The sequence below is a fragment of the Callithrix jacchus genome, chromosome 19 (genome assembly GCF_049354715.1).
Source record: "Callithrix jacchus isolate 240 chromosome 19, calJac240_pri, whole genome shotgun sequence".
NCBI lineage: Eukaryota > Metazoa > Chordata > Mammalia > Primates > Cebidae > Callithrix > Callithrix jacchus.
The window spans coordinates 50,493,925-50,613,017 of NC_133520.1; the positions used below are offsets into that span (position 1 = coordinate 50,493,925).

Below are 119,093 nucleotides of genomic sequence, written 5' to 3' on the forward strand. Positions count from 1 at the left end.
ATATATCCAGAGGTTGCACCCTCTCACCTAGGGCTGGAAGGAGAAGGGCCTCAGAGAAGCCCCAGAGCTGGGAATATGTGGAGGGAACCCCTCCACGGAAGATGGAAACCTGCCACGCATATGATCTGTGCTTCCGAAGAGGTTCCTCTTAAAAGGCTGAAGAATTAGTCCTCAGGCTTTTACAAGCTACCCGACTTCTGACGGAGTCAGGCAGGTGGGATGGGGGACAGGCGAGGTTAGATTTAGCGCTTCCAGCGCCCCCTGCACTGAATGCCCACCTTTCCTGCAGACCTTTGCTTTCCTTCTCTTGCCTTTTACCCAGTTCTCCTTTTCTCTTATTTTTATTTATTCATTTGTTTTCTGAATAGCCCAGATCTTCTTTCTGTTTTATTTTGTATTAGTTGGATGTTCATAGAGACAGGGTCCCAGCGCACTCCCGTTACGCAGGTACATTGCGCAGTGGTAAAGTCTGGGCTTTTCATGTTCCCGTAACCTGAGTAATGTACTCTGTGCCCAACAGGGAATTTCTCATTTCTCACCCCCACCCCCCACCTTACAGAGTCTCCCGTGTCTATTTTTCCACCCTCTACATCCACGTGTGCACATTGCTTAGCTCCCATTTGTAAGTGAGAACATGAGGTAGTTTTCTGCTTCTGAGTTATTTCACGGAAGATAAAGGCCTCCCGTTTTGTCCATGTTGCTGCAATCTTTTACCGTTTTTAAATTCCCTTCTGCCTTCCATACCAAGGCCCAAAGCAATGGATGTCTTTCCAGGTAAGCTCAAGGACAGGGCCTGTTCTGTGTGACTTTATGAGAGGTGGGTTGGAGGAGGGGTTGTTCTGCCCCTTTGTTCCCACGCCTCTCTGCTGTCACTGAATTCTGTGGTCTTGAGACCAACAGGTCCAGGTCACCCCACTCACCTCTTTTTCTCCACTCTTCCTTCCTTTAAGTTGAACTATCCTTACATTCAAGACTGTGCCAAAAGAAGCACAATAAAGGCATCCAGCCTCTCTTAAAGAGTTGACCTTGGCCGGGCATGATGACTCACACCTGTAATCCCTTTGGGAGGCTGAGGCAGGCGGATCACCTGAGGTCAGGAGTTCGAGACCAGCCTGGCCAACATGGTGAAACCCCCATCTCTATTACAAATACAAAAATCAGTCGGGCATGGTGGTGCATGCCTATAATCCCAGCTACTTGGGAGGCTGAGGCAGGAGGCTGCAGTGAGTCAAGATCATGCCACTATACTCCAGCCTGGGCAGCAAAGTGAGACTCTGTCTCAAAAAAAAAAAAAACAAAATAAAACGAGTTGACCCTGTGGAAAAAGTTATTTGTAAATGCCATTAACCTATGCCTAGGAGGGGGTTATCATGGCAAATGCATGTTTTCCTTTCAGGAGAATAATTTCTTGGTCTGTTCTAGAGCTTGGATTATTTCATGTCTCTATATCTTTGCTTTCCTCTCCTTGCTTTAAAAAAATGTATATCTTTCTTTTTTTAAGTAAGCAGTCTATTCATAGCATCAAAATTTAGAATATCCAAGAAATGTATTCTGAAAAGTCTGTCTCCAATTCTCACCCCCTTCCAAGAGCCAACTGATATTATTGATTTATACCAGAGACGCTTGATATATTTACAAGCAGATTTGTGTATGTGCGTTTCATTTTCTTTTTCCTTTGAAATATAGTTTCTTAAAAAGTAAGATTTCTGAATTTGAAAGAACCAACTAGCGAACGTGCCCTAACCTATTTTGTGTCCAAATAATTTTACTAATAAAGTCTATACTTTGTTCAGTATATAGTCTAAGTAAGTAATTTCTGACAAACCACAGACTCCCTTTTTGTTTGTTTGTTTGTTTTAAAGTTCAAGAATTGGCCAGGCGCGGTGGCTCACGCCTGTAATCCCAGCACTTTGGGAGGCCGAGGTGGATGGATCACGAGGTCAAGAGATCGAGACCATCCTGGTCAACATGGTGAAACCCCGTCTCTACTAAAAATACAAAAATTAGCTGGGCATGGTGGCGTGTGCCTGTAGTCTCAGCTCCTTGGGAGGCTGATGCAGGAGAATTGCTTGAACCTGGGAAGCAGACATTGCAGTGAGCTGAGATCGTGCCACTGCACTCCAGTCTGGCGACAGAGTGAGACTCTGTCTCAAAAACATAAACATAAACATAAATAAATAAATTTCAAGAATCACCTTTCTCTCTTATTGTTTCTCAGGATGACAGACACACAGAAAGCCAGGTTGTCTTTATACTTTCCTCTCGGCACAGAGCAGGTGTTCAGTACTACCTGTCCGGTGAAGATGGCGGGGATGAGAGAATGACAGCCCCAAGTCTGAGACTGTCTTGGGAGAATCAGGATCCCTCTAACAAGTTCACGGTGCAGCGTTGCTCTGAGGATGCAGATGGGCGCTTTGCAGCCTCTGGACCCCTGGTGAAGAAGAGAACCGTGGGCGAAGAGGACCAGCAGTTTTCAGGAGGCATTCAGAATAGGGTGGGAGGGAAGAGAATCGACCAGACTGCGTATCTGGCTCTCACTGATTCTGTCCGCATTTTAGTCAAAGCTGCTCAAAATGGCTCATGTGGGCAGACAGGGCCTGAGTCAGCCAGTCAATACCATCCATCGAGCGCTCCCTGGGTACAGAGCTCAGAGCTCGGAGCTGTGGAGCCAGAAATAATACACGTACGGTTCAGTTCTTCCCCTGAGGAGCTGAGAATCTGAGGGAAACAGACAAGACAATTTTGCTGGAAAAAGACTTGAAGCCCATTAACACACAAACACGGGCACAAGGAGCTTGCTGGTCAGTCATCCATTGCTTTGTGCCTTGGGATGGGAGGCAGAAGGGAACTGAAAAACAAGAAAAGATTGCAGCAACATGGATGAATACACAGGCCAGGCTGGCAACAAGCTTCCTTTTCTTGCTTCGCTTTTGGAAAAGGGAGCAAAACGCCTTCGATGTATTCCCACATGCCCAAGCTGCACAGGCTACCGGGATGGAGCTGCTTGAAGGGGGAGGATTGAGGCTTTGCCGGGAGGGAATCTCTCTGAGTGCTGCTGCCTGTGTGATCGTAACGTATTTCTAGAGCTGTCTGAGCTCGCTGTCCTCATTCGTAATATGGGGACAATTCCCACGTCTTACAATAGTGAGATTAGGGGATGCAAAGTGCCTGACCAGTGCGCACCTGGCATAGCTACAGCGGTTGCTCAGTGAGTGACAGTATTTCTTGTTATTTTTATTGTAACAGTCATTCTAGACTGTCACCCCCAGAAATCCATGCAGAAAGAGCCTGGCTTCTCTATGGCCTCCCGTTCTTCCGGGTCTCCTCTGGACCCAGCCTGCTGTCTTTGGTCAGCTGCGCTGCCCACGAGTGAGGAGGCTTGGGCATATTATATCGTGCCTCTCAACTCCCCGTACCAGCATCAGGGACACTGGGCCAGGCCATGCGGGAGAGTCCTTGCTCCACATTCTGTCCCTGGAGCCTCTGTGCTGAGGGAGATGAATGGAGGAGCCAGGAGATGGAGCCAAAGGTCACAAGCCAGGAAGCAGTCAAGTGGTCTGTGAGGAGAGATGGGTGGGTGGTCGGTCAATCATCATTGCTTTGGGCCTTGGTATGGAAGGTGAGACTGGGAGTAGGAGGGACTGAGAGTCACCATGTGGCCCAGTCTGGAGCGAGGCCAGGGAAGCTTCTGGTAAGATGTTTCTTTTCTGGGAGGTCCGGCAGGCCAGCAGGTGGCCATTTAAAGACAGAGATGTAACTGAGGGGTGTGCCAAGACTGATGGGGCCCATCCTTGAAGATAATGTGGGGTAAGCAGAATGAAGCTGTTTTGATGATTTTGTGACTACCTCCCACGACTGGCCCCCTGCCCGGAGCTGCCCTCACCCCTCCTGTCGGCATCTGACAGCCTTGTCTCAATCCAGCAGCTGGAATGATCTCTCTGAAACCTGAGATGGATGTTGTACTGGTTCACAGCCTCCCAGGGGTTCCCATTGCTCAGTGTGAAAGCCGCAGTCCTCCCCATGGCCCATGAGTCTTCCCCTGGGCAACTTGGACCCGGTCATCAGAGCTGGAAGATGCTTGTGCCTGCGATTCTTGTCCCTGGAGATCCATGTGGCTCACTCCCTCGCCTCCCAGAAGCCTCCACTTAGCCGTCACCTTTACCAAGAAGCCCATCTGCCACATGGCTTAGAGCTGTGCCCTTTCCCACCCACCTCTCTCCATCTCCTCTACTCCAGTTCATTTAAAAAGCAGTTGTCACCTTCTAACAAACTCATTTAATTTTTTTAATGCTAATAAACTTTCGGCTGGGCATGATGGGTGACATTGGTAATCCTAACACTTTTCGAGGCCAAGGCAGGTGGATTGCCTGAGGTCAGGAGTTCGAGACCAGCCTGGCCAACATGGTGAAACCCCATCTCTACTAAAAATACAAAAAAAATTAGCTAGGGATGGTGGCATGTGCTTGTAAACCCAGCTAATCAGGAGGCGGAGGCAGGAGAATCGCTTAAACCTGGGAGGCGGAGGTTGCAGTGAGCTGAGATCACACCACTGCACTCTAGCCTGAATGACAGAGCAAGACTCCATTTCAAAAACAAACAAACACCTTTGTGTGTCTTCCTTCCTAGAATACAAGTTCCATAGGGCAATGACTTTGTTTTATTCACTGGTGTATCCCGAGTGCCTCAAACAGTACTTGGCACATAAGAGGTACTCGATAAACCTGTGATGAATGAGTGGGTATTATATTAGTACAACTATACCACTACGGCCCCTGCCGCCACTGCTGACGTGCTTGGTCACCCGGACTGGAGTGTTGTGCTGTGATCATAGCTCACCATAACCTCAGACTCCTGGCCTCAAGCGAGCCTCCCGTCTTAGCCTCCCAGAGTGCTGGGATTACAGGCATGTGCCATTGCACCAAGCTCCTGAAGAACATTTTGATGACCTGCTATGTACCAGGTTCTGTGGTGGGTGATTTAACATGAGTTTCATGCACAACTCTGTGAGGCAATTCTTGCCACATTTTACGAGGAAACTAAGGCTCAGGGACGTTCAGCCACTTACCCAGGATGTCCAAGTTAGAAAGTGGCTAAGACAGGACTTGGACCCAGGTCTGTCCAATTTCAGGGCCTGAGGTCTTTCCAGTCCAGCATCTCTGCCTCCAGTTGGATATGGTCAGGCTCTGTCGTAGAAGTGTTCTTCAGGGATGGCAGGTGGGAAGGCACTGCCTGGGTCCATGGATGAAGCTCCCTGGTGAACTGCATGCCAGGGGCATTGCTGAGGCAGGTGACCAGCATCCCTTGCAGTGATGGTCTCCAGAGCCCGCTGTTGGAGCCCTCGCTCTCCCTGAAACCAAGAATGTGGGTCCTCACCATCTCCCTGCCTGCCCTGGACTCCCCTGGGAATACCTCCTCTCCATGGCAATCAAAGGATACCTAAACATTGGTAACCAAACCTATCACGGCTCTTCTTAAAGCCCTGTAGCTGTCACCCATCCTGCTCTGAACAGCCACTGAAAGTCCTTCTCGCACGGTGGAGTCCTCCAGGCTCTGGCCCTGCCTTCTCCCTTCTTTGTCTACTTCGCTCCCGGCTCACCGGACTCCCCCGCCCTCCTGGCTCCTTCTCACACACGCCAGACTCATTCCTGCCCTGCGGCCTTGGACCAGCTGCTCCCTCCTCCTGGAATGCCACTCCTCAGGTCTCACAGAGCTGGCTCCTCTTAAGCTTGAAGGTCACCCCTGCAGAGAGGCCTCGGCTGACTGCCCAGGTGCCCTCTCCTGTCCTGCCTTTTTTGTTAGAGACAGGGTGTCATTCTGACATTCAGGTTGGAGTGCAGTGGTGTGATCATAGCTCACTACAGCCTCTAACTTCTGGGTTCAAGTCATCTTCCCGTCTCAGCCTCCTGAGTAGCTAGGACTACAAGCACATGCTACCATGCTTGGCTGATTTTGAAAACTTTTTTGTAGATATGGGGTCTCACTACATTTCCCAGGCTGGTCTTGAATTCCTGGCCTCAAGTGATCCTCCCTCCTCAGCCTCCCAAAGCCCTTGCATTACAGGTATGAGCCACCATGCCTAGCCTCTCCTGTTCTTTTCTGATTCTCTGCAGAACAGTAACCAGCATGCAGTATTTCCTAGTTGACTTAGGTGGTTATTCATTTGGTTCTTGGATTCTGCCCACTAGACAGTGAGCTCCCTGGGAGCAGGCACTTTGTCCGCGTTCATGGTTATCTCCATGCCTGGGGGAGGGCCGGGTAGAGGGTGGGTGCTGATTAAGACCTCTTTAGAGAGCCAGTGACTCCGGGCTTGAGGCAGAGACAGACCATGTGGGCACAAGGGAGGGTGAGATTCTGCAGGGAGGTTATCCTTGGTGGCCTGGAGCAGAAAGAGCACCACGATGGCCAGATCCTGGGAAGGATCTGAGTGCACAGCCAAAGACTTTTCTACAAGGAGACCGGAGATGCCAGAGAGACCCCGAGGGGGCCAGAACCAGAAAGATTTGGGAGCATGGCAGGTAGGGACTGCCAGGGTGGGAAGGCTGGCATGTGAGAGACCGGGCCGCAGCCACCAGCCTCCGGTGCACGGCTGTGTGTGTGCTGGCGGCTCAAGTCCACATGCCAGCAACTTCCTGTCCCAACGCACTAACACATGTACACCCTCCGCCGCCCCGGGAAGCACCACAGAATGCCTCTCCGTTTAAAATTCAAACTTACTGTCTACGTCGCTGTTTTTTCTAACTTTGTGAGTGTTTTTCCTAATTACCAGTTGGGTTTTAATGAATCTAATGAATCATGTAGCTATAAACACAGCATATACCAATAGACCAGTTCTTGCATTTATTCACAAGTGAGTATTCGAGAAAGAACGGCTGTTGGATTCTCATTATTTGTCATCAGTCGAGGCCGCAGGCCTGGGTCACTGTAAAAGCATGACTCAGCATCAGGGAGACACTGTGCTAGCTTTTAGTAGTCACTCTTGTTCTTTTTAGTTTAGTTTTTCTTTTTTTTCTGCTCCTGCTGGTATTACTGCATTCCCCTTTGATGGTGGAAGAATGAGCTCAATGAAAGTACCAGAGAATTTATCTGGCAGGATCTTCTCTTCGTCTTTACCCGTTGTCAGAACTTGGTCTGATCTGCGAACCTGGAGGGTGGACCGGAGGCTGTTTCTGGTGCTCCTTTTGTTTTATCTTACGTTTCCGGTGGTTGGGTTTTGAGCGTAGCATGTTGAGAGAATGCGCCCTTCCTTGATTGAGATAATAGAGACAAGAGCTCTTTGGAAACTGTAAAGCATGTGCATCGTCAGTTTTGCTGTTGTTATTGGTTCCTTCCTCCAAACAGGGGCCTGCCCTGTTCTGGTTCCTGCCCTATTCCATCTTCTTTGAATTATAAGATCCTGGGCTTTAGACCGTCCACCCCAGGGTCTGTGCGTCTGCAGGAGAAGCAAATCTGCAGCTTCCCCTGCCAGCGCTGGGAAGCCCCTGAGCTCCCTGAGGTTGCAGGTGCTCTGGGGGCCTGCAATTTGGTGAGCCTGTGCCACAAGCCGCCCCTGGAGGGAGCAGAGGCAGAAACACTTCAGTTTACCTTCAGGGGACAAAGTCCTTATCTCAGAAGCCACAACTCCCTGGCCGGGATGTGATCCAGGTTCCTGGACCTTACTTAGCGAATCCACAGTTGTCCACAAGTGGCCTCCAAGAAGGCCTGAAATGCAGCTTGGGCTTGCGCTCTAGGAGCTGGTGCACCATGGAGAGCTCCCCTCTTCCCAACCCCATTGCTGCCTCGGAGAGGCGGAGTCTGAGGTGGAGCCGGTCCGTCCTGGGCCAGGCAGAACACGCTTGCGGCAAGTTGATGCGCAGGTGTTGGCATAAATGTCTCTGAGGTTACTGCAGACAAAGACCACAGCTCTGCCCGTCTGTATACCTGGTGGGTCTGAGCAGGAACCTTCCCCTGGAGACTAGGCACTCTTCCCCTTAATCCAGCATCATATTTACAAATAGAATGATCCCAGAGCGTCAGGCCTACTGGCTCCATCTCTTATCTTGACCCCACTAGATTGTGACCTCTCTAGCATCACTTTCCCTTTGCCGTGGCTTCACAGAGTTAACAGACAAAAAACATGCGTGAATTGGACACAAATCTCTGCAGCAGAAGCCAGCCTGTGACTTTCTCAGGAGCCATGTCACTTGCCTAACCTAAACTCCAGCCGACACCACGTAGACACTCAGGTGATCTGTGGGTTAAGGAACAGGAGCTGGGGCCCAGCCTTGGCCAGATGCAGCTGCAGGGTGTGTCTGCCAGTGTGCTCATCCTCATCCACTGAAGGGTGTCCCCCCCGGCAGGCAGGGGACGCCATGCGGGCTTGAATAGACTGTGTTTATTCTTATGCTTGATACTCCCTGCAGTTTTATGTTATCTCATGCAGTTATGAGATACAGAAAATATGCACGTTTGCCTTCTTCTGATTATGTACGGTATCATTTCTCCAAAAATCTAAACCAGCCACAAGGATACAATTTGGCTGAATATTAGAGACTTTTCTCATTATCTTAAAAAAACAAAAAACAGAAAAACCCAACTAACCTCTCTACTGTTATTGGACATAAAGTGATGTAAATGTGTGTGCCATAAAAATGTGTGTGCCACTGCAATAAAAGTCACAGTGAGCAGAATTAAACGCTCCGGATGGGCCTTGACTAAGCAGCATGGCTGAATGGGGCATTTTCTGGTCTGCTTGTGGGCCCGTTCCTCAGTGAGCCATCAGGGAGCAGCTGCTCAGGTGGTCTTGTGTGGCCCTGAGACTGCCCGCACGTTCAGCCGTCTGTAAGGCTCAGCTTGCTTCTTGAGAAGCAGGAGTCTGGAGCCCACTGCCAGGACTTCCCTGAGTTCAGACTGCATAGCTTGACCACATGCCTTTCAGGGCTCATCCATTCTGCTGATGAAGAATAGATGTGGCTGGGCACAGTGGCTCATGCCTGTAATCCCAGCACTTTGGGAGGCCAAGGCCAGCAGATCATGAGGTCAGGAGTTTGAGACCAGTCAGGCCAACATGGTGAAACCCCGTTTCAACTAAAAATTAGCCAGATGTGGTGGTGTGCACCTGTAATCCCAGCTACTCGGGGGGCCGAGGCAGGAGAATCGCGTGAACCCTGGAGGCGGAGGTTGCAGTGAGCCGAGATCATGACATTGTACTTCAGCCCAAGTGACAGGGCGAGACTCTGTCTCAAAAAAAAAAAAAAAAAAAGAATTCTAGATGTTTGGCACTTCCAACAAGTCCTGTGTCTTGCCAGGTTCTATGAAGACACTGGGGAAATGTCCTAAAATGCAGCCCCTGTCCTCAGAGAGCTCACTGGGTGCAAAGCATGACACACAGAGGCAACACATGAGCAGTAAGTCACTGCAGTCATGCTTGAGCATACCTCTGCAAATGTGTGGAACAGATGGGTAAACCAAGTCCTCAGTCCAGCAGTGCAGATGTGGAGAGGGCAGCCATGCTCCAGTGGAGTTCCTGAGTGCTTCCCATTTTGGAATGCCAGCGGCACCTGCCCTCTTCACTGTCCGTTCAGCATGCATTACCGTGGGTGATTAGCAACTTTCAAATTTTACCTCCTGTAGCTCTCACACTTGATGGTGGAATCATCAAATGCTTTAGATGCCATCTGCGAAAATGGGGAAATCGAGGCAATCAAAGACGAAACTGACTTGTCCAATGTCTTCGAGTTCTCCATTCATCCAGTGGCTTGAGAAGCCAGCTTTTGGCTAGCAGGAAGAATGGACAGGCCCTGGCACCGAGCCAGTGGACCTGGCACCTCAGGGAGGCTCACTTAGTGAGGCCGTCATTTGGGTCTCTAGACCTCATGGCCCCCTTGTGGGGGCAGGTGAGGGTCTTGTTTCAGGATGATCATGAACAGGCAGGTGATGGCACCGGGTGACATCAGCACAGATTTATGCACCAGGACTCACTCTGTGGCAAGAAAGAACACTGCTTCTCTTAGTGAAACATACAGAAGGACCAGCAACCAACCTAAAAATCAGTGCCTGGCTTGCGGTGACATGAGATATTTCTACTGGGATTCTGGGCTGGGATTCTTTGGGGAAGAAGCCAGGGTCTGGAAGGAGCAGGGACTGAAGGGTTTTGAGTGGCCCCTGCAGGTTCACTCTGACCCACCTCAGAGACGCCCTGGTAACACCCAGGGCCCTGCAGCTGGACTCTAGAGACTCAGGGTCTAGGCTCAACATCGCCACTCATTAGCTCTGTGGTCTTGGCCATGTCAACTTAAGGTGAATGGCGACTGCAGCCCTGTGGCCTTCCGGGATGTCATGAGGTATCCGCATGGCCTAACACACAAGGGTGGCAGAGCCCTTCCTCTCTGTCTTGCAGTGGGAGGCTTTGTTGCAATGGTAAACAATGAAAGCAGTGAACCTGTTGACTAATCCTAGAGGCGTCCAGGCGGAATACATTTGACTAGGACTACCCAAACACGCACTGATGGTGCACCCGCTGATCTACCCTGTACCAGGAAGACGCAAGATACAGCTTGTCACATCACAAACATTCAAACACGAGCCAGACTCCCAAGCCTCTTAAAAATCCTCACAGCCAGTTTCCTCAGTGACAGTTTTTCAAATCACTTCTCTTAGAAACAGCTGGAGAGTAGATTAGGGCCCAGCTGATTTTGTAGGCTCCTAAATACTTATTTGGATCATAATATGGCAAGAGCTTCCCATCTCCTGGAGCAACCGTCACACTCTCCAAACCCCTTTGGGTGGAGCTGTAAAGACCCTCTTCATGCAAACAGCCTGTCCTGAGCCCCAGCAGCCCTGGGAGTCCAAGGACAGCTGTCTGCAGGAGACTTCGGTCAGATGTCTGTTCCGATGAGAGGGCGGGGGCCTGGGGCCAGCCATGCCTTCCAGCGTTCTCATACCCTCTGTGAGTTCAGGCTTGAGCTCCAGGAAATAAAAAGAATGCTTGTGTCCGCTAAGGCAGCAGCAGTGGCTTGGAGGCTCTGCATCTGAGGTTAGTTCTATTATGGTGATCAGCCCTTGCATATTTCACCAATAAGGAAACAGGGCCCTGGACGCCATGAAATCCCTTAGAGCTGCATCTTCCTTTCTGACCCTTGACTTTCACTAACATACACAGGCTGCTCTCCAGTGACAAGGCTAGTGACTAGTTTCACTCATCTGTCTACAAAGAGAAGTCTTTTAAATGCTTTCTATTTGTGGCCAACAGCCCCTGCGATGACTAACAGCAAGGGCGGGATCTCTCTGTACATTGATTTTTAGTGCAGGCTTAATGTCTGTCTGTAATTATTTTTACCATGCAGGTGAAGCAAGAAATTAAATTGGGCTTTTTAATGAAGGGGAAAAAACAGCACTAGAAATGAAAGATCACAGGAGAACTTCAGCAGGTCACCTGTTTGCAAATAGTTTCTGCTTTAGGTCTCTGTTACTGAAAATACATTTCCCCTGCCGCCTTCCCCCACACCCTACAGATCTGCTGTTGCTTTCTTTGGGTTTCTCAGGAAAGAAAAGTCCCTTAGGATCCGCCTCTTCAGTCTGCCTGACAAGCCTAAAAGGAGAGCAGCATTCATGTGTGAGGGAGGGTAATGGGTTTTCCACAGTCTTGTAAGTATTCCATCGAATTCAGGGAGCTTTTGGGGGAACCAAATTCATGTCCTCAGGGCTAGATGAACCCACCACTCAGCAAAGCTGGGAGCAGTAAACGAGCTGCCCGACTTCCCCCGGAGAAAACAGCCTGTTCCTTCTTCAGCTTGCCCTTCTCCACTTACAGACTATGAGAGAGAACACTGGAACTCTGAAAACAAGGCCCAGAGAGTCAGATTTCCACCCTTGTCGAGGTGGGAAGGGCAGGCCCAGACATCTCCGCCAGAGGCTGGTTTTCCAGGCAGTACCTGGGAAAGACAAGCTGAGCAAAGGGGAACTGGGGGTTAGGCTCAGACACGCTGTGTCACAGAGGCACCAAGCGCCGAACTCAGTATTGTTTCTAGAAAGTCACCAGGAGCTGGGAATGAAGGACAAGGCTGTGGCTTCATCAGGCCCTGACCCGGGCATCAGCTCTCTCACTCTGGGTAGCTGCTTTAGCACACTCTAAGAGGCTGCTCCTGTGTCTGAGGTGAGGGATCCCCTTGCCCTTCGTTTTGAGTCGCAGGTTAAGGAAAGGAGACAATAGCCACGTCAGGTTCTGCTTCCAAACAGGAGCCTCTTCTTAAGAAACTGAAGTTCGTCTTTAGATCAGTTCTGCCAAGCCACAAGTTTCTATCTGCACTGTCTCCCCAACCTGAGGCAAAAGTGTGCCCCTGTCTGGCCCCCAGCTTCCAGTCTCCCCTGGCTCTGCCATCCTCTGGGGACCCTAAGCCTGTGGGTCCTATTTGCATGGGAACTGGTGCACGATTCTCCCCTCCTCTCCTTCTTCCAGTTCTCCTCGGCCATGTCCTCAGCACAGATGTCAGCCAGGGTGTGTGGGGCCCGGGGAAGTCCTGGACATTCATTCCAGTCAGGGAGGGCGGGAACGGGTCTGCTTTGCAACCTCCCCAGAGGAGGTCAATCAAGTCCGCTCGCCCCCACCCCAATAGGGTCCTGTTTGGTTTAACTTAGTGCAGACCCAACTCTGAGCTGGGAATGCCCGAGCAAGGCAGCCAAGGCCTATAATCAAAGTAGGGAGGAAGAGGAGGGACTTCTGGGTTCATCTCCCATTTGCCAGTGTTTTCCTCCACGACCTTGACCCTCCTGGTGGCTCTGTCCCCTCCCTGGACACGGGACACAACTGTGCACACTCTGGAAAGGCAAAGGAGGGCTCTTCAGAGGGCCAGCTGTGGTCCATCTGAAGGTGACAGTGTGCCAAGTTGTTTTACAGGGAGGCTGCCATGGGCCTCACGATAGCAGTCCCTGCTTCCGCCTTTCTGTTGTCTTCCAACTAAAGAGGCCAGGAAATGGCGGAGTCAGCTCCTGCTGTAGCACCTTCTAGAATCAGAAGAGACCTTTCCGAGAATTTGGCTGAACCCTGAGGGTGAGGAGTGTCAGATTTTGCAGCGGGGCGCAGCTGGCAGTGCAGGCTCCACTTCTAAGTAACCTTTGCTTCGGAAACCTGCAACTCTGCCCGGAGCCTTGCCTTTGATCACGATTTGTCACCTCCCAGGAGATGTTCCACTTTCTAAGCAGGTGGAAAACGAACCCGATTAAAAATAGGGAACTGGACTCTTCACAGAGTCCCCCTGTAAAGCCAGACCACTGGCTGTACCTCGGAGGGGAAAAGGGAACATCCCTGTCCCTCGGGTCCCAGGGCTCTGTGGGACCCGGGACCCCTGCACAGCCTGCAACCCGAGGGCGACGGCCTGGCCGGGCTCCAGCAGCAGGCAGAGGCTTTGGCCATGGCCACGGGCTGGCTCCTGCTCACTGGGTTCACCTTGGTGACCAGAGGTCACTGTAACCGCCCTTTCCCTGCCCTCCCTTCCTCCTCCCCTCAATGCTTTATGGACCTGAGTTTCTGGAGCTTTCTCAAAACCGTGGACACATTCCCAGTGGAAATCATGACATTTTCCGTTTCACATTACGCACTCCACAATGCCTCAGGAAGGGAGAGAGGGAGAAGGAAAACAAGGCCTGGGAGCCAGCCCCTCTCTGTCTGCAGCCAGGGCTGCTCACTGCTCTGTTTATCCTGGAGTCACCTCCCTCCCGAACTTGACAGCCAGTGCCCCAGTGTTTTCTTCTGCAGTCAAAGGCCCCGATGAATAGGTGAACTGCCTTTTCTATCTGCTCATGTGGCACATCTGGATAAAGGCGTGCCTCTCTACTTTGTTGTGTTTTTTTTAAACTTTACTTTCCACTGCCATGGTAACTGCTGCATGTTTGGCAGAGGGAAAGAGGAAAAAAAAAAAGCTCGGAGAGAAGAAAAGGAGCTCTCAGCGCGGGGCTGGCGGCTGTCCAGGGTAATCATGCCGCAGAGCTGAAATGAGGCCTCTGGCGGGCAGCCAAGTTACAAAGAACAAAGCTGTCAGTTCCTAATGTTGGCGGCAATGCTTGTTTGGCATCCTTATATGGTTTCCCAGAACTCCCTGCCTTGGCCGCCTTCCATTCCCTTCAGGGCAGCAAACAGGATTAGCACAGCTCCGAGTTGTTTTTCTCCTCTCTCCTCCAACTGTTCCAATGACATCATCCCTGCTGCATTCATTTGCCAGCAGGGTGGTTTTTCTCTCTCTCCACCTCCCTCTTCCCTTCCTCCCTCCCTTCCTCCCTCTCCTCGGTTTCTCTCTCTCTCTCTCTCTCTCTCTCTCTCTCTCTCACACACACAGACACACACACAGACACACACACACACACACACACACACACACACACCTCTACTCCCACTCACTTCCTGTGGCCTCCCCCTTGCCTCTGACTTTCTTTAAATGCAATGTTTTAGGTCATTCTTCTTGTCCAGCTTCTCTGTTAAATTAAAAACACCCCAGTGCTTGTACATTTAGCTGAATCAAGCCAGACGCTGTATTTTATTTTTATAACTGAATTCCTGTGAGATAAAAATCTCATTTTCCTTAGTAGACTGTAATCAGCACTCACAGGGATGTGGTTTCCAACTGCCCCAGCTCATGCTTCCTTATGAAACTCCGCTGAGAAATGAACTTGGCTCCCGTTCAGGTTTAAAGGGCCCGAGGCCGGTCACACGTTACTTGCTCATGCACACACACACACACACACACACACAGGATGTGCACATAAAGAACATTACACATGCATGCACACACACACACACACAGGATGTGCACATAAAGAACATTACACATGCATGCACACACACACACACACACACAGGATGTGCACATAAAGAACATTACACATGCATGCACACAGACATGGACACATGTCCTTGTCCAGGAAGCACCTACAGCTTCACACACAAAGAGCAAAAAAAAATCCCCTGAGACACACACAATCAGTACCCAGTGTCATTCTTTCCCTTTCCAGAAGGAAAATAGGTGAATAAGTCAAGCTGAAAGCTGCTTCCGAAAAGACTGGTTTAAACTAGCAGGCAGGCCGGCGTTATGCAACTCTCGGCTGGGTTCATGAAAGGAATCGAGGTTTGCCGACTGCACAAATGTTCCCTTGCCTCCGCCCAGCCCCCCTCCCCACCCTGCTCTGATTCATGAACTCGTTTTCAGATTCATGAATCATTCGGGAGCCAGCAAGAGAAAAATGAGTAGTATTGATCTCATTTCAATTGAAATGGGCTCATTACGGCCATGCTGGCTGTGGATGGCTTTGCACGACAAGACCCTGGCTGGCGTCTGAGGTCTGCAGGCGGGCGCCTGAGCCTGCGGGTGGGGCAGGACACCTTGGGTGAATCCTCCGCAGAGGGTCCCCTTCTTCTTATTATTAAATGGACACAATGTGATCTACTGGTACAAGGACTCTGGCTGGACTAGCAGTTCTCATTGGGCAGGCTGATCACCGTCGTTTTGTGTTGCCCATTTAATTTTATTTTTTTCACCATTAATGGATTCTCAGTGCAATTTCTCTCCTGGATTTCTGGTGACTCTCAAGGACTACCAGAAGTAGGAATTCACCTACTGAACCAACTGGCATGTCTTAGGGTTTGTTTGTTTGAAGTCCAAGAACCTTTTATCTTCTCCCTCCACCCTCTGCCTTGCCACCCACCTTGAACCTCTTCAGTGAGAAGGACTGGGGTTAGGAGACATCGAGACTGGCTGTAATCTGATTTATGTGGGGAAAGGTTCTCCACCAACTGCATAACTGCCTTCACATGGACACCTGTTTTATAAAACTATTTTTTCCTTCCAAAATGAGATAATGGTTGAGGAAGCAGCAGCAGAGCCTGGGTGCAGAGACGTGGCAGAGGGAGGCATTAGGTCCCCGGGGCTCATGTCGCAGGGGCTGCCCTCGAAGGAGCTATCTTCTCTCCCGCTGCCTTTCCTCCCTCTCCCAGTTTGAGTTCCAGCTCCCGCCCCATTCCAGCCCTTCGCCTTCCACTTGTCCTCATGACTGGGGAATCTTTTCCTCTTCCTCTCTGCAACACTGGTTGGGCACCGTGTGTGAGCAGATCAGGAGAGGCTATTAGGCTTGATTTGCAGCTTCCAAATGGATGTTTGCATGGTTTCCTCTTCTAGCTCCTTCCACCCCCGCTCCCAGCCCTGGGAGATTGAAAACAATGGACTGGACACGTGCTTTTTAGAAACCCCAAAAAGCTGTCAACCAGGGCCACAGAAGGATTCCATCCTAAGAGGCATACTTTTGAATCCAAGAGTTTAGAAATGAGATTCTTATCCATTGACTTCAGACACACCAGCGTGCCGTTAGATGCATTTCCCTTGGCAGGGATTAGACGATGTGACCTTACTCCCCTTTGTTCCTACAGTGCCTGAAGAAACTGGGAGCGACCCAAAGAAGGAGAAGGAAGATTTGTTTGTGTGAATTTCAATGAGCAATTGGTTCAGAGTCAAGAAAAGCTGTTTTGCCTTCCGCGAGGTCTGTTTGAAGGTGCCTTTCAGCTCTGAGCTGCCCGAGCATTCTTGAGCTGAATCTGCAGTCAACCAGAGCCCTGGGCCTGCCGCTCCTCCATGGGTTAAAATCACTCCCACAGATTTGCTGTCTGGCCTTAGAGCAAATGGGGATAGTGAGTTGGCTCAGGTTTTGCATTAACTCGTCTGATTTTTTCCACTGCAGCCTCCCATTCTGTGATAAAGCTAAGTTGCTAGGAGAGCTTTATGTAACACTCACCAGCATCAGCTTCTCAGAGCAGCAAGTGTTGCTTCCAGAGTTCCCCATAAACCTGGCAGCACATCAAAACCTCTGTTTCATAACAGACTAGAAATAGGATTTTCTAATAACATTCCGAGGACTGGACTATCGCTCAGGGATCTGCACTTTTATGAATTGTTAATGGTCAACTAAACAAAGACCCCCAGGACGCCCAAGCTGCTATCTCAGGTCAGGATGGGAAGGGAAGCTGGAAGAATGCGGTTTCTACATCTACGATCTTTTGGTCAGTGACCCAGGGACCTTTTCAAAGAATTTGTTCAATAATCTCAAACGTATTGGAGGATCTTATTCACGTTTTTAAAAAAGAAAAAGCTGCCTTCTTCCTGCTCTTCCTTCATTCATGGAGAATGTGGTTTCCTTTTCTTTTGCTGCCAGACGCACTGACAGTTATGGATTTAACCCCCAGCTTTCCTTTGGGAGAGGGCAGCTTTCTTCCAGACACACCTAGATTTCGGGGATCCAAATATCTTCATGCAATAGACAAACCACACATTTGAAACTCCCCTCCCGGAGTTGTGGGTTGACAGCGTGATTACAGAGAGAAGGGAGCATGAGGTCGATCCGTCCCTCTTCCCTCACACCCACATGCTCCTCCCCAGCTGCGGTCCACCCCATCTCGTCCGGCTCTGGTTTAGATTATCACAGGGATGGGAGTTCCCTCCAAAAGGCCATTTGCAGCCTATTTAGATGTCACTTAAACTTCTTCCGGGGATTCCAATTGCATGTTCCTTTGTTCCATGTCGTCACATTGTCCCTGCTGGCGTGGCGGTGCCTCCCTTCCTGGCTTTTTCCTGTCCTCCTTGTGCAGTAAGTAGGTGGGCATCACTTCAAAGCAAAAGGAGCCATTGTCCGTCCCTGTTGAGGTGAGGAGGACCATCACCAGAGCCCCAGAAAAGCGTAACTGTGGAAGGCAGGGGCTTGGCATTAGCAAGGCTGACCTTAGGGAGAGCCTGACGCCAGGTAGCTGCCTCTGGGCGAGCATGAGCTACTTGAAGAGGATGCTTTGTATGGGCTGTCCCTCACTCCGTCCTGTGGCTCTCCATGCCCTCAATATTCTCCCGAGTGCACTCTCTGGTCTCACCTGGCTGATCCACGGGAGCACCTCATTTCCCTGACCAGGACCTAAGCTTTAGCCCAGCTAGAGCTACGCTGCCCCTTCCCCGCACAGCCCTCAGCTCTGTGCACTCGGTAATGTCCCTTTTTTCCAGCTTAATCATCATCTCCCTCTCCCCAATCTCCTCAAATAATTCTGCTTGGTAAATCTCTTCTAACTTCCTGCTTTGGAATACTGGCCCCCAGAGGTTCCAGTTCTGGGCTTTCCACGGCGAGTCTCATGTGGTCATTTCTTCCGTGGCTGTCCACATTGTTTCTTCCATCCCACTGGTGTGGGATGGGACACTCCATCTTCCCATTTAGTTTCATTCAAATTTAATTTACCTGCTTCCTACCCTTTCTTCTGGATTATTAGTAAAAATGAGAGAGAAAAGGCTCCTCTCTCACCAGGGCAGTCCCTCATGTCTAAGTGGGCCCTCAGGAAGAGGCCCCAGGCCACCTGACCTGCACACCAGCCCTCAACGTGAAACGACTCCAAGGAAACCACGGTCAGAGTGGGCTTCCCTCACCAGGCTGAGATTTCATATCCTTAAGATCTATTTAGTGCCTGGACACCTGGTTGCTATGGGAATGGTTGTCATAAAAAAAAACACGCCAATCTGTAGAGAGATATAAAATGGATGTCGGTGGTACACACTCGGGCACATTAGCTCTGAGAAATGGCTCGCTGCTTATCACTTTATTTTGTGGACACAGTGCCTCCACTTTTCACATCCAACCTGAGTGACCTTCTTAGTACCAGGGCAACACAAATCCATTTTCAGTTATTTCATAAGGGACAATCAAGGGCTTCCCCAAATGCCAGATGCCCCCCGTCTTCCTGTCTCAAGCTGAGTCAGCAGAGAAGACGAGGACATTCTTCTCTGGTACAGTTTGTTCTTCACTGACTGCCATTGATCCATTAGCAAAACAGAGCAGGCAGGACAGAAATACTGACCCTGACAACGCTTCAGATCAGGTGGCTCAGATGAGTGACAGATGTTAGCAGGAGACCTTGGATGCACTGCCTTTGCAGGGGCAGAAGCTGAAAGGACACCAGAGACCAATCCAGGACACAGCATAAGGCTGCATCAGGACTGGGTGATTCAGCGAGGTGTTAGCTCAGGACTGGGTAATTCAGCAAGAGACAGTTAAACAGGGGGCTGGGCGCAGTGGCTCACACCTATAATCCCAGCGCTTTGGGAATGAGAGACAGATGGATCAAGAGGTCAGGAGTTCGAGACCAGACTGACCAACATGGTGAAACCCTGTCTCTACTAAAACTACAAAAATTAACAGGCAGGGTGGCCCGCACCTGTAATTCCAGCTACTCAGGAGGCTGAGGCAGGAGAACCGCTTGAACCCAGAAGGCAAAGGTTGCAGTGAGCCAAGATCATGCCACTGTACTCCAGCCTGGGCTACAGAGTGAGACTCTGTCTCAAAAAAAAAAAAAAAAAAAAATGTATAGGGGTGTTCATTAACCTCTTCCACCAAATTCTCAAAACTTGCATTTGGTTATCACTTGCTGAAGGTCTGTTTCTCCCTTAATATGGCTTCTTTTCGGAAACCAGTAAAACATTTCGTGCATCTCCTGGACATAGACGGAGACTCCACAGCTCTGGAAAGGTAAAGGGGCAGACACTGGTTCATTCTGCAATTCACAAAGGCTAGCTGGAGGCCTTCTGATATTTGCTTGGGGTAAGGTAGAAAGAATAGTTTGGTGTTTAGATTTTAAGCTGTGCTGTTGGCTGAGTGTAACTTGGAGTAGGCAAATGGGGAAAATTAACCACAGTGGCAGTCACATTATGAATGCAGGCGGGGTCTACTTCTGAAACAGTTCCTAGCGTTAGTGGGACTCCCTATCTGGAAGCCTGCATTAAGTACAGTCTTTCTTTTTGGGGGAATATGTCTGAATTCTTAAAAATGGGTCAGAACTTAGCCACTGACTTGGTGTTTCATCTTCAGCAATTCCTTTGATTACTCAATGCTTCAAATTCCTTCTTTTTTATTGGGAGAAGTGAATGTGTTTCTGTTTCATCCTAAAAAGAGTTTTGAACGTCTCTTGTTTTGGTCAGTCCTGTCACATTCCTACTGATAGTGGCGGTCAAGACCAGACTCACACAGATGTATGAATGTGAGAACAGAGAATGCATTTCTCGTGCACAATATTAGTATAAGGTGCAATACAATGTGGGGACGTGTGTCCTCCGTACTCCCTGTAGACTGGGTGCTTACTGAGAAAGAATCCCGCTGTGGCCTTCCATCCCTCAGCTAGTTCCGCTCACTCCACTGAGCAACTCACTTGCGTATCTTCAGTTTCTCGAAATACTCAACCCTGCCTCATCAATAGTTTATCGACTACATCCTCGCAATTATTCTTACCTCTTATCTTTATTTTTCTCATTTAAGCTAATTTTTTAAAAAGCAGTTTAAAAGCTCAGCTAATTTAGTCATTTCCCTTGCAACACCCTTCTCCTTCATTAATGGACCTAGTTTCTCTTTTTCCACACTCTTCTCCCGGCGCGCGCGCACACACACACACACGAGCAAACATGTTTATAAAAACACCTTCTTCCCCTTAGTTCCTTTGCCTGGCATTAAATCATTCCACCTTTTTTTTTTTCTCTCTCTCGCCCCCATATTTTTCCTGAAAACGTTAACTTGGTCTTGGTATTCTTTCTCATTTTCCCCCCACCCCCGGCCGGGTGTTTCCATTTCTTGAACTAGTTCAGGAGAGAGTTGCTCTTTTGATTTTTTTCCCCAGCCTGGCCCAGCTGAAAGCACAGGGAACACTTCTTGCTACTTTTTATCCTGTTTTCAGGGACTTGTAGTGTCAGCCCTGCAATTATGGCCTCTTTCATGTTATCTTTCTCCCAAGGCAGCAGCTCACATCCTGGCAAGCGACACAATGGCAGCGGGTCCTGACTTAGCTTTCATAGCTTTTGTTTCAGCATGCAGGATTTCCTTATGGTCTGTTTGGGCTTTAAAAAAAGCTTATTTACGGATCCTGAGAGGTGCCAGATTTACAACCCTGAAGAATAAAGGCCAAGTTTCTGTGTGCCTGAAAATATTCCATCATGTCCAGGCCAGTGTGATGTTTGGGGCCAACCTAGAGCCTGGCTTGATGGCCGCGTGTGCTACCCCGGCTGTTGCCAAACAAGGGGCTGTGAAACAGACACACGACCACAGCTTACCGCGCCTGCCTGCCTCGTTGCATAGAGAGGACATGGCGAGAAATTCAGACCAGGATCATGTCTGAAAACGGGGAGCATGTTGATTGCATTTTAAAACAACAGCCTTGTTTAGACTCTGGTAGTCAACACTCATCATTTATTTGTTTAAATTAAGCTCCCTCACCTTAATTAAAAGTTGCAATGTGATTTTAAAAATGTATCCAACTGTGTTTAAACCTCACATTCCTAGATTTTGTCCCAAGGCCCTATCTTTATACAGTAATTTCAATACAGTGCTGCATTTTCACAAACAAATACTTATATGGAGACGTGAGGTGTTTTTAGGAGAGAGAATATGTGGCCTTCCTGGTGGAACCACAGATGGGCACTTAAGCATGAGCACATTGTAGGTTGGGTTGACTCAGTAATCTCCAAACAACGAGGTCTGGTGTTTTCTTTTCTTTCTTTTTTTTTTTTTTTCCCCCTTGAGGCCAGGGTAATGTCGTTGCCTGAGAAGCACTGGAGGAGAGGCAGAAATACAGACAGACTTGTGGAGAGCACTGACATGTGTACACACATAGTAACAAAGGGTGGGCTTGCTGTATGGCTCTATCACGGAGCTGGGGGACGTGCCTCGGGAAGATGAAAGGTTGGTACTGTCTCCATAGCATGGAGCCCCGCTCTAGACCAGAGCACTTAGGGAACTGGGGTCTGGGTGATTTCAGAGGCCCTGACCCAAGTAACTCTCCTAAGAAGTCTGACGATGTGTTCCAGATTTGCACTTTAAGTTTACCCCTTGCATCAAGACAGCGTCTCCAGAAGTTTCTTTTTAAAACTTTTTCTTGGCTGGGCGCGGTGGCTCATGCCTGTAATCCCAGCACTTTGGGAGGCCGAGGAGGGCAGATCACGAGGTCAAGAGATTGAGACCAGTCTGGCCAGCACGGTGAAACCCCATCTCTACTAAAAATACAAAAATTAGCTGGGCGTGGTGGCAAACACCTGTAATCCCAGTTACTTGGGAGGCTGAGGCAGGTGAATCGCTTGAACCTGGGAGGCAGAGGTTGCAGTGAGCCAAGATTGCACCATTGCACTCTAGCCTGGCGACAGAGTGAGTGAGACTCTGTTTCAAAAAAAAACCAAAAACAAAAACAAAGACTTTTGTTTCCCTTAAACTCTTAAAACACTATATCCTTTGCGTGAAGTGAGTCTCTGCCAACCCATGCACCTTGATAGCACATTGTTCAAGTTTTGAATCAAACGTCACCTTTTCATGGAGAACTTCCTGACTCTGCAGTTAGAATTTATTTCATTTTTTTCTGGGTGTCCCCAGTAAAACACCCTCTGTTAAAGATTTATCCCTTTTGCTCTATTACAGCTGTCTGTGGGCATCCCTCGATGGTGAGCTCCGAGCTCCGTGAGAGCAAGGACTGTCTTTGTCCTCCAGATCACGACTTGTACTAAATACTGCCCTGTCCAGAATTTATTGTTCTGTATTTTGACGTCTCTGCCCAGATGTCTCTCTGGGATCACAGACGGAAAGCTCTTTGAGTACATGGACTTTGTCTTGTTTATCGTTACAGCCCAGTGCTGAACAGACTGTCACACTGAAGTGCTCACATGCCTGTCGGATGACTGAAGGTGTACAATCTGTACACAGAAGAGCTAGGTGTCCACACCGCCTTCCCGACTCTCTGTTCCATGTACCCATCTTGCTGTCACCACTTACTCCTTTTCAGTCCAGTGAAATCTAGCTAGCTTCTCCCTTACCTGTAACTGTTTCATTGTAACTTACTATCGCGCAGATTTAGACCTCCTATATAGTACCATCCACTGCCTACAGTCCAAAGGATTTTGGGACTTCCTGTATTCAGTTCGCATGACCCCTCCTCCCCGTGGAAACTCTCTTGCCTTAATTTCCATGGCACGACAGCCTTCTACTTGCCTTCCTTTCACAGAGCTCGTGTATTCAGCAATGATTGGTGCTCCCAAGGCTCCTTGTTCTTCCTCCTTCAGAGGTGTGTGCTCCTCAATAACTCTGACTCAGCCGTGATTCCAACGGCTGTGCCAATGTGAAGGACCCTAGAGTTCCATCTCCAGTAAGGACCTCTTTCCAGAGCATTGGGTGCATATTCCCATTAACCTACCGGACATCTGCACATGGGTATCCCAGGGCCCCTTTAAACCCAGATCATCATCTTCCCACCAAAATCTGTCCTACCCTCAACTCAGGTCAAAGACCTCACCATAGAAGAACAAAGGAAGTGGAAAACGAACAGGTGGCAGGTCACCCACAAAACCTTAGTGTCATACAAGAGGGCTGTTCTATGCGGTCATGCACGGTATTGAGCAGCATAATGAAGATGCGCATAGTGTGTGCCGGGCAATTTCCGTTATGTTTCGGTGGCCCCACCTGGCTGGATCTCCCAGGAGGGCTGCTCCTGCTTTGGTTAATGATGAGCATTTAGGCCAGACGCCCTTGCAGATACATTTCCTACATGGCACACAGCGTTGCAGCCTTGCTCTAAGGCATAGCCTGCCTTTTTCTTTTTTCAGTATGATAAAAGAAATGCAGAATATTAATATATTCTCCCTGGTTTTCAAAGATTCCCAGTGCATTTTTCTAATACAGCAGCTATTTCCATTATATTTTCTTCTTGATTCATCATTTTTGAACGAGGCCTTGTGGGTTTGAGGGCCGATAAGAAAGAAATAGGGCTGGGGAGAGGGTGAGGAAGATTGCCTTAGATGAGACACACAGCTGTAAATCTTGAAGTCAAATTATCTTTGTGAACTAAATGGTACCTGAATTTTATTCAAGTGGAAAGCTGGGCAATTGAGTGTGATTTAAAATGATCACTGTTCTATACTTCAAATGCACTGAAACAGGTTTCTTTTGCAATAACCTGGAGAACATATGCAAATTGAAGTTATATTGTTTAGTCTGAAGAAGTGAAGGCTGACCGCATAACTGGACGTCAAGGAGATAAAGTATTATGTTGAGGGTATATACCACGATTTACCGTTAAATAGTACACAAAATTAAAACGGACTGAAAGTGCTCAGAAATATGTAGGTTAGATAACAGAGAAGTTAAAATTTCTAAAAATAGCAAATACTTCATGGATTTTCAATTTCTTTCTTTTTTTGAGGTAGGAAGAACATACTAGGGGGAAAAACGGAAAACTTACTTGTGGTTTTTCTTTAGTAGTTTGGAGTCTATGCTAAAGAGTGGAGATTTCAGAGCATGGTCTCGGAAACCTTTTTGCTCTGTTTCTTTTAAGATACCACATGACTCTGTCCCCTGGCCACAGAGGCTGATTTTGCTGCATCTGACTTGGGTTTCTTGATCTGCTGGGAAGGCCCAGTATCTAATTTCCTCGTCTGCACCCTGCAGAAACCAGTGGAAATTAAGCAGTGATTGATTATCCTACCCCATCACACCTTTCCTAGATCAGATGATGCCGGCTGAGACTTTCAAGTATTGACAATACACTCTTTCTTCTTTTTACACCTTTCTTCAGAGGACCTGACTCATTCCCCATAAAGGGATGAATCACAGCAGAGACACCCCCTGTAGCCACACTGTACCCTTGCGGGGGCTGGGGGATAAAAAGCAGAATGGTGGTAGTGGCGGTGTTGCCCCTCATGACACGAATCAGGCCCTTCCTCCACACGTTTCACTGAGGGAATTCTGAAACGGGGTTCTAGGTTGCTCTTCTCTGAGCGGAGCATCTTGCACCGCCTTGAAGCATGGCTTTGGGGCCTGTCTTTTGCCCAAGTCTAGCTGAGAGAGGGCAATGGCAAGAAGAGCGTTGGGAGTCAGGAGACTGTTAATTCCAAGGATCAAGGGTTGGCACATCTTGGAAGATTCTAGACGTGTTCATTCAGATGGCAAACATGAGGATAACTTTACTGGCCCTCCTTCCAGCAAGAAGGCTAACATGGACTCACTCACTGCTGTCAGCCACCAACCCTTGACCCTTGGAATGAACCAGTCTGTTAACCCCCAAGTCCTTTTTGCCAGTGCCCTTGCTAAGCTAGACCCAGGCAAAAGGCAGGCCCCAGAGTGACGCTGTGAGGCAGCGCTTCACACCGCTTCCAGCAGGGAGATGCCTGTGAGAGACTGCCTTGTCCCCATGACCTAGTTCATGCCCTCAATAGGCCGGTGCGATGTGCAGGAGCTTCCTGAAGGACTGCATCAGCTGGCCTTTATTTTTGTACCTCTGTGTGAGTTTTTCTCAACTCTTGCTGTCCAGTAGAAGCACTTAGGGAACCTGTAAATAATACCTATGCTCAGGCCCCACCCGAGACCCATTAAACTGGATTCTCTGGGGAGGAAACCTGGCAGTGGTGCTGTTTAAAAAGCTCCCCAGATGATTTTAGTGTGCAGCCTGGATTGAGAATTGCTGGATCAATTGCTGGGGGAAGAGAGTTCTGTGCCAAGATATGAGCCGGTTTCCATAACACTAATGAGCCTTACTCTGTGTAGGTGATACCTACACTTTAACCAGGTGTGTCGACAGATCAAGGACCATTGCCCGTCGGCTGGGGAGTAACATGAGAGAGGCACCTGCAAGGAACCAGTACAGGGAGCCCACTTATCCAGGAGAGCTGCAAAGTTCACTGCAGAGGGTGAAACCTGAATTGTCTGCATTACGCGTGGGTCTTTGGCAGACAGATGAGGAGGCTGGACATTTCCGCAGAAAGGACGATGTGCAGGTGTGATGCAGCATGATTTGTCAGGGGACTAGAAGGTAAGCGCCAAAAAAGCAGGGCCTGGGGCTTCCTTGTCCCTTTCCAGGAGCTGAGACCTGAGCTGGACACCATCAGATACACAACAAATATGAGTGGAAGGAAGGAATTGTTGGACATGTAAGCATTGCCTTCTCAAGGAAGCAGGGGGTGCTTGGAGATGAGGCTGGAGACAGCAGGAGCCCTGCCATGGAGGGAATTCTGCACCATGTTAATTACTTTACCCAGGAAGTTCTCACCTGGTTCAAGGATGCGCATCTATATTTAATAAGAAACACAAACTTCTTTCAGACCATCCTATAGTAGTAGTAGTCATACTTTAAGAAGAATTGAAGCATAAAAGCATGTAGACTAACAAATGACTCAATATTTAATGAGTTTTCAGTGGATTATAATTTTGATCACAAACATCAAGGTTCAGGTACTGTCTGTTTACAACATCAGAGGTTAAGAAATGTTTAGCTTTTCTTGCCTTTTTTTTTTTTTTTTGAGACAGAGTCACGCTCTGTCGCCAGGCACCAGGCTGGAGTGCAGTGGCACCATCACAACTCACTGCAACCTCAGTCTCCTGGGTTCAAGCAATTCTCCTGTCTCAGCCTCCCGAGTAGCTGGGACTACAGGTGCGTGCCACCATACCCAGCTAATTTTTGTATTTTTAGTAGAGACTCGGTATTACTATGTTGGCCAGGTTGGTGTCGATCTCTTGACTTTGTGATCTGCCTGCCTTGGCCTCCCAAAGTGCTGGGATTACAGGCGTGCACCACCATGCCCGGCCCAGCTTTTCTTATCTTTCTAACATAAATCATGACTGTTTTGAGCTCCTAATAGATTAGAGTCTCTCTCAGGCCATGTGTGGTGGCTCACACCTGTCATCCCAGAGCTTTAAGGTTAGGCCAGGGCGGGAGGGCCACTTAAGGCCAAGAGTTCATGACCAGCCTGGGCAACATAGCAAGACATCGCTTCTAAAAAATTAAAAATAAAAACTATCCAGGCGTGGTGGTTCATGTCCATAGTCTTGACTACTTGGGAGCTGAGGTGAGAGCATCCCTGTAGCTCAGGAGTTTGCAGCTGCTGTGGGCTGTGACTGCACCACTGGACTCCAGCCTGGGTGACAGAGCAAGACCCTGTCTTTAAAAAAACATGTCTTTCTCAGTTCATTGTCTAGCTTGGAACTTAAGAAAAACTGCAAGGACAGTGTAGACTGGCTGTCTCCTGGCTGGGGAAGGAAGTCTAAGAAATGTCTTCATGGCCGTCTTTCCTCCTTCTGAAAACCTTCCTGTAGAACCCCAGGACCAAGGGGTTTTGAGGACTCAGACTCCCTTGGAATCCAGTCATTGCCGCTCTGGAGTCCTGAGAGCGCTAAGACACAGGCCTTTGTTCCTTTTGGAGTTTGCAAATCCCTGGTCCTCTGGAACAAATCCGTCCGTATTCCCACCCAGATCAAACAAACAAACAAGCAACAGCAAACAGACAAGTTTCTCTAGATTTTTCTTTCTCATTGGAACCTGGCGGCTCATTTGAAAGCCTGGGTTATTCAGAGCTGAGACGTTTATTTATTTTTTCTGGAGTTAGAAGAGTTCAGAAGTGGCCATAGGCCTTTCCTAATAATATTCACTGACACCTGGGTGTGGTGGCTCACACTTATAATCCCAGCACTTTGAGAGGCTGAGGCGGGCAGATCACCTGAGGTCAGGAGTTTCAGACCAGCCTGGCCAACATGGTGAAACCTTGTCTCTAGTAAAAATATAAAAATTAGGCAGGCATGATGGTGCACGCCTGTAGTCCCAGCTACTCCGGAGGCTGAGGCACAAGAATTCCTTGTACCCAGGAGGTGGAGGTTGCAGTGAGCCGAGATCATACCACTGCACTCCAGTCTAGGAGACAGAGCGAGACTCCGTCTCAAAAAAAAGAAAAAGAATATTTGCTAACAATTATTGGACGGGCTGTTCATAGTACTTGACACTTTATTAAGGCATTTCACTCCTCACCCCTATGAAGCAGGTACCGCCATTCCTCAGTCTTACAGAGAGGAGGAGAGAGATTAGGTAAATATGTGTGAAAATCATAGAATTTGATGAACAACTAGATTGAGGGATGAAGGAGGAGGAGGATGGTCCAGGATGCCTCACAGATTCCAGTTCAGTAACTGAGTGGATGGAGATGCTATTAATTGGACTGGGATCTCAGGGAAGATTTTTAAGCCTTATCAGGAAGTTTATTGTTTTTAACCTTCCGTAGTCACTCTTTCAATCTCTATTTCTCTCATACATTTCTTACAGAAACATATAAATTATTCATTAGTAGTTAACCAAATTCTTAACTGTTGATTAAACCAGATCCAGCCAAAGGGCTAAAATGATGACATTGAGTGTAAAAATGGATTATCTCGACTTCATTCTTTCCTAGACTCTCACCGTGACCCTGATTCATTAAGAGTCAGTCTTCAGTCAGCCTTGGAAGCAGACGAAACTGGGCCTGTGCTTGGTGTGTGCTCAGTGTCTTGGATGTGCTATGGCTTGGCTTTGGGGGCCTACTCCAAAGACTGGCTCTGTGTGGACTGGATTTCGAGCTACGTGATGGCATCTCACCCTTGTCAAACACGGCTCTCTCACTCACTCCACAGCTGAGCTGAGGCTGCTAGGTGCAACCAAATGCAACGTGCCAGGTTGCTTTTAAAAAACAAGTCTTTTATGATTCATCTGAAAGGTATTTCTGTGATTTCATTAATCAATCACTTAGCAGGTATGTATTCAATGACTTTTCTGTGCAAGACACTGTGCTATAGAAGTTAGAAAAATTAATGAAACAGGAGGCATAGTAAACAATTTTTAATCAAATGAGTGAAAAATGATGTATAACAAATGAATGTACACATAGAAACACTCAGGCATATGATATTGGAATTGAAGTGATTCTGGGACATCTTGGAGGTGACATTGCCATAGGTGCAAGACAAGGGGTCCCTGAACTCCAGAAGGGTACATTTTATTTAGCCCCTCCAAGGTCTCACAGTTATGGTAATAGCTGCAGCACCCCTGCTCCCATTGACGGACTAGGACCTGTGGCATCCCGCAGAGTCCTCCCCTCCCCCACTGCCCCTCCCATATAATTCTGGGAGATTCCAGCAGGTGGTTCACACGTGTTCACACACCTGTCTCCTGCAGCCCCTTGTTGATGCTGCTTGTTCGTGAAACCTCCCCCACTGCTCTTGTATCCCAATGACTGCTATTGTATGTGAAGAGAGGGGACCCTCCCAGGGCTCCTCAAACCTGCCTCTCGGAGGGGCCCAATGGCCATCCTTCCTTGAGGCACTGGCCTGGAGCGGTGCTATGTCTGGCTTACACATGGGAGGCTGTTCCTCATCCCAGCTCCATGGGTCACACTGGGCTGTGCCGCTTATGCCTTCTAGAAAGCAGTTGCTTCCACCTCTCCCCGGACCCTCAGCACAGGCCTGTCCTGGAGTGGGACCTGTGGAGCCCTGCATTTCCCCTGGCCCTGGACAAGACTCCCTGGGGCTGACTGTCACCATCGCACAAATCATCCTAGGCCAGTAGGTGGCCAGGGTGGGTCTGGGCAGAGCAGACTCCGTGTCCCCGTGTAGGCCCAGCCTGATCTCAATACCTGAAGGTAGTGGTGACTAGCAGGATCTGTATGCAGGTGGCTGGTAATAAGAGCAGAACTGAGTCCTCCTGGACCCTTATGCAACAGTCGCTCAGAGGAGGCCCTGGATGCCTGAGGCTGGCAGAGAGGCTTTGCGGGGAAGGAAGCACTGGAGCCTGAGGGAGGCCTGCGGCTGGTGCCTCCTGCACCCCCTCCTGGGCCCCTGCTTGCGTGAGTGTCTCCTAGCAACCGTGCTGGCACTGGGACACTTCAGGGCTCACGTGGCGAAAGGCACTCACTTTAGCCCAGTCTGTTTTGCCTTTTGCCTGATGAGAACTTCACCCTAAAGTGCTTTTGCACCCTAACCAGCAGCCCTGGGCACAGTAGTCAGCCCGGTGGAGTCAGGGGCACCATGAGAGGCACTATCCAGGAACAGCTCTGTGTACCTCAATTGCCCACAGGGCAGTCCCCAGACCTGCTCCTGACACCAGCCGGCTTGCTTTTCCGCCTTATCTTTGACTGCTCTTCCTCTTAGTCACCACTCATCTTCCGTCTACTTCTCTGCAGGTCCAAGCGTCCTTACTGTGGCTTATTTTGTACTCTCTGCTTGAAAGAGGTCTCTTCACCCAGCAAACTCCCAGGCACCCTTCAGACTGAGATGAATGCCCCCTTGAATATGAACTTCCCTGAGGCAAAACCCACTGGTTCCGCTGCTACCTCTGTGTCCCTTCAGCCCATTCTCCACATGGGGCCAGGGCCATCATAGCTCCGGGCATGTCACCAGTTCACATCCCAAGGACTTTAGAATGAGTCCACATTCTTCAGTGGCCACACGCCTGCCCACCGGCCCATCTCTGACCTCACTCTCACCACCCGCCTCTTCCTTCTAGTGCCATCGGCCTCCTGGCACTTTCCGGAACTGCCTCAGTTCTTTCTTCTTGCCTCAGGTCCTTTGCACAAATGATTCCCTCCTCTCTTTCCCTGGAATTGTCACTGTGTATATTCCAGGTCTCTGCTTAAATGTCACCTCCTCAGACAGGCCTTCCACACTTTCCTCTCTAAAAGAGGTTCCCGGCCAGGCACGGCGGCTCACACCTGTAATCCCAGCACTTTGGGAGGCCAAGGCGGGTGGATCATGAGGTCAAGAGATCGAGACCATCCCAGTCAACATGGTGAAACCCCGTCTCTACTAAAAATACAAAAAAAAATTAGCTGGGCATGATGGCGTGTGCCTGTAATCCCAGCTACTCGGGAGGCTGAGGCAGGAGAATTGCCTGAACCCAGGAGGTGGAGGTTGTGGTGAGCCGAGATCGCGCCATTGCACTCCAGCCTGGGTAACAAGAGCGAAACTCCGTATCAAAATAAATAAATAAAGAAATAAATAAAAGAGGTTCCCACCATTGTCTCGTTATAACAAGGCTGGTCTTAGTCCGTCTAGGCTACTATAACAAAACACATAGAGGGGGCAGCTTATAAACCACAGTAATGTATTTCTCACTGTTCTGCAGGCTGGGAAGTCCAAGGTCAAGGCACTGGCTGATTCGACATCTGGTGAAAACCCACTGCCTGGTTCATAGATGGTGCCTTCTCACTTCATTGTCACATGATAGAAGTTCTCTGAGTCCCTTTTGTAAGGGCACTAATCCCATTCATAAAGCCTCCACCCTCATGACTTAATCACCTCTTAAAGCCCCACCTTCTAATACCATGACCATATGGGTTGGCTGTGTCCCCACCCAAATCTCATCTTGAATTATAGCTCCCACAATTCCCATGTGTCATGGGAGGAACCCGGTGGGAGGTAATTGAATCACGGGAGTGGGTCTTTCCAGTGCTGTTCTTATGATAGTGAGTAAGTCTGATGAGATCTGATGATTTTATAAAAGGAGAGTTTCCTTGCACAAGTTCTCTTCTCTTGTCTGCCGCCATGTGAGAAGTGCCTTTTACCTTCCACCATGATTATGAAGCCTCCAGCTATGTGGAACTGAGTTCATTAAACCTTTTTTTTTTTTTTTTTGTGAGTTACCCAGTCTCAAGTGTGTCTCTACCAGCAGCTTGAAAACAGATTAATGTACATCACTTTGGGGGTGAGGACTTCAACATATGAATGTTGGGAGGACACAGACATTCAGCCCATCGCATTTAGTCATTGTTCTCTGTCTTCCTTTGTTGACTTCAGTTATGACCACCTCCTAGCTAGAGCGTGAGCTTTGCGAGAACAGGGACCACCTGTGTAGCAGCAGAACAGTTGTTGAATAAATTAACGAAGTATTATCAGGTATTGTCATTTTAATGAGCATGTTTCCTTCATTGCATTGCAAGTCCATTGAAACCATTAGCCTTTGTGACTTCGATATATATATTTTGGCCTGGCCCCAAATCCAAATATTTGCAGAATTGAAGGGAACTTAAATCATGATTGGAATAAACTGCGAAGCTTTCAATACTCGAGCACTTCAAACCGAACCTCTGAAGTGGGACTGAACCCAAGGCAAGCCCTAGCCAGATTCAAGGACACTACCTTAATGTTGCAAGTGACTTAAGGCAATGATCACTGGCCATGGGCGGAGCAGGGGAGAGCAGACTGACCTGATGGGAAAGCTACTGGTTTACTTCTGGGAATTCCCTCTGTCTCTGAGTCTCTACCTTTTCAAGGTGAGGGTCACCCCACGGGGTTGGAACAGGGTTTCAAGCCTCCTGCAAACCTGCATCCCGGGTGCTGGTGAGGAGCTCGTGGCCTCCTGGTCTTTGCTTTTCCTTCCTATGCTGCTATTGGTGAGTTATTGCCAGCAAGGAGAGATTGCTAGGAATGAAAAGGGCACTGCAGATGGGCTATTAAAACTCTCTCTCTCTCTCTCACAGACACACACCCACACACACACACACACACACACGAAGAAATGCTCCTGAAAACCCAGATTGTAGACTGGGGGTCTGGGGTAGTGGGCTTAGCTCAGGGGCCTGAGGAAGTCTCATGATGCTGACAACTGAGTCCCCGGCCCCACTGTTCACATTACCAGTATTGACAAGTATTGAGGTTTGGGCTCGGCAAAACCTGGAAAGTGGCCTCATGCATTCCTATTTTAAATCTGCCAGGTTTGGGAAAAATGAAATTAGTGCTTCCTAATGATGAAGAAAAAAGCCCCCAAGAGAAGATCCTCCTGCTGATGGAGAAGTCTCTTGCCCTCTCGTAGGCCCCCTTGGGGCTTCCTCTTGGGTTACCCCAGCTGGATCTCCCTTTTAAGCCTCCAGAAGGGGTTTGGATGTGATTAAACTGGCATGGAAGTGAAGACTCACTCAGATTCCCAGGGTCGGGAAGCCGTGGGGACCATCATCACCTTACTCTGAAATGCTTTCCTTGGGGCTTACTCAAGTCCACTCTTGGGAAGTGTATGTAGAAAGGAGGGGATGGAAGCCTTTGATTCTGCTGGTGGAGGGAAATGGACTCCCCTACCCCTTCTATATCCCTCTGCTCATTTCATTGACCTGTGGCACAGAAAGTGCTTACATGTCTTATACGGACACGACTCCAGCCCACTTCATTGCTCCACGTTGCAAGTAAGTGCTTCTCATTCTCTTTCAGCCTTGTCCATGAGGTTTCTCCTTAGCAGAGCCAGGCGGAAGTCTGCCCTCAGTAGTACCCTCTCACTCTCCTTTCCCACCCATGCCTGGCTCTTTTTGTGCCCCCAAAATGGCCCGGTATTTTGCAATTCAGGCTCTTCACAACCTCCATGACACCTGACTGCCTTCCCAGACCCTCTCCAGGTCAACCCTTTTCCATTCCCCCAAAAACACAATGATCCTATTTCTACTCACTGTGGAGGAAGAAGTTAAATCACTGATTCCACCCTCCTCTTTTTCCTCAAAAGAAATTCGCTCAATTATATTAGATACAATTTAAAATGCTCTTCTTTCCAGTGTGTTGTGAGTGATAGCAGGGGCTTCCTGAAGGTTTACCACCCAAGCTTATCCACCTGGCATCAGCTTTCTGCTTGTGTTCTCATCTCAGGGTCTATCACACAATTCAGACTTCGGAATACATAACTTGGCATATTTGGGGCCATTTTCATGTGGGCTATTCATTTCTCCCCATCTGGATTTTAATTTTTAAATGCATATATCCTAGCAGAGGGCTAAAGACATTGCTTCACACTTAGGAATGAGTCTCTGGTGTGTGTACGAAGTCAGTACAGGTAGGAGAATCATAAAATACTTGCAAGTTTTAGTGGGGAGGACCTTACAGAGTCTAGTTCAGCTTCCTTATCTGATAGACGAGAAAGCTGTGCTTCAGAGAAGTTTAATAACACATGAAACAGTGAAGCATTTATTCATTCAAGAAGAAATATTTATTCAGTGTCTGGTCTGTTGAGTATAATGGAAATATAAAGATGAATCAGTCATGGACCTGACTCTCCAGGAACTTAGGGTTTGATCTGAGAAGGAGATAAGGTATGTGTGAACATCAGTAACTATACTGTGTCACAGGGAGCGCCATGAAAGTGCTAAGTGAACTATGATCAAGTGCTTCACATGAACAGGGTAAACTTGAAATGCTGTGCGTGTCCAGGAAGAGCAGAGCTGAGGATAGGGGGTGACACAGAGGAAATGTCCTAGTAGGTCCATGTCAGACATCTAACTGGGATTGTAGGCATAAGCCTACCGCACCTGGCAATGAAGCCTACTCCATGCCTGCCCTTTGCTGGGTTAGTGATGGCTCCCAAGCTTGCTTTATCCCACGTTTATGGGGAGTGTATTGTGTGCCCTGCTGTGTCTGATAAAGAGACCTAGAAGGAAGCTAAAATAGCAAATGTATCCAATTGGACCTTCCAAGCCTCAATCTGACTCTACAGATAGCAACTTAGAGGAAAGAAAACTTTGTTCCTTTTAAATATCCTCTCTTTCCACTAAGTGACTATTGTTAAGTTTCAACTCTGTGTGGGTTTTTCTCCCAACCTTCTTCCTATTAAATTAATGCTTGCAAGATGTGCTGGGATGGTACAAATAACCTTCAAAGGCACAGCCCAGCTCTCAAAAGATGAGGCTTCCTGGTACTCCATGCTTCTTAAAGGCTTGCCTAGGTCATCTGAGAGCCAGAAGGCGATCAATCACCATCAGGGTGCGGTGCATTCTTGCACTTTGTGCTATTGGGACGACGAAAGAAGCTGAAGCCACAGTTCTTGAGTTCAATGAGACTGCTGTCTAACAGAGAGAAACTGACCCCTAAGTGCAAGATAGCACGGTTTGAATTACATACACGCATATGTGGATGTGCGCACGTGCGCGAGCGCGCACACACACACACACACACACACACACGCCCAAGAGCAGGGTTGTGTTTTGTTGCCTGGCTGCTCCACCACTTTACCCAGCTTCTATCCATCCTTCACCTTAGAGAAAGAAGGGCAGAAGCTCTTTAGAGGCTACCTTGCCACCTGACCCCTCCCTGCCCCTCCGCTGAGTCCTCCAGCTCTACCTTCAGCCCTCAGTCCTGTCTGCTCATCTGGCCCCTTTTTTATGTCTTACAAACATGACAAGACTCTGACTCTCAAAACCCTGTCAGCAACTCTGCCTTCCTCTCAAACTCCTGCTCCACCTCACCCCTTCCCTTTGGCATCAGTCTTCATTTTACAAAAAGGCTGATTCACGGTCTCCACTTGCCCACCCACAGCATTGCTACGGTTCGGTGTTCCCCCATTGCTACGGCTCAGTGTCTGCCAGCACCATGCCACTGGGATGGCTCCTGTGCTCATGCCTGCTCTTGGGATGTGATGATCTCCAAGTTTCAGTCTTGGGACCAGCTCTTTCTCTGAAAAAATATCCTTTGCTCTTCCTGGCTGATGACTCGCGGAGGCAGGTCTCCAGTCTTGAATTAAACCTTAGGGGTGCAGAAAATGTATTTCCAACTACCTACCAAACAGTGAGTCTACCTGGCTGTCGCTTGAAAACCTTTAATGCAACATGACCCAAGTGAACTCATCCCCTTCCCCCTCAAGCTTGCTTCTGTAACAGTTTATGTGACCATCACGATCTCCCAGGCAGCCTCCCGGCTAGAACCTCAAGATGATCTCAGGTGCCTCCTCTTTCATGCTTGCTATCCAATTGCTTCGTAAGCATCCTGTAAATCTCTTTCCTCTTGTCACTCTATCCCTGATCCCTGAAGTCCAGCTGACCCACATACTTTGTCCTAAGGGCCCTCAAGAGCTGTGAACACCAGCTGTTTTAGGCAGGAGCTTCAGCCCCCCCGCACTGTTCTCAGCTCCCTGCTCCCTGGCTTCTATCATTTGTTCCCCATCCCTTTATTTCCCATTTCTGGCCACTTCAGCTTCGTCGGTTTTAGACTTCCGTATGATTTTGCATAATAATACCTCATCTGTCTTATACTTTGGGTATAAAATCACACCCATGGTCTCTTGTGACAAACATCCTAGTCCAGTTCCTACGCCTGTGAACTCCACTGGCCAGTCTAGCCCCCAAGGCTCCATCTTCTGTGCTTCCTTAGTGATGCTATTGTTTATGCACCCATGTCTTTCACTGGACAATACACTCCTTTATGACAAGAAGTGCCTATTTACTTCTCTTCTAATTCCATTACAGGCACATAGCAATAGGGTTAATAGGATTATTAAAACAAAAAGAGGCCAGGCATGGTGAGCTTATGCCTGCAATCCCAACTCTTTGGGAGGCTGAGGTAAATGAATTTCTAGAGGCCAAGAGTTCAAGACCAGCCTGGGCAACATAGGGAGACCCTACCTCTACTAAAAATCAGAAAAAAAATTAGCCAGGTGTAGTGATGTGCACCTGTAGTTCTAGATACTCAAGAGGCTGAGATGGGAGGATCATGTGAGTCCAGGAGTTTGAGGCCGCAGTGAGCTATGATCAGGCCACTGCACTCAAGCTTGGGTAGCAGAGCAATACCCTGTCTCAAATAAAATAAAATAAAATGGAAAGAGTGTGGTATGTAGAGGAAATATTCAGGAATGATTGAAGGCAGTGTACTATAGACACGCAGCCAGAGGGAAGGGCTATTGTGGACTGAGTCAGAACAGGAAGCTGGATCTTAAACTGAATACAGACATTGTAATTACATACCCTAAAAACAGGAAAGCGCTGGTGACTCCGATGAAGCCTAACTTTTAATTCCTCCTGGTGCCCTGAATTCTCCCCTGACTCTGTTATCCAGACAATCCTGAAAAGCTTGGTGCAGCCAACTTGAAGTCATGCGCTGACAACAACCTCCCTGCACGTGAGGGCCAGGAGGCTGGGAGGACCCCCGTTCTGCTTATTAGACCAAAGGGATCTTGGATCTCTGCTTGGCCCCAGAGTAGCTCCAGAATCAGAAATGTTCATCATTGCTATGAGCACATATCCAGGGAGTGTTTGATCGTAAGCTCTCCCCAGAGTCAAGTCTCCAGCCAAGTGCGAACGGCCCTCGTATAATCCTGGCTGAGGCTCAAGGGCCTTGTTAGGTTTTTCCAGAGAAGTATCCTAGGCTTCTCATTGGCTTCTCCACTTACTGTTTCCTGTAATGCTATCATGTGATTGGAATACTGCTGTCCTTAAGGCTGTGTCCCTTTGGTACGATGAGCTCAAGTTTTGTTCCCTCTTCTCCTGGCCTTGCCTCTCTCCAACCGCCTTGGCTGAGAAACCAGTGGACTGCATCAGCTCGGTTATGTTTTCTTCCGAGATCTTCCAGATCTAAGCCGTTTCTCACAGGCACAAGGAGTGTATACAGTTCATGCCCCAAATAGCTAGGTAGGTTCTGCAAAGGGTACGATTTGGGTTTGGCTCATAATGAAGGAAAACTCAGTTCATAAGAAGAAGCTGGGCCATGCTTACGATTGTCTCAGATCGGATTTGGCAGCCTGGGCTCTCTCTGGCCCCTTCTTCCTTTTAGCCACTCACCCTTACCTCATCACTTTCCCAGCTGCTATAGGCTGCAGATGTCGTAGAATAGCTGCTAGTAGTGACTATTTATCATGAGGCTATGCAGGCATAAAGAAACATGGCCGACTACACTGAGGTCTAACAACATGGTGCCCACGGGCAAGCGCAGCCTGAGCCCCACCCCTCTTCAGCATGGCTCTGTCCCTCTCAAGATGCTTAGGCCCATCTCAGGATATCATTGACTTCTGAAGATTTCTTTTTTTTTTTTTTTTTTTTGAGACGGAGTTTCGCTCTTGTTACCCAGGCTGGAGTGCAATGGCGTGATCTCGGCTCACCGCAACCTCCGCCTCCTGGGTTCAGGCAATTCTCCTGCCTCAGCCTCCCGAGTAGCTGGGATTACAGGCACGCGCCACCATGCCCAGCTAATTTTTTGTATCTTTAGTAGAGACAGGATTTCACTATGTTGACCAGGATGGTCTCGATCTCTTGACCTCGTGATCCATCTGCCTCGGCCTCCCAAAGTGCTGGGATTACAGGCTTGAGCCACCACGCCCGGCCGACTTCTGAAGATTTCTACAGAGATACCTACAGCTCAAGCGACTCCCCAGTGGTTCAGTGATCTTCTCCAGGGTCAGCTTATAAATGATCAGAAAAACCCATCTTCTGATTTCCTCCATCAAGGTTCCTGGAGAAGCTTGATGAGCTTTGCATAAAAATAATGTGGGCACATGATAGCATATTAGTAGGTAAGTTCAGACCTGGGGGACTAAAAGTCCAAGTCATAATGTGATCACTCACCTCTTTGGGTTTCTATATCCAAAAGACGGACCTGTGCCTCAAAAGTAAGCAGAAAGAGGGCAGACATGGTGGCTCAGGCCTGTAATCCCAGCACTTCAGGAGATCAAGGCAGGCGGATCACCTGAGGTCAGAAGTTTGAGACCAGCCTGGCCAACATGGCAAACCCCCGTCTCTACTAAAAAATACAAAAATTAGCCAGGCGTGGTGGTGGACACCTGTAATCTTAGCTACTCGGGAGGCTGAGGTAGGAGAATCGCTTGAACCTGGGAGACAGAGGTTGCAGTGAGCCCAGATTGCACCACTGTACTCTAGCCTGGGTGACAGAGGGAGATTCTGTCTCAAAAAAAAAAAAAAAAAAGGAAGAAACAGTAGAACATACAAATACATGAATAAAAGGAAAAATTCTGAGGTTCTAGAAAGCTTCTGTTATCATCTGTTGATGCACATCCGGGCAAAAGCCTTTTTTTCTTGCCCAATCCAACCCTGTCTCCAGCAGTAGATAGCAACAGATCGATGCTAGATAAATAGATAGGTGAATAGGTAGATCCAAAGAGAAAACGGCTGCAGCATCACTCTCCTTAGAGTAGCTCATTTTAGTAAGAGGAAGATCCTGGTTCTACCACACAGATTAAACTTTCTGTGCAATGGCCTGGAATTTCTACCATCTCTGTTGATATAACCCCCAATGATCACCCTACATAAATCATGGGATTGATCAGTCCTTTGGCAAATGTTTCCAAGTGTAATTTATATGCACTGCCATTAATAGGGCGCCTGACTTGCTGATATTTTTAAACCAATCCAGGTTTGGTCACCTTGAAGAATGCTTGCTCCTTTGTAGTTGATGGATACAGGGCCCATCCTGATCCCTCCTCTCCAGTCGCTTGGACTTTAGGCTGCCTGCTTGCTGTGGTGGGGGCTGGAGTACCATTTGCCATTTTGATTTGCTGTTGCTCAGTCAACACTTTCTGCTTCCCCGCTGCCTGCTAGCTCGCAGCCCTGAGTCAGAGAGGGGCTCCCCTGAGAATCTGCCTTATGTCATTTGTACATGGCTGAATCTGGAAATCTTGACAAAGCGCTTTCCATAAACCACTGTGAGGGAGGGCAAAAATAACAGCAATAAATAATGCCTCCGAGTCATCCATTAACCTCTGCTGATGCCACCTCCTCCGTGTCAGCTGTCACATGTCGATAGCGTCACCTAGAATCCCTGGCGGGGCCATGCAGCCTGTGCACGTCCCCTCCCCCACAGCAGTGTTGATGAACACCCTCCCATACAGCCCATCTGTTCTGGTTCCATGTGGCTGGGCCTGTTTCTCTCCGAACTGCTCTGAGCAGAGCAGATTTTATTTTCATTACTCTTGCCACAAAGGTCTCCAAATCCTAAGCCTCCCTTTGGTCTTTGCCGTAAACCACAACGTCTGCTGTTTGGCGATGCACCGCTTTGCCAGCTTGCCATCAGGTCAGGCCTCTGGATTTCCAAAGTCCCCAAGTCGAATTTGTCTTGGGAAACCTCCACCCACCAGGGCCACAGGGCTCAGCCCACCGGGGAGTGTCTGCAAAGCTGAATGGGCCATTTCTCCGTCCTGTGCCTCCCTCTTCCAACCTGCCCTAGTTCTTGCTTAGCTAGACTCTCAAGACTTATTTTGACATTCTTATCTCTGTATGGCCCTACCCTAAACAGACATGGCAATAAGTGCACCCTGGTGGCTCACCTGTACACAGGGCAAAGTCTTCCTCTCCATGAAGCCTGTCAATTCAGGGAGCTGAGAAGCACTAGCTGAACCAAACTTAGATCTTATTTGCAGCCTCTGATCAAAACCACCACTCCATTCCAGAGGACAGTTTCATTACTTAGCCTCTGGACTTCCTCTAGCCCTCATGTCTCTAATGAAGTATTAGTGAGGGGACAGGCATAGGGTCTCCTCTGGGTTCAGAGGTTCTCAAAACATTTCTTCCTCTATTTTTCTTCCCTCCCTCCCTCCCTCCCTCCCTCCCTCCCTCCCTCTCTTCCTCCCTCCCTCCCTCCCTCCCTCCCTCTCTTCCTCCCTCCCTCCCTTCCTTCCTTCCTTCCCTCCCTCCCTCTCTCTCTCTTTCTTTCTTTTCCTTTTCTGAGACAGACTGTTACTCACTGTCACCCAAGCTGTAGTGTAGTGGAGCGATTTCAGCTCCCTGCAACCTCTGCCTCCTGGGTTCAAGGGATTTTTCTGCCTTAGCCTCCTGAGTAGCTGTGATCACAGGCATGCATCACCATACCCAGATAATTTTTTTGTATTTTTAGTAAAGAGAGGGTTTCACCATTTTAGACAGGCTGGTCTTGAACTCCTAGCCTCAGGCGATTCACCCGCCTCAGCCTCTGAAAGTGCTGAGATTATAGGCCTGAGCCACTGCACCTGGCATCTTCCTTCTTTTATTAATTGCACAGCATGTGGCATTTGGTCACCTGGCATGAGCCTGGCTCCATGCCAAGTGCCGAGGCAGTCACTCTGGTTAAGATCCTCCCACCTGACGCCTACTACGGTGGGGGAGGCTACATTCCCGAAGGTACGTTGCAGAGTGTGAGCAAAGTGCTGCGGGCCCCTGAGCAGGAGGCTGGGAAAGCCTTTACCAAGGCACTGAGCATTGATGTGGGTCTTAACGGGAGGAGAGAGAGTTTAATCAAAAGTGAAAGGGCAAGGGCAGTCTAGCCAGAGGGAGGGTGGGAAGGGAGCAGGGACTGCTGTGGAAGTCTATGTGTGCATGGACCCCATCAGCAGCGGGGGAAGTGTGAGGCCACGGGCTGGGCCCCCTGTGCCATGCTCAGGGCTTCACCACTGTCCTGGAGGTGATGAAGAACCTCTGAGAGTTTTAAGCGGAGCTGGGTGTGAAGATGGATCTGATAGGCCAAGACTGGGCAGGGAGACAAGTCATGACGGTCCTGATCCGGGAAGGTGCGGGAGGAGGGACCTGGCTGTGAGACGGTGGAAATGCAAAGGCAGGTGGTGACGTTTCTGGGACAGGATTGAGCACATCTAGTGACCCACTAGGGAGAAAATAATGAAAGCATAGAGGATCACCCTGAGGGTTTGCATTAGAGAGAGTAGAGTCAGGAGGTAAGGCAGAAAGGGGCTGAAGTCAGACCACAGTGGCGGTGGGACTGTGGTCACTGAGGAAGAGGAGCCGGTGAGCACACGAGTCTTTCATGATGTCTGATGATGAAGAGAAGAGAAGGAGGGATGTTCCGTAGTTTTATAGGATTTTTCTAAAGTAAGGGAAAGAGCCTGTTTTTAAGTAGAGGGAAGATACGGCAGAGAGGGAGAGATTGTAGGCTGCAGAGAACTGCCATTCCTGACTGGGTGGCGCTGGTAGGCCCGGAGCCGCATGCACATCTCATCTTAGCGTCATGCCGACCCCATGGGGTAGCTCTGCTTATTCCCACTTTCTCAATGAAGAAACGGAGGCCGACTGATAGATTCACCCAGGGATGGGATTTGCTGAGCAGTGGTAGCCAAAGGATAGACTGATTGGGAAGGGAAGAAAACGAGGTCAAATAAAAGCTAATAGAGTGGGGCGGGGGAGTACGGGGCTTGACGGGCTGAGGGATGTCAGTATTCCAGATACAGGATTTGGAGCAGTTCTGGCTGATGTCAAAAACCACACACAAGGACGTGGACCTCAGTGGTTCATTCACATGAGCATGACTGCTACCCAGGATGAACCAACTACAAGAAGCCGTCTGTGGATGGTAAGTGCAGGTGAGCCGACTGCACATGCCTCCTCCTCCTTTCTCTGTTTTTGTCTTTTCCCGAAGCCTCTCTGAACAGTATCTGCAGAAGTGTCTGTTTCTCAGAGAGCATGGTGTGTCCAAGAAACACCCCACATTCTCATTGCCTTTGCTATTTAATGCTGTAGTTGGGAGAGGCAGTCTTGCTTTCTGCCTGCCTGTCTGTTTGGAGCACATATGAACTACAAATAGATACAGCCCACATTTTGCCTCAAAGATATATTCTTTGTTTTCTCCAAGTTGCCAAGTTGAACTCTAAGCTGATGTTTAATTTATCTGTGGTAATGAGGAACGGGGATAGCCTTGCATAATTGGAATCTGAAGATAAGCCAAAAGCTTCTTTTAGCCAAAATTCCTACATCCTTTCCCACCAACTCTTTATGCCTGTGTTGCTAACAAATGGCAAATGGACTAATCTGAGTCTCACTAGTTCTTTGTGTGGTATATCTGACCTTGCTCAGTGGGTTCACGCCAAGCCCACAGTCCTTCAAGATGTGCGTGTCTGGTTCTTAGGTAGCCATCTTCACAGATCACAGTAAACCGAAACCCTTGCACCCACCACTCATGTATATTTCTGCTGAAGTTAGAAAAGCACCCCCTCAGTCTGTAACTAACCTCTGGTGAAACTGAGAAACGAATGAACGAATGAATGAATGAATTGCTAAGCCATCTATAAATAGAATTCCTGAACAATTCATCTGATGTGAGAGATGACCCCTTGCTAGGTTTCTGAGAAGTTGTGTGAAGCCACTACTCTCAATTGTTCTTTCCTATACTCTTTGCTAATCAAAGCCCCAGACATATTCCAATATGTGAGATGTTTTGGAAGATTAACCGAAACACAAGATGAAATTTACCAGGGTGACATATAAAGTTATACCCTTAGGGTTTTATTCTTAAAGCCCTCCCAAGTATAGAAGTGTAGAATGGGCTGATGTGACATAGAATTGCAGAGGGGGAGGAGCCCACTGTACATCAATTTAATTTATCCAGAAGGAAAACTAAGCCCAACGAGGTTCAAAGACTTGCTTAGGGGCTTAAGCAAAGGACGATTTGCTCAGAGCCAACATCCATGCTAAGAGTCTTAAATTTAAAAGGGGATTTATTCCAGAGACACCTCATGGAAACCAGTTGAATGAGGTTTAGTGGGGACTTCTGGGAAGTGAAGAGTTGCTGGTTAAATTATCTGTTTCTATCTCTGTGGGGCCTTGTGGACTCTTCTCTTTGCTTCCGAGAGCCTTCTTCATATTTGTAGCAGATATGAGGTGATATGGTTTAGCCTTGTTTCCCCACCCAAATCTCATCTCAGACTGTAATCCCGCAGTCCCCACGTGTCAAGGGCAGGATCTAGTGGGAGGTGACTGGATCATGGGGGCATTTTTCCCCATGTTGTTCTTGTGATAGTGAGTGAGTTCTCACGAGATCTGATGGTTTTCTTCCCCTTTTGTGACTCACTCTGGCCTGCTGCCCCGTGAAGCAGGTGTCTGCCATGACTGTCAGCTTTCTGAGGCCTTCCCAGCCATGCTGAACTGTGAGTCTTTGCTTTATAAATGACCCAGTTTCGGGTATTTCTTCAGAGCAGTGTGAGAATGGACTAACACATGAGGCTTCGCTGCTGTCTCATGACCATCCCAAAAGACAAGGTCAGCTTCCATGTCTTGATAGCCTTCCAGTGAGGCCCCTCACAGCTAACGACCAGGGCAGGGGTCTCCTTGGTTCAGCTATCAGGGCCTCGCTCTGGCCCATGCCTGTGGTAAGAGTGGGACTGTCCTTTATGTAGCTGACAGGGGCTGACTCTCTCTAAGGGTGGGTAAGGCACCACTGGCCACTCTGGCGCCCCAGGATGACACAGGCAGGTCAGAACCTGGCTGTCACTCCAGGCCAGCCTTCTGCCACTGACTGGAAAGGTGGATTCAAATACAACTGACGTTAAAAGGGAGGAATTGCCCCAGAGGCCAATGCAGTCGTAGAGGAAAAGGAGGTAAGAGGCCTGCTCTACTCCCCCTGGCCAGATGCCATCCGAGGGCACATGGCTGACACATTTTAAGAAAAACCCAGAGTCAACTCAGAGCCCATCCAGATAAAAAGTGACTGTGATGATGAAGAGATTCAAAACTATGCTGCAGAAGAAATGACTGGAAGGTCTAGGCATATTTCATCTGGAAACAGGAAGCTTTCAAAGACACGTTGAGTCTTTTGTCCAAATGTGTAAAGACTGACGAAATTCTTTAAAGAGTTCTGTGTTTGTGTATATCTGAAGAGGTCTAGAACTAGCATCAAAGGGTATAATTTAAAGGGCGGAAGACTTTGGATCGAAATTAGCGCCACATTCTTTCCATGAGGGTATCTGGAGATTGGCTGCCTTGTCATGTTTAAGAAGGGGTGGGAGGACCATTTGTAAGAGAAGCTGTGAAATTGACCCATGAACTAAGGGAGTTCTGAAATCTATTCTAGTTTTGGAATTCGATGGCCCTACTGTGGGTGCATCTGGCTGGCTGGATTGATTGCCGTCATGGGGGCAGAGGCCACTGTGTGTGATCCCTTGGGTCAGTGGAGTCAGCAGAGGCCAAGCGGCTGCACCCCTGGAGGACAGCAGATTGCTCTGATCCTGAATCCCTTCAACGCTGGGCCTTCTCACATCTGTTTGAGACAAGCCACTTTCAGCTGAGATGCACTAGATCCTTCAAGCCTCTCTACCACCCACAGGGTCGCCATCTGCTGGAGTGGCCAGTGGGCCTGCTGGTTACCCATCAAAGCCCAAGCTATGGAACTGTCATTGAGAGGAGTGCTTAAGCCATAGAGCTCATTTGGTGGCAAAGATCGGAAGTCTGTTCAAAGTAGCTTGGGATTTTTAGAAGAATAAGGGAAATGTGTAAAGGTATACATTTTTAAGATACATAGTGGTTTTGCAGAAACTCAAGAAAAACTGACATTGGGAGTGAGGGGGGACAGAAGTTAAAGACAGGACTTCACCAGTCTTTCTACGAACGTCCTGCTATTTGTGTGGCTCAGCCCTTATCCTTAGGGCTGCTTACTCCCCCTCCCTGTGTGTCTTCACTCAAAACCCGTGAGAGGACTGTGACTGCTAGCTAGCTGACAAACTGGATGGTTGGATCCTTTTTTTGAGATGGAGTCTTGCTCTGTTGCCAAGTCGGAGTGCAGTGGTGTGATCTTGGCTCACGGCAACCTCGGCCTCCCAGATTCAAGCGACTCCCCTGCCTCAGCCTCCCGAGTAGCTGGGACTATAAGCACACTCCACCACGCCCAGCTGATTTTTGTATTTTTAGTAGAGATGGAGTTTTACCACGTTGGCCAGTATGGCCTCCAGCTCGTGACCTTGTGATCTGCCTGCCTCAGCCTCCCAAAATGCTGGGATGACAGGTGTGAGCCACCGTGCCCGGCTGGCTGGTTGGATCTCTTATTCATCCCCAGACAAATGAACTGTAGCCTTCAGGGCCTGATTATCCAGGGCTGTGCCTAGAGCAAGTTAAGCTAGAAAGAGAAATTGGGCCTGGCAGAAACGCTGACCAAATCGTTCGATACTGAGGACTACCAAGAGTCCTGAGAAACCCAGCAGGATGTACACCCAACCGTCATACTAATTTGGGGTCATTCAGACCTTGGCAGCTTTAACTCCTTTTCTCTTCCTCCACTTGCCTTTCTTGTTATAGCAACAAAATCTTATGGCTCCCTATTGGTTCAATGATCCAAGCCCCTGCATGTAATACCAGTGTTTAGGTATATATACATTATATATTCTATACATATATGCATATATACTAATGTGGTATATACACTGTGTATTATATAGATAATACCTAAACTCTGGTATTATACACAGGCACTTGGCCTAGCAGGCATACTCATGTATTTGGGGATCATCGAACATTAAGCTTTGATTACTCATTCTAATTAAATCACTCATTAGTAATTGTAACAAATAATTATTAAGTGCTAAATTATGAGCATAGCTCTCTTCTAGAAACAGAGAGGAATAATCTATGGTTTATGTCCTCAGGCAGCTTGCAGTCTCTCTGTGAAAACAAGACATACCCTCAAGCAGATAAATGCCATTCATGGTAATTCCTGTGATCTCAGAGCTATGTGGGTTTAATCAGCCTTCTGCTAAAAGGAACCAGGTCCAAGACATTCAGCCTGGCATGGTAGCTGAGCAAGATCCAGTATCTTCATTCAGCACTGACAGAGTCACTGTCTCTGAGCAGCATTTAGCTACAGAAACTTGAAGCCTTCTGCAGTTTATTATGCTGAGTGCGTCTAATCAACATGTAGAATAAAGACGGAGCTTCAGAAAAGTTAGCACGCAATCTGGGTGACAGGTGCTGAGCAAGGACAGCCTCTTCCCAATGCTCTCCATGCGGCCTGCTGTTTCCAGGGAATGATATTATCATCCTTGGCATCTAGAACAGGACTCGGTGTAAGATTGTCTAAGGCAGACTGGCTACATTTCATGGAAGCTTCAGGACTGCACTTGGCATGAGCTCTCAGAACTATGGAAAAAGAAGCTCTTAGGTGGAGTATTTATAGCTAAAATATGTATAGTTTTTTTTGTTGTTGTTTCTGTTCCTTCCTTCCTATTTTTAGAAATAGGATTTCAAAGAACACTTGTTCTGGTCCCTCAGGAAAGAATATTTTCTAAAGTGTTCCCATCAACAATGCCCCAGGTGTTATAAGTCCCTACTCTTGGCCATCCAGCTTTGCCACCATGCCTGGATTCTGCATTTTTCAAAGCCACTAGCTGACCGGCAGCATCCTCTTCCTGCTGGCCCTTGACTCACACAGATCCCATCAATAAGCATTCACTGAGGCCTGCTCTGAGTGGGGCTCTGGGGAGAGTGTTGTGGGGGCTTCAGGAGCAAGAGGGGCCCTGAGTTCCAGGAGCGGATTCCCCACTGAGGGGAAGAACTGTGATGCATGAAGCATCTGCAGCACACAAAGCAGACTCATGCTGAGCTTTGAACTGGAATTGCATTGATTGTATTAACTTGAGGGAGACCTGAAATCTTTAAAAGAAAAAAATACAGGTGATGGAACAGAAAAGTAGGCAGTGGCTATGAAGATGCAATCCAAACATAATCTAATATTCATCATAAAAGAAATAGCAATTAAGACAACCGTGAGACAGCATCTTGTGTCCGTCAGATTGGGGGGAAAATGCTAAATTGAATAATGTCAACTGTTGAGGACTGAAGAAACCTTAACTTCCATGAAAACTTCCTCGGAGTCTAAATGAGTGTAGAGATGCCAGAGAGCAATCTGGCAGTATTTAGTGAATCCCATACCTGGGCATATAACTTGGACAAACTCTGATTATAACAGACTAGGCTCAAGAACGTGTTTATTGCAGCATGATTGGTGGCAGCGATGAGTTGGAGGCAATGTAAGTTTCTACCACAGGGAGGATTGATATGAGCATTTGATGAATAGTATGCGGTAGTCAGAAGAATAAAACAGATGTACACTCAGCATGGAGAGATCTGAATACGATACTATTGGCTGATGACAGTAAGAAATGGATTGAGATATAGTAAAGTGTCATTTATATAAATTCCAAACATATGCACAAAATGACCGTGTCTCTAGCAGCTACAAAAGTGCTTGATACAGAGTAGGCCTTCGATAAATTGTTTTGGTTGTTGTCTATATATATATATATAGATATATCCTAAATAGATCTCTAACGTTTATGTAAATTAAGAATACGTCGACATACTTATATTTTAAGGGTATATATACAAATACAAACATAATTTAAGGGCGTGACTCTTCTGGATACAGTCACTCAACGTTGAAATGGAGTCCCCTGGAGTGAAGTAAAATTAATTCACAAACCTCTGGCTGCATCCAAGGTCACTCAAGGACACCCACTCTCTGCTCCCTGGTTTTACACTCATTGAGTAACTTTCTGAAGCCTGAGACTTTTATTCCCGGTTGCCAGAAAAGGCAGGAAGAGGTTTTCCTCAAAAGAAAATACACGCATATTTATTTAAAAACATTTGAGCAGGTCCAAGCAATATAAATTAATGTAAAAGCATCAGTGTCTTGTGAGTTATGAAGATGATGCCCTACGACTTAGTTGCTTAACTGATTCCTCCATGTCCCTAAATCAAAGGTTCAATTTAGATTTAGGTTCAATTTTTTTTTAAAGAAAACTTCACAGGTCATTCTGTGTATTTAGGAGAGAGGCACATTGTGTCCTGTTGTCTCACTTTCAGTAATTCTGAGATTGGTCAGGGGCTCCAGGTGGTGTCTGACCTTATTCCATCATTACAAAAGAAATCACCGTCTACTTTTCACCTAGTGGTTTCAGCATCTTTGGATAATCAGTGCCTGGATTTGTCAAGGTCTGCAAAATGATTTTCTAAATCTCTGGTCCCTCCTATATATACTAGCTGGAATTCTTTATCAAGAGGAATTTTCCCCTATAAACTATTTAAATACCCTAAAATGTAACTTGCAAAACAAACAAACAAAATCACTATAAAGACTTGACGTTTCTTCTTCCTTATCAATTTTCAGAATAGTGACGAAAGTGACCATTAATTATTTCTAGTGGAGACCAATATGTTTTTCTCATCATTATATACTCACACATTTTTATATATTTGATGAGGGTGAATTAATTGCCATTATTATTCTCCTCTCTCTTTCTTTAGGATCTTTTAAATAACTTATATTCAATAAACTGCATATGTTGAAATGGTCCACTTTGTAAAGTCTGGGTATACTATATAGTCACAAAAGCATAATCAAGGTAGTGAACATATATGTTGTAATCTAAAGTGTCCTTGTGCCCTCTGTAAGCTCCTGCTCCTCCTCCATACTATATCCCCGGGCAATCTCTGACTTACTTTATGTTGGGATTTTCTAGAACTTTATACAAGGGCATTATTTAGTATGTACTCTGCTGTATGAGTAAAAAGTCTGATTGTTTTACTCAGCATAATTATTTTCAGATTCAACATGCTGTTGTCTGTATCAGTACTTTCAAGTGTCAAGTGGTATGCTATTGTGTGAGTTTATCACAATTGTTCAGCCACTGATGGACATGTGGATCGTTTCTAGCTTCGGGTTACTACAAATAAAGCTAAGAACGTTTTTGTGGAAATCTTTGGGTAGACATAATTTTATTTCTATTGGATAAATACCTACTAGTGGAAAGGCTACATCAGACAATAGGCTATATACTTAACTTTTCAAAAAAACTGCCCATGTGTTTTCCATAGAAGTGCTATTGCACATCTCTGCCAGCTGAGTAAGCATGAGAGTTTCAATTCTTCCCCATTGTCTCCAATATTTCGTACAGTCAGACTTTATAATTTTATCCATTTTAATAGGTGTATATTATGGTTTGAACATGTCCCCTCCAAAATTCAAGTGTTGAAATTTAATGTCCAGTGTGAGAGTATTAAGAGACAGGACCTTTAAGAGGTGGTTGGTCCTGAGGGCTCCTCATCATAAATGGCATTAGATCTTTACAGACGAGATTTCGTGTAGCTTGTGGCTCACTTGCCCTTTCACCTTTCACGATGTGAGGACACGATGTCCCTCCCCTCTAGAGGATGCCACACCAAGGCACCATCTTGGAAGCAGAAGGCAGCCCTCAGTAGACAAAGGAACCTGCCAGCACCTTGATCTTGGACATTCCAGCCTCCAGAAACTATGAGAAATAAATTTCTGTTCTTTTATAAATTTCCCAGTCTCATGCGTTTTGTTTCACCAGCACAAAATGAACTATGGCACTGTGTACATGCGCGCCATCGTGGTTTTACAACAGTCTCCCTTCATCTGCTGTTTCACTTTCTGCAGTTTCAGTTACTCATGGTCAACCACGGGCCCCATCTCTACTAAAAATACAAAAGTTAGCTGGGTGTGGTGGCACATGCCTGTAATCCCAGCTACTGGGGAGGCTGAAGCAGGTTATTTGTTTAAACCTGGGAGGCAGAAGTTGCAGTGAGCCAAGATCATGCTACTGGACCCCAGCCTGGGTGATGGAATGACACTGTCTCAAAAAAACAAAAACAAAAACAAAAAGAAAAGAAAAACGAAATTGAAAAACATTTCTTCCTCTTCGATTTCCTGAAAGAGTTTTGTAAAACTGACATTTCTTTCTTAAATGTTTAATAGTGCATGTCTGCTGGTGATGAATTCTTTCAGCTTTTGTATGTTTGAAAGTAGTCTTTAATTTTATCTTATTTTTGAAAGATATTTTACTAGGTATAGAATACTAGGTTTATAGCGTTTTTCTTCCATTGAGTGCTGTAGTGCATTTTTTAAAAGATGTTGCACCATTGTCTTTTCACTTGAATTGTTTCCTGTGAGCAGTCTGCTATCATTCTTATATGTGCCCCTCTATAGACAAGTGTACTGCTTTGAAAATTTTCTCTTATCACTGATTTTGAGTATTTTTACTGTGATGTGTCTTGGTGTAGTTTCCTTCATGATTTCTGTGCTTGAGAGTCATTGAACTTTCTGGATTACAGTTTTACAGTTTTCATCAAATTGGGGTAAAATTTTGACCATTATTCATCAGGTATTTTTCTAGCCCCCCCCCGCTCCTTTGGGATCATCTATTATACCAAAAACTTGAAGTTGTACTACAGCTCACTGATGCTTTTTTCACGTTATAAAATTGTTTTTTTTCTATCTTTGTTATTTTGGATGGTTTTTATTGCTTATATTTTCAAGTTCATTAATCTTTTTTAAATGTCAGATCTACTGTTAATCCTCTCGTCCCATTCAATGTTTTTTTCACTTCACACATTGTAGTTTTCATCTCTAGAAGTCTAATTTTAGAAAACTATGTTCCATGTCTTTCTAAGCTTTTTGAACATATTGAATACAGTTATGACAACTGCTCCAAGGTCCTTGTTTGCTTATTCTAGCATTTGTGTCAGTCCTGAGTTGGTCATTAAGTGTCATTTCTCACTAAGAAGCACCAGGCTCCTTGAAAAAATGGATAATTACAGATTTGGGACAAGAAATATCCAAGAGGATCCTGGGGCATCTTCCAGTGTCAGACAAAAGGAAGTAATCAAAGACCTCTTGCTACTGAGTTTTCATTTTTGCCAGGCCTTTTAAGAGATAAAATTAAAGAGTTCATGCTAGTATTTCCAATTCAAATTTAAGATTATAAGGCTTCTGTTTAAATTCTTTGATTTTATGATGATACCTCTTTTCTTATGCTGTTCAAATAGATATAAAAATATGTGAAGTGAAATAGCATGATGTCTGGGATTCAATGCAAAAACTTCAGCAAAAATAAAAATACAAACGAAAATGATAAAATGTTGCAAAGTTTTGATAACGAATCTAGGTGCTAGTTTTTTGGGGCTGTTGTATAGTATTCTACGTAAGTGCTTGAATTTTTTTTTTTTTTTTTTTGAGACTGAGTCTCACTCTGTCACCCAGGTAGAGTGCAGTGGCATGATTTCTACTCACTGCAACCTCCACCTCCCGGGTTCATGCGATTCTCCTGTTTCAGCCTCCTGAGTATCGGGGACCACAGGCGTGTGCCACTACGCCTGGCTAATTTTTTCTATTTTTGGTAGAGGCAGGCTTTTCCCTGTGTTAGCCAGGATGGTCTTGATCTCCTGACCTCATGGACTGCTTGCTTCCCAAAGTGCTGGAATTACAGGCGTGAGCCACCGCACCTGGTTTTGAAGTTTTTTACTTTAAATTTTTTAGGAATGAGAGAGAGATGAAGCGAGGGAGACTGCCTTGCCTAATAAGATTGGCAACCTCCTACTTTCTCGCTCCACCCAGGCTGCTGCACTGGCTTGTGCTCACCGTTTTCGTATTCCTATCCATCTTCATTTTTTACCCTAGGGATATTTCTTACTTTCTTGAAATTGAAATAATGAATTTAAAAGAATATTACAGGTTTTCAACATTTCTAGATGTTTTGTAGTAGGAAAGATTTTAGGTAATCTAATCCACACTATTTTGGGAAATGGAGGTTTTTAGCTGTGCTTTTAAAATCGATTTAATTGTTTCTTAATATCCAGAAGGCACTCTATAAAGTAGCCGTCTCTTTATCAAATGTCATCTTACAAATGCAGATTATTCGTGTCCAAAAAGTATAAATGAATGAAAGCAACCGTTGTCCTCACTCTTAAAAGCAACATAATTCAAAGTGTATTTCCTACCTTCCATGTGTTGTTATAACCATTTGTATATACAGAGGCTAACATAGTCATGTTTCTGATGGGGGGAGCATTACAAAGCTTTTTGTTCTAATTTTGCCCCCAGAGCAGTGGGTGTGCAGCACTTAGCCAAGTAACGAATCATCTTAAACTGCACAGAGTCTAACGGGTTACAAAGCGTTATCTCACTTAATCTTCACGGTGGCCTTACAGCACAGCAGGTATTGTCATTCACAGATGGAGAGGCTGAAGCCCAGGAGGTGAAGCAATGCAGCATGACTCACACACTAAATGCCAGTGCCAGGACCTGAGCCTCAAGGTTATGCCACCCACAGCACCGTCCTCCAAAACGCCAGGCTGTCTTCTCACAATGGCTGTCAGTGTGTTCATTTTCAAAACCTAAACTAGCTAAGGCTGAAAAGATGAAAACAAACAAAATTAACTGAGTAGAAAGGCACCCATAACTTCAAAATCCGAAGAAGAAAGTAGACTCTTTTCGGTTCAAGGGAAACCGAAAACCAACAAACAAAAAACAAAAGTGGTGGGATGGAATAATCCCTGAAGGAGGCTGGGCGCAGTGGCTCATGCCTGTAATCCCAGCACTTTGGGAGGCCGAGGCAGGCGGATCACGAGGTCAGGAGTTCAAGACCATACTGGTAAACACGGTGAAACCCCGTCTCTACTAAAAAATACAAAAATCAGCTGGGCATGGTGGCTCATGCCTGTAATCCCAGCTATTTGGGAGGCTGAGTTAGGAGAATTGCTTGAACCAGAACCCAGGAGGTGGAGGTTGCAGTGAGCAGATTGAACCACTACACTCCAGCCTGGGCTACAGAGAGAGACTCCATCTCAAAATAATAATAATAATAATAATAATAATAATCCCGGAAGGAAAACAGTGACCTTCTTCAGGTTTAGGAAGATGGTCAAATATCCGCATGCCCCACCATGCTCCTAGGAAAACATATTGCACGTATATTCTTCAGACAGATTTGAACACTCCGAAGGGGCGCCCCTCTGTAGCTGGCTGACCAGCCTTATTCTGCTCTATCATTTTCATCCAGACATTTGGATCTGTGGCTGGGTAGATATTAGTGGCTGGGTCACAAAGACAGTTCTGGTACGAAATATTTATACTTAATTGGCTTCTGTGTCTGTCTGTGTAGTTCTGCCAAGCATTTTAATAGTTTTCCTTGAGTATTGAGTATTCTTTTTTGGAAAGAACACTATTGAGGGCAGGAATGGGGGGAGTAGGGGTACAGCACAAAAGGTTGTCTCCTCTGAAGGCTTTGGGCACTTCCCAAAACAGATGCAGAAGGGAACACTGGCCTCCTCCTTGCAAATAATGTGGGCTATTTATCTTCTAGTTCATCATTGTTATTCTTTGCTTCTTAGTCTTTCTGATTTAAATTCCAGTTTAGTCTTCATTTTGTAAAATAAAGTAATGAATTGGAGGAAAATTGTAATTCCCAGCACAGAATAGTGTGAGATAGAGATACAGTAACTTTTCATTTGCAATTTAATTTTTATTGTATTGTATGTATTTACTTATTTATTTGTAGAGACAGTCTTATTCTGTTGCCCAGGCTGGGGTGCAGTTGGCACAATCATAGCTCACTGCAGCCTTGACCTCCTGGGCTCAATCCAGAGAGCTCCTGCCTCAGCCTCCTGAGTAGCCTGGACTATAGGCTCCTATTACCAGGCCCAGCTAAGACAGGGTCTCGCTATGTTGCCTAAGCTGGTCTCAAACTCCTACCCTCAAACGATCCTCCTACCTTGGCCTCAGAATGCTGGGATTATAGGCGTGAGCCACTGCACCTGGGCTGCAATTTAACTTTAAGCCATTTATCTGAATAATTCTTATCTAATATTTAAAAAAATATTTTTATCATTAAATGGTTGTATATACACTAGTCATTAAAAAGTAAAAAGTATTTAAAAATATAAAGAAGGGAATAAAAATCACCCACTATTCTACCATGCTGAAAAAAAGATTTTATCCTTTTCCAATTTTTGCTATATATTTTAATTTCCCTTAAAATTTTGATTTTATTATGTATAGTATTTCTTTTTTTTTTTTTGAGGCGAAGTTTCGCTCTTGTTACCCAGGCTGGAGTGCAATGGTACGATCTCGGCTCACCGCAACCTCCGCCTCCTGGGTTCAGGCAATTCTCCTGCCTCAGTCTCCTGAGTAGCTGGGATTACAGGCACGCACCACCATGCCCAGCTAATTTTTTTTTGTATTTTTAGTAGAGATGGGGTTTTACCATGTTGACCAGGATGGTCTTGATCTCTTGACCTCGTGATCCACCCGCCTTGGCCTCCCAAAGTGTTGGGATTATAGGCGTGAGCCACTGCGACCGGCCTACATATAGTATTTCTATACCTTGTTTTTGTGAATATTATATAGCAAGTGTTTCTGATATTGCCATTCTTATGAACATAGTTTTAAACAATCTTCATGTTATTCCAAAGTATAGATGGTCACAATTTATTGGACGAGTTCATCATTCTTTCTTTTCATTTTGGTGTATTCACAAAATCACCATGTGCATTATATAGTTCTATCTTTGTCTCAGTCTCCTTTGATTATGTCTTTATACTTCCTTAGAAGAGAAATTACTGAAACAAAGGATCAGCACAATTTTAAGATTCTCATTAAGTCTTTTAATTTTTTTTTCCAAAAGCTAATTCCCAAGTTACCATCCCACAAGTTGTAGATGGGAGGGCTGGATTTCCTGAACCCTTCCCAGCTTGCTCAAGTTTCTTGGTTTAACCCTTGCCTCCTCTGCTGGAGAAGAGGAGCCCCAGAGCTCTGAAGGCTCCAGGTAAGGTCGCCCCTCCCTGGCATCCACCCATATCACAGCAGGGTTGATGCAAGGCAGTGCTCCACGTGTTTCTCCGTGCGCTTCTGCCACGTGTCCATCAGCAGGAGCAATGAGGAACAAGAGAGATCTGAGTGTTTCTGGAAAGACCCTCATAACTCCCCTTCTCAGCAACCCAAACCCCCAGCCAACAATCCATCATTGACCCAGAGAACCACTCCCATCTCAGCCTTCACCACAAACTCCCTGGTCATCTCACGTCACCCAGACGCATTCCCAGACAACTCACCACCTGGATGCATCCTCTACTCCTCCCCACATCTGAAGACTTCCAGTCAGTCATCAGCCAAATCCCTTACATTCTCAGCCTCCTACTTGGTCACTCCTGTCAACTTCTTGCTCTAATTAGAACCTGGCTCTCCCCTGATGACACCATGTTCCCTGCAGCGTGTTAACGTCATTGCTCATTTTTCTCCACATATCTTGAATGACTTGATCTGGAGTGCTGGATGTGCTTCCTTTTCCCCATCGATGCTTCCAGACCATTCTTTCTCTACCCTTTTGAAATGCCCCTAACTTTGAAACCCCGGTTTCAGAACATGGGCCACCCTCCTGGCTTCAATCATCTGCTTCCCCCTGTGACACCTCTCTTCATTTATTAAGGATTTCAGTGTACGGCTCATGTTCCCTGTCTCTAACACATCTCGTGTCATAATTCTTGGTGACATCAATACCCACATAGAGTCTTTGCTGGTTCCTCTATCTGGGCTCCCAGTTCCTTGCCCTCTTCTCCAATGTTGTTGCTCTCCCCACACTGAGTCCACCCCACACAGCTACCTACTCACAGTTCCATCCGTGTGTTATCATTCCCAGTAGCTGCATCTCCTCCATAACCTCAACGTCAAGACTCCCGTTCTCCAGCTACCACCTCTTCTCTGTTTAATTCACTCTCCAGTACTCCAACCATTCTTTGTCTCCAACAGGATGATCCCCAACAATCCATTGGTTCTACCCTATGCCCCTGCCCCAAACCTTGGAGTCACCTGTGATTCTTCCCCGCTATGCTCTATAAATCTATTTGGTTCTCTTTTGCATATATAGATGAACTGACCAGTTCTTAGCACCTCCACGATTGCCACTTCGTCCCTGTTGCCACCTCTCTGCCTGGGTGAATACAGTGGTGGCCCCTCCCTGCCCTCCAAGTGCCCACACTTGCCCCTACAGTCTGTTCCCAACACAGCAGCCAGAGAGACCAGCTTGCAATGTACATTAGGTTATGTCTCATCTCTGCTCAAAATCCTTAAGTGGATTCTCATTCAGAGTAAAAGCCAGAGTTGTTCTGTTCATTTGATTTTGTTTTTAATTAACAGACTTTATTTCTTAAAGCAGAAGATTAAAGTTTTTGCAATGGGTACAAGGCCCTGTGGGATTATTCTTCCCCGTCCCTCCACTCCTCCAACCTCACCTTCTACCTGTCTACACCTTGCTCACTCCCCTGCAGCCGCATCCCAACCTGGATATTCCTTGAAGACACCAAACCTGGTCCTGCTCAGGGTCTCTGCTTGTTCCTCTACCTGGAGTCCTCAGCCCTCAGCCGTAAATCTCCATCTTTCACTTCCTCAGGTCTCTGCTCAAACGCCATCTTAGGGAAGACGCCTCCAAAAATCCCTCCATAAAAAGTAGCAACCACTATCACCAGCCCTGCACCCGTATCTCCTAACCACCAGCCCTGCTTCCCTATGTCCCTTAGTCTGCTTGCCTGCTTCCTCTGTTTTTGTCTTTCCCTTCTTCCTTTCCTTTTTCCTTCCCTCCCTCCCTCCCTTTTTCTCTCTTTTGTCTTTTTTCTGTCATTCTTTCCTTTTTCTCCTTCCTTCCCTCCCTTCTTCCTTTCTTTATTCTTTCTTCTCTCCTTCCTCCCCTCCTTTTCTTTCTCTATCTCTTCCTTCCTTTCTCTCTCCCTTTCTTTCTTTCTCTTTCTTTCTTTCTTTCTTTCTTTCTCTCTCTCTCTCTCTTTCTAGACTATTTTTTTAAAATTTTTTATTGCATTTTAGGTTTTGGGGTACATGTGCAGAACATGCAAGACAGTTGCATAGGTACACACATGGCAGTGTGTTTTGCTTCCTTTCTCCCCTTCACCCACATTTGGCTTTTCTCCCCAGGCTATCCCTCCCCAGCTCCCCCCCCGCTGGCCCTCCCCTTTTCCCCCCAATAGACCCCAGTGTTTAGTACTCCCCTCCCTGGGTCCATGTGTTCTCGTTTTTCATCACCTGCCTATGAGTGAGAATATGCAGTATTTCATTTTCTGTTCTTGTGTCAGTTTGCTGAGAATGATGTTCTCCAGATTCATCCATGTCCCTACAAACGACGCAAACTCATCATTTCTGATTGCTGCATAATATTCCATGGTGTATATGTGCCACATTTTCCCAGTCCAGTCTATCATCAATGGGCATTTGGGTTGGTTCCAGGTCTTTGCTATTGTAAACAGTGCTGCAATGAACATTCGTGTGCATGTGTCCTTATAGTAGAACGATTTACAGTCTTTTGGATATATACCCAGTAATGGGATTGCTGGGTCAAATGGAATTTCTATTTCTAAGGCCTTGAGGAATTGCCACACTGTCTTCCACAATGGTTGAACTAATTTACACTCCCACCAAAAGTGTAAAAGTGTTCCTTTTTCTCCACATCCTCTCCAGCATCTGTTGTCTCCAGATTTTTTAATGATCGCCATTCTAATTGGCGTGAGATGGTATCTCAATGTGGTTTTGATTTGCATCTCTCTGATGACCAGTGATGATGAGCATTTTTTCATATGATTGTTGGCCTCATATATGTCTTCTTTTGTAAAGTGTCTGTGCATATCCTTTGCCCATTTTTGAATGGGCTTGTTTGTTTTTTTCCTGTAAATCTGTTTGAGTTCTTTGTAAATTCTGGATATCAGAGCTGGTACCATTCCTTCTGAAACTATTCCAAATAATCCAAAAAGAGGGAATCCTTCCCAAATCATTTTATGAGACCAATATCATCCTCATACCAAAACCCGGCAGAGACCCAACAAGAAAAGAAAACTTCAGGCCAATATCCATGATGAACATAGATGCAAAAATCTTCAATAAAATATTGGCAAGCCGACTGCAACAGCAAATCAAAAAACTTATTCATCATGATCAAGTAGGATTCATCCCGGGGATGCAAGGCTGGTTCAACATATGCAAGTCTATAAACGTAATTCACCACATAAACAGAACCAAAAACAAAAACCACATGATGATCTCAATTGATGCAGAGAAGGCATTCGACAAAATTCAACAGCCTTTATGCTAAAAACCCTCAATAAACTCGGTATTGATGGAACGTATCTCAAAGTAATAAAAGCTATTTACGACAAACCAACAGCCAATATCATACTGAATGGGCAAAAACTGGAAGCATTCCGTTTGAAATCCGGCACTAGACAAGGATGCCCTCTTTCACCACTCCTATTCAATATAGTACTGGAAGTTCTAGCCAGAGCAATCAGGCAAGAAAAAGAAATAAAGGGTATTCAAATAGGAAAGGAGGAAGCCAAATTGTCTCTATTTGCAGACGACATGATAGTATACCTAGAAGACCCCATCGCCTCAGCCCAAAAACTCCTGAAACTGATAAGCAACTTCAGCAAAGTCTCAGGATGCTTTAGGTTTGTGGTAAAACTGAGGGGAAAGTATAGAATTTCCATATGCACCCCCCTCCCCACACACAGCCTCCCCCACTATCAACATCCCACACTCTAGAGTGGTACATTTGTTACAATCCATAAACTTACACCCCCCCAATCCCATAGTAATTATCACCACCTAGCACACTAAATACGTATCCGATAATTTGATTACTGTCTATTATGTTCCTCTCCAGAATGTAAGCCCCTTGAGGGGTAGGGGGACAGCTGATTTCTTTTTCTATGGAATCCCCAGGCATGCCTGATGTAATAGCCACTTAAAAATATGTTTGTTGAATAAGGAAAGGAAAAATGTGATAGGCAAACTAAAACCTTTGGCATTTTGCTGTTTTACTTCGCATTTCTTTGGTTATTGATCATCTCGAACATCTTTTCATGTATTTCTTGACCCTTTGTTTGTTTGTTTGCTTGCAAATTGTCCATTTGCTTTTACCTATTTTCCCCAGGAATGTTAGTGTTTTCCTTATTTACTGTTAAGTGCTTACCCTGTTAAAGATACAAATTTTCAGTGTCATATTTATTAAAAATATTTTGCCAGTTTGTTTTTGACTTTAATTTTGTTTATGCTCTTCATATATTTTACTTGAAGTTTTAAATGTTTGGTATGTCAGTGTTTTAAGGTATGCTTTATTTCCCATTATGTTTATATTTAGAATGTCCTTTTTCAACCCAATGCCAGTTAACTTTTCATTTGCATTTTCTTCTAATTCATCCACTCAATAAACGTTAAGCACCTTTGGAGCCAGGTTTTATACTACAGGCTGGGAAACGACAGTCAGCAAAACAGTTTTTAAAAAGAGCTTGTTCTCGAAGAGCACATACTCTCATATATTATTACTTAATGTTCATGTTTAACTATTACCTTCCACTAGAAGTTTTATAATTATAAAGTATGACATAAGAGCCTTTCTGCTTTTTCCTCTTTTTAAAGGAACCTTTTATCTAAATGTAACATTTATACAGAAAAGTGCCCAAATCATAAGCAGACATCTCATTGGATTTACTGAGTACACCCAGGTATCCACCACCCAAGGGAAGCAATGAAGGTGACCCCACCCAGCATCTACCCCATGTCCCTATCTTGATCATCGATTCTGCTCCAGAGGTCACAATCTCATGATGCCAATCACCATAGATTCGTTTTGCTTACTTTTAAACTTTATATAACTGGCAACTTGCAAAAAGTGGAAAATTTAGTTAACTGGCTTCTTTTGCTGGCCTTATGCTTGTAAGACGCATGCACAAAGTTAAGATACATTTCTTACAATAATTTGTAGAATTTACGTCTTTACAATGTTCAACATTCCCATTCAGAATCATGATATAGATCTTCATTTAATCAAATTTTGGCATGTGTTAGAAAATTTAAAAAATGTATTTTTAAAGAATTGCAACTTGGTAATGTATGGCTTTAGTTGCTATTGAGAATAAATTTTCCAGCATATTTTTAAACTGGTTCTTGCTGATAAAATACTCAGTGATTAAAATATATGTATATTTTAATATAAAATATTTTACATATAAAATATTTAAATCAACTTGTCTTTGATTACTGGTAAAGTGAGCACATTTCCATGTGTTTATTGGCCACATTAATTTTTACCTCTTTTTTTCTATACGGAGTCTCACTCTGTCGCCAGGCTGGAGTGCAATGTCGTGATCTCAGCTCACTGCAACCTCTGCCTCCTGGATTTAAGTGATTTTCCTGCCTCGGCCTCCCCAGTAGCTGGGATTACAGGTACGCACCACCATGCTCAGCTAATTTTTGTATTTTTAGTAGAAACAAGGTTTATACCACATTGACCAGGATGGTCTCAATCTCTTGACCTCATAATCCTCCCACCTTGGCCTCCCAAAGTGCTGGGATTACAGGTGTGAGCCACCGCACTGGGCCTAATTTGTACCTTTTAATTGCTCCTGCTGCTATTTCTGCTTCTTCTTGTTCTTCCTACTTTTTCTTGTTACTTTTAGCAATTCTTTATATTTTAAGGATATCTTTGGAATAAGTTATGCAAGTATTTTCCAAGTTTAGCTTTTTCTTAACTTGTTGATATTTTTGACATATATTTAAAATATGTACAGAGGCAAATCTATCATTTGTTTGTGATACCTTCTTTGCATTTATTTTTAGAACACTTTTAATCAAATGACTTATCTTCCTCTTCTGAAATAATGTCTCTATTATATACTATATATATTTGTATCTATTTCTGGACTTTCTATTTTATTTCATTGATATGGCTAGTTATAGAATTGTACAATTTAAATTATTATAGCTTTATTTTTATTTATTTATTTATTTTGAGACAGAGTTTCACTCTTGTTACCCAGGCTGGAGTGCAATGGCACGATCTCGGCTCACCGCAACCTCCGCCTCCTGGGTTCAGGCAATTCTCCTGCCTCAGCCTCCTGAGTAGCTGGGATTACAGGCACGTGCCACCACGCCCAGCTAATTTTTTTTTGTAATTTTAGTAGAGATGGGGTTTCACCATGTTGACCAGTATGGTCTTGATCTCTTGACCTTGTGATCCACCCACCTCGGCCTCCCAAAGTGCTGGGATTACAGGCGTGAGCCACCGCGCCCGGCCTATTATAGCTTTATAAAGCATTTTGATTTTTTTCAATGTGAGTCATTTTTCCTTATTCTGCTTTTCCAAACAATTTTGGTTGTTCTCATTTTTTCTTGCAAATAAAATATATGCATAATTTCACTGAATTCCAAAAAAATAAAATCTCTTCCAATTTTTGGGATTGTATTAAATGTGTAAATTATCTAAAAAAATTTACATATTCCTATTATTTGTCCTCCCATCCAGGAAATTATACATCTTTTTATTTGTTCAAATATTCTTTTATGCCTCTCATTAAATTTTTAACTTTTCTACAGGTATACTTTTCTTGTGAGGTTTATTTCTATGAATTTTATCTTGTTTTGCTATTTTGAATTTAATTATTCTCTTAAATATGTTGTTAGCTGGTTATTAGTGGTGTATAGGAAAAGTATTTTTTATATTGCTATAATAATGAGAGCTAAACTTTATAGAGTGAAACAAGGAAAGGCAGTGTAACACAGGTGCTTAGGAGAAAGGGTTTTGAAGTCAGATTTCCTGCATTCAAATATCAATTCTATTACTAGGTATATGATACCCCCATTTGTACAATGGGGATGATACAGTACTTGCTTCATAGGATGCATATAAAGTGATTAGGTTATACTGAAGTTTGCTTTTTTTTTTTTTTTTTTTTTAAAGAGACAGAGTCTTGCTCTGTTGCCCAGGCTGAAGTGCAGTGGTGCAATCCTGGCTCACTGCAATATCTGCCTCTCGGGTTATAGCAGTTCTCCCACCTCAGCTTCCTGAGTAGCTAGGACTACAGGCACATGCCACTATGCCTGTTTAATTTTTTGTATTTTAGTAGAGAAGGGGTTTCACCATGTGGCTGGCCCAGGCTGGTCTCGAACTCCTGAGCTCAGGCAATCCACCCACCTCTGTCTCCCAAAGTGCTAGGATTACAGGTGTGAGCCACCGTGCCCAGCATACTCAAGTTTCTCTAGACAGAGTAATCATGTAACTTACAAGTAATAATTATCATCCTTTTTGATATTTTTTACTTTTTTTCTGTATGTCTTTTAACAGAAATTTCTAGGAAAATGTTTACCAATACTTGTGGTAATTAACATCCTTAACTGCTTCCTGATTTTAATGAGAACATCTTTATTATTTTATTGTTAACTATGATGGTGGGTATTTGTTAATTAATAGGTCTTATTGGGAATGAATGTTGAATTTTACCAAAAGCTTTTTAGTATATGTTTTGATGATTTTTTTTCCCCTCAAACCTTTCTGTGTGATAAATTGTATTATAAGTTTTCTCACATTGATCCATCCTTGCATTTCAGGAATGAAATACTTGGTATGATATCTTCTTCTTCTAATACATTGCTGGATTTGATTTGCTAAAACATTCTAAAGCTTTTTCTCTATACTTGTAAGTTATGTCGGTGTCAGTTGCCTCCTTTGTCCTAGGTTCATCAGGCTTATTAACAAGATTGCACGTTTATAAGTTAATTTGGAATTTATAAGTTGATTTGGAAAGATTTATATACGTCACTGTATTCTACAATAATTTGTTTAGAATGGGAATTGGTTTTTTGTTGAAGGTTTGAAAAAACTCACCCATAAACAAACCACACACCCATCTGAGCCTCCTGACTTTCTTGAATGAGTCTTTGACAACTTATTTAATATCTTCTATACTTATTGATTTATTCGGGAATCTACTTATTGAGTTAATTTATGTTTTCCTAGAAAATTCAACTTTATGCTATATACAAGAAGCATACTAACTCATAAAAATTAAAAGACTGACCTAGCAAACTCTAAGCAAAAAGCAAACAATATCACAAAATGTCAGTCCAATTAAAATTCAAGACAGGAAGATTTCGTGGGTCAGAGAAGGTATACTTTGTTGACAAAGGATATGATCTTCCACCATACGTATTAAGCTCTGAGTAATGCAGCCAGGTCATATATAAAGGAAAACTTGTTCAAAGTGTAAGGGATTGCCAGGAAAAAAAAGGCGATGGGAAACTTTAAAACACTTAACTCATTTCTTAACAGATCAAGTGGTGAAACATAAACGTGGAGAAGGAGACTGAATACCTTTCTTGTGTCTTCAGCAGGCAGGCTCGGCTAGGCCACATTAGCCTAAATCCCGGTGTCCAGCAAGCATTCATCTCACATAACTCAGGTTTTACTGAGCTGGTTCCTCGGCCTGTTGAGCCGTGGAGTAGACGAGAACTACAACCCCCAGCATGCACTGCGGTCAGTGGCTTCCTCCAGGGCTTCCCATCCACCAGTCACCACTCTACCCCCTCCCCAAAGCAATTTCCAGCGATCTATCTGGGAACTGTAATCTTTCAACATCTAAGAGAAAGATGGTATAGAAGGTTGGATGGGTAGTACTCAGGCTCCCTCAAAAAACAGCACACTCATACAGAACCAGAGACCCCGTTTACTGACTGGCACCGCCTTTGGGTCTCTGAGCCATAGGGCCTAGAGTGAGTAGGCCAGTGTCTTCCTAGCTTTTCAGGTCACCTGGCTCAGTGAGTTTCAGCAGATGAGAGTATCCTCTTCTCTGTTTCTAAAAATCCAACTCCACCTCCTTTATTTTGAATGGAAATGCCTCCTGATTGTGCTGTGTGCCCCGAGGAAGACAGCGACTGAACCCTACAAGATAAGTTCTCCCTCTAGTGAAGCTAATGAGGGCTTGGAAAGAGCAGCTGAAAGACATGAAGGTTTTTAAATGCCTTCCCTCTCGGTTCCATCAAACAGGCTTATCCATGCCCTTCCAGAGCAATCAGCCACTGCTGCAGCTGCCACAGCTGCTGCTACTGGTCAGGTCTAGCAGCCTGCTAAAGCGGATTATGTTGAGAAACACACACGCACATGCACACATACACACATGTATGCATGCATGCAGGCGCAGACACACACACACACACACGCACACACACACACACACACACACGCACGCGCACGCGCTCTCTCTCTCTCTCCTTCCACTATGGGGAGGTGAAGGTTGAGTTAGAAGGGAAAGAACAAAAAGGGAGAGAACATGTAAGGACAAGAACACAAGTGGGGTAGTCTCATCTTTACAGCATTGGAGTTGTCCAAACTGCAGACAAAAGGGGGAACACTTTCAATCCAATTGGAAACCTTTCTCTGGTGCTCTTGTTTATAGCAAGTAGGTGTGTTATATAAGGGCTTGGCTCAACACCAGCCTCCTTTAGGAGTCGGCTTTCTGGGATCCTTTAATTAAAAGTACCAAGACACAATATGAAGATGAAAGACTCAGCAGATATGTGGACTGCACCCAGCACTGCTGGTGGTCTGCCCAAAACTAGTGAAGGCATGGGTTGGGGGGTGGGTGGGGTCCTGTCCCTGCTCGCATGGGAGTCTGGCTCAAACACCTGCTTGGGAACTGGGGGATAGTGTCAGGTAAGCTGGAAACCCTGGAGACTGAGCCCCACCTGCCCTTGAAATGTGTCTGTATGTGGTTGCCTGTGAACGTGCCTGGATGTCTAGGCACCCCCGACCTCCGGAAACTCCCTGGGCTCAGTCCTTGCTGTGCACCTGCCAAGGTGAACGTGCCCTTTGCTGTGCCCACTGTTGTCAGCCTCTGGACGAATGGGCTTGTTCAGGCTCCTCCACTGCTTCCAGGGCTTACCATTTATGGGTTTTTATTTCTGAGTCCAAGAGTCTCAGATTTCCATACTCAGAGCATCTGTGATCCTGAAACTTGAGGCCCTACCTGAGAGATCTTTTTAAGATAACTATTCACTTATCACATGCTTATACCCCAACCAGAAATACGACCCTACCTCCTTTTCACAGGCTGCCTGGTAGTAGAGAACCCGTGACACCTGTGTTCATGGACCACCCCACTTCTCACTCTTATGGGTGTTGCTCTTATAAACCAGATTTCCCCAGGGCTGGGAGTCTCTGGATACTGAGTCACACTAATAGCAACGATCCAGATTTCACAGGCTCTGATCCCTGCTGCACTCCCAGTATAGGAGGGCACCCCTTTCCAAGACTTTCTGTGGACCCTGAGGGGTATCTCACAGGTACTCACAAACAGCAGCTTGGTTTTGCTCAGCTGCTTGGTCCCTGCCCAGTTGATGGCTACACTTGGCCCCCATTCCTCAGTGGGAACATGTAGGCCCTCCCTGACTTGGGGCTGATAAACCTCTCCTCCACCCTGTGCGACTCTGTGATCCCTCCAAAGCAGAACCGCTCCTGGCTCTTTGTCCCAGAGTCCCACATAAATCAGCACCTACAGTCTTGTCTGCAGATCCTCTGGCCCAGGGACCATGCTGGGCTACAGACCAGTTTCTAGCAGCGTCACCCTCAGCTACCTGCATCTTCATCCACCTTCAGACAAAACCCCATGCAAAATGATGCTGCCCGAAGCCACGCATCAGTTTGCCTGTTAAATTTAGCTCCTCGCTCATGTCCAGATTAGGATGCAGGTGACATTCTTACCTTCTGGCTAGTTACAAAATTCTTTGAAAGGGAAAATGCAGAAACAATCAGATCCAAAGTTAAATTGTGGTGTAGAAAGGCTCGTGCAGCATCTCCTGGCCTTGCATTTTGGGGCAGCCCCTTCCTTAGAGCAAGCATTAGGGACTGTCACTGTGCTGTCTCTTTAGTTCTGCAGTATAGGCATGTCAGTGAGTCCACGATACTGCTTTGATGTTCCATATAACAACGATCAGCAAAGAGGAGTCCAGGGTGAGGTCAGAAATTTATCAGCCAGATGACACAGGATACAAGATTCTTCTGGATAATATGTGTAATGAAAATGCAAACAAATGTATGAAGGAGTTCTGTGAGCTGCTTCATAGTCTCACTGACTCATACACTTGACAAGGTGAGGGGGCCCTCTCCAGACAAAGTGGGCCGCAAAGAGCTTGGCCTCTGGCTCACGTCTCGGTCCCCCATTGACCTTACTATCTGGGTCATCTTGGGCAATTCACTTCACGCTCTCAATCTGTTTTCTCACCTCTAAACTGAAAAGTCTTGCTGAATTACCGTAAGAATTAGAGAGGATTTAATAGGTGCCCAGTAAATGTTAGCTCTTGGAGCCATTATTTAGTCTGGAAATACTCTTTGGAGCAGACTCATATGAACCATATGCTTGTTATCACCTCATGTCTGTCTTTGAAACATACCCCACTTTCTCTCTCGTTCTCTCACACATGTGCGCACACACACGGTTAAGGCTACGGGCCCAGACTGCCAGGGTTTGAGTCCTGGTCCCATATCTTTCTCCCTGTGTGACCTTGACTATCTTACTGAACGTGTGGGTGTCCTTTTCCCTCATCTGTTAAGTGGGGACTTTTATAAGTGGCATGAGGATAAAATAAGTGAATACATTTAAACCGCTAGAACAGTGCCTAGTACATAAAAGAGTGTACATGGGTCAACTATTATTATTATTATTCATTATTCTTCTGGGAATTAAAAACTAACAAACCTCTAACTACTGGTGAGAATCCTGAATTCTCATCTTCACCACTGACCTTCGTTCTGTAACCTTGAATGCACCTCTTCTTTCCATTCACACATCTGCTTTCTCTGCCAGAACAGCTGGTTCAAGTGGATCTGCTTGGCACCTATAACCTAATCACCTCTTGGGTTCATACAAGGCTCTAGCCCCTAAACAAACGATCTCACAAAGGGATTCTTCTCAAGCAGCACAGAAACAGTCCCTATGCCTCAGGTGGCCCCAGAACTCCTTCATACTAGAGACTTGTCTATTAATAAAGTTAACCAAGGAAGGTGGCCTTCCAAGGATGTTTGTTTGGGCCACTGCCTGGAAGAAAGAACACTTGACCCTGAGAGACTTGGCTGAGCAGTGCTGGGTCAGCTTGACCAAAGAAGACCAGCCATCACCCATGGCAAGGGCGGCTCTGACTTGGACCCACTGTTCCCCCAGCCTGTTAGCGGTCAGTGAACAATCTTGTAAGTGCCCTGGCCCTGTCACATCTCCACTCAACAGGGCTCTTGGGAGGATGCAAGGACCAAGAACAGTGTCCACCCACACCACCTGTAAGTGTGGCTGTGGCAGCCAGTCAGCATGGATGCTTAGTAACAAGTGGTATGTGGCACAGATGTGGCAGGAGCACTTTGGAGCAGAGAAAGAGTTGCTGTGAGTGAGGACAGAGAGGAAGGAAAAAAAAGACTCATGGGTGAGAACTCCTGCCACCTTCGGCTCTTCCTCAGAAGACTAAAAGAAAGCAGGAAGAGAAATTGGTTTCCCTGACTTTTCTAAAGCACGCATTCTTCAGAAAAGAGAATTGATCAGCCTGGTTAAAGTGGATAAACTATCTGATGTCCATCCAGAGAGGTGTCTATTAATGGCTGTAAAATGGAAAGATGAATCAATGGGACCGATTAATATTTATGAAGAGTTGAACTAGGCAGAGTGAAAAAGGCTTGTATATTGGATAAGAAAGGGAAAGCATTGCATACCATAGGATGCATTTGTTTGGCTAAGGTTTCTGTTTTGATCACTGGGTAATCGTATAGAGTAGGGGCGTATGGTAGAGAAATAAAATCTATGTCTAGAAGTTATTGACTTTATGTACAAAAGCTCTGATTGGTGCCTATTTTTGTGGACCACTCCATCTTAAAAATAACTTTGCTTTTGTACAGCCTAGTTGTGGTGGAAAAGGAGCTACAGAGAGTAAGCAAGTTTCCTACAAAAAGAATCCAAGCTGTTGAAACTACAATTAAGAAATGCAAAGAGTTACTAATTTTACTACTTAGAGGAAAGGAAATTTACAAGCAGGAAAGAAACTGTGGATCAGCCCAAGTTGTAACTCTAGAGGTTCAGAGATAGGAGCTCTAATTACACCAGGGCAAAAGAGGACTATTTGGGAAATTTCTGAACGATGAAACAGGAAAGCTGAGGGTCAAATGATACTGTGATGAGAATAAATAGAGAAGACAGGTTTGCACGGAGCTAAGCTGGGTAATCATGAAAAGAAGGAGGAGGAGAGGGAGGAAACTGAAAATCGAAATAAAGAACAGAAGCACAGACCATGAAAGATGCCAAATATAGTGTGCAAATACTCAGAAGGCATGGAAAGATAAGTTAGGAGCCAGCACTCAGTTATCATTTTTCAGAAGGAACAATAGAACTTGTAGCAAAAACAAATGATTTAGCATGAGACCAATAATGCTTTCCTTAGGTAGCTTCATCCAGAGGGAAAAGGCTGATACCACTCCCTATCAAGGGTTTTTAGACCTTTTAAGTGAGCTCTACAAGCGGGAGACACAGTGATGACTACTGACAGCTGTTATCTTTGAAGGCGAAGAAGCAAACTGACATTACACATTAGAATTTGTTAGCCCTACAAACACAGATTACAAAATACTGGGAGGAAATCTCTCTCCTGAGCACATGAAGCAATATTTGCAAATGTGTGCAGGTAAGTGTTGACTCTCTCATCATGCTGGACCGGGAAATGGTTCTCAGCAAATCATGGCATGATTTCTTTTTCAAAGTTGGGCACATGAATATTATCGAAACCAGCTAAGAACAAGGAGACGTGGCATAGAAGACTAACAGTGCCGCTTTTAAGAGAAGATGTAGAAATCAGTCTAGTAACAGATATTTATTCAGTATTGGAGTATGCTAGTCACCAAGAGAAAAGAAACCTCCGCAGCTGATAAAGCCTTTCAAAATAATGTCCTCAGTTAATTTGCACATTTACCTGAGGTAGGTGTTAGCTGTCTCCATTAATGAGAAAAAAAATGAGATTCAGAAAGGTTAATTAAATTGGAGATCTCCTGATTTTTAGTTTTTTATCCTTCGCATGTACTTTACAGGTTTATATTCTGGCCCTGTCCCTTCTCAACTGAGTTACTTCAACAAGTTATTTATGCACTGTGTTCTCAGCTGTCAAAATGAAAATGCCAATACCTGCCTGGTAAGGGTTAAGTGAGAGAACTTAACCTTATCACCTTATTTATAAAAATGCTTGGCTGGATACCAGACACATAGGAGGTCCTCAATAAATTTGGTTTCTCTCCCTTTATTACTGAAATACAGTGGCAGATGGATAAAGCCAGTCAGCCTGGGTAGCACAAGCCATGATGTGCTGCTGAATCCGTTTTCTAGGGTCGGATATGGGGAGTCCTTTTGCCTAGAGGGAGGGTGTACGAAGCCTAAGAGGACTTGAAGTAGGCGTGGAGTTTGCTGTGGTGGAGAGATGATCGGGGGTGAGCAGATAGAGAGAATCAAGGCAGGAAAAGAGAGAGGAGGGGATGCACGCGAAGGACCAGGAGCTGCTAACTAGTTTGCTAAGCAGCAGGCCAGGATTTAGAAGGAGCTGGAGAAGGGTGGAGGGAGCTGAGGCTCTTGGGAGGGGAACTTTTATGCTAAGGGTTCCAGCTTGGTCCTGTGAGTGAAGGCGAGCTAGTGAAGGTTTGTGAACTTGGAGTCTCACCTATTAAGATTAATCTGGTGCCAGTATATAGAATGGACCATCAAGGAAGAGGTGGAAAAACAAAGAATATTTATATTTTATAGACACACACACACACATAGACAGCACTTTTTATTACAAAGCATATATAATTGACAACCCCATTTTAAGTGCCTTGGACATTAATTTTACTCTTGTAATTGATTATAGAGGCTTAAAACTGTTGTGTTTTTGCCTTTGTGACATATTAGGGCCATATCTAAAATTCATTTGATGTTAAATCAAGAATAAAACTCTTCAATTATATTGTTGTTCCTAAGGTAAAACATAATCTACTTTAAGTCAATTCACTGTGTCATAAGCCTTCCAGGAATGGGAAACTTGATAAAAAGCAGAGACTCACTGCATATGACAATAATTAAATCTATATTCAACAAGTATAAAAGAATGGTTGTAGGGGTGAGCAATTTGGAAGAAAAAAAGCCACTTGACTTAAATAGGACAGAAAATGATAGAGAAGTCTGATATCCCATGATCTTTTTTGAGATATGAGGTTATGCCACGTATTTGAGAATAAACAAAATCCAGTTAAGTGCCCATATTATTAAATGAATTGTATTTTCAGAAAGCATTAGATAAAGTCTATGTTTTGGACCTTGGAATCCATTTTTCTCATGAACACAATATCATAAATAGATGGAGATTGAGTTTCCAGTCTATAAAACTCTTATTAAATCATCATGTAGCTGAAATATTCTATATTGGCAATCAATAGAGTTGATTAATCTTTTCATAGTCACAGTAATAAAAAACAAAATATATTGAAGAAGTAATTTTTCAAAAAATAGAGGTAAAGCAGGTTTAATTACGGATTAAGAGGTTGATAAATAATTTTGTGCTGATTCTGAGGAGACTGGGCACTTTCAAAAGCTTTAGAGTTCGTAAGCTGTTCTTATTATGTCTAATTTAATATTTAAAATTTATGACTCTTCATTCAATATTTAAGATTTATGACTCTTCATTCATTCATTCATTCATCAAACATAACTTAGGTATCCACAATGGGTATTGTGCTAGTGGCTGGATATTTCAATGTAATGAAACAGTTCCTAACTTAAAGCAGCACTTGAAATTTTACTAATGCATTCAGTAATTTATTTAACAGATACTGAATGTTTGCTACCGTGAGTCTATTATTGCTATGTGTATCAACTCCCATGAAGCATGTGTATCTTGCCAATGGAATACAGAGAAATATTCTTCAGACAATACCAAAAAAAGTCCATTTATGCTGCTAAAACAAAATAGCTGAGACTGAGTAGCTTATAAAGAACAGAAGTCTATTTTCTCACAGTTCTGGAGGCTGGGAAGTCCAAGATCAAAGCACCCCAACGGGTTTGGTTGTCTGGCAAAGGCTTTTCTCTGCTTCCAAGATGGCACCTTGTTGCTGTGCTCTCCAGAGGGAAGGAATGCTATGTCCTCACCTGGCAGAAAGCTGAAGAGCAAGTGAGCTGACACTGTGTGAAGCTTATTTTATAAGGGCTTTAATCCCATTCACGAGGGAGGAGCCTGCATGTCCAAATCACCTCTTAAAGCCCTCATCTCTTAATACTGTCACATTGGCAACACCTCAATTGGGGAGGGGATACATTTAAACCATAGGAATGCCTGTATATTATCCCAATATCAATATTTTTGTGACAAGTTTGCAGTCATTCACAGACATGAGCAGAGCAAAGTAAAAAATGTGAGTCACCCAACCTGCAGGTTGCTAGCTGAGGTCAAGGTGACACACTCTCTTCTGTTTTGGCTCTCATACTCTAAACAAGTGACCTTTTTGTGGTCTATGTAGTGCCATCTTATTTTATATATTCTTGACTCTTTTTTGGTGATTTTACTGCTTAAAATGTCTGCTTTTCCTGCCCCCATTGCAGACTAGTGCTGACATGCCATCTAGTGTTCCTAAGCACAGGAAGGCCAGAAAGTTCCGTATGTAGAAAATATGTGTGTTAGATAAGCTTTGTTCAGGCATAAGTTATTGTGATGTTGGCTGTGAAGTCAATGTTAATGAGTCAACAATACATATTAAATAAGGTGTCTTTACCCAGAAATACACATAAAACAAGGTTATGTATTGATGGGTGATCAGAGGCTCATAGGAACCTAACCCTGTATTTCCCCTAGGAGTAATGCTTCAGTATTCCTGAATTCAGAGTTTGAGGCAACTGCATAGAACACAGCTACTGTGAATAATGAGAACCAGCTGTGTTTTTTTACGTATTTCACTAGCTGCTGTGCAGGAAATGAACTGCAGTGGTACCAAGGAGGTGGCAGAAAGACCAATTAGAATGCTTCTGCAGGAGTCCAGCCCAGAAGCTTGAACTCAAGGGGTAGTAATGGTGACGGAAAGAGGAGTATAGGAAGTAGAAAGTTTTAGGCAGAGTTCTGTCTGCCTAACCAAAGTAGGCTCTCAGTCATTCTTGCATTGCTGTATTTAAAATTCCTGAATAGCTTTTCACTCTCTGATATAGTTCTTATTTATTTTTTTGTTTATTATTATTTCAGTTTTCCTCTGCTGGGATGGAAGCCATGTGAGAGCCCATTCCTTATCTGTTTTCTTCATTCTTGTACCTCCAGTGCCTAAAGCCTAGGCTGGCCTAGAGAAGCACTCAATAAACATCTACTAAAATGTGTGGGCTTCCCAAAGGGATGTGGCAGAGGTTGAGGAGGGAGAGTAATTAACAATACTAGGAATGTGAGGAATAGGAGATAGAAAGTAAATTAAGATGCTTTTGGTTAACTTCTGGAATATTCCAATCTCGCAGAGATTTTTCCTATAAGAAAGCACAGGCTAGAGGTGTTCATGTAAGAATTTAAATCTCCCCATGATAACTCAAGAATGCTTTCAAATTTCTGCATAGACATGGCCATTGGTTCATTCATGTCTCATGTTAAGACCTTGCCATCCAAGATATTACAAGTATGGTATCTTAGTTGGCTTGGGCTGCCATACCAAAGTGCCACAAATTGGGTGGAATAAACAGCAGAAATTAATTTTCTCACAGTTCTTGAGGTTGGAAGTCCAAGATCAAGGTGTTGGCAGGTTTGGTTTGTCCTGAGCCCTCTCTTCTTGGCTTGTGGATGGCATCTTCTCACTGAGTGCTCACATGGCCGTTGTGTGCATGGAAAGAGAGTAAGCTCTGGTGTCTCTTCCTCTTCTTAGAAGGATACCAGTCCTATTGAACTAGAGCCAATTCATACGACCTCATTTAGCATTGATGACTGCTTTACATGCCCTACTTCTATATACAGTCACATTCTGAGGTGTACTGGGGTTAGGGCTTTAACAAATAAATCTGAAGGGGACACAGTTCAGTCCATAACAGACAGCCTTAAGAAGAACCAGGGCTGTTGCAAGGTTGTTTACCCAGATGGAGACCTAACAGTGAAGCAAGAGCCATCTGCAAATGGTAGGCCATCCAACTGGCCTCGGCCAAGCCCAAGTGCAGGTTTGAGGACATCCAGGAGCCAGAGTCCCAACACCAGGCTCCTACAAAGTGTAAATAAGCATTCTCTGAATGCTGGTTGCTTACTTGGAGATATTTTTAAGTGTCCCCAGTCTTTGAAAAGGGAACTAAATGTTCCCCCTGCCTCAGCCCCTGCTGCCTAAGAAGCATGTGATGGAAAAACCAGGCTGGGGTAGGGACAGAGTGGGAGCGAGCGAGCTCTCAGGTCTTCACATTGATTTATGTTGTGGTTAGTGGTTGTAGTGATTGGGCTTCTCACTGGTGATTGGTATGATCTGGAGGTTGGCGTTGTTAAGGAGAGGTTTCGGTGATGAGTACAGAAAATAGAAAATTACTGTAAATAAGGTGGTAGTTAGCTGTTTTTAATTTTATACAGCTCATTATACCATGGTCAAATGAAAACCTTGACATTTGGGGCAGGAAGCATGTGGCTAGTGGGGGTGAGTAGACTCCAGTCCTGGCTGCTGCAGAGTGAAAGTCTGTCAAGAGCCTCACAGAAGCAAGCAGCACAAAAGGGAGCTTTAGAAATCAACACTGGGGTGATTTCTTCTTCCAGATAGAGTTCTGTACTCTACAGATTCCTTACTCTGCTAGTCAATACACAGACCAGGACAGGCACACTGGGGAATGAGGGTGTGGACTTCCCCAACACACTGGGCACAGGCAATGTTCTCATTAGATCAGGCCAATGAAAGACACTGTCTGCACTCTGAGGCCCTCGGTCACGGAGGTCAGGGGAACACAAAGCCTTGGCGTCACTGAGGCCAGGCTGCACTGTTACGGCAAAGGCCTAGCTTTTCTCCAGACATCTCAGGAAAAGGCAAAGCGTTTTCCTGGGTTACTCCTTGCATGGCTGGAAAAAACAGTCACCCAAAGACTGAACTGTGAGAAATTGTGAGTCTTTGATACATCATCTGCATTCAGGTCAAAAGAACTTTGAACATGTTTGTCTCTGTAATAAAATCCCACTGGGATTCTATCTTCTCTTTGAAAACTATGATGTTAGGGGAATATAACATAGCGATATAATATGGCACAGCGGTTAAAAGAATGGACTTTGGGGGCAGGTGACCTGAGTTCAAATCCAGTCTCTGACACTGACAGGTTGTCTGACTGTGGACAAGTGACGTATTCTTTCTGTGCATAATGGTACCTTCCTCCTGGAGGTATTATGAGAAATACACACACAAGGGCTGGGGACAGTGGCAGGCATATGGGACAAAGGAAACTTGTTATCATGAGTACTGAACAAAGGCTCCTTTGGAAATTTCACTGGGTTAAAGGAGAGAGACAGGGAGAGAGAGAAACAGAGAGAGAGAGAAAGACACAGATAAAGTATGAGTGTGAGAGACAGACAGAGAGACACAGAGTTGCAGGGGAGAGAGAGATAGGCTGTGTGTACCTACAGGCAGGAAGCAAAGGAAGAACAAACTGCTTCTTATGAAGCCTGGCTGGAAACACTCTATCACAGCAGTCCCCACCTTTTTGGCACCAGGGGCTGGTTTCATGGAAGACAATTTTTCCATGGATGGGGGTGGAATGGTTTCAGGATGATTCAAGCGCATTACATTATTGTGTACTTTATTTATTATTATTACGTTGTAATAAAGGAAATAATTATACAACTCACCATAGTATAGAACCAGTAGGATGCCTCACTGTTTTTCTCCAACTAGATGGTCCCATCTGGGGGTGATGGGAGACAGTGACAGATTGTCAGACATTAGATTCTCATAAGGAGCAACCTAGATCCCTTGCATGTGCAGTTCACAATAGGGTCCGAGCTCCTATGAGAATCTAATGCTGCGGCAGTTCTGATGGGAGGCAGAGCTCAGGCAGTAATGGGAGTGACGGGAGTGGCTGTAGATACAGATGAAGCTTCACTTGCTTGCCTGCTGCTCACCTCCCGCTGTGTGGCTTGGCTCCTAACAGGCCATGGACCGATGGGTGTTATAGATCAGGGTTGGGAACTCCTGCTCTTTAATATTAAAACTCCTCCCAATTGTGGGCCTGTGGCTTAGTTGATACACCATACGTTTTTCCCCCTCTCTAAATGGAATGTGGTATAGTCCCCTCTTTCTGAGCCTCTGTGGCCTTGTAAAATCAGGGAAACACCTTTTTCTGCCTGGGCCCAGTCTCACCTTCCTCTCCTCTTCATCTTGGCAAGTATCCCTGGCTTGGAATCATCAGCTGCTAGTTCCCGGCCCCTTGGAGTGAGGCTGCCATCACCAAAAATCCTTCCTTTGCCCAACGGGTACCTTGAAACCTCTGAGAGTTTAGGCCTTAGAAATATTCTCTGGTGTGTGTTACAAAGAAACTTGCTGACGTAAAAGAAAACGTCTATTCATGACTCTGGAAATGAAGGGAGGTAGTAAGGGAGAACTAGGAAGTATAAGAAGGAAGGAAAGAAAGAAGGTCGGGGCGAGAGAGTGAGGGAGGTGAGGATGAAAGGGAAGGGAGGGAGGGAAGCAACATTTTCAAAGTTTACTGTGAAGCAAGAAACAAAAAGTGGCAAAGTGAGCCTCTTCATGTAAATCACCACGAAAACATGAACATCTGTCCCAGCCAGGATAAATTTAACATGCAGAGAAATATACACACTAGAATGTTAAAGGCAGCAGGATACACAGTGTGATTAGAACATGCTAAAACCAAACACAAACAGGCGCAGGAGAAATGAGCTGAGCGAAATGTTTCCCAGTTGCTAGCAGCGGTGGTCTCTGGGAGCTTCTGAGGAATTTTCTTCTTTTGATGTCACAGAAAGAGCAGACTTACTTCAAAGAGAAATCTCACTGCACTAAGATCACCCCTTTCACAGCCTACTCTCAGCAAGGCAGCTGGACCATTTCAAGAGCCTATTTGTCTTGTTCCTTCTCCATTCCAGCTTTTCTCACCTTGCACCAGGTTCCTTCATTTCCTGATGGTGTCTTCGCCCTCTAGCACCTTCCTGCCCATCCATCCTGTCCATTCCTCAGAGGGCTGCTGGACTCATCTACCTCAATTAACGGCCACTTCTCACTCTCTCCCACCCCCGCCTGGGTCATCCACCTCCCAAATCACTCCTGCATCCTCCCTGCCACTCCCTAGGCTGGAGTCCAAGTCTGGTCCACATCTCTTTCCTGCTCTTGCCCAGGAGAAGGTACAAACCCTCCCATTGTATACACTGACGTCCACACTTGCCTCCTCTCCTTCCCTCCCTGTGCTCCACACAGCCAGCTGTCCTGGCCTTCTCCTAAGCTGCAACAACCACCTCTGTCTGAATGTTTTTACCACAGCCCTTACCACATTAAACCAAAAATAACTGTTTTGAATCACATCCCCCCAGTTAGAAACCCTCTAAAGGCAGAGACCGTGTCTTAACACGGTTGAATCCCCAGTCCCCAACGCAATACCGTGGCACAGTGAATTCTGTATCAACACCGTCTCACTGAATCTGGCCCTCTTCGTCAAAACCTTTCCATGGTTCTTCTCTGAAGACCATCCAAACCCTCAGCCTGACTTTCAGAAACATCGAAAGGCTGGTTTAAACATAGCTTTGCCACCTTAATGGCAAATGAACACCACCTCCCTCCAAAAATGGGGTCCGCCATGCGGAGTGCTCACTTCTCCGGAGCATACCTCACACGTTCTCCCACTCTTTTCTGCCCGTGCCCAAAACACCCTCTCATCTTTGGGTTTTCTAATTCACTCTAGTTCTCCCTCAACTCCCAGCTCCGGCACCACCTCCTCTCAAAGTCCTTCCTTCCACCCTACTCAGCTTCTGAGACCATCCGTGATCCTTTGCTGCTTCTGGAACTTCTCACGTGTGCGAATCTCACGTTGCTAATTCAATGTAGGTAAGCCCCTCTCCCCATCATGCTGCACATGCATTTGGACCTAGGAGCTCCTCAGCCAGCTGCTGACTGGCTGATGTAGGTCAGGTGCTGCCATGGAGGTGACTGTGCTGGGTGTGCCAGTTTTGGTTACCAGGCTATGGATCCATGTCTCACACAGGCCGCACCTTGAGGGAGGGCCCCTGAACCTAAGCAGGAGAGGTTCCGTCATCCTAGTTCTGCCCCAACTGTTCTGCCTCTGCTTCTGATCACCTATCACAGGCCACTGGGTGGGCTGCCAGAGAGGCCCTGCCACAGCTTGCCTAGGGACCAGGACAGGCCCCGGTGGACGCACCTTACAGCCAGCGTCCTGGTGCTCAGAACAATCCATGCATCTTATAGACACCATAGTTTGCTGAATCTCTAGGCAAACTGTTACGGTCCATGGGAAAGTATTAGGAACCAGAAAATCGTGTTTGTTTTCCTTCTCATTATAAACTTCCAATGGCTCCCCTCTGAATACTGACTAAGGCAGTAAGTAGCCTGGTATTTGAGACCTTACACATTTTTATTCAAATCTGTCTTTCATTAATCGGATACCGTCCAAGGCCACCCAGCCTGTACCTTGTACTCATTTATAAAGAAGTGGAAAATTCCTTACTGAACGAGTGAATGGATAAATGCATCCAATGGTGACTGTCTCACACTCGATGTAACAGGTTCTCTGGGTTTACTGATAAAACACGCCGTCGGCGTCTTCTGGCGGCTTTCCCTCAGCCTGGTTTGCATTGCCGGGGCCCTGGCTGTAGCCAGCGCTGAAGACTGCAGGGCACCTGACGAGACCTACATCTTGACTTCCAGAGACGAGGGTGATGTCATGAGTCACTGCTTGGTCTTTCCCCTCTCTCTGCGCATGCGGTGTCGGCCCAAGACAGGACTTGCTACATATGTCAGCAGTGGAAGAGACCCGAGTTGCCCCGAGTTCTCAGCGGAGAATCCCTGTGGGTCCGCAGCAACTTCAGTCCCTACCTCCTCAGAAGAAAGATTTCGACTGAGGGGCATGAGGCAGAAAAAGAGAGCGGGCAAGTTTCAGAGCAGGAGTGGAAGTTTAGTTAAAAGGCTTTAGAACAGGCAAGAAAGGAAAATTCGCTTGAAAGAGACCCAAGCAGGCGCCTGAAGGTCCAAGAGAGAAAAGAGAGCTAAAGAAGACAGTTAAAAAAAGAGGGTCTTTAACCTTGATCCTGGGACTTTATAGGCTCCTCTTTCCCAGGAGTCTTCCCGGACAGGGTGGGTTCCCCACATGGGCAGTGCCCGCCTTACCCTTTGGAATGGAGCAATGCGCAGTGCGTTTAGGGGCAGGTCCACGCAGGGCCCTCTGAGGCTTTCTTCCCTTTTCTGGTGGAGTGGTGACCATACCTCACTATTTTTGTCTCTTAACACGCATGCCCAGGAAGTTGCTTCTCCCTGGGGCCTGCATTCAATTAACATTTGGATGTTAACAGGTGCGGACCATCCGGAAATGGTCTCTTCCTGCCTCATGGAATTGTCATTTTTAGAGAAGGGATGCGATGAGGCCTAACCACCCAACATTTCTAGTGGGTGGTGGGGAGAACCCTCTCCTGCCCCTTTCATGCCTACCTACCTGTAACACACAGAGGAGGCTTGGCTGGGACTTCGGAGTGAAGGTACTGGAGTAATTCTGCTGTTAGTGACTGTAATGGTAAAGAATTGGCTGTGTTATTTTCCATTTATTTACTCCCATAGATTCTCCACTTCAATGCAGGGAGGTAAGATTAGGGAGTTGGCCCATGCACAGCTCAGTAGACCACTGGGGATGAGACTTGAGGGACTCTGGGCCTGCCATCAGCCCATTGTACCCAGATCAGTGCGAGGGATCCTCACACCCCAGCTGCTACAAAGCTGGGCCTTTACCTCTGCTTATCTAGAAAGAGGCCTGAGCTGGTGACTCATTCTCATACATCAGAGGAGCCGCAGTGCTCCAGCCCTGCCCCAACCTCCCTGTGTCTACTGGGACAGCCTCAAAGCCAAGGGAAAGAACAAAGAACTAAGGAAAAAACTCGAGTTTTAAAAACTGGGCAGAGTGAGGAGGAGCCTCCTTGGCACCGGTTCTTTCCTCCCTCTCTGGCCTCTCTTACCCACCACCATCAACTTTTACGCTCTTGTAACATTCACACTGTTTGTCATTCCCTGGGAGCAGCTTGTCCACCAAACTTCTGCCTTTGGGGCTGAATGACAAGAAATCAAAGGGACGAAATGGGCCAACTCCCTAATCTTATCTCCCTGAATTCACGTGGAGAATCTATGGGAGTAAATAAATGGAAAACATATAGTCAATTCTTTGCCATCACGGTTAATAATGGCAGAGTCTCCAGGAGGAAATGCACTCTGGAGGACTTCCTTCATCTGAGACATCTAACCTGGGGACAGCTTGGCTCTGTGTCCCACTCCACCACCACGGACTCTCTGCCCACTTCTCTGTATTCCCCAAGATCTGGGGTGTTCCATTTGGGTTCTTTGAGAAAGAAGAAATGTTTTCTACCTAGAGTGCATATACCTGATGTCCTTCCAAATAGCTGCAGCCTTTGCATTTTTAATAAAAAGGAAGCCCTGATGAATGTCACAAAGCCAATAAATGTGGCCACCACCATGGTGATGTGGCTATACATCTGTCAAGTGCCCGCAGTGTGCAGGGCAGAGCAGAGATTAGACATGTTGCCCACCCAATGGGCTGATGATCAAAGTGCCTGTGTGTTTCTGTAGGCATTTCCAGTTCAGTTTACATTTTAGAAGAAAATAAATACACTCGGACAACCAGCTCCTGTTCTTCTTTTCCCCGCCCTCCCCCTTTGATAATGGAACAAACCCTTTCCCCTTCCCCCTCCCTTTTATAATAAAACAAGTCCTTGCAAGTGTCAATGGGGCTGCTTAGGGGCAAAGCCTGCGGATCCCAACTCTGAACGTAGGAACTGCCTGATCCTTGTGACCCTGTCAACTGGGACCCACTTGTAGCCAAACCTCTCTACACTCCCAGCAAGACCAGCAATTGCTGTTTCATCCCAGATCCCAGTGGTTCTGCCTAGACCCAGGCCAAAGATTACTTGGGCCTTTTGATGAAAGGCCTTTTGGAAATTAGCACCTTTCCACCTGGATATTGGAGGTGCAGAAACTTGCCTACCTCTGCAATTCTGTTGAGCGCCTGACATCCTGAAGGTTTGCCTGGGATCCTCCCAGCCCTAGTCTAACCCTGAATGAGCTGGCACTGGCTGGCCAGCCTGGCCTCACCTGGGATCCCTGTTTGGCTTGGCCTTTGTCAAGGAGTCCAGGAGCCTGAGGAACTAGAGAATTAAGCAACACCTCACCAAGGGCGAATTCCTGCCTAGCACCTGGTATCTGGTTTCTGAGCCAAGCATGGGTGGTTCTGTTTCTGCTGATTCCTGATTGTGGTTGCATGCTGCTTCCTGGTTCTTTGTTTCTACCTGGATATTCCTCCCCAGAAGGAATTAAGTCCAGGGCTCTGAGAGCTGCAGGCCCAGATGTAGCTCTTATATGCAAACACTTCCACTTCTGAATTCTTAGAAGTTGCTAAGACCCCTTAGAGCCATGCTGGGGTCCTTTACCCCTTCCTCAGGGCTCAACTTAATTGACTTGGCCGGGTGTTATTTTAGACACCTGAAATAGGCAAGTGCTTAGTATCAGGGTGGTTTAAATTTCACAGGGGCATGGCATGGCATAATGTTTGAGGCCGGGATTTATAATGCACAGATAAGAGCCTTCTTTGTCACTCTAACAGTTCTGCTCATCTTTACCCACCATTTGTCAGATCACCCTTTGGGTGTTGGAGAGTTATGTCTTATTGTTTTTGCACATGGGTCAGAAATGTATGAAAGATAGTCCGAAATTCTTGCCTCCTTCTCTAGAGCAAACCCAATAGCTCAGACTGCAGCAAGTTGCTGATATTCCATCTCTGTGAACTGGCAGGTGATAAGCTGAGGAATGCCTGCTCCTATCCCCATTTTTACCTGAGATCCCAGAAACTGGCATGCACCACACAGCCTGGGTTTTCCAGGGACAAACTTGTTTAAGCTGTCCTGTTATAATCATGAAAACACCCCCTGTTTTTCTCAAAAGTGAGAGTTTGACAATAAATTACCGAGTTAGCCTATGTATAGAGGACAGCCCATTTGTTCTAGCTGTGTTCTTTCCAGACGTACAGAGAGCATATTACGGCTGGAGAAGTCAGGGCTGAGAAAGGGAAGTGACTTGTCCACACTCACATAGTGAGTCAGTAGCAGAACTGTTTAAGAGAATCCAGGAGCTTTGACTAATGTGCTACTCACTCCTGACACCACCCTGGTAAAGGGAGTAGAAAGGACGGGAATAGGCCAGTTGACAACACACGGTGGAGGAGAGAAGCCTGCATGCCTATGCATGTGAAATGACGATAGAAGGTGTCCAAAGGCAGGTGCAAAATAATATTGCACAGTGCAATTGGTCCTTAGTGGGAGCTCAGGGACTGGTAGTTGATGAGTGACTTGAGGAGCTACAAGTGCCCACAGGGAGAAGGGAAACATCAAGCAGGATGACTACAGGGTGCTGCAGAGATGACTCCCAGCGGCTGGCTCAGCCTGAGCCTGTGATGGCGCAGAGGTTGTCCTGGCACTGTATGGGCGGAAGGACCTGGGCTACCTCTAAGTCTACTGAGGCGTTATTTACCAAGGGGAGGATTGAGAAAATCTGCTAAGGAGAAAGAGATGAACCCAGCATGAAGGAAGGAGGTGTAAGGACAGGGGGCAGACAAGGCTGCCTGGAGCAGAGGGAGATGGAAGAAAAGACACAAAGAATGTCTGCCCAGCATCCTCATTTTTTTGGTTTTCTGGGAAAATGGTGCAACTCTTGCAAGCGGAGATTACAGAGGGTGGGAGTAGGAGAGAAACCACAGTGATTTTTCTTTCAGGACCAAAAAAATGTTTTCCCCAAACTAAACAAAGTCAGATTGAGAAATTCAACATAGTACCTTAGGGACCTGGTGGCTCATGGCTGTGTCTTGCCACAGGCGCGGGCCTCAGATGCTCATGCCGCCTGGGGAGGAGCACTTAAACTTTTAAGTGAAGAGGACACGTAAACCTTCCAATATCAAAACAGTCATGGCCTCTTTTTGCAAAATATTTTTTGTAGGGCTCTTACAGACAGTGGTGGTGGCACCTTTTGTGAACCACAGCAGGACATGTGCCTGGATGCCCCTTCCACACCTGTTACCTGCCCAGGGAGCCTCACCTGCCTCTTGTAGGACAGCTTTATACCCTGTGACTTCAATGTGGGCCTCTTACACTGAAAGCCCCCTGTGATGGCTGCTGTTGTTGCCTAAAAGGTCATTTCTGGCTGGGTGAGGTGGCTCACGCCTGTAGGCCAAGGCAGGCAGATCATGAAGTCGAGAGATCGAGACCATTCTGGCCAACATGGTGAAACCCGGTCTCTATTAAAAATAGAAAAATTAGCTGGGCATGGTGGGACACGCCTGTAGTTCCGGCTACTTGGGAGACTGAGGCAGGAGAATTGCTTGAACCCGGGAGGCCAAGGTTGCAGTGAGCCGAGATTGCGCCACTGCACTCCAGAGCTCTAGCCTGGCAACAGAGCGAGACTCCATCTCAAAAGAAAAAAAAAAGGTAATTTCCCTCAGATGACACCAGTGCTTTAGGATCGTTAAAGAAACAAAGGAATCTTCTAATTACAAGATGAGACTGCCTTCAAAAAGGGAGATGCGGCCAGATTCTTCAGGAAAACCTGGAGCTGGGGCCTGGGTGGTCTTGCTGGTATTCCTTCTTTTGTGATTTCATTAAATGAAGCCATTCATTTCAGAGCTGCCTTAAAAAAAATGTAGGAGTCATTCAACCTTCTTCAGCAAATTACAGTGATTTTAAATGAACAAAAAAGTCAGTGGCCCTATTCACACTCCCCACTCCTGCAGTCAGAAATAATGTATCTGATGATGGAAATTATCCACAGCCTGGAAAGAAAAAATCACGGCAGCTTCTCAGTTGCACATTGTACTTTCATATTTTTATTTATGTGAAATTCTCATTCTCAACTGTCTGATTTCTGTTAACCTTAAGGTTCTAGATCTAGTCAGGTCTTGAGCGTGCAGACCCCTTTAAATAGTGTGATAACCCAAATTGTTTTCAAATTGAGGTGGCTATGCTTCTGATTCTCATCTGTGGAACCAGGGGCTTTGGGGCCACCTGCACAGTCCCGCTGCTGAGATTCTATCTGCAAGCCCTGCCCGCTCTCCCAGGACTCTGCTGGCCAGGGGCTGAGCTCTGAAGCCTCTCCAACCTCAGGTGGAAATCTGGGTCCCGGCCCAACCTAGAGCACTGGAGGATCTCAGCAGCCCTCCTCGGTACACAGGAGGAGTGGGTGCTGAGCTGGCACAGCAACTCTATCCTCCTGTCCCCACCCTGGGATTTCTGAACCGCTGCAGGGTGTGGGAGAACCCAGCTCCCACCTCTGCTAACTGTGCATAATTCTGGAGTGGGGAGGGCGTCACTATCTCAGACAAGAATGAGGGGCTGGCCCACCATCTCTGCACCTCTCAAGTGATCTCCGGAGGCAACTGGCTACCATCCTGGGACCTCTGTAGTCACTGGGGCCGATGTCCATGCTAATGACTCTAGTGGCCACCTCTGTCCAAGCAGGGCTGAATCCTGGCACCAATGTAACTTTTTCCAAGCAGCCTAGATTAATTAGGCAAATGAAAATAAACAAACAAACAAACAAAAAACCCAAACAACTGTGAGGTAAAGAGACTTTCAGCATAATCCTAGTTTTATCACATAAATAGAGGGTGGGGGTACTCACCCCACCAAACCAAAGGACTCATACACAGTGCAAGGTGCCATGTGCCTTCACAAAGAGAAGGGTCATGTCAATATCAATCCTACAGCGATTCAACTCCACAAAGACAAATGGTGTTTTAAAAATTCCATTGTATTCATTGGTAGTTTTTCTCTTTTTAACACAATTGTCTATATTTAAGGCATACAACATGATGTTTTGACATACATATACAGAGTGAAATAATTACTAGTCAAGCAAATTAACATATTCATCATCTCGCAGTTATTTTTTGTGTGTGTTTGTGGTAAGAGCACCCAAAATCTACTGTCTTCACAAATTCCCAGTATACAGTATAATAGTATTAACTATGCTGTATACTATACCTTTAGATTTATGTATCCCACATTTGCACCCTTCGACCTCTCCCCATTTCTCCCTTTCCCATCCCCAGTAACAGCCATTTTACTGTCTCTTTTCTATGTATTTAACTTCTCTTTTAGATTTCACATGAGTCACAGTATTTTTCTTTCTGTGGCTGGCTTATTTCACTTAACATAATGTCCTCCAGTTTTATCCTTATTGTCAAAAATGGCAGTATCTCTTTTTTAAAGGCTGTATAATATTCCATTGTGTGTGTGTGTGTAAAAATATACTGATTAAGGAAAATGTTTAAGCTGTACTTGTCTGTGGTCTGAGTTAGACCTGTGATTGTATCCTTTCCTTTGACTGACATTTATAATCCCCAATCACTCAATACATTGTGCTAACACAGGGAAATTGCTTTTACCAAATCCCGTGAGATTATATATATAGTCCCACTTGTTTATTTTTGCTTTTGTTGCTGAGTTTTTGATGTAATATTCAAAAAAATCATTGCCAAGGCCAATGTCAAAGAGCTTTCCTCTCTTTTCTTCTATAAGTTTTACGTTTTCAGGTCTTAATTTAGATCTTTAATCTATTTTGAGTTGATTTGTGTGTGTGTTGTGAGACAGGGTCTAATTTTCATGTGGCTATCCTGCTTCCCCAACACAATTTACTGCAGAGACTGTGATTTCTCCATTGTGTCTTCTTGGTGCTGTTTTCAAAAGTTAGTTGATTGTATATGCTTGGGTTTATTTCTGGGCTGTCTATTCTGTTCCGTTGGTTTATGTGTCTGTTTTTATGCCAATAACATACGATTTCAAATACTATAGGTTTGTACTAAAATTTAAAAATCACCATGATGTCTTCAGCTTTGTTTTTCTTTCTTAATAAATTTGGCTATTGGGGTCTTCTGTGATTCCATCCAGATTTTAGAATTGATTTCTCTAGTTTTGTAAAAAATGCCATTGGAATACTGACAAGGATGGCTTTGAATCTTCATACTCCTTTGTGTAGTATGAACATTTTAACAATATTAATTATTTCAATCCATGAATATGGGATTTCTTTCCATTATTTGTGTCATCTTAAATTTCTTTCTTTTTTTTTTTTTTTTTTTTTGAGACGGAGTTTCGCTCTTGTTACCCAGGCTGGAGTGCAATGGCGCGATCTCGGCTCACCGCAACCTCCGCCTCCTGGGTTCAGGCAATTCTCCTGCCTCAGCCTCCCGAGTAGCTGGGATTACAGGCACGCGCCACCATACTCAGCTAATTTTTTTTGTATTTTTAGTAGAGACGGGGTTTCACCATGTTGAACAGGATGGTCTTGATCTCCTGACCTCGTGATCCACCCGCCTCGGCCTCCCAAAGTGCTGGGATTACAGGCTTGAGCCACCGCGCCCGGCCCTTAAATTTCTTTTATCAATGTTTGATAATTTTCAGTGTACAGATCTTTCAGCTATTTGGTTACATTTATTCCTAATTATTGTATTATTTTTAATGTTATCATTAGTGAAATTGTTTTCTTTATTTTTTATTTTTTGGATAAGTCATTATTGTTGTGAAGAAAGATACTGATTTTTGTATGCTGATTTTGTATCCTCCAACTTTACTGAATTTGTTTATTAGTTTAAACAGGTTTGTGTGTGTGTATGTGTGTGTGTGTGTGTGTGTATGTGTGTGCTTGCAATTGTTAGGGTTTTCTACATATAGGATCATCTCAGCAGTAAACAGGGAAAATTTTACTTCTTTTCTTATTTGGATACCTTTTATTTTTTTTTTTTCTTGTCTGACTGCTCTGGCTAGTACTTTCAATACTACGTTGAACAGAAGTGGCAAGAATGGGCATCCTTGCTTTGTACTGGATCTTAGAGGAAAAGCTTTCAATTTTTCCCACGGCTTATGATGCTATCTCTGGGATTTTCAGAAATAGCCTTTATTATGTTGAAGAAGTTTCCTTCTATAACTAAAGTGTTGAACTTGTTAATCAAGAAAGAATGCTGAACGTTGTCAAATGCTTTTTCTGCATCTATTGAGATGAACATGAATAATCTTGACGAGTACTTTGTAAAAGTGACTTACAGAGTGGATGCACCTAGAGCACTGACCCAAAAAATGATCACGTGGTGGCCAGGCACGGTGGCTCACGCCTGTAATCACAGCACTTTGGGAGGCCGACGTGGGCAGATCACCTAAGGTCAGGTGTTCGAGACAAGCCTGGCAAACATGACAAAATCCTGTCTCTACTAAAAATATAAAAAATTAGCCGGGCATGGTGGTGGGCACCTGTAATCCCAGCAACTTGGGAGGTTGAGGCAGGAGAATGCTTGAACTCGGGAGGCGGAGGTTGCAGTGAGCCCAAATTGTGCCACCGTACTCTCGCCTGGGCAACAGAGCAAGACTCTTTATAGCAACACTAGCTTCTGCCCTAATTCTAGGTAATTGTCAACATCTACCCAAAGTAGTAAGCATTAGATACTTGATGAGTGTGGATCAGGTGAAAGTAATAAGCGTTGGTTTTAAGAGGTGAAAAGAAGGGCTATTCAACAAATAGCGTTGGAACCAGCGGCTAGCCACTTAAAAAAATCAGTTAAGCTTGTTCTACCTTACTCTTACCACCAATAAATTCCATGTGGATAAAAAACTTAAAGATAAAATTTGAAACCATAAGATTTAAAAACTCATGGGTGTGTGGGCTGGGCGTACTGGCTCACACCTACAGTCACAGCACTTTGGGAGGCTGAGGCAGGCAAATCACAAGGTCAGAAGATCGAGACCATCCTGGCCAACATGGTGAAGCCCCGTCTCTACAAAAAATACAAAAATTAGCCGGGCATGATGGCATGTGCCTGTAGTCACAGCTACTCGGGAGATGGAGGCAGGAGAATTGCTTGAACCCTGGAGGTGGAGGCTGCAGTGAGCTGAGATCGCACCACTGCACTCCAGTCTGGTGACAGAGCAAGACTCTATCTCAAAAAAAAAAAAAAAAGGGGGGGGGACATGTTTATTGATAATCTCTGTATCTCTGTATAGAGAAGTCCTTTCTAGTATAGAAACCATAGGTTGAAAAAATTATAAATTTATACTGTAAAAGTATGCATACTTTTTGTATGACAAAAATTACTTTTAAAAATGTGAAAACCAGGCCAAATCCTTGCAACATATATGAGAAAAAGAGACTTAATTTTCTTAGATTATAAAAAGGTGGTACAAACCAATACAGAAAAGCTGGCATGAATCAATAAATTAAATATTGGGCAAAGAATATGAATAGACGGCTTATAAGAAAAATCACACAAATGTCTGATACACACATTCACTTGAAATTAATAATGCATATCCAAATCATAACAGGATATCATTGTTCACCTAATTGGCAAAGATTAGAAAGTTTTTAAAATAATTAGTGCCAGTGAAGATATGTGGAGAAAGGAACTCACAAATATCGTTATGGGGACTGTCGAGTGATGGTCATGTTGCCAATATTAATAGACTCATCTGGGAGCAATTTAAAAGTAACAATTATCGTTTTCAGTGTATGCTCCCTTTGATCCAGGAATTCCACTGCATGAATTTGGACTGCTACTACCTTGACTAAATTATGCCAAAACATACAGGACAAGGATGGACATTACAGCATTGCTTACAATAGAAGAAACAACTGGAATTTACCTAAAATGTCCATCAGCTGAGACTGGTTAGACAATAGAACTTTATGAAGTAGTTTTTAAAAAGGTGAAAAGTTGATTGGTAGAGTTGCATATAGAGGATCTTTAATTTGAATATGTAGAAAATAAGGAAACAAGGCTAAGGGCAACATATTCAGCAATATCTGACAAAGTTTTTAAATTGTACAAAAACACATTTGGGCACATCCCCCAATGTATTTATTTATTTATAGAATATATACAGGCATATCATCAGATACAAAAATAGAGCAAAAGGGGTGAATTAAAACAAAGGAATATAAGCTCTATTTTTTTTACACCCTTGAATTTTTTTGAGGCTGTCTTGGATGTATGCTCCACATGAGAGTGGTGTGAGTACAGCATCATGGAAATGTAAAACTCTGTCTGCAAATTCTTTGACATTTCTTCCATTGGAAGATGAAATCCCCTTCACACTGGACAAGCTTTTGTGGTTGTTTTGACCAACAGGGGAGGAGAGAAATGATAATATGTGATACTGAGTCTAGCCTGTAAAAAGCGATGCATCTTCTGCCTCGTTGCTAGGATACTTGTTCTGAAGCCTTTAGAGGCTAAGTGGGCCGCCTGAGATCACCATGCTGTGAGGAAGCCCAAACTAACACAAGTGGAAAGAAGATGGGGAGAGAGACCTGCTCAGGTGCTCCAAGCTTCAGCTCTGCCTGCCTCTGCACAAGCAATACCAGGCCAGCCTGCTGAGCTCTTTCCACATTCCTGACCCACGGAAACCAGAAGTGAGGACAAACACGTGCTGCTGTTTTAGACCACTATGTTTGGGGGTGATTTGTTATGGAGCAATAAATAATAGAAACAACCATGATCCCCAATTTTTGTGCACACGTGTGTGTACGTGTGTGTGTGTGTGGTGTTGTGTATACAATTGACTCTTGAACAACATGAGCTGGAACTGTGCAGGTCCACTAAACACAGATTCTCTTCTGCCTCTGCCACCGGTGAGACAGCAAGACCAGTCCCTCCTCTTCCTCCCCGCTCCTCAGCCTGCTCAACATGAAGACAATGAGGATGAGGACCTTTAGGATGATCCCCTTCCACGTGACACATAGTAAGTATTTCCTCTTCCTTATGATTTTCTTAATAACATTTTCTTTTCTCTAGCTTACATTTTTCTAAAAATATAGTATCTAATATGTATACATACAAAATAGGTGTTGCTTGACTGTGTTACTGGTGAGGCTTCTGATCAACAATACGCTTTTGGTAGTTTTGTTTTAGGGGAGTCAATAGTTACGTGCAGATTTTTCAACTGTGTTGGGGATTGGTGCACCTAACCCTCATGATGTTCTAGAGTCAACTGTATATGTATATGTGTACACACACACACACACACATTTTTATAGATGCAAATGTACATCCACATTTGCTGTGCTTCGCCTAATTTTGAGGGAATAGAGAACAGAAGGAAGTGCTGAGAGTAGTTATTTCTGATTGGTGGACTGGAAGGCAGGGAAGCTGTGAGAGTTAATTTTAGGTCTTAACTGGATTAAGGAATATCTAGAGAGCTGGTAAAGCCTCAAATCTGGGTGTGGCTGTGAGGGTGTTTCCAGAGGAGGCTGGCACGTGAGTCAGTGGACCGAGTGGGAAAGATCTACCCTCCATGTAGGCAGGCACCATCCAATCAGCTGGGGGCCCACACAGAACAACAAAGCAGAGGAAAGGAGAATTCTTTCTCTCTCCTGGACCTGGGACACCTGCTTCTGCTGCCCTTGGATGGCAGAACTTCAGGCTCTTCAGCCTTTAGACTCCAGGACACCCTTGGTTCTCATGCCTTTGGCCTCAGACTGAGACTTGCACCACTGGCTTCTTTGGTTCTGAGTCTTTTGGACTTTAACTGAGCCACACTATGGGCATGTAGTGTGCAGACGGCCTGTTGTGGGACTTCTCTGCCTCCTTAATCACACGAGCCAATTCCCCTGATAATTCTCCCTTGTCTATCTGTCTGCCTGCCTGCCGGTCTATTATCTATCTATCTATCTATCATCTATCTATCTATCTATCTATAATCTATTTATTATCTATCATCTATTATCTATCAATCTATATCTAGCTATCATCTATTTATCTATCATCTATCTATCTATCTATCTATCTATCTATCTATCTATCTATCTATCTATCTATCTATCTACCTACCTATCTATCTAATCTATCTATCTTTCCATCCATCTATCTCCTATTGGTTTTGTCTCTCTGGAGAACTCTGATACTAAGATCATCTTTGTTAGAAATGGAATGTTAATGCTCTATTGTTGCCTGCATGATCTATAATTTTTTTCTCGTGTTTCTTTTAAAATCTTGACCTGGCTTGGGAGGAAGTCATCCTTTTGTCTGCTCATACTAGCACTTCTAAAGTCTGGAAGCACAAAGTTTCTGCCCAGTACCAACCTGGACTGACAACTGTAATGTGCTTAACACTATCCAAAACTGATCTAGTTCTCAACTCTGCAGCCCCTGGAGTCATATTTGAAGGTCCACATCCTGGCTCCATCATTTCTTATCCTCTCGAAACCTCAGTTTCCTCTTCTGAAAAATGCAAATAATACCAGTACCTGCCTATGTTAGTTATCTATTGAAGTATGATAAATTACCCCAAAACTTAGCAGCTTAAACCAATAAACAGGTATTAGCTACAACTTCTGTGGGTTATGAAGCCAGGCACAACTCAGCCAGGAGCTTCTGGTTCAAAGTATCTCATGAGGTTGCCGTCCAACTACTGTCTGAGGCTGCAGTCCCATCTGAGCTGTACTAGGGCGGGATCCTCTTCCAAGTCCATGCACGTGGTTGTCAACAGGATTCCATCCCTTGCAGTCTGTTGGACTGAGAGTTTCACTTCCTCACTGCTGTTGGCTGTGGATCTCCCTCAGTGCTTTGTCACATAGACCTCTCTACAGGGCAGTTCACGGCATGGCAACTGGAGCACCAAAGACAGAAGCCACAGACTTTTTACATCCTGATCTTGAAGGGGGACATCCCGTTACTTTGACATACTCTACTCATTCAAGGGAAGTATATGAATCCAGTCCACACTTGAGGAGAAGGGATTATAAAAGGAAGTGAGTGCCGGGGTGGGGGGGAGGATCAACAGGGGCCATTGCATAGGCTGCCTACCATAGCACCTCATAGAGTGGTTGTCAGCGTTAAATGAATTAATGTCAGTGTTTAAAACATAGCATAATACAGTATTGCTAAACAAATGAAAGGTCTTATTAACATTATAAATATCTGTCCATGTTTAACATTGAATATCAAGTGGGTTTTTTTTTTTTTTTTTTTTTTGAGACAGTGTCTTGCTCTGTCACCCAGGCTGGAGTGAAGTGGTGTGGTCTCCACTCACCGCAACCTCCACTTCCTGAGCTCAAGCTATTCTTCTGTCTCAGCCTCCCAAGTAGCTGGAACTACAGGTGCACGCCAGACTAATTTTTGTATTTTTAGTAGAGACAGGGTTTTGCCATGTTGGCCAGGCTAGTCTTGAACTCCTGACCTCAAGTGATCTGCCTGCCTCGGCCTCTCAAAGTACCAAGATTACGAGCGTGAGTCACCTGAAGTACTCTTTTTCGGCAACTAATTTATAGTGATATCTCAGTGAGGTCCTTTGGCCAGAAATGCACTAATTTATCCGTGTAGGTGTTTTCTCAGACTCCCCAGGGCAACACTGACTTAGAAGTGGCTCCTGCCAAGCAGTGAGGGCTGGCCCTGTCGTGGCTTTCAGCTTTCTCAGTACAGCTCATTGAGCGGTCATCGAGTCTCTTTTAGTGCCTATAACAAGATGGGAACCCAGGTAGTAACTGAGGACCCAGCAGTGAACCAGGCATTTTTAGCTTCTGCCTTTCCAGAGCACACAAATTAGTGGAGGAGGTTCAGACAGAGAAAAGACAACTTCAGCCACTCCTGAGCGCTCTTAAATACTGACACCCAGAAAGGCATAAACCTAAATGATTACGCTTCTCTCACTACCTCAGTATTTGAAGGTAAATGAGGAGGTTTATTATTGTTAATTATTTAATTTCAGAAATACATAATGTATCTAATTAAAATCTATTTAAAACTTAAAATGTTATATTTATGAAATTTACTAACACTAGGTACACCTTCACTTAGGTGGGGCAGGAAACTAAACTTCTTGTCACCATCATGATTTTGGCACAGTGTGGTGATACTCTGGTTTCCTAGGAGACTTAACCCTGGCACAGGCACACAGCTAGGACACACACAAGTATTGCTATCCTTGCCAGGTGTTCAGCTGCTCTTCGTACAAGCATCTCTACTGTCTCAAAGAGTATATATTCGTGCATTCACCAACTATTTTATGAACAATAAGCAAATGCTACATTGGGGGTTCTCTTTGGATCCCACCTATTTCCAGATTTCCAAGACTGCATTCTCTCCATTCGCTGTCCTCCAACACAGCTCTCGAGACTCTGAATGGGGTCTTCCGCTCATAGCCATGGCCAGCACAGTGTAAGGTAGAGAGCAGAATGGGAGCCGCCGGAGTGGACTTGGCATCAATCACAGAAAAAACAGCAATAAGCCACAAATAGTCAACAAGCAGGGAAAAGGGGTAAGGGAACACCGTTACAAAATGCTAAAGTTCTCCAAACATTTTAAACCTTTTCTTCGCACTCTAAAGATTCCCACTTTCTGTGTAGAAAACCAAAGAAAAAGGAAATAAGTTGTATTAGGCACATCCGCCAGAGTGAGTTGACCCAGAGTCTTTATAGAATGAAAAGGGAAACAATTCATAATTAAATAAACAGCAAACAAACCTCAGGATAAAGGTTACCCCTTATCTTACCTAAACTCTACAGTACTATAATTTATTCAGTCGATGAATAAGTATTTGTTAGCATCTAATCTATACCAGCTACTATTCTAAGCCCAAGTTTTATCATGGTGCTCTAGTTTTCTCCTTGTAATATTTACCTAAATAAACACTTATCACGAAACCTACTGGCGTGCAGAGCTATAATCTGTAACCTATCATATACTTCGGAAAAATATTAACAGAACCTTAGTGGGCAAGATCAAGGACTCATTAAAAATGGGGTTTAGAGAACAAAAATTTAAAATGATAGCTATGTTTGAGCAATTACACACATACATATGTAAAAATGTCTACACAAACCAAATATTCAGGAAGATACCAATTCTGAAACAAGCTCTGTCTTTATTAAAGAACTCGTCTGCTGGAAATGTTTCTCCTTAATTGCCTTCAGATATTTAGTGTATATCTGTGATGTCACGATTTTCTAGGGCATATTCTCCAACAAACGTTATGTAAGCTACGTGTTCTTTCATGTTTATAAACTAGCCCTTCCCAGCTGGAACTATAACATCTTCTTGCACTCACATCCTACATTGTTTCATCTGTGCAAATCTCAGCAAAATCCGTGTAACTGTATTAGTCAGCGTCACCGCATAACAAGCAATCCCCCAAAACCTCAGTAGCTTACATCATCAATTCATTTCTTCCTCATGAGACATGCGGGCTGTGAGTTTGCTGTGGCTCTGTCACAGGTATTTTCTCTTCCCAGGATGCAGCTGAAGGAGCAGCTCCTATCTGGGAAATTCTTTTCTCTTGGATGAGGGCAGAAGAGCAAGAGACCAAGCGGAACCATGCCATCACATTTAAAGCTTCTGCTCCTAAGTGGCATATACCTTGTCTACTCACATGTCATTGGCTAATGAAAATCACAGGACCAAGCCTGACAGGGAGTCAGGGAAATACACTTACCTGTAAGGGGTCTAAGGCAGGGATGGATAATCCTTTTAAAGAAGAAAGGACAAATAATTGCAAACAATACTGTAATCCACTACGGTAAGCACTTGGCAATTTCCAAAATAGTGAGGAACTTCGAGGCACATTTTTTTCTGGATCTACATTTCTGTCCATTCATTGAAGGGTAGGACACAGGCAGATCCTCAATCATGGCACACATAACCTACAGGAAAGGCAAGCCGTCACTGTGAAGGACACTGAACTAAGCCCAACATCTGTTAAAAGATCGCAGATTTTGAAATTTTAAAAAACAAACGCTGAACCTCATTATTAGAACGCGAGGGTTAACAAAGGCTTGCCGTAGTTTATTCAGCATTATGCTGGCAACTTCATTTCACTAGGGTCCAATGCTGTTTTTAGTTTCCTGGGATTCAAAACCAAAAGAAGGGAAAGGAGTGGCTAACATTCATGCTAACACTCGTATAATGCTTGAAAATTTGTTTAAATAGCACTTCCACATCCACAGTAATTGCAGAAGTGATGAACACAGTTAAGAAGGACATGCTGTACTTGGGGAATTAGAATTAGAACTAGGTGAGACAGGATAATATTTGCTTTTATATGAGAAGTAAAATTACACTGTTACATGCGCTTAATCATTGTAGGGACCTAAATCATTGCAGGTATCTGTTTATGCCATTTGTTGGAAAAAAAAAAACTGGGACAGGATACCATTTTCCTTCCTTTAATGTTTTTAAATCACCCTCTACAGGACAGGCGCTGTGAGATGAATATCTCATACTTACATATACACACGCCTATTATTTCCACATCTCTGATTTTTCCCTGTACCCAGGGATTTACTTCTAGTCATAAAAGATGGCTTACCTTCGATTTCCTGCCATAAAGCTCCTTCCCTTTATACTAAGTCATACTTTCTACAGTTGGCTTAAAAGACACATTTTATAATGAGAAAGCTAAAATGGAGTCTTTTTAAAGACATGCCCAAGACACACATACTAACGAGATGAGTACTTCACTCCGTAATTTGCAGTTAATTGAGATGACTGATTGACATATAGAAAGTTAGATAGATAAATAGATACATAGATAGATACATGGATGAAAGGTAGATGATGAGAGAGAGAGAGTTGAAACATAGATGATAGAGAGAGCGCGTGGCATACGGAGTGAGGAAGGCAAGGTAAAACAATGGTAAGCACTATGCCTCGGTGTCACTGTACCCACCTCAAGTTGGAGAGTGTGGTCAAGCCAACCATCTAGGAAAGAATCAAGAGCTGTGTCAACTTTGTCATTCAACTAAATGTCCATGGCCAGGTGTGGTGGCTCACGCCTGTAATCCCAGCACTTTGGGAGGCTGAGGAGGGCGGATCACGAGGTCAAGAGATCGAGACCATCCTGGCCAACCAACATGGTGAAACCCTGTCTCTACTAAAAAAAAAAATATATATATATACAAAAATCAACTGGGTGTGGTGGTGTGCACCTGTAGTCCCAGCTACTCAGGAGGCTGAGGCAGGAGAACTGCTTGAACCCAGGAGGCAGAGATTGCAGTGAGCTGAGATTGAGCCACTGCACTCCAGCCTGGCGCCTGGCAACAGAGCAAGACTGTTTCAAAACCAAAAAAAACCACAAAAAACAAAAATAAAAGTCCACAATGAATATTGTGCCTTCTCAAATAATTTGGAGCTCAACATTTTGACATTTCATATAATAGCTAGCATATTATGACTATGTGGTAGATGTTACAGTGAATTGTGTCCCCCTAAATTCATATGTTGAACCCCTAGCCCCACCCCCTCAGAATGGGACTCTATTTGGAGACAGGTTCTTAAAGAGGTAATTAAGTTCAAATGAGATCATTACTGTGTGCCCTAATCCTGCATGACTGGTGTTTTTTAAGAAGAGGAAATTAGGATACAGAGGCACGTAAAGTGAACCAGTGAAGGTGACCATCTATTAGCCAAAGAGAAAGCCCTCAGGAGAAACCAACCCTGATGGCAGCTTGAGCTCAGACATCTGGCCTCTAGAATTGCAAGAAAATAAGTTATACTGTTTCAGTCACTCAGTCTAGGGTACTTTGTTTTAATAGCCCCAGCAAATTCGTATAGTAAATATTTTTAAAAATCAGCTTCTCTTCAATTTATCTGCACAAAAAATAAAAAATAAAAACAGAGAGAGAGAGCGAGATAATATTACCAATACTTACATTTTACATAGTAAGAAAGCATGGAAAATGGGTATATAGTTGCTCTTGACTGGCCCTGGGTTCAACTCACTGGCTCTACCACTTACTAGCAATGTATGTAACCTTGGACAAATTACTTAACCTATTTGTGCCTCAGTTTGCAGATCTGTAAAATGGGGTAATGGTGCTTATCTTGCCAAGTTGTCAGGAGGACTAAATGAATTAATAATGTTTGAAAGCACTTAGAATAGTGCTTAACACATTGTGACCAATGCATAAATAGGAAATAAAACAGTTGGAAAGTGTATTGAAATCCAGTCTATAAAATTCTTTTAAATTCTAACAAAAGAAAATCTAAGTGTACAAGCTGCGGGGTCTGCTGGATAAATAAATCCCGAGCAGAGGCAATTTATTACAGAGGGAAAATATTTGTCACAGCATTCAGAGTTTCTAATCTTTTCAAGAGAGGGGCTATTGGACTGAGTCTGCATTTATAGGAAGAGAGATGACTCAACCCAATGACTGTGCTCTGACGACGAGGCTGGTCATGACCCCATGCACCCTGATGGCCGTGATTGTGAACCATTTCTGGAGAGGGTTTTAACATTTGCCAAAGCTTTCCCCCTTGCTGGCTTTCCCCGCAGCATTCATTGCTGTGAGAACTATGGCGGGAGTACAGAGTGGGTGCTGAAAGTGTTCACAGGTGCAATTTGCGCATGACTTGCTACAGAACGGGGTAAACACAACTTGGTCTCTACTGGTCAAATTTTAACTCAAGATAAACTTGCTGACTGCGAAGTGTACCACAAGATTGTTCAGTGTGAGAGTGAACATAAACAGAGTAGGGGGAGTAGGGGCAGCCCAGGCTCCAGCGACCAGTGTGTGGATCTTTCGGGAAGGCCAGCCTGGCTGCGATCTGCTCTGATCCAGCAGACCCCGCAGCTTGCCTCTGCTTGTGGTTCGTAAATCAGGAACCCCATATGGCTGACTGTGAAGGTGTTTGGGGACTCAGAGCTCCCAGCCCACTGGTTGTTAATTCTCGTTATAGTTTCTGCTCGGAAATCCCGAAGGACTCGCAGCTGCCTAGACAGCAGTTTTGACCAACAGAATCATAAACACAAATGACCAGGCATGGAAAATGAGTTTCTAAAAAATTAAATTAAAAGAAATTTGAGACTCAGGGTGTATTTGTGGAGGTGTGTTAGAAGGGTATATTGTGTAACGCCGGGCTTTGAGCTACTATTGAATCCATTACCCCAGTACTGAACATAGTACCCAATAGGTAGTTTTCAGCCCTTACCCCACATCCTTCCTCTCCTCTTCTGGAATCCCCAGTGTCTACTGTTTGTATCTTTATGTCCACATATGCCCATTGTTTAGCTCCTATTTATAAGTAAAAATATACAAAAGTTGTCTTTCTGTTTCTATGTTAATTCACTTAGGATAAGGGCCTCCAGCTGCATCCATGTTGTTGCAAAGGAGACAATTTGATTCTTTTTTAGGGCTGCGTAGTATTCCATGGTGTATATGTATCACATTTTCTTTATCCAGCCCACCATGAATGGGCACTTAGGTTGACTTTGCTACTGTGACTAGTGCAGTAGTACACATCTGAGTGCAGGTGTCTTTTGATAGAATGATTTATTTTCCTTTGAGTAGTTACCCAGTAGTGGGATTGCTAGATCAAATGATAGTTCTGTTTTTAGTTCTTTGCGAAATCTCTGTACTGTTTTCCATAGGGGTTGAACTATTTTACATTCCCAATAAGAGTGTATAAGCATTCCTTTTTCTACACATCCTTGTCAGCATCTGTAATTTCTTGACTTTTTAATAGCCATTCTGATTGGTGTAGATGGCATCACTGTGGTTCTAATTTGCATTTCTCTGATGAGCAGTAATACTGGGTGTTTTCTCAAATGTTTGTTGGCCACTTGCATGTATTCTTTTAAGATGTGTCTATTCATGTCCTTTGCCCACTTGGACGATGAGTTTTATAAACCAATTGGGAAAAGAGGAAAGTATCTTCAGTAGGGAGATGGCACCTGAGATACATTTTGGAGGATATTACTTCTCTGAGATCAAACTTGCCTTTGATACACTGGGAACATTTTCATGAGTGTAAAAATGACTAAAAGAGACTTGAAATATTTTTCTCTCCTGTCGGTTCAGTCCATGGAGCTATTAAAATTTTCAAAACTTCAGGGCAAGGAAGAAATATATCATCTGAATGTAAGCATGTGAGTAACCAATCTCTGCCAAGGGTGGGGCCGGTAGGTGGACCATACTTTATATATGTTTTTATTTACATAGAAATGAGCCATTGTTAACCTCACATATCTAGAAAATAGCTTAGAAACAATGAATTTGTTAAAAATAAAAACAATACTTGAGAAATGCTTTGCTTATACTTTTCTCATAGAAGAAGCAGCCCTCAGTCCCTGACTTAGAAAGCATCTATGTTTATTGTACACATATCCCTAACCAGTGTGAGTTTCTCCATGTCCACAGCAATTCAGAAATAGAAAATCAGCACTAGGGAGAAGGCTTTGCATAGCCTTACACACTAACCAGAAATAACTGCTAATGGCCCAGAGAAGGGAGCAATGGAAAAGTGTAACAAACAGACAGGCACGAGAATTCCAAAAGGCACAGTAACTTGGGTCCTCTCGGTGTGCAGGCAAATACTTCTCTCTCTCTCTCTCTCTTTCTCTCAATGGCCTAAGCCCATTTTTTTCATCCAATAGCAGTGAAAGCGGTCCTTTTTATGATTACTTTAAGACCAAAAATTTTTTTAAAAAGAAGTTAAATGAAGTTCCTCCACTCTTTTAGAAAGTGGGAAGGTTGAATTACATTTTAGAAAGTTTTCTGCCCCAAATCTCTCTTTCTTCCCCCCTCCCTCCCTTCCTTCCCTCTCTCTTTCCTTCTGTCCTTTCTTTTTCTTTGTTTCTCCCTCCCTCCCTCCCTCCCTCTCGGCCCACCTCCTTTCTTTCCCTTCTTTGTTTCTTTTGGTCCTTTGAAGGACCAGTTCTCACTTGCCTAGAATTCAGCAATCCAGAATGCCTACAATGCGAGCTGAGATTATTTGTTTGATCCACCATTTGCCAGTGTATAGATGTGGATTTATTACGCATCGTGTGATCAATATTAGTTTCTATTTTTTAAGGATCATCTCATGATTTTTAAGTTTCTGAAGAGCTGAACGATTGTTAAAAATACTGTTACTTGAGAGGAGAAGAAATGAGGAGAAAAAAACGAACGGAGGGAATTGTTAGGAGATGACATGTTAGAACAAACATACTGAGAGGGTAAAAGGAAGTTAGTTCCCTTAAGGCACAAACAAAATGTCACCGTCCCATTTATTTTTACTTTAGTTTAGTTCACAGACTTCGAAACCTAACATTATCACCAAATGCCCTTTCAAGTGATTGAAGGGCTGAAAGAAAAACCTAAGTTACCTCCACATATGATATGTAAGAAATGTTGGCTCATCCAGATCTTCCTAAGGAAAGGGAGTTTGACTCCAGCGATGCTGACTGCAAGCCTTACCGACTGCATTCCTCCTTCCCACCCACAATACACACATACGCCCCTTGTATGTTAGAACCATCGTACTGGAGGAAGGTGTAAAAACTGTAAGTCAATTCTCCTCTGAGGGATTGCTATCAGCCAGGCATGGGGTTAAAGTGCAAACACCTAATTACCACTTGACCATACCCCTGTGAGGAAACTGACGCTCAAGAAATTTAAGTAAAGCTTCTGAACGACACACAGCTTGCAAACAACAGAGATGAGATTTAAAACAAGGTTGCCTATTAACCACTGGGCTCCACTATCTGCCAATGGGGTATAAATAGTGATCCCTGGAAATAGATGACCCCCATTTTCTCAAGGGGCAGGGATGGGTTGAGAAAAATAGTCGCTTTGATGGCATAGACTTGGAATGCATGCAGGACCTTTGCTCTGCACAGAGTGGAATTGCTGGGCCCACTGATGTCGCTTAATAATTGGCAGATGGCCTGTCGGAGTGACTCACCTGCAACTCAGATTCGGGGCTGGAAAGGCCATGGGCTAATGTGGGAAGGAGGTGCATCCCTGGGCAGCTTCTGCCGCAGTCAGTCACCCTGTGTAGACACTTCTCTGTTCACCGAGGGCTCTCTGCTACAGTGAGCAAAATGTTTACAACCTGATCCCAACTTTTCTTATCCATCTAGAGGCTGCCTGTAATCAAATCATACCTGCCCTGGGCACTGCGCTCTGCACACAGATCTCCGTCAGTCACACAACAGGTGCGCTCTGTACACAGATCTCCGTCAGTCACACGACAGGTGCTTACCCCTGGGCACTGCGCTCTGTACACAGATCTCCGTCAGTCACACGACAGGTGCTTACCCCTGGGCACTGCGCTCTGTACACAGATCTCCGTCAGTCACACGACAGGTGCTTACCCCTGGGCACTGCGCTCTGTACACAGATCTCCGTCAGTCACACGACAGGTGCTTACCCCTGGGCACTGCGCTCTGTACACAGATCTCCGTCAGTCACACGACAGGTGCTTACCCCTGGGCACTGCGCTCTGTACACAGATCTCCGTCAGTCACACGACAGGTGCTTACCCCTGGGCACTGCGCTCTGTACACAGATCTCCGTCAGTCACACGACAGGTGCTTACCCCTGGGCACTGCGCTCTGTACACAGATCTCCGTCAGTCACACGACAGGTGCTTACCCCTGGGCACTGCGCTCTGTACACAGATCTCCGTCAGTCACACGACAGGTGCTTACCCCTGGGCACTGCGCTCTGTACACAGATCTCCGTCAGTCACACGACAGGTGCTTACCCCTGGGCACTGCGCTCTGTACACAGATCTCCGTCAGTCACACAACAGGTGCTTACTTCTTGGCGACAAAAGGTGGCCTCAATTTCTTTAAAGATATAGCAAGCCCTAAGGATCCAATTATATGGGGGTTGGGCCAAGTGGTCCCAGAGGCCCCGCCTCTACTATTTTGAGATATTTACAAAATGCACATAAGGGAATTGGAAAATAGAAATATGTAAACTGGGAGAAGAGAGAGAGAAAGGGAAATTGACTTCTGAAATGATTAGCCTGTCAACCTAACATATGGAGAAATACAGCACCATTGATCAAAATACCAAGTTGTCAGCACTTAAACAGAATGCTAAGAAAGCAGTAAGCTGTCCAACCACATACCACACCAACCCTCTTCGACTCACATCATTTCCTTATGAGACAAAAAAAGCAGGCAGGAGGTCATGATAGGAACCTGCAAATGCTTTGCCTCCACACTTCAGTGAGACCAGGCCAAGCAGCGGGGCCTGAGTCCCTGATACTTGGGCAAAGGTTAGACTCCTTGGGAGTGAGTTTGGGCGAGTTTGCCAAACCTTTGGAAATGATTCATTCTTTAGCGTTACAGGACGGTCACAAGTACCTAGAGCAGGAGCTTCTCGCCTTCACCTTGCTGACCCGGCATTGTGGCATTTTTGTGGTCTCCTGGCTCTTGGGCATAAAGTCAGAGGGCAGCACTTTTTGAGTAAGTGCTCTGTAAGTACCTAATCTTTGAGTCATTAACGCTTGAAAATCCACTGTTTAATCATCATACTCCACTCACTACACTAAAGACAAAACATGATGTCCACATTTCTGACCTAGACAGAGCACTCGTCATCTTAAAGCAATGCATATAAATACCATAACCTTCCAAATTATTGAGATTTCTGATATTAAAAGCAATATAGACTCATTGCAGAAAAATCTTAAAATAATAAAAAATGTAAAGAACCAGAAACAATCACCCGTGATCTCATAATCCTGCTACTTAGAGATGAGTTAACATTTTAGTGTATTTCTTTCCCATTTTTCAAAACATATATATACACACACACGTTCATACATATTTAAAATTATAACTGTATGGAATATATGGCTGTGTATCTGTCTTTATCACAGAATGTTATAGATTGGGCATTTTCACTGATCAACAACCATCTTTGAAAATGTGATTTTTACATATCTACACAGCATTCTGTCATCTGAACGGATTATGATTATGATTAACTGTTTCCTCATTTTTGTATATTGGGTTTTCCTCCCAACTTTTCCTATAGTATGAGGAATGCTTCAGTGAACATGCTTATCCATAAATCATTCTACACACTTCTGTTTATTTTGTTAAGATAAATATCTACAAGCAGAATTACTAGGACAAGGGAATATAAACACTTTATGGCTCTTGTTATACATTTCTCAAAACATTAAAAAAATTTTTTTTTCTGCATCTCTGTTTTATCTTATTTTAGATTCAGGGGGTACATATATGCATGTTTGTTACATGAGCATATTGCATGGTAGTGGGATTGGGCTTCTAGTGTACCTGCTACCCAGATAGTGAACAAAGGCCTGCTACAGTGGCTCATGCATGTTATTCCAGCACTTTGGGAGGCCGAGGCAGGCGGATCACTTGAGGTCAGGAGTTCAAGATCAGCCTGACCAACATGGTAAAACCCCATCTCCATTAAAAATACAAAAATTAGTGGGGCCTGGTGGTGTGCATCTGTAGTCCTGGCTACTTAGGAGGCTGAGGCAGGAGAATCAGTTGAACCTGGGAGGCGGAGGTTGCAGTGAGCAGAGATTGCACCATTGCCCTCCAGGCTAGGTGACAGAGCAAGACTCTGTCTCAAAAAAACAAAAAGATAGTGAACATAGTACCTACCAGGTAATTTTTGAATTCCTGCCCCTGTCCCATTCTCCCCTACTTTGGAGTCCCCAGTGTCTATGATTTCCATCTTCATGCCCAAGTGTACCCGTTCTTTAGCTCCCACTTATAAGTGAGAGCACACGGTATTTGAGATCAAAAGGAGGTTATGGAGAGAAATGACACATTTGGCTCTCTGCTTTTAGACCTAATGCCTCCTTTCCTCCAGCCAGGCTAGTAAACCTATTTGTCATCTTTAGGGTTGTTGCTGCTGCTGCTCATGTTTCCCCCTGCATCTCAGGAGAACTCTCCCTAAAGAGGTTTCTGTTATCGACGGTCTGTGTTGCTTCCCTCACATGTGGGGCCTGCAATCTGGGGGTCCTGTGCATCCTGATACACCCTTTGTAGAAACAGGAATTGCTCTGCAGGGACTTGGTTTCAAGGCTAGAACACACCCTACAATGATCGGCCTATTGTCTAAAAAAGTAAGTAAAAATACACAAGAAAGATTGATTCCATTGAATTGAAAATCCGAAATTACTTCCTGACCCTTTGGAGGTATTTCTGCACAACTCTTTCCAGCATTCTAGCAGATTTCAGGAAACTTAAGGGACATTTTTAACCACAGAAAAAGTTGTTGAATCCAAAAAACTCAATGAGGGTCATTTTCATGTATAGTGTTCCATTATATGCAACGATAACTTGAAATTAGGAGTATTTCAATTGTTTCTTTTATGTAGTAAAATACTAAGTTTGCTGTTTACTTTAGAAGGCAGCTGGGATTTCTAATTGCATTTAATCTGATGATTAAAATCATCAGATGTTGCCCTTTTTTTCTGAAAACTTACTTTGCAATAAGCACAGACTATATTCATGTTAATCATAAATACTCTCCTCCCTTTTCCAGATAAATTGAATTTTAATTATTATAATAGGTGGATTTTCTTAAGTGTTTCTCCTTATACTTTCTTACGGCCTATTTTCCTAGCTTACTTTATCTTTTCCCCCCTTCGTCGTCTATATTATACAAAACATATTCTGAAAAATGTATGCAAAATAATTTAATATTATATAAAACAGAGTCACCAAATATATTTCCACATTTCAGGAACCTGGATGGAAGTTCCTGCTGACAGATTCATAGAGTCAAAGAAAAAAAAAGATTTAGCTAGGACCTTGGGATATTAAACATAATTCCTTCATTTGAGTAAGGAAACCGGAGCCCAGAGAAGTGAGTCTTTGGGTTTGTCATTTGATCCAGTGTACAGAGCAGGAGCAATAATAAACATAATAACTGACGTCTTTACAGCCCTTTACACTTTATAAAACACATTCACATTCAACATTTTACAGGTATCGCAATTCTGGCCTTTCAGTAAATGAAACGCCCCTGTGCTCTCTTTACCTCCAGGAGACCAATGTGGGTGATTTTATATATGGTATTATTTCATTTATTGGCTGCTGCTGATGGCAGCACCCTTCACCTGGAGACTCGGAGGCATTTAAGATGGATTCATGTTTGAAACAGCAGGCTAACACTTTGGGTGGGCTGATTTTAAGTGGAAAGTAACATTTCTTGCCCTGCAGGTCAAAAAACTATGGCCACATCTGAGGGCCAGAATCCCAGTGTCAGTGGGATTTGAAGATTTGTAAAAAGCTGTTACTGGTCACACCTGCCACTTGGGACTCCAAGGACCAGATTAAATTTCAAAGAAGCCCAAAGTTGTGCCTTTCAATGGCCAAGCGTGGGTTTCTCCAATGACAGCATCAAATTGGATGTCTTTGTCAGTTACGTCTTCATGGAAGGTGACGGTGAGGACTCACATGACATCATAAAATAACATTAATCACTCATCTGAAATAATTTTCCCATGAATTCATTCACATTTTCAACATTTAATTGAGCATTTCTGGTTTTCACACACGGAGGGAGGGATGTGGAGAACAAGGCATGACAGTGTCCTGAAAGCGCCCCTACTGTGGTGGACACGTCCGTCCTGCCACGTCTCCAGGATCTATCTTGAGTTGGCGGAATGCTGCGCTTTCTGTGCAGATGATGGCACAGTTCATTATGACTCTTTGGAATATCTCAGCCTTTTCATTCATGTAGTGAGCTCTCCAGGGTCACACATTTACTCTTTAGCAGGCTCGATTAGTTTCTTAGAACTGTCATAAAAAATTACCACAAACTGGGTGGCTTAAAGCAACACAAATTTATTCTCACAGTTCTGGAGGCCAGAAGTCCAAAATCAAGGTGTGGCCGGGGTTGTGTTCTTTCTGATGGCTCTGGGGGAGGAACTGTCCTGTGCCTTTCTCTTAGCTTCTGGTGTGGCTCACAGCCCTGGACATTTTGTGGCTTCTAGATGCATCACTCCAATATCTGTCTCAGTTATCACACCATGTTCTCCTTATGTCTCTTCCTCTCTTCTCATGAGGACACCAGTCATGTTGGCTGAAGCTCACCCTAATTTGGTATTACCTCGTTTTTGTTTGATTACATCTATAAGATTGTATTTTGAAGTCAGGTCACATTCACAGGTACCGTGGGTTGGGTCATTAACAGAGCTTTCTTTTTTTTTTTTTTAAGATGAGTTTCACTCTTGTTACCCAGGCTGGAGTGCAATGGCGCAATCTCGGCTCACTGCAACCTCCGCCTCCTGGGTTCAGGCAATTCTCCTGCCTCAGTCTCCTGAGTAGTTGGGACTACAGGCATGCACCACCATGCCCAGCTAATTTTTGTATTTTTAGTAGAGACAGGGTTTCACCTTGTTGACCAGGATGGTCTCCATCTCTTGACCTCGTGATCCACCCGCCTCAGCCTCCCAAAGTGCTGGGATTATAGGCGTGAGCCACCGCGCCCGGCCTACAGAGCTTTCTAAAGGGTACAATTCCAGGCATAACACAGGGATTTGATTCATCCAAACCCTTTCTCAGCAGAGACAGTAAAAGTACTTTCCCCCTTATGGCCTACTTTCCTAGCTTCCTTTACTTCCCCTCCTTGCCCCTTCGTCTTCTAAGTCATACAAAACATATTCTGAAAATTTATGCAAAATAATTTAATAGTATATAAAACAGAGTCACCAAATATATTCCCACATTTCAGGAACCTGGATGGAAGTTCCTACTGACAGATTCATGGAGTCAAAGAAAAAAAAGATTTAGCTGGGACCTTGGGACATAGACTGCAGTTTCATATGGCTGTGCTCAAAATAAAGCAGGAAGACCAAAGTTTCTTGAGCTCCAGAGTGGGCTGCAGATGGTCAGAACAACGTGGAACATGTTTTCAGGGAGCGAGGACACAGCAGCCTAAAGTGGACCTTCCAATAAGTGACGTTGCAGGTGTGCCTCTTGCTTTCATTTTTATGTGTATTGCACATTATCCTTCATCCTAATGTCTTTTTCTCCTTGTTCCAGTGAAGCAGCGAAGGGAGTAAAAGTGCTGAGCTCCTGCAGTAAGTCAGGTGTCATTCATTCATGCCCCCCAATCCATTTGGACCACTCACTGTCCATTCTCTGCGACAGGGGCTGCAGCCGCTGTCCTGATAGATCCTGTTTTGCTACTCTTAATTGAGTCTGAATGGCCTACCTGGTAGAGCTTTTATTTAGGCAGCAGAGTGCACATCTTGTTTCCATTTCAATCATTTGCATCGGAAGGGCTTTCTCCCCCTGATGAATACACAGTCATAAAGAATCCAGTTCAGCCTGTCGTGCTGTTCCCACTGGCATAAGCTGGAAGGCTGGCAAGTAATGATCCCACCTGGAAGAGGACAAAGCAGACAGCCCCCGTGCTCCGTACCGTGTAACTCACCCGCACCGCAGCCCTCGTTCATTCCAGCTGAGCCCTTTCTTCACATGTGGTGCTGTTTCTATTGATTCTATGTGATGCCTTGCTTGACCCAGCATCATGAATGGAAAATTGTGATAGGCCCAGCCCCTTCACTCTGCATTCTCCAGGCAAGGCGTTGGTCTCAACAGGAGCTGAAGTTTTCCTGGGAAAGGAGAGCCACGAGAGAGAAGTTTTCCTCTCCCTGCAGGAGACCCCCAGCAGAGGCAGGAAGGTTTATGCACAAAACTATGGGAAGAATGCTTGCCTCTTCTCGCCATCAGAAATTGTGACTTAGCTTCTTGTGGCAAGTGGCACTTCACTGGGTGTTCTAAAGACGCATTCATCATAGTCTCTGCTCATTGGTAACATAATACCTAATATGAGCTGCAAGGACAAGACAAGCATATAAAGAACATTTAGGCAACTGAACAAGTATCGTACAAAATCTTTAGATTGTGTATAGGCAAAAGGAAACTGCGTTTTCTGATAAGTGAATACAAGTAGTAAGAGTTCCTTTGAGCGAGGACTGTCCATCTTTCTTCCAATTACAGATAATTTTGTAGTGAAGTAATTTAAAAAAATCTTTATATCCTAATTCATTTAGTAACAAATTAAGTGTACAGTCAAGATTCTCAGTTTCAAGTGAGAGAAATAAAACTCAAATAAGGGCAATATACTTGTTCATGTATCTGAAAATGCTCAGGCTAAACACAGTGGCTCATGCCTGTAATTCAGTTACTTTGGAAGACCAAGGTGGGAGGATCACTTGAGGCCAGGAGTTCAAGACCAGCCTGGGCAATATAACAAGACCTCATCTCTCAAAAAAAAAAAAAATCACTGGGCACACTACTGCATGCCTGTAGTCCCAGCCACTTGGGAGGCTGAGGCAGAAGAATCATTTCAGCCTAGGAGTCGAGGCTGCAGTGAGCCATGATAGTGCCACTGCATTCCAGCCTGGGTGACAGAACAAGAACCTTTCTCTAAAAGAAAGGAAAAAAAAGTTCGGGGGTAGTTTCAGATCCTTGAACAATGTCTTCAGGAATATTCTCCAGGCTTTAGCTTTGCCTTCCTCTCTCTTGATTTCATTTTCAAGCGGGCAATTACTATTTTTTTGACGAGATGTCCACCAGAAGCTCCAGGCTGATTTTCTGTAGGTTTAACCACCCAAGAGGAGCATTTTCCCTTTGCAGTACTTCTAGAATAACCCCTGGGGCTGACAGTGTTGGTTCTGATAGGCTCAGGGTGTAACATATACTCATTCCTGAACCACCAGCATGGTTAAAATTCTCATGGACCAGACTTGGACCACATGCCCACCCCTGGGGTTATGGGTAAGAGTCGACCCCACCAGAAAACAGGGACTGAGAGTCAGGGAGGGGTGGTTCTCTAAAAGAAAACTAGGGTCTTGGTATCGCAGGAGGAAGTGGGTGTTGATGAAGCCAAAGCCACAGATGCCCACGACACGATACAAAAAGAATGTACATTGTTCTGAGACGCTGATTAAGAAATACGAAGCAACCTCCGCTTTTTAAAGTAATTTTAAAAGAGGTCAACTTGCAGTGTCTTTCATGGAATTTCTGATCGCTCTGCACTAGTAATCAAGTCAACAATAAATTCTTTGTTTCTCTTGCAAACTGACATTGTCCAGGAACACTTCCTGTTAGTACCTATTTTAGAGGATTATGTGAGTCTTGAGTCTTTCAGGAATAAAGGTAACAAACTGACAGAGATAAAAAGAAAAACAAAAACAAAAACAGAAGCTGTAGGGTAACTTTAAAATTTTTATATCATAATTTTCTTCACCAGGAAACTCTATTTGAGTGATTTTTGAACAGCGAGCAAATAATGATTTAGATTTTTTTTAAAAGATAAAAAACAATGAGTATTTTTAGTACATGCAATGAAAACAATATGGAAGAAACTCTCTCATGGGCTAGATATTGCCATTTTCTGGGAAGGCGCTATGGCTATCCCCAGTTCTAATTTTCTTTTTCACCTCAAAATGTTAGTATTTACTGTGACTTGTATTTGATTTGTTGGAGTCTTAATAATGGCTAAATTTAATTTAATTTTTTCTCTCATTATAATCAGCCCCAGGTTTTTTAAACAAAAAATCCATACATTATAAATTCAAAAAACAACTTGTATTAAAAATCAGATTTTCAACTGCATGGAGGGTCAGCGCCCCAACCCTGCATTGTTCACAGGTCAACTGTATATGTGCACACACACATGTACATATAGTATTTATATATATTCAAATATACATACATGTTTGCTGTGTTTTCCATAATGTAATGAGCACTTTCTATGCAGCAGGCACTGTGTTGTACAGGAGACCACCTTTGCCTTATGGAGCTTACATTCTAGTTGAAACAGTGATAAAATATGAATTAATACATCAACCAGATGAGTAGAGACTGTGATCAGAGCCATGTAGGACATAAACAGGGTGCTGAGACAGATGAAAGCTGGGAGAGCCGATTGTAGGTGGAAGGTCAGAGAACCTCTGAAAAGGTGACATCTTCAGTAGGGCCTCATGGAGGTGAGTGATTGATCACTACAGCGGAACAGAAGGCAGGCCAGTGTCATTGGGGTGGGGTCAGTGGGGCAGGCAGGAGACAAATCAAGCAGGGCTTCATAAACCACGGTAGAAATATAAATTGAAATCTAAGGTAAACTGAAAGTCATGAAGGGATTCATAGCCAAGAAGTGGCATAACTTGATTCAAATCTTAAATGGATCACTTTTGCTTCTATGGAAAGAACGTGTGGCTCTATGGGAAATAAAATAGGGACTTAAACAAGAAAGTGATTCCTCTAACATAAAAGCATTGTGGAAGGGGTGAAGGGTCCCCGATGGGCCCAACAGCTCTATATCCATCAGAAACCTAGTCTCCTCTATCGCCCTGCCCATTGTCTCAGAAAATGATTCCCACCCACAGAGGTGCAGGATGTCGGAGCAATTCTTGACATGATGTCTGAGTTCTAGACTATCAAAGAGGGAGAGTGAAAGAAGACAGAAGTTTTCCCATCCTGTCCAAATCAGCTTCCTTGAAGCATCCTTTTTCAAAGTCACACAAAACACTTCTGGTTACATCTCACAGGCCAGAATTTAGTTACATGGTTATACTTAGCAGGGGAGGTGAGGAAATACAGTCTTTCACTTATGATGTCTATGTTCCTAAGATACTTATAGCTATCAGAACAAGCAAATAAAATATGCTTAACGGCTCAAACATGATACAGAATTACTTCTCACTCACATGAAACCCAAAATATGTTCTGGATTGGGAGGTGGTTTCCTCCAAGCAGGGATCTATTCCTCTATCTTGTATCTCTTTCATCTTCAACACCTGTCTTCCAAGATCTTCTTACTTATCTGCATTAAGCCGTGGAAAGAGAAAGACTGTAGAGAACCATTGTGCGTTTCTGTAGGCCAGGACTACAGAAGTGTGAGTGGAAGGGAGATGTCACTTCCACTCGCTAATGACCATAACTCAAGCATGCAGCTGCGTATAACTGCAAGGGAGGCTGAGAAATGGCATCTAGTTGTGCCCAAGGAAAAGGCCTGGGCTCATGACATGACCAGGCAGCAGCCTCTACCACTGGGGCAATGAGTCCAGCCAAGAACTAGGGTTCTGTTACCAAGAAAGAACCTGTTTATGTCACAGGCGGCAACAGTGGAAACAGGAGACCAGTCCCACTAAAGAGCTAGCAAACAAATAGACACTTGCCATCTGCCAGCAACAAGATGGCACTCTTAGAACCAGAAGATGACACAGTTCTACCACAGGTTCTGTTTGTAATGATGCTTCTGCACAAATATCTCAAGGATGTACTTTCAGCTGACAAAACATTCTCAAAGTGAAATTGCAACGCTTAGTCAATTTATGTGTTATTTGATGGTATTAATACTATAGGAGGCTTTTTAACGGTCTAGATGTGCTCCATAATCAGCTGTTAAGGCGTTACAGAAACCCAGCCAGGTTTGGCCATTTAGAGAGAAACACAGCATTAGTGACATCACATTGCCGCAAACCCAGCTGAAGAGATTCCTGGTTGTGAGCTTTTACATACAATATGTTCATTTTGAAATACTACTTTTATGTTCCAAACTTCTGTTTCCATTAATTATTTATTAAATTTTTAGAAAAATCTTGAGTTTTATTTAATCCATAAAATATATTACTTTGCAAGAGAAAAGGGTACTGCCTGGGGGGTCCGCATGTGAGTCTCAATGCTCACAGCCATTCTCACTCAGATAATTAATATCTGTGACATCTACTATGATGCTCTGGGACACTTTAGTGGGTCCAAAGTGCAGTCTTGAAAGGACAGACTAACAGGCCTTAAAAAACGTAAAGGAGACAAACGCAAACATACTGACATCAGGAGGAGAATGAGTAGGTTTAAACACGTACTAATCAATCAGAAAGTAGTTAACTTAGCTAAGTGCTCAAGCACAATGTTTGAATTATGTCAGACCTATATTCGAATTCTCACTCAGCCACTTAAAAACTATGTAAAACTGGAGAAGTCACTTAACCTCTCTGAGCCTCACTTTCCTCATCTGTAAAAATGGGAGGATAGCACTTTGGGAGGCTGAGGCAGGTGGATCACGAGGTCAAGAGATCAAGACCATCCTGGTCAACATGGTGAAACCCTGTCTCTACTAAAAATACAAAAAATTAGCTGGGCATGGTGGCGCGTGCCTGTAATCCCAGCTACTCGGGAGGCTGAGGCAGGAGAATTGTCTGAACCCAGAAGGCGGAGGTTGCGGTGAACCGAGATCGCACCATTGCACTCCAGCCTGGGTAACGAGCGAAACTCCGTCTCAAAAAAAAAAAAAAAAGGGAGGATAATAACAAGCTCGTAAAGTGCCTACTGTAGCTAATGCCTGGATCATACTGTAGTAAACACGTGAAAAGTCATAGTGAGGATTAATAACCAATGGGTTACCATGACTAGCCCAGCCAGGGCTTGATGCCAGGTGCAGCTGAATGGTAAAAAGATAGATCTTCTGTAAAGACCTTTGCAGAAACTCAAACGACTCAGACAGGACAGCATGAGTGACACAGTCAGGAAACCTCACATCACATGTTTAAGTCCTAAATGTTTGACAAGTGTCTCCAAGCATCCCAGGAGTTCAGAGGAAAAAGACTTGTGATAGAAGGGAGACCTGGGCTTCATGGATGGGAACTTGATCTGAGCTTTGAAAGCTGTATAGGGTTGGAATAGGTAATAGAGGAACATTTAAGGTGTCTGTGCCTGGGACAGAGAAATTACCCCAAAATGGAATAAATGAATGAATGAAAGAGAAGGAACAAAAGACTAAGGCAGCAAGCCTGGTTTGTGAGTGAAGGGGCTCCATAATCACCTCTGGTGGGTGTTAATGTGTTGGGAGATGCATTGGCTACAGTGGAGGGAACCACGTGAGCAAAGCTTTATAAACTGGGTGAGGAGTTTGGGTTGAAGTAGAGGCATTACAGAGCAGAGGAGGAAAATGATGAAAGCAGAGCAAAGATTAACTTGGGGAGGGTCAGGAATGTATTGCATGAGGAAGCTAGAATGCAGAGAAGTCGATCAGGACTCTGCTTACGGAACTCAATGAGAGGTAAGGACGCTCCGCTGAGGGACAGGCAGTGCAAGTCCGATACGGATGGCAGGGGGCATGGACCAGAGGTGCAACCAGGCCCTCAGATACGGATGATGAAGGAGACAAGCTCATGGTTGGCTCATTAATGACATAGAATTAGTAGGAACTCTAATAGGCAGGAAAACTGAAGAGAGAAAACAGAAGAGCAGGGGAAGATGGTGAGCTCAGCAATGGGTTTGTCGGCTGAGCCAGCAATGAGATACACAAGTGGAAATACCCAACAGGCAGATAGAAGTACAAAATTAGAACTCCAACACAAGAGCAGAGAAGAGAGGGACCTGGGAGTCGTTACAACAGAGAGAGTAAACAAAGGCCGTGAAATGGATCAGGTCTCTGAGGGGTTAGTGTAAATAGAAAACACTAGAAAATCAAAGACTATGTCTTTCACAATATATAATTTAAAATATGAGAGTGTCCAGGAGTACTCGGTGTGAAAACATGAACCTCAATGGAATCAGTGTCCTCACTAGGCCTCACTGGGACACTGTGGTGCCTGGAAATGCTGGGGGTATTTTTGCCTTTGTGGGCTCCTTTCTTTATTAAAAAAATTTAAAAATTATATAAATTCGTTCTTACATACTTGTGGTTATTATATTTTTTCATTCTGATTTTCAGTATTTTTTGAGACAGGGTCTCACTTTGTCGCCCGGGCTGAAGTGCAGTGGATCTATCTTGACTAACTGCAACTTCTGCTTCCCAGGCTCAAGTGATCCTCCCACCTCAGCCTCCCAAGTAGTTGGGACTACAGGCATGCACTGCTATGCTAATTTTTGTATTTTTTTTTTTTTTTTTGGTAGAGGTGAGAATTTGCCATGTTACACAGGCCAGTCTTGAACTCCTGGGCTCAAGCAATCCTCCTATCTCGGCCTCCCAAAGTGCTGGGATTACATGTGTGAGCCACTGCATCTACCTGACCCTGATTTTGAAATAAATTAAAATCAAACATTTTCATGAACCCCTAAAAGTATCATGGTCCCTACTACATGTAACAGAGAAGTTAGCCCTGATCATTACAAGATCGCGTGATAGTTGGAACAATCCAATGTGTAATAATTAAAAATTATGTATCATTGATTTCAGAAAGAGAGAGTGTGTGTATGTGTGTTCATGTAAAGGGAAATCTGCTTTTTTAAAAAATGTTATAAGCTAATATTTTAATTGTCCTTGATTTTCACAGGTCAAACCTTTCTTCAGCTGAAGTGGTCCTGAGCTGAGATGTTCTGTCAAGGGGATTCGGGGCAAAATCAAACCAGCAGTTATCATACCTCACTGTCTTTAAGAGATTAATTTTATTTTTATGTATTTTTTATTTTCTTAGAGAGAGCATCTTGTTCTGTTGCCCAGGATAGAGTGCAGAGGTGCCATCATAGTTCACTGCAGCCTCAAACTCCTGGGCTCAGGTGATCCTCCTACCTTGGCCTCCTGAGAAGCTGGGACTACAGGCATGTGCCACCACATCCAAGACATTAATTTTATTTTAAAAATGCATATTAAAATGTTAGGTTCTGCCCCTCAGAGAATATGATTCCCTTGTTAACCTGCATCTTATACACCTCAAGAGGAGTTATTTTTAGGATAACAAACAGTATGTAGTTCTGATGCATGGTGGGACCTAATTTTTGTTTCCTGTATAAAGTGAAATTTAGACCTTAAAAAACATACCTCCATCCCCAAATTGGAAACTTGAAACAGGTTAATTTAATTATAAAGAATTTCAGTCTGTATGTGGTGGCTCATGCCTGTAATCCCAGAACTTTGGAAGGCTGAGGTGGGTAGATCTCTTGACTCCAGGAGTTCGAGACCAGCCTGGGCAACATGACAAACTCCTGTCTTTACAAAACATACAAAAAGTCAGCTAGGTGCATTGGTGCACACCTCTAGTCCCAGCTTCTCAGGGAGGCTGAGGTAGGAGGATCACCTTAGCCTGGGAGGTCAAAGCTGCAGGGAGCCATGATTGCACCACTGCATTCTAGCCTGGGCCACAGAGTGGGATCTTGTCTCAAAAAATACATATAAATAAAATAAAATTAATTTTAAGGCTCAAAAGGAGGAATAAGACGAACTGTAAGTCAGAAGACGTTTAAGGGTTTGCTTATCATAGCAGAGCTTCCAGGCAGAGCAGCAAGGGCTCAAATATCAAGAAAATGATACAAAGGGAGAGAGTTAAGGAACTACTTCAATAACGCAGTTCAAGTCAGTCCACAGGCATTTACTGAGCATCTACTACGTGCCAAGTACTGACACTTCTAATGTGGAGTAGGGGTGTGGAGCTGTGGGGAGGCAGAGAACAAAGACATCAAATAAATACATAGGGAAAGAAGTTCAGTAGGTACGGGATATTTCTTTAAGAGTCAAAGTGGGGAAAAGATGCCAAGGAGTGATATCTAAAGTGGCAGATGACTCAGAAGGGATTGGAGCACTAAGAGCCTCTTGGCGATGGTCACACGGAAGTCGCTGGCAGTTCTGATGATAGCTACTTCCATGGAGTGGTGGATGTGGAGGACTGCTAGGCAGCAGAGGTCATTCCTAAGGATCCTGAAGTCCGGCCATGAGCAGCAGCAGAACTGGTTGGTTTTAGAAGCGCCTGCTTTAGCATAGTCTGGAACGAACCTAACATGAAAGCCAATGTGAATCGAGGGCTTGCCATGAACCATGCACTGTTCAAGGCATCTTGCACATCATTTAATCCTCCCATCAACCTCTGCAGTGAGTACTATTTTTAGACCCATTTTTCGCAGATAGGGAAATTGAGACACAGAAGGGTTAGGTCACTTGCTTAGGATCACTGAAGAAGGTGGTAGAGCTGGAATAAGAACTCAGGCTCTCTGACTCTAAGCCCTGCGCTTTATCTGCTGGCTGATACTGATACCGAGTGGTCTCTGGACATATTCGTAAATCTCATACTGGCTTGGCAGTGGGCTTTGTTGTTGCTGTTGTTGTATCAATTTACAGAGGCAAGGGAAGCACAGAAGTGGTGTGTTGACATAGCAGGCAGCAACAGAAGCAGCGCTGGCACCCGCCACACAGCCTGAGTTACTTTCCCACAGCTTAAACCTCAAGTAACTGCAGAGCAGGGGGATTTGAAGCTCTGAGCATTGTGTGAAACAGAGCCAGGAAGTGCAAAAGAAGTCGGCTGAGGTCCCCAGAAAGGGGAAGTGGGGACACCATTCAAAAGAACAAACATCTGGCCAGTCTCTGGCCCAGATCTATCTCAACATCCCTGGAACCCCCTAAAGAGAAAAGTTTTTCTTAAGAAGAGGTGACTTTGTTTTCTGTCTCTGAACATTTAGAAAATGCCGAGTTTCAAAGCCTTTCCTCATTAGGGCCAGGCAGTCTTAGATTCACAGCACTGGCTGTGGCTCACAGGTGCAAAGTGTGTGCTGAACAAAAAACATTTGCGTACCCAAGAGGAAAAACACGATCCAGGAATAGAGGACTGTAATTTGCTTTTTTAAAAAAATCGAAAGGTAATGACATTTCTTTATCAGCACGGAGTGTGTGCAACTGACCTATAGGCCCTTCTCTGTCTGTTAATGAAAATGCATACCTTGGAAATGTGTGTGCGTGGACAAAGGAAAAACTGGAGTGATAATTGTCATAATGATTGGGTAATAAAGGTAGGCCCTGATTTTTGTGACTATAGTAATTGCTGCTTCTACTGTCACTACAGCGTAAGTAAAATAGTGGTGAAACATCCGTCAGAGGAGCTGAAAGGGAGGTAGTATTGTCTGTCGAAGAAGTACAGTGGTGTCGGCAGTGACTGCATTCCAGGTGCCACCGCTGAGGCATCTATGAAAAGAGGTCCGCGTGCTCGCCTCTCCAGAACAACCTGCCTGGACCTTTAAAAGTCTACGTTGGGGCCGGGCGCGGTGGCTCACGCCTGTAATCCCAGCACTTTGGGAGGCTGAGGCGGGTGAATCACGAGGTCAAGAGATCGAGACCATCCTGGTCAACATGGTGAAACCCCGTCTCTACTAAAAATACAAAAAATTAGCTGGGCATGGTGGTGCGTGCCTGTAATCCCAGTTACTCAGGAGGCTGAGGCAGGAGAATTGCCTGAACCCAGGAGGCGGAGGTTGCGGTGAGCCGAGATCGCGCCATTGCACTCCAGCCTGGGTAACAAGAGCGAAACTCCGTCTCAAAAAAAAAAAAAGTCTACGTTGATTACATTTTTTAAAACTCCAACATGGAGGTCGGGGTACCAATCGCCATGAATTCAAAAATCTGAGTTTAACTTTTGACTCCCCAAAAACTTAATTACTAATAGTCTACCTGTTGACCAGTAGTCTTACAAGTAACATAAACAGTCCATGAATGCATTTTTTGTATGTGCCTTATTATATACTGTATTCTTACGGAAGAAGTAACCTAGAGAAAAGAAAATGTTATTAAGAAAATTTTAAGGAAGAGGGACTGGGCGTGGTGGCTCACACCTGTACTCCCAGCACTTTGGGAGGCCGAGGAGGGCAGATGACTTGAGGTCAGGAGTTTGAGAGCAGCCTGGCCAACATGGTGAAACCCCGTCTCTACTAAATATACAAAAATTATCCAGGCATGGTGGTGGGTGCCTGGCTAATTCCAAGTAGTCCCAGCCATTCGGGAGGCTGAGGCAGGAGAATTGCTTGAACCTGGGAGGTGGAGGTTGTTGCAGTGAGCTGAGACTGTGCCTGGGCAACAGAGTGAGACTGTCTCAAAAAAAAAAGAAAGAAAGAAAGAATAAAATATATTTGCTATTGATTAAGTGGAAGTGGGTCATGATAAAGGTCTTCATTCTCTTTGTCTTCATGTTGAGAAGGCTGAGGAGGAGGAGGAAGAGGAGAGGTTGGTCTTGCTGTCTTGGGGGTGGCAGAGGTGGGAGAAAATCAATTTATATGTGTACCTGTGGCATTCAAATCTGTGCTGTTCAAAGGTCAACTGTACTTTTCTTTAATCCTGTGGTAAATTATAGACTTTATAAAGGGTCCTTTTGTAATTGTGAATAATCACCTCTTAATTGATTTCTTTTAAGGAATACATCCTTCCATGCAGAACGTTCTTAAAGCTAGTTATACCTGTTCTCAGTAACAGATACAAATGGTCACTGCAATAAAAGATGATTATAATGAAGAGTTAACATGAAAAAATAAAATATTCCTTTCCATTACTTTGGAAATGACATTGGGCAGGGAAGGACTGATATAAAACCTCAACACTGTGCATTTTTTCTGTACCTATCACCTCCAAATGGTTCTGTAGTCTGCATGCAACTCAGACTGTCAGTCTTCCTCCTTGAGCGCCGTCTGTCACTGTGTGGCTCAAGAATGCTCTGAGTGAATGTGTGGTTGAGAATGGAATTTACCACAGTCATTTTCCCTCCCAACGCATCTATTATTAAAAAAAAAAACAAAACTGTCTACAGTGATTTACAAACTTTGTTTTCCTTCAGGACAACACAGCAAGCTACCATCTCACATGCTCCAAGAAGAGTCAACTCTTCCCCCAACTTCCCCCACTTTAAGGAGGTGGTGGGGCGGGGGGTGGGTGGAGGCATGAAATCCTGGCCTTAGTCATAGGATACGGTGTGATACTGTTCTTCTGTATGTACCGTCCCGTGGGGTGCCTGAGGATGCAGCGCTGGCTGTGGTCCAGGTAAATTGGAGGCAATCCTAGAAGTAAGAACATCCATCATGCTTAGTAAGATCTTAGGTTGTAATGGCTTCCTTGAGCCTTCAGACATTTTTTTAGAAAGCTCCCGGTCATCAAGCACTCTTTCTGCCTCTGCTGCCATATGTTTTTCCAGCTGGACTTTCACCAGTCTTCGACTCTCTAGAAAGTTCTTACTCATTCAGCCCAAGGGTATGTCGTGTGCTTTTCTGAGGAGTGCTGAAACTTTCAGCAGGCGTCCTGGCCGCATGGAAAATCAAGCTAGCTAAGCTTGTGGATGAAGGTCTCCAGTTCTGAGTCTGTGCCTTGAGATGCTGTTGCCTTCCTTATTCAATTTAAATTTGGAGAAATTTAAATAAACATACATAAATGCGTGAAGCTGTATATGAAAAAAGTCCTTATTAGTATGCATTCTGTGGGACTCAGACATCCTCACAAAACCCAACGGCAAGGAAATTTAGTAACTGTTTGTCTTTTAAGAATAGTTTTTGTCCAAAGATTGGAATCTACTAACTTTTTTACTCTGATCAGCCAGTGACCTCTGAGCCTTGCTTCTCATTGTTCATCGTCTATTCACCTGGGGCACTGAGGACGTTTTTGCTTTTCCAGATGCTGTTTTGACAATTGGTTGACATAATGGCTAGAGTCATGACTCTTGGATATACATCATAGTTATTTGCCTATGAGATCAGGTTCACTCTTCCAAATTTTTTTTTTTTAAGAGACTGGGTCTTGCTTTTTTCCCAAGGCTGGAGTGCAGTGGCATGATCATGGTTCATGGACCATTGTAGCCTCAACCTCCTGGGTTCAAGCAATTTGCCTGCCTCAGCCTGCTTAGTAGCTGGGACTACAGGTATGCACTACCACGCCTGGCTAATTTTTAATTTTTTTGTAGAGACCTCAGCCTCCCAAAATGCTGGGATGGCAGGTGTGAGGCACTCTACTTGGCCTTAAATTTTGTATTTTTTTGTAGAGATGGGGGTATTGCTATGTTGCCCAGGCTGGCCTCAAACTCCTGGCCTCCAGTGATCCTCCCACCTCAGCCTCCCAGAGTTCTGGGATTACAGGCGTGAGCTACTGCACCCAGCCACTCTTCCAGATTCTAACCAAGCAGTTTGTTCTTCGTGATTCAGACTTAGTTGCTGCCTTGTTGGTCATGTTTCCTTTGGGCGAATTTAGAATTCAGTTCCTCATCCTCAAAAGCCCCAGCTGAAAAGGAACTGATGACACATTTTCCATGGCAACCCCTCCTTGGGAATCTCTCATGAGGACTTGGGCACTGTGTATCCAACTCCTGCTTTAGTGACAGATTTATATTTGATTTACAATAGAAATGGAGCCCACCACCCATTCCCTACTGGTGAGACCATCCTCTTCCCATGGTCCACCCCACCAGCTGACTGCCTCTCCTCTCCACTAGTTTCCCGGCTGCCTCCTACCACCCTGCTTCCATTTGCTGTTGTGTATGGCCCAATTTTTCACCTTCACATGACAAAAA

At 44.8% G+C, this 119,093-nt stretch overlaps 2 long non-coding RNA genes across 2 annotated transcripts; both read right to left on the reverse strand.

Annotated features, from left to right (window-relative positions):
* Positions 1 to 6,814: 6,814 nt before the first annotated feature.
* Positions 6,815 to 63,347, reverse strand: LOC144580339 (uncharacterized). The gene is made up of 2 exons (XR_013529647.1): positions 63,224 to 63,347; positions 6,815 to 9,958 (listed from the first exon to the last, which is right to left on the reverse strand). It is a non-coding gene; the product is annotated as an uncharacterized LOC144580339 (long non-coding RNA).
* Positions 63,348 to 87,980: 24,633 nt separating this feature from the next.
* On the reverse strand, positions 87,981 to 95,194 carry LOC144580452 (uncharacterized). Its single transcript, XR_013529985.1, has 2 exons — positions 92,187 to 95,194; positions 87,981 to 90,744 (listed from the first exon to the last, which is right to left on the reverse strand). It is a non-coding gene; the product is annotated as an uncharacterized LOC144580452 (long non-coding RNA).
* Between the last annotated feature and the right edge of the window lie 23,899 nt (positions 95,195 to 119,093).